The sequence below is a fragment of the Adiantum capillus-veneris genome, chromosome 23, assembly GCF_014529385.1.
Source record: "Adiantum capillus-veneris isolate H3 chromosome 23, ASM1452938v2, whole genome shotgun sequence".
Lineage (NCBI taxonomy): Eukaryota > Viridiplantae > Streptophyta > Polypodiopsida > Polypodiales > Pteridaceae > Adiantum > Adiantum capillus-veneris.
The window spans coordinates 72,567,789-72,711,967 of NC_140953.1; the positions used below are offsets into that span (position 1 = coordinate 72,567,789).

Sequence of the window (144,179 nt, forward strand, 5' to 3'; positions counted from 1 at the left end):
CTGATGCGATTTTTAAGGCCAAAAGTGCAACGTAGTAGTCCAGATGGGATGGCAGGTGAAAATGTCCAAAATGCCAAGTCAAAGCTCTAGAATGTAGAGTTCAACGTGCTCTAGAAGCTAGTCTAGACGGCTCGTCAAACGGAACCCCGGTGCTCAAGATATTGCAGTTTAAAGAAAGAGTGTGTAGTAGATCCCCGACGGACAGGGCAGCTGGGGACAGGTGGCCCGGGCTGATGTGAGTTTACACATGTGTAGTGCTCGAGTTGTGGAGCATGTATGTCTTCTCGGAATGCGAATCAGAGCTCTGGATAGCAAGATACAGTCAGTTGAAAATTTTCCGGGGGCCGGGTTTGAGAGCTCATTTGGATGTGCCATTTGGCAGTTTTCCGGCCTCGCCAAGGTTCTCAGTGGAAGTGTTCATCAGGTAGAGCTAGCACGAATCGACTACACGTCAATCGGATGCTCGGTCGGTCAGATACAGCGAGATGAAGTTGGGAGCATTTGGGTGGTGAACAGTTGCAGATGGTTTTTGTTCGTTTTGGAGGCCTTAGTTCGAGGGCGCCGAGGGATCGAAATGCAAAGACGGCAAGTGTAGACGGGGCCGGGAATGTGGAGTTTCAGGGGGTTTCTTCTGCTTGGTAATCGGGTCCGGGAGCAACAAAGGGAAGCCAGCAGAAGAGGGCCAAAAGGGGTTTTAAATATTTTGTTTGAAGATTTTTGGTAGGCAAAAGGGGCCATGAGACCCATGGCTGACACGTGGTGCCCAGGGAAATCCCATATGTAGAATTGCGACCAAAAGTCCCTCACTACATATAGTGGGCCGTGAGGCCATTAAGGAGCATGAGAAGGAGAGGAAAGCTCTCTCCTTGGTGGCTATGGTGTAGGCGCCACCGGCGCTGCGCAGGCGGCGGGAGGCAGTACACGGCGGGTTTTGGAGGTAAGGAAGGCGGCGCAGTGGCGCGCCCGTGCACGGTGTGTGGCGGCGGTGATGACGTGGGGCGGTGCCCGTTCCCGCGGCATTGGAAGGGCCCATTTTGGAAGGGCAAGGGTGAAGGACATTAGCGACATCGCTAATGCGCCCCCGGCTCTAGATAGAGAGCGTCCCCACGGAAGAAGAGAGAGAGAGTGTAGCCAGTTGAGGTGGTGCCAATTAGGAGGAGGGTCAAGTGGAGCTGAAGCATAGAGAGAGAGAGAGAGAGAGAGAGAGAGAGAGAGAGAGAGAGAGAGAGAGAGAGAGAGAGAGAGAGAGAGAGAGAGAGAGAGAGAGAGAGGATGGATTCAATGGGCGGCCAAATGGACCAAGCCAAGGACTGTCAGGGCCAAAGAGGGCAAAGGAGAAATTGAAGGGAGAGAGAAAAGGGTGGAAAGCCAAGCCAAATGCAAGGCCCAAAGAAGAGAAGGAGGAGTCGGATAGAGGAAAGGGAGAGTCAAAGTCAAAAATGGAGCACTGTAAGGTTGAGGCCATAAGGGGTAAAAATGAAGAAGATAAAAAATAAAAAATGCCAAGGGCAATAGCGACGTCGCTAATGCCCCCCCCCCCCCCGTGCAAAGAGAGAAAGAGAGCAGATGGAAAAAGGCGATGCCCCCTTCCCAAGAGATACCAAAGAAAGGTGCCACATGGACCAATTAGAGAGCAATTTCCCAAATTGAACCCCCCACTCTATAAAAGTCAAAAAATGATCAAATTAGGGGCTTCTTCTTAGCTTTTAGGCCTAGTTTTTGTGCCCGTTGGAAGCCTGCAAAGTGGAGCTTTTGGACAGAGGAGTGTGCCTGTCAAAGCCCTTTGTATCTCTCTTGTGTAAACGGCCATGGTGATGGCAGTGTGAGTTTGTAAAGGTGTTTTGTGGAGTGCAATCGAGCGGTTGTTGTCTCTCTTGCTGTGGTTTCCCCTTCCCCCCTTCTCTTTCTCCTGCTTTCATGGTTCTCTCCGGTGCCGGTTGTGTGGAAGTGTGTGCCCCCCCGGACCGATGGTGTTGAGTGAGGGAGTGAGATTGAGTTGTTGTGAGTGTGTGTAAGGGTGGAGACAGGCCATGGCAATAGGTGTGCATTGTGTGGTGGTTTTGTGGAGTGTGTGAGCAGTGGAAATTGAGCAGGCGGTGGTCTGCTAGTGTGAGTTGTGTGTTTGAAGGTGTTTTCCTAGAGGATAGGGGTGCTGTGAATGCCCTGAGCTATAGAGAGGCCCTTTTGTTTGTGCTGGGCGTGTTCCCCCATTCCCCCTCTCCAACGTGATCACAACTTTTATGAACCCTCCTACTCCTTATCCAGATTCAACTTCCCTCCCAAACATGGATGCAACTGCTCCTCCCCATCTAGCTTCGATAGCCCCTCCCTTTGTGCGCATGTAGGCTAACAAGGGCGACAGCGAGGAAACCAATGTGAAGCATTCCACAAGTACAAGACCTCTATTCTAGCGCTCCTCCTCCCTCGAAGCCTATGGCCCTTGATACTGGCTCTCACGCACACCAGCAATAGTGGCATTAGGGAAAATTTGGACTCACAAAGGGGCCTTATAAGGAGTTTAACCTCCTTTCTCATGTCCAAAATGGGCGTGCGGTAAAATTTTTGCAAATCAACTCTAAACTTGGTGGATATTTGCTAGTTAGAATCTACTCTTCAAGCTATTTCTATTGATATATAGCACGCCATGAGATTCCTCATATTTTGAAAGATTCTATTTTTGATTCTCTTGTGATGTGACAACTCCGTCTAGAATCTAGAGAATAAAAAATAGAATCTTTCAAAATATGAGGAATCTCGTGGCGTGCTATATAGCAATAGAAAGAGCTTGAAGAGTAGATTCTAACTGCCAAATCTCCGCCAAGTTTAGAGTTGATTTGCAAAAATTTTACCGCACGCCCGTTTTGGACATGAGAGAGGAAGTCAAACTCCTTATAAGGCCCCTTTGTGGGTCCAAATTTTCCCTAATGTTTCTCCTTCATGCACTTCATATAAGCCTGCAAACAACCTTCTAAATCATCACCCCGACTTGCTTTTGGTGATTATTCACTGTCTGCAACCAAGGCCTTCTCTTTTCCAGCATACAACTTGGCTCTCAGCAGTAGTTCCCTTTCACCTTGAGGTCCCACCCTGTTCAGCTCTTATCTTTTTTCCTCCTCCTGTTCCTTTCTCCAATCTCTCTGCGGCCCTCTAGCAGTGAGCTGAAGCGGCAAGCTGAGCAGATGATTCTACTTTTCCAAGATCAGTATGCCCTGTGTACAGTTGTCTCTGAGCAAAGCAAGCAAACAGAGATCTCTTTCCGTTTGCACATCCTCAAAAGTTCTGTGATCGCACACTCTTCTCTCACCTGCCGGTTCAGAAGGGGTTCTAAACTACCCACCTCCACTGCATACGAGTATGGAAAAAAGGATTTCAGCATTTCGACTGAAAAAGGGAGAAGGTTGGCAACACTTGCATGCGAGGGAGATTGAAGGAGGAGATGATGACTATGAGTGATACTAGGGCATGCATCGAGCTACATGCGCATGGACGTACGCTTGGAAAGATGGAGCTGAGTGCAGAGCTATGGATCGACGAACGGCATGCCCCATTCCCCTGCCGTCTTCTTTGATGTGAGTTATGTTTGAATTTCAAATTAAAGTGCACTTTTACCAGCATGGCGTGGTTCTTATCATTTAATACCTTTTGTTTAAATTTTAGTTTAAGTTAGAATAGAAGTCACTTGAATTCAGGATTGGACTCACTACCGCGTTAGCTTTGGATTCCTACTTGAAGCCTTGGAAGTTGGAATGTGATAGTTGGACCTCAAGTTTCAACCTCAAATAACAAGTTTGAGCTAGATTCAAGCTGAACCCGAACATCAACTTTGAGTTCAAGCTAAAGCATACATCATTGGACTTGAACCTCAACCTTAGCCTCCAGCTAAAGCAAGAGAATCAAAATTTGGACTTCAAGGCCGTCATGGATAAAGATGTCCACAAACATATAGCTTGGTTCTGTAAGTTTGTGTAAACTCGATACTCAAAATTCTTGTATTGTTTTTGTAGAATGGAAAGACTAGCCACATGGTGGGAAACTATGCATGATTGACAAGCAAGTGCAATGTTAGTTTCAAGAATGCTCAAGACCGAAGAGTAGCTAGGTGAAATGTGTAGCTCCTAGGGCCAAAAGGTTATCACAATCTAGAGCAACCTACAACCTTGAAAATACAAAGTGGAGCTTGAAATACATTTGTGCATCATTGGTGCACATACATTTATAAAGACATCCCTTCAACGAAAACTATGGGTACATCATTCAACCACCAACCTTCTTGCATTTGAGTACGTTATTAAAACACCAAACTAGGTACCTCTGGGTACATTATTTTAACACCAAACTTCATTCAAGAGCTTTAGGGAAACACAAAATGCATCCTTTTTTTTGGTAAATCGCACAAAATGCATCCTACATCGGTGTTGAAACAAGATATTTTTTTCCTTTTTTGTGCATATTTACTCAAATTCCCAAATTTGTCTTCTCCCCAAAAGCTAGTCTCTTGAGCTTCTTGTAGCTAGCAAAAGGTTGAGACTTAATCTTCAGTTTTAAGGCCCACCTCCATATAATAGTGCATTCTAGGAGGCAAGCCTCTTCAACTCATTGTGAATACCAACAGAGCAACACCTGGCTATCAATTGCAAGAGGCTACCATGCAAGGCTAACCTCATGACATCCTTGAGGCTACTACTAAGGGCATAGAAAACACCTTTAGGGTGAAACTTAAGTTCAAGCTTTGCCTACATATGCTAGTATAGCATTGAGGTGCAAGGCGAGGTGCAAGGCTAGCCTCATGACATCCTACGGGTTATTGAGGGTATAGATTAACACCTTCACGATCAAACTTTAGTTCAAGTCTCAATTGCATATGCTAGTGTAACAACATTGTGCAAAGCTAGCCACATGAAATCCTTGTGGCTACCAATGGAAAGAGGCTTGAGCTTAAGTTCTGAGCTTAAGTTTGAGCTTTGCCTACGTATGCTAGTGTAGTGCACTACTATGCAAGGCCACAACCTCATGATATCCTTGTGGCTATCAATGGAAAGAGTCTCGAACTTAAGTTTGAGCCTTGCCTACATATGATGAGCAAGGCCATAGCCTCATGGAATTTTTGTTGCTACCAAGGGCATGGAACAACACCTTTAGGCTTGAACTTAAGTTTTAAGCTTCATTAGCTGCTAGTGTAGCAATAGGATGCTAGGCTAGCCTCATAAAACCCTTGTGGCTACCAAGGCCATAGAAGAACACCTTTAGGCTCGAACTTAAGTTCGATCCTCGAGTGAATATGCTAGTGCAGCACTAGGGTGCAAAGCTAGCCTCATGATATCCTTGTGGCTACCAAGGGCAGTATGCCAATACAACACTATCATGTAAAGCTAGGCTCATGACATCATTGTGGCTACCAAGGCCATAGAAAAACACCTGTAATTTTGAGCCTCAAGTGCATATGCTATTATATGGTAGCATCTAAGGCAAGGGCCTCATGATATCTGTGTGGCTACCAAGGGCAAGAGACTCGAACTTAAGCTCGAGCCTAATATGTATACGTTAGTGTAGCACGAGGTGTAGCACTATTGTGCAAGTCCATAGCCTCATGGAATCCTTGTGGCTACCAAGCACACAGAACAACATCTTTAGGTTCAAACTTAAGTTTGAGCCTCATCGTCGGTATATACGAGTGTAGCACTAGGGTGCAAGGCTAGCCTGATGACACCCGTGTGGCTACCAAGGGCATAGAAGAACACCTTTAAGCTCGAACTTAAGTTTGAGCCTCATTTGCATATGCTATTGTAGCACTAGGGTGCAAAGCTAGCCTCATGATCCCCTTGTTGCTACCAAGGGAAATATGCTAGTACAACACTATCATGCCAAAGGCTAGTCTCCTGACATCATTGTGGCTACCAAGGTCATATAACAACACCTTTAAGTTGGAGCCTCAAGTGCATATGATATTATATGGCTACATCCAAGTCAAGGGCCTCATGATGTGTCACGGGAACCGAATAATAGAGATAGACAACAAAACAGAGGAAGAAATCTTTGTATTGATAGTGTTTGATACAACAGAGGAGCAAAATATATGGGCGCACTCCGTTGTACGGAGCTCGAACCTCCCGACCACCCCCGAGCTTCAATTCGCTTGCATGCAGCGTCTCACTCGCACTCGCACTCGCACTCGCAGAAGAGAAATCGGTGAATCCCCCCAAAACGCACCACCCGTCCTTCTATTCTCCTTTCTCCTCCAAAAGCCTGCGACCTCTTAAAATAGCCACTTTTCTATTTTTGGCGTTCGGTGGACTCGACTTGCGCGCCAATATATCTGCGAGAACAAGGTAAAAACGTGATCACGAAGCGATCCGTAGAGGTTAGTTTTTTTTTAATAAATTTTTTTTATTTTTTTATTTTTAATAAGTCCACAATTTTTAAGCCGTCTTCAACTGAACATAACTCCCAAACGGAGCTAAAACAGCCCAAGTCCGTCTCACACAATCTTGTTGCCCTCGCTGCACTCTTTGACGGCTATGTGATGGAAAATTTCCATTAGCCTGCTCTGATTTGCTGAAAATCAACCTGTAAAACAGCATTTTCTACAAAAACGATGCAAAAACAGCAAATCCAACTTTTTTCTTAATCTTTGGCCCTCAACGAGCATCAAAACATCAAAATCTCTAAAGACTCAAAGAACCAAAGTTGTTCCTTATAACGCAGGCTTCAATCGCTTCATACATCACTTTTTCAAAATCCCACGTTAACGCCTTAAAAAATGCACCAAAAAGTGCTTTCCGGATCAAAAAATTTTATCGGACGAAAACATGATACCAATTGTCACAGGAACCGAATAATAGAGATAGACAGCAAAACAGAGGAAGAAATCTTTGTATTGATAGTGTTTGATACAACAGAGGAGCAAAATATATGGACGCACTCCGTTGTACGGAGCTCGAACCTCCCGACCACCCCCGAGCTTCAATTCGCTTGCATGCAGCGTCTCACTCGCACTCGCACTCGCACTCGCACTCGCAGAAGAGAAATCGGTGAATCCCCCCAAAACGCACCACACGTCCTTCTATTCTCCTTTCTCCTCCAAAAGCCTGCGACCTCTTAAAATAGCCGCTTTTCTATTTTTGGCGTTCGATGGACTCGACTTGCGCGCCAATATACCTGCGAGAACAAGGTATATTGATTTACATCACTTTTTTCACATGAAGAATGTTGTAAAATAAAAATAAAGTTTAGTGCCATGCTTTCGTTGTCCCTACAATTGATGTCTTTAGATACTCACACCCTTAAAGATATGTACCAAGGGATATATTTAAATGGGACATAGAGTGTACTCGCAAATACACAAAAATACTAAGTTTTTTAGTACCATTATAAAAACTGGGACTTGAATAATTCCCAAAATTCCTAAATATGTCTTCTCTATCAAGATATAGAGTCTAACTTTGAGAATAAACCTTAAGCTAAGGAGATCTACTTTCAAGAGAGCGTGCTTATTGTGATGGAGACAATGTCAAGTACATCTCTCGTGCAGCTCAGGGTAGATCTTACATATGAAGACCTTCCACTTCTACCAGAAGTGTATGCATTCAGTCTCAACAATAGAAAGCTTAAGGTACTTACTAAATGGAGAAATTTCATTTGTCTTTAATGGCTTAAGATATAGATACTAATGTCTTTTTTTTCTCTATTTGCTTGGTTCTGGCCCCCAATGCTGCAAAGACATGGGTCAAAACCGAGGGAGACCCTAGAAAATTTTCCAAGGTCTCTATTTGCTTGGTTCTTACCCCAATTGTGTGACCTATAATGACCTCAAAACATACCACATAGCAAATTTGATGACTGCATCCGTTGCGTGGATGTTGGCCAAATCATGCATGCACATGAGATCTTGTTGATCAAGATTGAAAACAGTCTACCTCTGATCTACCTGGTTTGTGAATCTTTGCACAAAGTGTTGTTGAATTTTTCAGCAGTTTTTGCAGTTCTTCTTCGTTATCAGCGTTGGTTTCCTCTAAAAGAGGCTAGTCTTCCGGCATAGGCCATGGCTCTTGCTCTTCCTTGGATGGCTCTAGCTCTTCCTTTGCTATCTTTGGCTCTACCTTGGTGGGCTCAGGCTTCTCCTTGACTAGATCAAGCTCTTAGGGGGTGGGGGTGGGAGGGGGGGGGGGGGGGGGTGTACCTCGATCGAGGACTCCCTCAAGATTAGGAATTGCAATTTGCCTACCCATGACTTTGCCTACTGACCCATGATTGGGTGTCCTTGTTGCGAGAAACCTGTGAAGGCTCTATCTATTGCGCACAAGGATGGAGAGGGGGGAGGGTAAGAGCATGATTGCATATAAGACAAATAGGGATATTCTCCATGCATAGTTGTGAGGTTCAAGGAATAGTTGGGAGGTTCAATGAATAACTCCATGCATGACCATGCAAGGCTATGGTTATTCATTTAATTCTATGTTTGGGCATAGTGTGCTTAGTTATCTATTACTGATAACTAAGCCTTGTGTGACCATAGCCTAATTAAGGAAAAACTTGTAACAAATGATGGCCATGGGTCACAACAAGCCAAATAGGGACCTTGGGGGATTCTCTAAGCTCTCTATTCGCTTGGTTCTGACCCTCTGTGCTGCAAAGACATGGGTAGAGTGTGACTTGTAATCTTGGGGGTTCATTATTCATTACCCCCTATATAACATTGGTTCATTATTCATTACCCCCTATATAGCATTGGTGCAATTGAAGTTGGTCAATGCTGTAAGCAGTATAGCACAATGCTATGGGTGTATACATGTGCATGGCAGGATGCTATATCAGGTATAAAGGCCTTGGGCAGTGGAAATGTATGCTTAAGGTGGTTCTATAGGCCACGCAAAGGCTCCATAGAGGGCCAATTAGGATGGAAGGTCCAAGTTTTCAAAGTGCAAGAATTGTGATTTTGGATGTAGTACTTGAGATGCTCTAGAAGTTGGTCTAGACGGCTCCTCAAATGGAGCCACATGGTGAAAGATATTCAAGTGCAAAGATGGAATGCATGGCAAATTACTGATGGACATAGAAAGTGGGGATAGGTGGCCAGAACGGGTGTGAGTAGATAGATGCACAATACTCGAGTTGAGGATCATGCCGGTCTTTCCGGATCTTCAATTGCATCTTGAGCGAGAAAGTTAAGGCCAATGGAAGATTTGTCGAGGGCCAGTTGTGGGGAAAATTGACTACATTGGTAGGGGTACCATCTGGGGGGTTCTTAGCCTTTTCAAGGATCCACGAGGTAGTGCACTCCTGTGGGGTTAGCTGGAGTTGATGGCTCATCAATCGAAGACATGATGGCTGAGATACGACTGATCAAAGTTGAATGCAGTTGCACAAAAGAATGTGTCATATGCTTTTTTTGTTTTTTGCGGTCTCAGTTTGTGGGCTCGGTGAAGACAAAGTGCAACAAGGGTATGAACGCTTGAAGTTGGCAAAGTGGGGTTTTGGCCGGTTTTTGCGGATTGGGCATCGGACCCATGATCACCAAATGGTTGGGCTTTGAAGTTGTGGACAAAAATGGGGTTTTTTTTATATTAAGGTTTTGAGATTTTAGAAGTTTGGAGGGTGGTTGGCCGTGGCAATGCTATTGCGAGTGTCTTTGAGAAGACCGGTTGCTTAGATAATTCAAAAATTCTTCACAAATTTCACCATCAACATGTCACCTTCTCTCCCAAGTCCAAGTACACACACACACACCTAGTCTATGACAGCACGTGCGTGCGCGTGCACACACACACACACACCCACACACACATACAATCTTGATAATGAAAGGGAGTAAGAGAGTAGATGTAGACTCCATTAGAAAGTACACAACAAAACATAACATAGTGTATGAGAGAGGGAAGGGGAAAATTAAGAGAATCTACACAAGAAACGCCTAAAGATTGTAGCCTCAAACTCCACGGCACCTCTTGTGGAGTTTGGTATTTAATTTTTTATATTACTTGTTGGTGCCAAAAATTGGAGGCCCCTCTTTTACGCTTAGTTCCACTTTAGTTATGAGTGGAGCACATTACTTATTGCATGACCCTCTTAGGGTGCGTTCTCATTGTCCTACTTCTAAAGCAGCCATAGTGGATTATTCATAAAAGATCTAAAATACTATGCAAAGGTAAAATGACCGAGAGGATTATTATTTGCCAGTGCCTCCTTCTCAACTTCCAAAATTCCAATGCACAAATCATCATGCACTCACCATTAGTAAAATCAAATCCAAAACACATAATTAGCCATTAACCCAGCTATCCCAATTGCAATTAACGACATACAACAGGAGGGTGCCCAGTCTCGTAACATACCTCCCACCAGCGATAGAAATTGTCCTCAGTTGCTCAGTAAAGAATCAGCTGGACCGTGAGTGATGGAAAGTATGGAGAAGGTCTAGGAAGTTGCGGAAAAACTTTTCACGCATCCATTTGGCATCCTCTCTAGGGTGGCCTCTGAAAGTTAAAAGATAGTGGCTATAAACCATGCTAGTGTGTGTGGTGGTGGTCTCGTGATCAACTATTTGTGCAAGGATAAGTTGTTCTTCTTGGTCTACAAATGAAGGTGGATCTTTGTACATGTGATGTGTAGGTAGGGGTCCTCTAAAAGGTCTTAAAAGACTAATGTAGAATGTATTGTGAATGTTCCAATGTGAAGGTAAGTCTAAATGAAATAAAACATCATTGATCACAATAGAAATTTTGAATGGACCATAAAAACGAGGAGCAAGTTTAACAAAGACATTAGTATCAACACTTTTGATCCTTCGTTTATCAATGCAAAGCATAACATAATCACCTTCCTTAAACTGGTGTGCCTTGTGGTGCTTGTTAGCATGCTTAGTGTAAAGTTCCTATGAGTGTTTAATGGCAGAATGCACACTTGCATAAACATCATAAAATTTAGCAGTAAAATCATCAACGGTGGTAGGCACGACATTAGAAAGACGTGAAACAGGAGTAGGCAGAGAATGGCCATACAAAATTCAAATGGAGATTTACCTGTGGTAGTGTGAGTGGTGTTGCTATATGCAAATTGTAGAATATGTTGGTAATCATCCCATTTCCTGGGTTGATAAGAAACATAAGCTTTTAGCAAGTCAATGGTAGTCCGATTAGTGACTTTGGTTTGATCATTAGACTCAGGTTGGAATGCAGAAGTAAAATCAAGTGTAGTTCCGAGATTTTCAAAAACAAGTAGTCCAAAAAGCACTACAAAATTTTGAATCTCGATTAGATATTATGACTTTAGGCAAACCATGATGTAGAAAGACAGCTTTTAGAAATAGAAGTGCAGCTTGATGTGCTGTGAGTGTTTTTCTACAAGGAATGAAGTATGCTTGTTTAGAAAAATGGTCAATAACAATCCAAATCATATCATGCTTGTGAGCAGTGAATGGAAATCTAGTAACAAAATCCATTGAAATATGTTCGCAAGGTTTTTCAGGAATAGGGAGAGTGTATAAAAGTCCCAATTTCTTACATGTTGCTGCTTTGATATTTTGATAAATTAAACAAGTGGAAACATATTGTTTAACATCATTTTTCATAGTAGACCAATAGAAATCATGACATAAGTTTTGAAATGTAGCAGCAAATACTCTATGTCCAGCATAGGGTGGTTTGTGAAACTCTTCAATGATCAATGTACAAAAAGGTTTAGTTACACAGGATTTTTGTTTGAAATAAAGAAAGTTTGTTTGAATAGTGTATTCAAAAAATGTGTGCACATAATTCTCAATCATATGCAACCATGTGGACTTGAAATAATCATCGTGTGCATAAGTGTTAGGCATTGATACTACAAGAGGTTATGTGCACTTGTGACGCTTTTAGCGAAGACGGAAATACATTGGGTTTTTTTACTCCCCGGCATCGCTACGAGAACGTCGCTATAGGCATCGCTATTTAGCGACGCATATAGCGATGCCTATAGCGACGTTGCAGAACCTTATATAGAGACGCTTATAGCGACGCCCGAGAGTAATTTTTTTTGGGTGGCAGAGCATTGAATGCCCTCCCACCCATCAACCATATTGAATGTTTCCAGAATAAAGTATACCTAAATAAATCCAAGATAAGCACAGATTCACCTTTGAAAGAAAGTGGTCACCCACAAGACAATACAACAATTAACTCCATCATGCATAGTATTGTTTGCAGAATAAAGATACGAAACTAGCAAAAAGTAATTGGACGAAATTGAATTGACGAAAGTAAATCAATGATAGAATTATACACATCATAGGCAAAATCACTTGATTGTTAAGCTTTGCAAATGTAATAGTTACAACACAATTGTCATTGATTTGAGAAAACACATCGTTTTTCAATAGTTACAAAAAGACGTACACACGTCATCTCATTATACATGCTATGACAAAAGAAAACTAGTGCTATCTAGCTACGGCTAGACTGATGTCGTCTAATCAGACATCTCATTGCGTCCAAGCGGCGTATCTACCAGATTCTGCAGGAAAAAACAATAAGACTTTCTGTAAGTATAATTACAAAACAATCTATTTTCTTAGCTTATCGTTAAAATATATCAAATGTAAAAGAGTAAAGTGAAATACTAACCATGCCGTCGCAAGAACTGACACTATAAGAGGTACTTCACATTAGCGACACTTGTAGTGAGATGCTCAAAAGTGAAAATCCACAGCGTTGCTACTATCAGCGTCGCTATGGGCATCGCTATGAGCGTCACTATTTTATTTCTTATATCCGTTGGGTCAGCCGACCAAAGTTTTGATGTGGTCACATTGTTTTTCCGATGTTTAATACATAAAACCCTGTAAAAGCCTAATGACAGTCGTCTATGTCAAGTCTAAGTCAAAGATGTAATTTTTCCAATGATGTCTACAAAGGTCCAAGAGAAGTTGGCCGCCGGCCACTTTAGAAAGCCCTAGGTATATAATAAACCAAGGTTAGTGGGAAAGGGGAGATTATTTTTTGAAGATAAGTGACTATTGCGTTACGCACAGAGAGCTGCCTCTTTGCTCAAACTTGTAATCATCATCTCTTCTGTGGCTACGGTAATCCAAATTCAGTTTTGTTTCTTGCATTGTGTTACTCTTACTCTGCTCTTTCATTCAAGTGTAAGCATTCAAGATTCGGTGAAGGTTTCAAACGCATCCGTTTAGGCCTTAAATCGTTGTTTTGAGTGTTTATATGAGTATTTTATGTTGTTTTGACTCTAGGAGAGGCTTTAGGGACCAAAAAACGACCCTTTAGGATCATCCGTTTACTGTTTTTGCGTACTGTGGGATGAACGATCGTGATCTTTGTACCTCTCCAGAATGCTGTGACAGTGATAGGATATGTTCTTGATAGTCCCCTGTAGCTTCCCTTCAAGTTTCATGCGATTCCGATATGATTTGCATGGTGAATGGGAGTGATGACTATAGAGCTGTGTAGAAGGACATAGGCAGATTACTTGGCTTTTGTGTGATTGATTTTCTTGTAGAGTTAGTAGTTGCATCTCTTCGTGTTCACTTCATTAGGGTTGACATCCTTATGAGTTTCCATGCCTCATCCTAGTCGCTTCCCCTGTATCGATAATTTTATGGTGATGCTTGAGAGCTATGTTGTGGACGTCCGTCGCGGCAACCCGGTAGCTGCGCCAATGTTTGCGGGTCGCCGCGACGGACGTCCATAGCATAGCTCTCAAGCATCAACATAAAATTATCGATACAGGGGAAGCGACTCGGATGAGGCATGGAAACTCACTAGGGTGTCAATCCTAATGAAGTGAACTCGAAGAGATGCAACTACTAACTCTACAAGCAAATCAAACGCACTAAAGCCAAGTAATCTGCCTCTGTCCTTCTACCCAGCTCTACAGTCATCATGCCCGTTCACCATGCAAATCATATCGGAATCGCACGAAACTTGAAGAGAAGCTACAAGGGATTATAAGGAACATATCCTATCACTGTCACAGCATTCTGGAGAGGTACAAAGATCGCGATCTTCGTCCCACAGTATACAAAAACAATAAACGGATGATCCTAAAGGGTCGTTTGTGGGTCCCTAAAGCCTCTCCTAGGATCAAAACAACATAAAATACGCATATAAACACTCAAAACAACCATTTAAGGCCTAAATGGATGCGTTTGAAACCTTCACCGAATCTTGAATGCTTACACTTGAATGAAAGAGCAGAGTAAGAGGAACACAATGCAAGAAACAAAACTGAATTTGGATTACCGTAGCCACAGAAGCGATGATTACAAGTTGGAGCAAAGAGGTAGCTCTCTGTGCGTAATGCCGTAGTCCCTTATCTTCAAAAAAGATAATCTCCCTTTCCCACTAACCTTAGTGTATTATATACCTAGGTCTTTCTTCTCATGGACCTTTACATACATCATTGGAAAAATTACATCTTTGACTCAGACTTGACATAGACAATTGTCATTAGACTTTTACAGGGTTTGATGTATTAAACATCGGAAAAATAATGTGACCACATCAAAACTTTGGCCGGCTGACTCAAAGGCGCCTTGGCTAGGTGGACACTTGTATGTTGTTATCACCTCCAAACACTCCCCCCTTCCTAGCTCCTGTCATCCCTTGACACGACCATTTGCAGTCTGGTCGGCTTGTTGAAGAGACTTCCCCCTTCCTTGATTGAGTTATATCTGGCATGTTTTGCTTGTTCAAATGGGGTGCCCATTTGCCTTTGATGGATGAACATGTGTTCTTGGTGATTTGGATGTTGTGGCCGAGGCATTTGTGCATGTTGTTGCACATCCTGCTTTACCTTTCCATCTGTGTAGTTGGTCAATGATACCTGCTTCTTTGGATACTTAGCTTCCTGTTGCAATTGACTTTTTATTGGAGCTCGTATCTCAAAATGTTTGAGACTTTGACGTGTGTGCACTGGCATCTCCAATTTGATTTTCTTTGCCACTTTGTCAATAGAGCTTTGTTGGTATCTTTGAAGATAAGAGCTGCTCTTGTCGAAGCGTAGTTGAGAACAATGTGGCCCCACTTTATCTCTTTGAAGATCGTGTAACAAATTCTTTATTGGTTTCATTTGATGGAAGGAATATATACAATAGAATAGTGATGGGTGTTTCTAAAATAGGGTCTAGAACCTGAATGACCAAAGGAAAAAACCCAGTGGGAAAAAATGCCTTTGGTATATGCTCTTATTGGGGTTGAACACTTGGAAGTTGAGTACCTGTTCATGCAAGGTGAGTGCTTGGGAGAAATAAAGTAAGAGTGCGTAATGCAAGTGCCAATTATGGGAAACTCTATATGCACACAAGAGTTCTTTCAAGAAAATCATGCGGTGTGAAAAATGAGTTGTTGGGTGCTTCAAGGAACAAATGTAGCACATGTGATATCCAAGGACATCTCAATAGCTTCCACATTTCCAAGAAGGGTTTTTGATGTTGAAGCTTCTCCACTCATTACTCACTATGTATAGTGCGTGAGTGTGTTTTGGACTCTCTTCTTCGCTTTACCAAACTTAAAATACATAGACTTGGACTCTTATGCTCACCTATACCAGCATGAGTGACACAACATAAATATGCTCAACTCTTCCACCTTGAGCAGTACCTAGAATAGCTAAGACTCTTAGAACACAGAGAATATTACTTGAAGCTTTGGGACTAATGCCTTGCTCATTTAGTGGCTCAGCTGCCCGACTCTTGACTTTTATACCATGTATTGTTAATGGTGACTTGGACTTACCTGTTCAAGGCTGGAAACCCAATTCCATAAGTTTTTGAAATTTAGGCCTCTTCCATTGGGTTGGTCTTTGGATGCCACCATCTTTTCAAGTAAGTTGGCATACTTTGGCTCCTCTTGACTTGCTTGTTGTATGTTGATACTTCTTTGTAAAACAAGTCCTTCAGCTCTGATAGGGCTTGATGTAGCCTTGGCATTAATTTCCATGTGAAGCGATTGTCGAGATGTGTGGGTTCTCTGTGATTGAGTTTCCACTAACAGTTTTGGAACCCATCTTGTTTTTGGTCCTTGTGTGACCGTCTTTGGCATTTTATCTTCTTCTATAATTTGATGGACACTAGGCTTTGGTATCCAAACCTGATGATTTCTGTTGTAAAAGCCTTGGTTTTGTAGTAGAAGACGAGGGATCCATTTTGAGGTTGTTTCTCCCTTGGTTGTGCTTAGTCTCCATTGGCTCTTTGTTGTTGTTGATTGTCTTTGTGTGGGGTCCTTTGCTACTTGGTTGGTCTTAGTGGCTCTAGGTTGAGCAACTACTTTGGGTAACCATATTTGGGTGTTACCTTCATAGAATCCTTGTGCTTCAAGTAGATTAACTGGAATCATCCGTTGCTGCATCTGTTTGTGTTGGGAAGCTTCGTTGAAGTTTGACTTTGGTACCCATACTTGTTGTGTTGCTTTCTTGGAAGGTCTTTTCTTCTGTCCTTTTTTGTTGTTCTTTCTCTTGCTTGAGTTGTTTTTATTCCGTTGATAGCTTGGCTCGCTCATTGTAGAACTTCTTTCTTGAGGTGAGTACATCCACGCTGTTACTTTAGGCTTTTTGGCCCAAACATTAATGTTTCCTTGAAAGTAGCCTTGAGCAGTGATTGACTCATTTGATGCTACCCACCCTATCACCTTTTGTTGTTGTGGTTGAACCCGTGTTTCATGTATCCAAACTGGGTCTTTGACTTGAATGTTCTCTTTGGATACCAACACTTGGTTGACATTCTTCGGATTCTTCTGGATGCTTTTTTGTGATGGAAACTTTGGTTGATAGACTTTTTGCTTTGGTTTCCATTGGATTGTTGATGGTGTGGCTCTTGATGTAGAGGCTTCGTGGGAAATTTGATGGAAGCTCGTTGAAGGTAAAGTCGTCTGGTGAGGTTGATATACTTAAATGTTTACCCTTGCTTGACCTTTTTCCGCGATGGTTGGCGATTTCTTCTCTGCATGGATTTGAGAAGCTTCATGGAGTCTCACCGTTGTTGTTGTTGAAGCTTTTGATTGTTGTCGAAAGAAGATGTTCCTCCAGCTTTCGGTCAGGACCAGACTCTCTTTGATATGATGGGAGTTGATTATGTGGAAAGTATCTTTATACTCCCCGGTACTCAATTTGAGTACAGTTTGTGCCACTCCAAATCTAGGAATCGACATTTTTGAACTTGTGTAAACTGTTTCTTCTAGCTCATTGATTGGTGGCTTTCCCATCATGATCCACGTTCCATAAGTCATTAGATTCTTTGTTGCTTCTGGATCTATTGCGGCCAAACATGTAACCTTGAGACCCGTTTGTCTGCATAAATTGAATTTGATCATCGTAGGAGATAGTCCATCTTCTTCCTTGTCCCTGTTCTTCTTTTGATCTTGCGTTTGTTGAAGATTTTCCGTTGAACTTGGAAGATTTTCTCCTTCATCTACTTTCATTTGCACTTTTTCTGGAGTCGGCTTCTTTGAAACAGCTTTTGTTGTTTCTTTAGGTATGTCAATAATGACATTCTTGTGGTTGCTCTGCTTCCTTCGTCTTCAATTTTACCTCATGCTCTAGGATGTAGCTATCTGTCTCACTTTTTCTGCTTTCACACTCACAAACTTCATTAGCTTCCTTCAACACTTTCAACATAAAACATGAAACTAGGTCGTAGCCTTCTTCATCACAAAATTTAGTCGGGGTCACCTCATTTACACACACATCCAAGGTTGCCAATATTTGAGTCCATCCAAATGGCTCAAATATTTGCTCTGGAAAGGGTTCTGGTATGTAAGCTTCATCGTCCATTGATCTTTCTAGGATGCAATCCTCCTTCACTGAGCTTCTACACTTCGAAGCACCACACATCCAAAGTTCTTGTTTGGTTTGTAGCCACGCAGGTATCTCTTTCCCATTGACTATAGTAGAGTCAATTTCTTCTAAAGGAGTTCTATTCACATCTCTATAGCTATGGTCTTTTATGCTTATTTTTGTGGTGATCTTTTTATGTCTCAAGTAGATATAGTCATAGCCCCAATCTTGAACCATCTTAAGTTGACGCATGAAAGGTCTTCCTAAAATGATATCAAAATTGTTCCCTTTTCCAAAATCTACTATTGCAAATGTATGTTCATATTCAATTCCACAAGAAGTCACAATAATTTGCTCTAAGATACCCAGAGTTTTTTCCGTGTATCCATCTGCAAGTTGCAGCTTCATTCTAGTTTTCCTAAGCGCTGGTCTACCCCATTTTTCCCAAATGTCTTTTGTGGCTATGGCTACTCCAACCTCACTATCAAGTATAACCAATGTTTTAACTCCTTTGTATTCCACAAGTAAGGTGGTGTTTCCTTCTTCTCCTTCGCAATATTCCCCCACCTTGTTTATTGGCACAAGTTTAGCGTCTGTACTTTCTTGTTGAGTTTTGTTTGATTGTTCATTTGAGGGTTGATCTTGAAGAGCTATCTTTAATCCCATCTTCCCCAAATTGTTGCCTACTTCATCCCATACATGTGGTCTAATCTTAAGCAGTTCAGATAGAGTAATGGTGCACTGGATTGGAGCTGACATCAAATCTTGCATACTCTTTCTATCCATCATCTTAGATATCGCTTTCCTCTGAGATGGCACCACTCTAGTCTCCGAGTCTGACTCATGTTCTCCTATGTATGAGGGTAAGGTCTTCAAGGACTCTGGTTTGCTTTCAATTGAAACTTCCGTCCCTGCATCTCCATTTAGAGATTGAATGTCTCCCTGATAGACTTCATGCCCTGTATTGACCTCAATTATGGGTGCAGATTGGAAAGTCGCACTTCCATCTTTTGCACTTCTAATTGCTTCCCACAATTCATTTGGCCATGGCTCATCTATCTCTGGGATAGGTGCCATAAATTGTGATCTTGACCTTGCATCATTAGTGGTGTTGGCCACGACTTGATTATCTAGTTGAATTTCTAGGTTGTTGGTTTCTTGTGTTGCAGTCTTTGCGCTTCCAGTGCAGCATCTAATGGCTCTAGGATTTTGTCTACCAACACAGATCCTCCGGAAGACGCCTTCCTTGGTTTCTTATCGCTCACCACCATTTTGTTTTCTCGTTCTTGTTTTAATTGCTCCTTTGTCTCTTGTAATTCTGTTTGTAGTGCAGTTTGATTTGTAATTGTTTTTGCTTTAATTCTGTCTCTTTTGGCTTTCTAGGATTTTCTCCCAGTCCTCACTGACACACTAGTTGTTTCCCCTTGTTTGGGTTGTTGATCTTTCTCCTCATTAGCTTGGTCCTCAGCATTTTCTTTTGCTTGGGCTCTCGTCACTACCTTCACAGGAATTTTGGGTTCTACCTCTGATCCACTTGGAGAAGGTAACACTCCCACAACATTCATTGTTATTTTCCCCTGTTTCTTTGGGTGTTTTGGACAATTTGGAACAACGTGTGTAATGGCACACTCCAAAAAATATCCAATTATCTCTACATGAGAACAATTTTTGGCCCAATGATTACCTCCGCACTTGTAGCATGGTCCATCTTGTTGAGTCACTGGTGGCACAATTGATGGTTATTCTTGCTTAGCCAGAATGGTCTCTGGTCTACGCTCTTGATTGGCTATGAACATCAGATTGTCCTCATTCAATGAATAGAGTTTTCTCATATGTTCTTGCCCCAGCCTAGGTTGTGATACCTCAGCTCTTTGTAAAGCCCTCGACACAACCCTATTTTGAAATAATGGATGATTTGGTAATGGCATTTGTTTTTCTATTTGATGTCCAAATAGTATCCCCCTCGTGTAGGTTTGATTATAGTAGCACTCACTCATCTCATGATTGGTCCATTTTTGCTCAATGGCACACCATTTTATTCATTGTGCTACTTGCGCTGCTAGCTCATCTAGGTTGGTCATTAATTGAGACATAACCACTTTCCTTGTGTTGGTTTCACTAGATGCTAAAGGAGCATTATCCATAGTGATCTTTGTATCACCAATTTCCTCGCCATAGGCTTTACAATTGTCAACTAGGTATAACGCTTCTCTCATGACTCGTTCAAAGGAAGTACATCCTTTTAAGTGCAAATCTTTCTTGAGAGTTTCATTTTTTAAACCCTCTATGAAGAGAATTGATAATCTTTCATCCTGTGGTAACTCGCATTCTGGACATCTCTCTATATATTGTTTGAAGCGTAGCGATGCTTCCTTCACTCTCTCATCTTCTTTTTGCTTGAATGCATAGATTTGGGACACTCTGTTATGCTTGATTCCCCTTTTAGAGAACTCCACAACAAATTCTTGCAACAGTTGTTCAACGTTTGAGAAGGCATTTTTGTCCAACGGTTGGAACCAATTCAATGCTATCCCTTCCAAGGTTAAACCAAATCCCTCATACTGTGTATGAAAATAAAATACTTGTTCGGCTCTTAACACTTGTTTGAAGAAGGATGCATGTACGTATGGATCCCTTAATCCATCATACTTCTTCTTGACACATTTGGCCAATTGATATGGTCTCATTGGTTTTGGTTCAACCATGTATCTTAGCGTGTTGGGGTCTCTTACAAAGATATCCCTCGTTCCTTCTTCTCGTCTTGGAGAAAATCCTGGTGGAATCCCCTTTGAGACATGTTTTGGAAATGTTGATGTATTTGTAAGTCTAATTGGTGGTCTCTTGGTTCCACTCAATGAGGTAGGAGCTACACTCCCGTGAATAGCTATTTGGATGTTTGAGGTCCATTTGAGTCCATAGTTTCAATGTTAGCTTCTTGCAAATCAGTCTCAAAAAACCCTGGTACGCTTACACTCGGTTGAAAGTAGTAGCAGAGATTGGAGTACCCATGTATATATATATTTCTAGCTCACTTGGGCTGATAAGTTTGTACTCTCGTCCATACTTATCTACCATTAGAACTTGCACTCCCTGGTCATCTGTGTATGTGAAGGCATAGAGGTTCTTGTAGTCTGTCAACTCTTCAATGATGGAATTTAAACATCTATAGAAGTTGTTTTGATCCCCAATAGGTAACCTATAAAGGCCATCATAAGTGTAATCCGTTAGAACTCTCGTGGCTTCATTGGTTTTGATGAACCTCACGTTGGGTTTGTTGATTAGAGGATGCTTCTCCTCTAAGTCTACAACAATTTCCACTTTTGTTCTTCCAAACTCCCGCATTTTAGTTGATCGGTTTGGCTTCCAGTGAGCTACATGATCACTTGACGAACATCCATGATCCATGCCTTGAGGTTTGGCTTGATATGATTGTCTCAACCCTCTTGTTATAGGTGTTGCAGTATTTCTGGCTGTTTGTGTAGGTGTCATAGCTCTGAGTTGAGTGGGAAACTCTAATGATGGATGAGTTGTCATGTTTAAGCCTCACTCAATACTCTCAAGATGGTCCTTAATAAGAACACCTTGGCTTAGTGCACACAATCCCTTTTTGCCCCTGGTCAAGTCTCTAAAAATTTAGGAATTTGTGACTTTTTTGGTCTCTGGAAATTGGTCTTGGGGTACCCTAAAAGTTTGGATTTAGGAAACCTAGAAAAATTCAACTCTATAACCAAACTCTTGGTTTGTATTGCCCGCAAGCTTTCTTCGTAGCTATACTTGACTCAATTTGGAGTTGTCTATCAAAAGTTAGAGCACTTTTAGTGAACTGCACTTGAAACAGCAGTCAAAACAGTCTCAGGACTAGAACACAGGAACTTTGGCTTGTATGTTGGCTTCCAGAGGGTATTTTTCACTCAAACTTGAGATTTGGGATGTACTCAAGTAGATCTACAAACTTATGAAGTTAGATACCCCCACTATGTAGAGGTACACCGATCGCGATCATTGACCCCCTGTCACAGATTTGGAAGATTTTTGCACAGTAGCTAGCCCTTGATGTCTTGATACCAAGTGTCTTTGTATTTTTGAATTTGGAGATGTTTTGACCAATGAAAACCCAAATCCCAGGTGGTTTTGCAGTTATTGGCCTGATTATGTAACTGGGACTTTTGACCACTTTCTTTTGCTTTTTTGATCTTGCTCCTTTTGGAAAATATGTTGCACTAGATGTCAGCTACCTACTCATAAATTTTCAATCCAAAATGTCACTGGGGTACACCGATCGCGATCGTAGTTCCAGCTCCTTTTTGCATGAAATTTTAAGAGTTGATAGACATGGGTATGATTAGTCTATTCCCAAACCCACTTTGCATTTGGATCACAAAAACTTGAATTTTCTCAAAATTTTGTTTTGAAGGATCAGTGATCAGTGTTTGTTCTATTTGACAAATGTCTTTTGGTTTTTTGACCCTGGTTCTTTTGAGAAAGTTGTTTGTCTAGTTATCAACTACCTACTCACCAAGTCTCAACTCAAATTGTCACTATGGTACATCGATCACGATCGTAGTTTGGAGCCCAAATTAGATGAAACTTGTGGATATGGTAGACAATGATGTGTAGAGTCTACTCCCCAAATCTTTTTGAAATTGGACAAGAAAAAGTCATGTTTTCACTAGATCTTGGTCTGCTGCAGTGGTTTCTTGACTGTCTGCTGTTTTTGGCTATTTTGGTGATTTTTTTTTGAATTTTGAAAACTCCTGGTATCTTATATAACCTAGGTGTATGTGTGGGTAAAGTCTGGTCAAAATATGGCACTGAGGTACACCAATCGCGATCGTAGTTTAGAGCCCAAATTGGATGACACTTCACCAGCTTGTTCACTAGGCTATTTTAAGACTACCTACCAAATCTTTTTGAATTTGGACTCAAAAAAGTCAAGAATCTACAGTTTCTTGGTCTGAAGTGTTTGTTTTCCTGAATCTGTTAGTTTGACTTGATTTTGGTGTTTGTTTTGGGATTTGAAAGCTATCTGGGGTTGTCCTGTGTACAGGCTATCCCTCTGTATGGTTTCTTCTCAGTCTTGATGTGTTTTGGTCTTCTGAAAGTCAATTTCTATGCTAGTTTAGCAGTTTTTGACTTGGATCTATATTCAGTGGTTTTGACCAGTTTTTTGTGGTTTTTGACCATAGGTCCTTTAGACTTTTATGTTTGGGGAGTCCACAGGTAAAGTCTGGTCAAAATCTGGTACTTAGGTACACCGATCGCGATCGTAGTTTGAAGCCCAAATTAGACCAAATTTGGCATGCTTGTAGACACTGATGTTTTAAGGCTACCCCCCAAGTATTTTTGCATTTGGATCACCAAAAGTCAAGATTTTACAGTTTCTGGGTCTGTCAGGCTAGTTTTACCCAAGTGGCCTGATTTCCTTGATTTTTGATGTTTTTGGGTGTGGTTGCTTTAGACAAACTTGTTTAGAATCTTATCAGGAAGGCACATCTCAAATCTTGTACAATTCTGACACTGAGGTACACCGATCGCGATCGTAGTACCTGGGCCAAATCTAATGAAATTTTGTCTGCTCCCTCTGACAAGTGTTTCCCAGTGTTTGGTGCTACCACTTTGTGATTTGAATCAATTACAGCTCTGTTTGGTCTTCAAAATTTCAGAGTCTTATGGCCTTTTTTCCAAAGTTATAGTTTTTTGGTTTCTCGACTCTAACTTTTACCCCAAATCTGACTGGAATGTGATTTACTTATCCTACTCCTAAGTACAGAAATGAAAGAACATAAGAAAATAAATCAAACAACACAAACAGGATAAAAAGCGGATGATGGATCAGTACTCAATCAATACAAAGAAATTTGAAGAGAAAAAATTCTTAAAGCAACCTCACTCACAACTCCCTATATCTCTCAAGAGTAGATCTAGCGAGTCCACCGACCCTAGACTCCACTAAGCACTAAACCAGGGGTCTAGATGCTTCACTGAAATGTAAATGGAATGAAAATTATCTTTTGGAACAATAAGAAAACTTTTGTTGGAATTAGGGTTGCAGAGAAACACACACAGCTTGGAGAAGACGAAGGAAGCTCAAGGCACACAATAGAGAGTGTGTTACTTAGTGTGCAATGGAAAGATAGATAGCCCTAGAGTGATGGGCGTATATACAATGCACGGGGGAAAAAACCTCCTAAAGAGGGAAAAAATGCCCCGGCGGTCCTAGTGTGTTCACACACATCACTACCACATGTATATGGTAACAAATCCCCCTTGGAGTGATGCGGTGAACGAGAGCTGGCACATGAGTAAAGGGAAGTGCCATGCCCTGAGGACAGGATCGGTCCACAAAGGGGAGTAAGCCCAAAGCTTTGCGGAAAGCTTCAAGCTTCTCACGAGACAATGCCTTTGTGAAAAGATCTGCAAGGTTGTCCTGTGTTGGCACATAAGCCAAGATGATCTCTCGTGCTAAGAGCCTCTCCTTGACATAGTGGTAATGCACCTCAATGTGCTTTGTGTGAGCATGGAAAACTGGGTTCCTCGCAACTGCCAATGCGCTCTGACTGTCAGTGTAGATAGTGTTGGCAGTGTCCTGTCCAACACCCAAGTCAGCCATAAGGCGTCTGAGCCATACACACTCAACCGTAGCTGTGAAGACTGCCCTGTACTCAGCCTCACAACTCGAAGTGGCCACAGTAGGTTGCTTCTTGCTCAACCATGATATACATGAACTGCCAAGCATGAAACAAAAACCACTTGTGGACACTCGCGTGTCAAAGCAACCAGCCCAATCTGAGTCCGAAAAAGCATGTAAGTCTGGCGACAATGATCCCCCCTTGGGATAAAACAAGCCAAGATGTAAAGTGCCACTAAGGTAGCGGAAAATCCTCTTGACAGCCTGCCAATGCTTAGACCCTGGGCTATGCATAAATCTGCTGACCTGCGAGACTGCAAACTGAATATTTGGCCTCGTGTTGCATACATAAATGAGGCAGCCAACAACAGTTTGGTAAAGAGTGACATCAGCAGGATCGCCAGCATCATGTAGACTCAACTTCAAACCTGTTTCCATGGGAGTGGCAATAGGTTTGCAATCCTCAAGTCCAAACTTACATAGCAATGTCTCTATGTAACTTTTCTGACACAAGGCAATACCACCATCACACTGCTTAAACTGTATACCCAAGTAATGATGCAATAGCCCCAAATCTTTCATCTTGAAAGTAGCATTCAAATCAGCCTTAAATTCAGCAATATGTCTCTCATTTGGTCCAGTGATCAGCAAATCATCAACATAAAGAACCACAATGAGAAATACATCATCCTCACGCTTTACATACAATGTGCTTTCTGTTGGACTGTTACGAAAGCCTTGTTTAACCAAATGAGTGTCAGCTTTCTCATACCAAGCACGAGGAGATTGCTTCAACCCATACAAAGCCTTCTTACATTTGCACACTTTGTCCTCTTGTCCTTTTATGACAAAACCGCGAGGCTGCGTTACATAAACTTCCTCAAATATGTCACCATTCAAGAAAGCAGTAACAATGTCTGATTGATGTACATCCCAACCAAAATGAGCTGCCAATGCACATAGAAAACGCACAGTAGTCATACGACAAGTGGGAGCAAAAGTCTCTTCATAAGCTATGCCTTTTTGTTGTGCATAACCCTTTGCAACAAGTCGAGCCTTATGGCGATCGATCTCACCATCCGGCTTGCGTTTCAACTTGTAAACCCACTTCGTACCAATGGCCTTTTTGCCAGGAGGCAAATCACATAAAGTCCATGTGTCATTCTCTATAAGTGCATCATATTCTGATTTCATGGCAGCAATCCAATTTTCTGAATTCTGTGCTTCATCAAAAGACAGAGGCTCCTCAACATCATGTAAACTAGACACAGCCAAAGCATAACAATCTGATGCATAAGATGCATGGCGAGAGCCTGAACGAGTAGGACTAGATAAAGGTGCATCCAATTTACTGTCACGTAAAGTGTGCACCAGCCATTTTGGCATACCTCTAGCCTGCTCATTTTCAGCCCTTTCCTCATCAAGTACATCATGTACATCTGCATCAGTAATAGGCTGTTCTAAAACATTTTCAGAAACCCCCATAGGCTGTACATTTGCCTCATTCGAACTTACATTCGTATTTCCACCACTGAAAAGAGGCAACAAAGTGTCATAAATGTCCTATGAGCTTACATTACTGTCTCTAGTACATGATAGCAAGGGCTGAACAGAGTCTTCCACAAACACTACATCCTGTGAAACCAGAATACGTTTTGTTTGCGGATGATACAACCTGTAACCTTTGCTTTCAGCACTATAACCAACAAAAATACATTTGACTGCCTTATCATCCAATTTTCTGCGCTGCACTTGTGGCACCAAAGCATATGCCAAACAGCCAAAAACACGCATGTGCTCAATAGAAGGTTTTCTATCATGCCATGCTTCATATGGAGTAATAGACTGCAAAGCTTTCGTAGGACACCTGTTAAGTACATAAGTGGCACACATGATGGCCTCAAGCCAAAAGGAATGCGGCAAAGCTTGACTTTTGACCATACATTGTGCCATTTCCGTTAGTGACCTATTTTTCCTCTCAGCAACACCATTTTGCTGAGGTGTATAAGGCACTGTACATTGGTGTTTTATCCCACGACTAGCCAGAAATGCATTAAATTCATGAGACATATACTCCCCCCCTCGATCGGAACGGAGGGTGCCCATAGTACATTTTGAGACATTTTCAGCCATAGCCAAAAATTGTTTGAAGCACATAAAAACTTCGGACTTCGCTTTAAGCGGAAATACCCATGCATGCCTGGAGTAATCATCAATGAAAGTCACGAAGTACAGGTAATTGCCCAAGGACGGAGTTTGCATGGGCCCACAAACATCACTATGCACAAGCTGCAACCTGCATGTGGCCCTAACTGAACCATCCTTTGGAAACTTAGAACGCTGCATTTTACCCAGAATACAGCCTTCACAAACATGTTTGATAGGTGCTTCAAGAGGCGGCAAAGAAGCAACCATATCAGATTTCTGCAAACGCAGCAAACTGGCAAAATTCACATGACCAAAACGTGCATGCCAAAGTTTTGCATCTGAAATAGCCCTTGAATCTGCAACAGCATTTGCAAAATTTTGTCCACACTTGTCATAAAAAGTGAGCTTATACAGCCCACGACACAAAAGCCCAGATGCAACAATTTCATCACCAAAACTGAGATCATGAACTGTACATCTGTCATCCACAAATTTGACTACAAGTCCAAGTCTAGCAAGTGCGGATACAGACAAGAGATTCTTCTTGATCCCAGGTACATAAAGTGCATCAACAAGTGTGAAGGAACTGCCATTAGCAGCAGTGAGCACAATCTTTCCAACTCCATGAACTGGATAAGAGGCGTTGTTGGCACAAGTGACTGAATTCCCATGAGGGACAGACTCGAGAGAGGTAAACAATTCACGATGTGAGGTAATGTGCTTTGTAGCACCACTGTCGAAATACCACACATGTGAATCTGCAGCAACTGACAAGCATGCATCATGGACAGCAGGATTGTAAGTGCACTCTGCGCTAAAAGCCCATTCTGCATCAACATCAGCATCAGAATCTCCTTTCACAGAAGACTCAACAATGGCTGCATTTGTAGTGGAACCAGCATTTGCAGTGGAACCACCCTCTTTCTTCTTAGCCTCTTTGGACTTCAACTTAGGACACGACTTGATCAAGTGATCATTGGCTTTACAATAATGGCAACGCATCTTCTTTTTGCCCTTATCACCAGAATTGCCAGACGAAGTGCTGCCAGCAGAAGCATTAGGAACAGAATTTTTGCCACTCGCAGCAGAACCATAAGAAGTGGCTGCATTACTGTTACCACCCTTTCTTTGAGAAGCAATAAAAGCCTGTTCAACTGCACGCTGCCTAGTCCTGTTTTTTCTAGAAAGTGACTCTTGCAACAGCAATGTGCATAATGCATCAAACTTGACAACTTCAGGATTTCCTTGGGTCATGAGTCTCCAAGTACTAGCAAAAGTCTGGTAGGAATCTGGTAAGGCATCAAGAACAGTCTGCACAAGGGAACTGTCCGAAATGACTTCACCTGCAGAAATGAGTTGCTCATTGATATCCTTGACACTAGCAAGGAAAGTGTCCATATCATCTTCCTCATGCATAATCTTCGACTCTAGCTCTTTACGCAGCAAAGCAATTTTAGCCTCATTGCGGCTTGCATAAAGACCTGCTAGAATATCCCAAGCCTGTTTTGCAGATTTTGCTGAACGGATGTGAGGAATAATGGTGCGCTTCACAGACAACGCAATCAATGCATGAGCCTGTGCATCCTTAACATCCCAACGAGCTTGTTCTGCCGTAGGCAAAACAACTCTAACAGCTGCAATCCTTGCAGCAAGACCTGCAACATCCTCAACATCGCCTACATCTTCAGAACCAGGACGTACATCAATGCCCTGCACAATGTTCCAGACACCTTTTGACACAAGAACATGTTGCATCATATAAGCCCACATAGGGTAGTTGTCCCCATCCAACGTGTCCTCAGCACCAAACATCTTGAACACATCTGTGTTGTTGTTGTCAGCCATGGTAAATGCTGCACCTGATGTGAAAACTGTCCGAAAATAGGAGAAATGGAGCGGGAACAACTTGTGCTATATAGCACAAACCGTAGAAGACTATAAGGCACCTGTTATGCAGAAAACGGCACTGACAGAAAATCTGCACAAAATGACGAAATAGCCTGTGCAGTACTGCCTGTAGTGGAAACGGAGGCCGAAATGAGCCCAAATCAAAATTCTGAGCGGACCAAGCTCTTCGAGCTTACCCAAAAAATTTGTCGACCTGCAAACGCTCGCCAAAGCTCACTGAAATCGGAGAAAGTGAGTAGGCGTGTGCTGGAGCAACTGGCGACTAAGCCCGGGAGGACGTGACCTGCTCTGATACCAATTGTTGGAATTAGGGTTGCAGAGAAACACACACAGCTTAGAGAAGACGAAGGAAGCTCAAGGCACACAATAGAGAGTTTGTTACTTAGTGTGCAATGGAAAGATAGATAGCCCTAGAGTGATGGGCGTATATACAATGCACGGGGGAAAAAACCTCCTAAAGAGGGAAAAAATGCCCCGGCGGTCCTAGTGTGTTCACACACATCACTACCACATGTATATGGTAACAACTTTGAATATGCACTCGGTCACTCATCACCTAAGATTCATTCCTCGGCAACGGCGCCAATGTTTGCGGGTCGCCGCGACGGACGTCCATAGCATAGCTCTCAAGCATCAACATAAAATTATCGATATAGGGGAAGCGACTCGGATGAGGCATGGAAACTCATTAGGATGTCAGCCCTAATGAAGTGAACACGAAGAGATGCAACTACTAACTCTACAAGCAAATCAATCGCACCAAAGCCAAGTAATCTGCTTATGTCCTTCTACACAGCTCTACAGTCATCATGCCTGTTCACCATGCAAATCATATCGGAATCGCACGAAACTTGAAGGGAAGCTACAGGGGACTATCAGGAACATATCCTATCACTGTCACAACATTCTGGAGAGGTACAAAGATCACGATCGTTCGTCCCACAGTACGCAAAAACAGTAAACGGATGATCCTAAAGCCTCTCCTAGGGTCAAAACAACATAAAATACGCATATAAACACTCAAAACAGCGATTTAAGACCTAAACGGATGCGTTTGAAACCTTCACGAATCTTGAATGCTTACACTTGAATGAAAGAGCAGAGTAAGAGGAACACAATGCAAGAAACAAAACTGAATTTGGATTACCGTAGCCACAGAAGCGATGATTACAAGTTTGAGCAAAGAGGAAGCTCTCTGTGCTTAACTCAATAGTCACTTATCTTCAAAAAATAATCTCCCCTTTCCCACTAACCTTAGTGTATTATATACCTAGGGCTTTCTAAAGTGGCCGGCGTCCAACTTCTCTTGGACCTTTACATACATCATTGGAAAAATTACATCTTTGACTTAGACTTGACATAGACGACTGTCATTAGGCTTTTACGAGGTTTGATGTATTAAACATTGGAAAAATAATGTGACCACATCAAAACTTTGGTCGACTGACCCAACGGGCGCCTTGACTGGGTGGGCACTTATATGTTGTTATCACCTCAAAACACCTCCAAACACCTCCGGACGTGCCTTCTGACGCACATATCCCTTGAGAGTTTTCATGAAACATTCTAAAAAGAACATCCATTTGGAATGTATAGTGCCAACTATTTCCACCTCATCAACTATGTGAACAAGAAGATGTACTTGAATGGTTAGCATGGTAGTAGGAAAAGTGTTTCTCAAACATGCACACAACCTCCGCAGTGTTTAGTTTGGCAAATGGTAATGGATCTCCTTTTGTGAGATCCATTGCACCAACTTCGCAAGTTTGTAGATTGTGGTATGGACTTCAGGAGACAAACATCCCTCAATGGACACTGGTAAAATAAATTGCAAAACACGTCTAGCAATGATATTAAAGACCTTTACATGAATTTGATACACAATTTTCACTATGATATATTCCACTTCAAACATACCTGACACATATTATTCCAGCCGTGTGACTTTAAACCAGTAAGCTTCCCTTCTTTAGTGAAACACGTTCGAAGCGAGTGCATTACGCTAGTGGGTATCCGCACAAATTGAATGGTCTCTTTTACTTTGCGTTCTTGGGCTCCTGTCAAAATCCATGGCGCTTTAGGGAGTTTTATTGATCCATTGGGTGCTGTCTACGGCCACTATTGCTCCATACAATCCACATTTCTAAGGTCAGCTCTGGCTCCCAAAGTATCTTTCTTGCAGATTAGATGGTCCCACAGTAGATTACCCACATTCTTGAATATGTGCATTGGATCGAGCAAGTGATTGATCATGAGTCTGGGCCAATATGGTAACTCGTACCATAGAGAGAGTCTCTTCATCCTTGGGGGTAAACTGTCATCACACATCTCCTTCTGCTCTAACCATGCTTGTGCAGACATCCTCAGTGGCTCTCTTCCCAAAAAATCGTCGCGTAACTCATGATTCTATAAAAGATACACTTGATGACCTTCGTAGATTTGCTTCTTTAGTGAGGGTGACCGACGTGCATTAAGTCTAGGTCCACATGTGACACATGCTCTGTATCCACTTGTTTAAAGCCTTGCATGTATACACATGACAATAGAGAAGCTTGAGAAAAACCAAGATTTATAGTATTTGAGTTTGAGTATAAATCACCTGAGCATCCTGTTACTCCGGGATAGTCATGCATGTACCACATTAGAATGCCGATTATCAAAGCATTCCGTGGACCTGTGTGTCGGATCATATGCACCACTTCTATGCCAATCCACAATTATTGTAGCTCTTCCAATAGTGGACAAAGATACACATCCATATTCTTCACTTTATACCACCCCGACACAATCAAGCTTAGAAACAGGTGCCCCTTCTTGGTAGTCAACCATGGGGGAATGTTGTAGTGGACGATGACAACGGGCCATACACTAGAAGATGTTGACCTCTAACCAAATGGATTCATGCCATCCATAGCCAGGTTTATGCACAAATTTTGAGCTTCCCTGGAAAAATTCAGCCATGTATCGTCTATATGTTTCCAGGCTGTGCAATTTGCAGGAATCCGTAGCACACCATCGAAGATCTATTCTCCTCGTGCCATGATGCTAGGGTAGCCATGGACCTACATTCAAAGAAATTCTTGATGCGAGGAAGCAGAGGAAAATGTCGCAAAACCTTTTGTGGAATTTGTTATCCGTGGAGATCTACTCGATATCTCTTGGAATCACATGTCGGACACTTCTCCATGTCTATGTATTCCCCTCTCAAAAGAATGCAGTCGTTAGGACAAGCATGAATCGAATTGTAATCCATCCCCAAGTTTCACAAGATCTTTCTTGCTTCCTCTCTCAAATCTGGCATCACATTATCAGCTGTCAGTATGTGCTCTTCGAGCAACCTACACAACAAAAGAAATGCGGTACACTTCTGTAAGTAATCTATCAGATCATTATACGTCTAGAGTTTTTCATTGAAGTAAACACATTGTAATAGATCATCTAAAAAGTGCTGTGACACTAGTGTCACTCCATCCAAACTTTGCGTGCATGTTGAGAAAAACCAGGAGAGCCTTCGATCCTGACACACGTGCTCCATCATACAATGGCGTTTCGGCTTGATTTTTCATACGCTTGTAGATAAGCCTTTCTGAATCCATGGTCGTCTCGATCATATCATTGATCTCGGGCTCAAACATAGCCTTGTTGGGAATGTGGTCCACATGATCATCCTCCAAGTTATCAGACGCTACATCTTGTGGCCTCACGTATGCTGCTTGACCAAAGCGCCTGTGAATACGTCTATTGGGTTGCAAGATTTTTGCCTATTGGCCAGTGTCAGAGTCCGACGAGTTATAATTGGCAACAACTCGATCTATAATAGATGGATCAAACTCGCCAAATTTGCAAACGTGCTGCAAAGAAACGCGTCTTGTCTGTCGTACAACATGTTTGCATTGATTACAAGGACATAAGATCGTTGATAGGTGTTTTGGTTGGACGGCCCCACATCGTCGTCACTACTCATAATGAATGTAAAAACCTTATAACTTGGACATAAATTTAATCTTCTATTGGAATTCTTCGTCTTTTATCTCTCTCTCTTTGATCACACTGTAAACTACCTCACATTCTCTAGTCATGTCGGATCCCCGCACACCTTGGTCTAGAGGTGCACGTAGATCAGACCACCGGGTTATAATCTCGTCTTTATTGGTCAATGCCTATATTTGTGGGTACAAGAAATCCACACACCGACGTCTACATGACAGTGTATGTAGTGGACAAAACCCCTTTGCCTCTTCTTTAGTTGTAGCAATTTACAACATCTTAACATCTCTTCACAACAGATCCTTGTTCGAGGGATTACTTAGCACATTACTTGTTGGCCTCCAATCTGAGTATCATGCCGTTGAAAGCTTTCCAATTAAGGTCGTATCTGTACAGAGAAAGAGAGGGATCACCGTTGGCCTAACTCTAATTTTTTTTCATAATCCCGAAGGTAGATTTTAATATAAAAACTAAATTCAAAATATAATCTTAAATCTAACCCAATTGAACATATGGAGATTTTGAGCTAATTGAACATGGTTAGTGTGTGAGTTAATAGGTGTCAAATTTTGATGGGAATATACATATTGTTGTGTACCTAGTGTTTTCTCTTTGGGCAAAGCCTTGAGCTTAGCTGGAACTCCCCCTTCATTGACATGCCCTAAAATCTAACCTAAATCTAAATCTAATATAATCTTAAATCTAACCCAGCTAATCTTAAATCTTGCCCTAATTTAAAATCTAACATAAATCTAAATCTAATCTAATCTCAAATCTAACCTAAACGTAAATGTAATCTAATCTAATCTAATCTAATCTCAAATCTAACCTAAACGTAAATGTAATCTAACTTAAATGTAATCTAACCTAATCTTAAGTCTAATTTAAATCTTAACCTAATCTTAACACTAAAATGGTAACAGGACACTTTTATGTCCTTGGACACTTTTGTGTCCTCTTAAGTGACCATTTTGCTTGAATTATTTGAAGAGTATGAAAATGAATTTCTAGGTGCTATATATCCAGAAAGTTGCCTTATGAGCTGAAAAAAACTTAGCATTTTTTTTGGAGTATTGATCTCCCATTAACCTTACTCTTGCATAACATTTTTGAACCTAAACTGTGTGAAAAAAGGGTCCTGTTTTTGACTTTTTTTTCAATTTTTGGAAACTATACCACTCTAAACTTCATGTTTGTGAGGTTTAGATGGCTAGAGGTTAGGCCTTCATAGTTCTCAACATGTTTTGATGCTTGTAGGGAGAGCTAAGTGTAAAAATTGAAAGTTATGACCAATTTACAAGAATTGCATAATCCTGTTTTTTGGCCAAAATTAGCACTTTTATGATTTTTTTGGTGGCTTTCTTGATATCCAAAATAAATTTTGATTGTGTAAGTGTAATGTATAACATAAAGCTAATCTTCCTTGAGTTTTGGGGGACCTAATATGCTATATAGCATAGTATATGATGATGGTGGAGTTTTTTGATTGTTGAAGAATACAATACATTTTAGAGTAGCAAGTATAACTTTCTCAATATTGCTAGTTTCTTAGGCCAATTGTGTGTATTTTGTAGGTAGTAACCATATCTAATCATAGACTACAAACTTGGCTAGATATTGAGTAGTTTCTATGGGTTTCTAGAGGTCATAATGCTTAACTCAGTTTTTTCATGTTTGCTGTATTTAGCACTTTATCATTGCCCCCAAGGTCTCAATTCTAAAAGATCCATTATCCTTTTGACATGCTCCATGGCTCCTTTTGAATCCAAAGACCTAAAGGGAACCAAGAAAACATGTATATAGTATTTGTATGGAGCGTGACTATAGAAACTTTGATGATAGGTCCGCAGAATGGCAAAAATGCAACTTTTTTGTACCTATCATTTTTGCCCAAAAAAAAATTAGTGAGGTAAAATCAACCATATGTTTTGGTCACCAACCCATTGAAGTTAACGGGGCATTTTATCTCATGTCCTACAAAAATCCCCACTCTTATTTATATGCAATCAACCGTAAGAAATTGTTGTTTTGGGCAAAATGCACTGGTCCATCAACTTTGGAGGCTTGTAGTGACCAAGTGATGAGAAAAATTACAAGTTTCTCATTTTTTCCATATGTAGTAGTTATTGAACTATAAGCTCATGAAAGGATTTTTTAAAATGAGTGGATCTACCATGGTTTTGGATTTTTTTCCCAAAACCCCGACTGTTAGGTTACCATTCTAGTGTTAAGTCTAAGCTAATTTTAAATTTAGCATAAATTTTAAATATAAGTTAAATGTAATCTAACCTAATCTTAGATCTTAATCTAACATAATCTTAAATATAATTTTAAATCTAACCTAACCCTAAATCTTAATATAGCATTTCATTTCATATTTTCTCTACTTTTTTTATCTCTCTCTCTCTTTGTTTTCTTCCCTTACCTCTCTCTCTCTCTTTGTTTTGTGTGTGTGTGTGTCTTTCTCTTTCTCTTTCTCTTTGTTTTCTCCTCTTCTCTCTCTTTGTGCTTTATATATCTTTCTGTCTCACTCATTCTCTCTCTTTACTTTATCTCTCTCTCTCTGTCTCTGTCTCTCTCTCTTCCTCTCTCAATGTGTGTGTGTATGCATTCTTTGTTTATGCATGCATTCAATGTATGTGTATGTGTTTTTTGTTTACGATTGAGAGGGAGAGAGAGAAAGAGGGGAAGGGAACATGAGAGGGAGGAGAGGGAAGGAGCATACCTGGCTCTCCTTCCTCTCCTCGTGTGTGTGTGTGGGGAGGGGAGAGAGAGAGAGAGAGAGAGAGAGAGGGAGAGAGAGAAAGAGGGGAAGGGAACATGAGAGGGAGGAGAGGGAAGGAGCATACCTGGCTCTCCTTCCTCTCCTCGTGTGTGTGTGTGTGTGTGTGGGGGGGGGGGGGGGGGGGGGGGGGGGGGGGGGGGGGGGAGAGAGAGGGAGAGCGCGGGTTTGTCTGTTTTGCTAGCGCACCGAAACTCAGATCTGAGATCTGAGTTTTTGGTGCTCTCGATTTATTTTTACCCCTATCTGTGTTGCTATGGGTGTCGCTATGACCGTCACTATACTATTTGTTGCATAGCGGCAGTCATAGTGATGCCCCATAGGGACGCCGTGGATTTTAACATTTGAGCTTTGCACTGCTAGCGTTGCTAATATGAAGAACCTCTTGTAGTGTGAATCAAATGAAGTACCCGTAATGGTTGATAACTTATTAAGAGAGGGTCTTCGACTCAAAGCATCAACTACAACATTTTCCTTACCGGATTGGTATTGAATGTTGTGTTGAAAACTTTGAATGAAGGTAGCCCCCTTTTAATATGTCTATCATCTATTAAGGGTTGAGAAAATAAGTACTTGATACTTTGTTGATCAGTTTTGATGATTAAATCAGCACCCATTAAATAGTGTCTCCAAATTTTCAAGGCATGTACAACAACATACAATGCTTTGTCATATGTACTAAATTTTGTTTCAGACGGTTTAAATTTACAACTTTCAAATGCAAGTGGATGGTTATCTTGCATAAGGACTGCATCGATACCTTTTCCACTAGCATCAGTGACTACGACAAAGAATGGTCTATCAAAATCAGACAATTGTAGTACTGGTGCATTTATCAAAGCATTCTTGAGTGCATTAAAGGAACTTTCTTGCAAATCAGACCATACATAAGGATAATTTTTCTTTAACACGAGAGTGAGGTAATGAGATTTGTAAGCAAAGTTACGTACAAACTTCCTGTAATAACTGTATAGACCAAGAAAAGAACAAAGTTCATGCAAATTTTTTGTGTTTAGGCCATGATTGAATGGCTTCAATTTTCTTGGGATCTACATGTATTCTCAGGGACTACAATAGAAAATGCCTATCACGTGGGTTCAACAATAGGGTTTACTTTTTTTTTTCCACATTGTCACATATAGAAGAGGAATTCCAAATTGCGAGCGAGATTTTTCGAGCGAGCTTTAAACCGAGCAAGAAAAAACAAGGTACTTCATCAAAAAAGGCAAACCCGTCAAGGTTTACCTATTGCTTTGAAACACCACCACAAGTGTAAAAGAAGAATTTTTCTCATGTCTCCTTGATTATGGCCTTGAGGGAACATCCCCCTTGGGTGTAATAGTTGGAGCCATTTATGAGCATGTCACACAGATAATGGTACAACAAATGAAAGATATTGTATTTTTATTGACCTTGGCTATTGCTATTGCATGCTATGGACCTTGGTTATTGCGACATCGACATTAACAATTCGTGGACATAGTGGCCCCATGATTTAATGGATACCATTCTTCAATTACTACCTTCGTTCTTTGTGACCAAATGAGGGTGGTTATTTCAAATACAAAGTGAAAAATAGGGCACTCAAAGGAATGTTATGAACACGACTACAAATTCTCCATCCGCACCGAGGGGTATTGGGGTTCCCAAATAAATAACAGAGTATTAACTCTATTCCCACTAACCCCCTGGTCGCACCCAATGCCAAGTACTTGAAGATATTAAAGATCTACTGGTTGGCTGGGTTTGAGCGCAGACAGTCCGGGACGAGGAGGTGGCAAGTGGAGATGTACGTGCAGTTGAAGGCGAACGAAACAAATCTACTGGCTGCACCGGTCAAATCCACGCAAACTTCGCTTAACCCCTACCTTTTCAATACACTGCAGTGGAAATACGAAAATCCCGGCACTTGCCTTGGCGATGGAGTGCGACCGAGTATTAGTAAAAATATGCCAACCCCAGTGTCCCCACACCTCCCAGGCGCGACTCGGCTCTAAGTGTTTCAAACTTTCTCGAGACTCTTCCTCTCTTTAGCCATGCATGTTTGTGTAGATAGAAAGAGATTGACGCTACCTTGGTTTGGGACCCTACCCTTTCCAAGAGACCATTTTAATTGGCATGTTTTTTTATAACAAACTTGTCAAACAATCTAGACTTATGTAAAAATCTAATGTATTTTCACCTTCCAATGAGGCTCGGTTCAAATGAACCCAACGGCAAAGCTCAATGGTTCTTGACTACCTCTACCGGCTGTCTGTTCACACAAGCCAGAAGCACATAACAACAATGTAATTGCGGGAATGATACTCACCCAGCAGCCACACTTCAGTGGCAACATGTTGAGCATGCAAGAAGAAGGCATTGAAAAGGTCACTATTTGCAATGCGGTAATCATGCTTTTGTTGTATGCGGATGATGTAGTGCTTCTAGCACACACTTTAGAAGATGCACAAAAGCTTATGGTTGTCCTTGAGAACTTTTTCTTACATAGTGGGCTGATTGTAAATGAATCCAAAACAAAGGTTATGCTTGTGAAAACCAACCATAAGGAGAAGCCATGCATTGTGTACAACAACGAGACACTTGAAGTTGTTGAGAGCTTTAAGTACCTTGGCCTTGAGGTTCCATCCAATCACAAGTGGCATGAATGTGCTATGCGTCATTTGGAAGCGGGAAAGAGAGCATATTATGCATTTGAGAACATGTGTAATGCGGGAAACATCAAGTGTTGGGTTCTCAAGAAGTATCTTTTTGATGCATTGGTGACACAGGTTCTTCTTTATGGAGTTGAAGTGTGGGGCGGGAGCATCTCAAAGTCTACGTGGAAAGAGTTTGAGAATGTCCAAAAGCGTTTTCTTACAAACTTTCTCCAAGTTAAGACACAAACACCATATATGCTCCTACTTCTTGAGTCGGGATCTCTTCCAATTGAGGTTATGGGCATGGAAAGGGTTGTGGAGTACATGATAAAGATGCGTCAAAACCCCTCACATTGACTTCCTACAATTGCATGGGAAGCAAGAAAAAAAGTTCAAAAGATGCATAAAAGCAAGATCTTGAGCACGGGATGGATGCAAGACATAAAGAAGTGGTTTGGGATATGGGATGCATTACACTTGCTACATGATGCTTCAATTGACTCTCAAGTGAATGAAGCTTTTCTACAACGCTAATGTATTACGGCTTGGGAGAAATCCGGTGGGTCACGCTTCATACATTACACCACCTATATTGCCCCCAACTACAAAACCATGTTCTTCGCTGAGAGAGGAAACCGTACTGACACTTACATGCTTGAGCCTATTCCCTTGTCCGCGATACGCACTATCACAGCAATTTGGCTTAGCTTCCATTTCCTTCGATGCGAGATAGGGCGTTGGGGCAATGGAGAAGAGTCAAATTGATTGTGCACATTATGCTCACTGCAAGTTCGAGAGTCTGAGTACCACACACTACTAGAGTGCTCAGCTTTTGATCACATCCGAAATTGCTTCTCTCACATTTTCAGCCATAACTTAGACCTACACACTTTCCTCTCCCAGCCAAAGTGTGGGCTCTCCATTGCGACTCTCATCACTACAATTTTGGAGCATCGAGAGTCACTCATCAGCCATACACATACTACATCACATGTAACTTTGGTCCCATAGGTCATATTTGACCTCCGAGGACGATAATAAAATCTATCTATCTATCTCTCTCTCTCTCTCTCTCTCTCTCTCTCTCTCTCTCTCTCTCTCTCTCTCTCTCTCTAATTTGCACTATCTTGGATGCATATTGAAACAATGATGACCAAGTTCAAATTCTAGATGTTGCAACCTTTTAATCTTATACGTTTAAATTTTGAACACTTAAAAAAAAAACTAGTCTTGCTTGGTGGGCCTTGCTATAAAACATCTGTAGAATATAATAGGACATATGCAAATTCACATTTAGCATCTAGTATTGAGCGCAACAAGAGAATGACTAATTTGGCAAGGGTGTCACTGCGTGAAAGGGATATATACTTGAAAAATCCTATGGAAGGAGACAAAGTGAAGTGCATCAATTGTTAGAGATTATAGGGGTAGCTACATTTGAGATTATATCCAAGCAAGGTTGTACTACTATGTCTACAGATGAATGTTTTTTCTAGTATACATGCTAGATGTAAATTCTTCCAAACGAAAATTATTTCAAATATATTTTTTCATTGAATGGTATGGTAGCGCAACACGTCGGCTTGCATTTTTGAAGGTGGATTGGAGTGTGTTTTGCCTTTCTTCTTTTATAGTTTTTTGTTTTTTTCCTTTCTTATTTTGTAGTTGTTCCTAATACAATGAATGAGGACAATGATACATGCAGCTTCACCTTCTGTGTTCTGTGTTATGGCATCGACAATGCATGTTGCACCGTTTTCCACACCGATTGTCAAGTCAATATTTTCAGTGATCATGCAGTGCACACAAATTGCGATCAAATCTAGCTCATTGAACTTAGGGTCTAGGAGCCACTACTGAAGGACATTTATGTTACCCACGTTCGTCTTCATTTCAAGTTTTGTAATGTCGGTTTGATTGTACAATTTATTCAAGGCAAGGTTGTTATGGTGTTGAACGTCTGACATGTGAGTACAGATTATCGTAGTAGATTGTTGATGTAGTCATGCACATGCGCTTCATCTATAATACATGCACCCAAGGTACAATTGATCTCATCTACGACTGGTTTTCTTTCATGAAAAAAATGGTGAGAAACTGAATAGATTCAGGGTCCGTTGCATGTCTTATAGAGCATGACATCTTGTACAAAGTTGCATGTAGCCAGTGGACCGAACTTGTGATATGGCATGTGTTACAAATCTCCTGTGCGTGACTACAAACTAGGGGTAGTTGGGCAAGATCACCGAGCAAGAGAACACATTTTTTGTTGAAGGGATCTGCCAATTTATTGCTTGTTACATTGATATTTTGTCTTACGATTAGGTCAAAAGTCCTTTGGGTTAATATGGATAGCCAACACCCTGATAGCATCAACAGAAAAATGTGTTGAACGAGCCTACGAAGGCAATGAGTTTTGGTGGTTCGACTCCAGATTAGGCCAACTGATCAACGATTGAAATATGATTATCTTTTGTTTCAGTAGCACTAGAACATACCTCTACCATTGGTGGATCGCACAAAATATCTGATCTTTGAGAATGCTCATCATGTTGGCAAGCATCCGAAGTACCCTCCAGCTTGATGATCTACGAAATATAACCAGGGTTTGAAAGGTCTCCGGTACTCCTTTCCGGTTTTGCCCGGCTTACTGCTGCACAAGCAGACTGCGTGGAAAAGAATTGGTGTGAATCTTGAGAATTATGCATGGGAACCTTCTGCATCAGAATATATACTTGGAGCCGCATAATGCTATCCATAACTATAACTAGTTGCGCCTGCAGAAACGAGCTGAGTAAGGTAGTTGAAGCTGGACATATTGTTCAGCTAGCCACTACGTCTTGTTGCACAGAAAGCTGCTATGATTGAAGGATGGCTGAGGAGAGAAAGATGAAGCCACGAGAGGATAACTTACACTCCTCTCAGAACCTGCGCCTGGTGCTGCAAAATCTACTAGATAGAGTAGGATCTTTGTGGAACTGGATTTTGTGTGGATGCATGCACATTCACTCTGGTGCACAGAAAGACAAGCTCCATAGTTTGTTACTCGCCTTGTAGCACGGGATTGTTGAATCTGCTTCTGAGCTTTTCGCGAGGGGTATTTTTTAAAGCTTTTCATGGCAGTGATGTTTAAAAAAAAAATTATATCTAATTCCACGTGGTGGCTTCTGCGTTCAGAAGAGAACCTACTTCTCACATGTGACCTCCATGGCAAATATAGCGATGGCCAATCACAAACAACCAGCATCGTGAGAGATAATTTTGCTCATAGCATCGTCTATGTTGCGAGATTGGAGAGGCACGAGGGCGGATCTACAGCAGCAGAAGGCAGTCCCCCTTCCCTCCCGCACGCAGCCCACTGCCTCCTCCACCTTCTCCTTCTTCTTCTTCTTCTTTCCGGTGTGCGATATCACAAAAACCTCCTAATTCTCTGTGCAATGACATGTCGCTTGAAAGACACAAAAAACAGCAAATATTAGTGCTTTCGCAACTCTCTCTCTCTCTCTCTCTCTCTCTCTCTCTCTCTCTCTCTCTCTCTCTCTCTCTCTCTCTCTCTCTCTCTCTCTCTCTCTCTCTCTCTCTCTCTCTCTCTCACTCAGTAAAAAAAAACTGTCTCTAGCCATCCGCGCCAGCGCGAACAGCTATAGACAGTTTTTTTTTCACTATAAAGTGATGATGAAGCCCGTGCAGGCCAGCCTCATGGACAATCACATCAATCGATGGCATGGCCATGCATTGGCATGGTGACGGCCAGGCGGAGTTGTGGCTTCTGCATTCAGAAAAGAGCCTACTTATCACATGTGACCTCCATGGCAAATATAGCGATGGCCGATCACAACCAGCATTGTGAGAGATAATTTTGCTCATAGCATCCTCTATGTTGCTTGATTGAGCAGGCCATGAAACGGATTCTCCTTAGTAGCCCTGTAGGCACCCAATAAGCTCCAACCCTGGGCTCACAAGGTAAAAAGAAACTGTCTCTAGCCATCCGCGCCGGCGCGGACAGCTACAGACAGTTTTTTTTTCACTATAAAGTGATGATGAAGCCCGCGCAAGCCAGCCTCATGGACAATCGCATCAATCGATGGCATGGCCATGCATTGGCATGGTGACGGCCACACGCGGAGTTGTGGCGAGAGAGTTAGCAACAACCTTTTCTCTTAGCTTCCGAAACACTTGAGGATGCACTACTCTGCTCCTCTGGACGACTTCATAGAGCTCTTCCTGTTTGCTATGTCCTTTCGGAGTCGGACAACCGTCCTTGCCAGCCTTGCCTTTCGGACAACTGTCCTTCCAACCTAGTCCTAGTCTTCTTTCTTCAGAACCCTGGGAAGGCGCCAGCCTTGCCATTCTCCCGAGTCCCTCATGATCCTTGCCCCCTTCTAGTCTCAGCTTGAAAACCCCATTAACCCACAAGTGGAGCTTCAATTTATATCACTCAGGCGCATCTTGATAGTATTCATCTGAGAGAGGGAGTCGAATCAACCGGATATTCCTACAGTGGCTGACTCTCAGTCTTTGCCATTGCTTCTCGTTGTCCAAGCACAATAGTGCTATTGCATGCACTCCTTAGCCAACTCTACCTCTTGGACATGATGCCAACTCTAGGTGAGCTATGGATATGTCGCCACTCTGTTGAGCATCACCTCTGAGCCATGCTAGCAATTGTTGGCTCACCACGTCCCATGCAACAAGCACATAAGACCTGGGAATGTCTGTCGATGGTTGTCTTGTTGAGGAATCGGCTGAAGTATGCCTTGACCTATCGTGAAGTGGTTGCCATTGTGATGCAGCGACTCATCTCTATGGATGGGAAAGTAAGGACGGACAAGTGTTACCATGCTGGGTTTATGGATGTTGTGTCCATTGCAAAGACCGGAGGGAACTTCCGGTTGCTTTAGGATAGCAAGGGAAGATTCACTTTGCACTCCATCAGCCTTAAAGAGTCTAAGTACAAGCTATGCAAGGTCTGAGCTACTTGCTTCGGTGAGAAGGGGATTCCCTACATCACTACATTTGATAGCTGCACCATTGGCTATCTAGATCCCCTTATCAAGGCCAATGACACCATTAAAATTGAAATTGAGACTGGAAAGGTTGTAGAGTTCATCAAGTTTGACATTGGCAACATTGTTATGGTTACTGTGGTCGCAACAGAGGCAGGATTGGGATTATCAAGCACCGTGAAAAGCATAAGGGAAGTTTTGAAATTTTGCACGTACAAATACTACCAATCAAGAGTTTGCCACCCAGCTTGGCAATGTGTTTACTATTGGTAAATGAATAAAGCCTTGGGTGACACTACCAAGAGGCAAGGGTATTAAGATGTCTATTGTTGAAGAAGCCAAGAAAAAAGCAGGAGCTCTAAAGGGAACTGTGGCTTGAGTTTCTTTTTTGAGCAGGCTTCTCTTTTGCAGATTGATGTTCCATTTTGAGGTATAGTACTAGGGTCTCTTGACACAAACAGTCTTTTGAAACAGGCTTGGCTTATGCTCATGTGAAACTTTTGAGCTCAAGCTAATTTTGAATGCTACGATTTCTTTTACTTTTGGGAGATTTTAATATGAGTGTATCCAAGCTTGTTATTAGGATTAAGGTTGTGCTTTTGATATCTCAAATGAGGAATTTTGAAGAGGTGTATCTAAGTTTTATATTGTGCTGCTATGGTGAGCAAGAGTCTTGAGAGCTGCTTTTTACTTAGAGAGAGAGAGAGAGAGAGAGAGAGAGAGAGAGAGAGAGAGAGAGAGAGAGAGAGAGAGAGAGAGAGAGAGAGAGAGAGAGAGAGAGAGAGAGAGAGAGAGAACATCTGTGTGGGAAAGCAGTTAGTATCATAGAGAACAAGAAGCTGATTTCAACATACAGAATCTAACTACAAATGACCATAAATGAACAGAAGTGCATGATGAGGCAGGTCGATGCAGGCGATGGTGATCAGATGTAGCTTTCGTTGTTGTCGAAGATGATGCCGGCGATGTTGATGTTGAGGCCAGGGCAGGTGGTGAGCGATAGGTTGGGCAAGGTAAGCTTCACACATAGAGAGTCAGAGCCTAGAAGGCCGGCACCAGATTCATTAGGGACGTGCAATGTAGTGCCGGAGGAGGTGGCTATGTTGCGGCACCACTCAGTCCGGCCATCGCCACCATTAGCACCAGAAACACTACGACCATGCGCTTGCCAGAAGCCATCCCTCTCTCTCTCTCTCTCTCTCTCTCTCTCTCTCTCTCTCTCTCTCTCCATCCTGCTAGCTCGCTCATGTACTACTCTTCTAAAAAGAGAAGGAAGCGTCAATGCAAATTTGCTTCCTTCTCTTTTTAGAAGAGTAGTACATGAGCGAGCTAGCAGGATGGAGAGAGAGAGAGAGAGAGAGAGGAGAGTAAGGGTTTCTGTGTGTGTGTTTTTGCAGCCATCTCACTCGTCATCACTTTTCTCGCTCGTCGGCAAGCTGTGTAAAGTTGCCTTGCTATCACCTCTACCTCTCTCTTCTCGTCCATCCAGGTGCTTTTCGGTACAGGCCGTCCAATGCTCGGCTGTATCGTGCAACTTTGTTTCTATAGTATGAGGTATTGTACGTGCAAGTGCCAGCTTCGATCACTCAACCCTAGCCAATCCCAATCCGTATTCTTTACAAAAAGAATTGCTCAAACATATGAAGCCTAAGCGAGAAAAATCCAAGCCAAAGAAGAGTAGAAGCAGAGGCGATTATAGTTAAATAAATAGAGATTGAGCCAGAAGATAATATTTTCAAATATTGTGTTACTTTTTTAAAAAGTAAACTTTGATCTTTTGGAATTTAGGAGGTAGTCTATCCATTAAAAACGCTTTTTGTTCTACTGCATCAATATATAACAAACAATAAATATTTTGTTGATGATAAAATTTACTAATTGCATACAAACACTTGCTCGGGTTTGTCTTTGCTCAAAAAAACTCGCTCGGTGCATGGTAAGACTCCATATAGAAGGATGCAAAAAAAAAATCTTGAAAAAAAATTCACAGATTGAATAGGAAAAGGATCCCATTTATTAGTGAAAAATTCACAGCTAAGGGGTTTTATTAATAGTCCTTGAATGCACGTGATATATAGGTTTTACACATTGTGATCCCCTCGAGCATTTATTCCCTTGCCCGATACAATATGTCCTAGATATTCAATCTCATATTGGAAAAATGAACTCTTTGTACGATTCAAATACAAGTGGTTGTGTGCAAGCAAATCAAATACACGTGTTAAGTTCTCTTTATGCTCTTGTTCTAATTTGCTGAATACAAGAATATCATCAAAGATACAATCACAAAATCTTGATGGTCAGTGGAAATTATTTTAATCATGCATGTGAATGTGGCTCGTACATTTGTTAGACCAAATGACATGACAAGAAATTCATAACGTCCCGGTTGTGTTCTGAAAGTAGTTTTGTAGACATCTTGGTCAAAAATATTAACTTGGTGATACCTTGATTTGAGTTCAATTTTTCTAAAGATGTTTGCCCCTTTCAGTTTGTCTAACAGATCATCCACACTAGGAATAGGGAACCTATTCTTGATGGTAATCTTGTTTAAAGCCCTGTAGTCAATACACATACAAAAAGTCCCATTTTTCTTCTTAACAAGAAGTACTGGAGCTCCGTATGGTGAATACTAGGTCTTATAAGTCCTCGATCAAGCAAGTCAGTAATTTGAGTTTGTATCTCCCTGTGTTCAGTCGGATTTACACGATAAGGACCAAGGTGCTCTACAAGGAGGTTCACTACCTGGTATAATATCTATTTTGTGATCTTCTGGGCGTAAAGGTGGAATTCCAGATGGTAGGTCATGCATGAAACAATTTTTAAATTGTGAAAGAAAATTATCATGTGAGGTTTCAATTTCAACGGAGATTTGATTTAGCAACACTAGATATGTTTTTCCTTGTTTTCAAATTGCTTTTTTGGCTTGAGTGTGAGAGAGAAGTGGAATTTTTTGATGTGCTAGTGTTGCTTGGATGGGGAAGTTTTGATTATTTGATTGAGAGACATGGTACATGCTTTATAATTAATCAACGGATCAAATTCATGACGGAATGGCATTCCAAAAATCATATCAAGACCATGGAATGGTTTTACAAGAAATGTACGTGCTTGTGTAAACTCACCAATGCAAACTTCGATATTGACTTGGTTTTGCAATTAAAATGCTAATTATTAAAAATAATTTTGACTTTGTCAGGTGAAGAAATTCCAGAGAGAGAGAGTTATTGTGCTAATCGTGTAGATATAAAATCATGGCTACTACCATCATCTAAAAGAATGGTGACACTTCCATCCTTGGCTGTGCCTTGCAATTTAAATAAAGTATGAGGATACATAAGAATAACTAAAGATGGGTTATCATCCATGATCATATTCAGGATCATATTCCTCACCATAATTGACTTCCACTTCATTGTCGTTGGGAGTAGCATCTTTGATGAGGTTAATAGTAGAACCATTGGGGCGGTTGTTGTTGAAAGGTCCTTGGTTTGGATTTTGAGTGACCCCATTGGATTGGCAATTGAGTTGGAACTTATGTGCATAGTGGCCATACTGGAAACATTTAAAACACTTCACCTTTTTGTTACCATTAGAATTTTGAGTAGGACGTTGGTTGGAAGAATTTTGGTTGCCCTGTTGCTATGTGTTGTTGTTGCCATAGGGTTGAGAATTTGTAGCAGAGTTGTCAAATTTGTGTCTCTTGAAAAAGGTACGGCCTTGATGCTTGTTCTTGTCAAAGGCAAGAGAGAAAGAAGCTCTCTTGTTACTGTTAGTGTTAGCAATTTGTTCAATGTGAGAAGGTTGTCCACCTTTCTTCTTCTCCACATTAAGAGCCAAATTAATAGCTTTTGACAGTGAATCTGGTTCAAACATATCTACCTTAGCACCAATTTGTAGTGATAAGCCAAATATACATGTATGCTTTAATTTCCTGCGCTGACATGTTCAATAGCTTGCAATTGAATTAAAAAATTCAATAGTGTAGCCCTGTACATCTTCATTTCGATCCTGTCAAATTAAATCTCACTGGCATCGTGCATGAGCTTTACACTTTGTGGAAAAAAATTAAGGTAAAAACAACTTTTTGAATCCATGCCAGGTATGTGGTCTTTTACCATGTTGTTTGGTGGCATTCCACCACAATGCAGCGCTACTAGTGAGATGATTTGATGCACACTTTACCATTTTGTATTCGAAGTCTTCATCATGAAAATAGTCATCTAATTGACTAACCCATGCTAGAACCATACTAGCATCTTTAGTGCCATCAAAATCCTTGAAAGTGAAGGCTTTTCTGTTAATTTTGTTTTGCTTAGGGGCCGGTGTAGATTCTATGCGTGTAAAATGCAATAACTTATCTTCAAGCTCTGTTATAGATTAGCGAGCTGCTCAGCTAACGTGGGTGGCTATGGAAGATGTGCTATGATTGCGTGCCTTTTCTTTCTTTCTTTTCTCTTATATATATATATATATATATATATATATATTCTCTTTTTTAATAATTTTTTTAAAAAAATAATGGACTGTTAGTGTATACGTATATGATGATATGTGGAATAATGCTAAGAATTAAAAAATAAAGGGATAAGAAAAAATAAATGGGCACTTAGCTTGATGGTCGATGGTGGCGTCCAGTCTGGAAATGTGGTGCACCAAGTTTGGTTGAAAACAATGAACAATTGAATGGTTGGTCTACAGAACAATTGAACTTTTGTCGGTGTCCAATCTCCCTTGTCCTTGATGGAAATAACAATTTAAGAGTGTGGTTAGCCTTCGGATATGATGACCCAGTTATGGCTAGCTCCACGTTAGTGCCTTTGCGGTTTTCGGCAACCACGTTGAACACGAGCATCAAAACACTTGTATTTGGGAAGCCTGGCTTTGAAAGTCTTAACGGATGATCGAAAGGGGTTTTTGAGTGGGGAGCTCAAAGAATTCAAAGGCGATGAAAGTAGGCCATTGAATTGAAGAATATTTTATTGGTAAATATATATATTTATATATGTATGTATATTTTTTGTTTGTCAACCAAGTGACGAGTTCAGAGGGGAGTATGAAGGGTCCCTTAATTCGGTGGCTTTTAAAACTATGGTGGGCGGCCGACCAATGGTAACCACACCTTTTAAATTAAGTGTGTGGAAAAAAATGGCATGCAACGAGCAAGACGATGGCGACAACGTTGTGCAGGGGAAGTAGTTGGGCGTCGTGCAGAAGCCTTGTCAGGCCGCGAGGAAGAAGGAAAAAATGGTTAGCAGGCTGAGGTGCTTCATTTGATGTGGCCCTGGCACCATTTGGCTACACTCGATAGCAATGTTTTTTTTTTTGCATGCAAGAGGGGTTTCCCACGGTGTTGGCTGATAGAATTTCAAGGGCTTATGTCTGCCAAGTTTGGAATCCGGAGTTCAATGCTTCTTCCGGAGTTTTCTTTTTTCGCCTTTGATGGCCAATTAGGAATCACCTCCTCTTTAAATTTTTAAGTCCTTTTGCTTCTTTGTATTATTTCTTATTGTGTTGAACTCAGCCCTTTAAAATTCCCATCAAGGAGCTCCAATGCCGAATTCCTAATTCCACTTCTTCCATATTGCTTCTTGATGGTCGATGAATGGAATTAATTGATTGATTAATTTGTGGTTTGCAAATTTGATGTTTTTGATTTCAAAATCTTTCAAAAATTTGAATTCCTGTGCCAATTAACTCAAACTTGATTGCTCTGATACCACTGTTGGGAGTGCCTTTGGGGAGATCGGTTGCTTGGAAAATTCAACAATTCTTCACAAACTTCACCATCAACATGTCACCTTCTCTCCCAAATCCAAGTACACACACACACACACACACAAGCTTGATAATGAAAGGGGATAAGAGAGTAGATGTAGACTCCATTAGCAAGTACATAGCAAAACATAACATAGTATATGAGAGAGGGAAGGGGAAAATTAAGAGAATCTACACAAGAAAGGCCTAAAGATTGTAGCCCCAAACTCCACGGAACCTCAACCTCTTGTGGAGTTTGGTATTTAATTTTTGATATTACTTGTTGGTGCCAAAAATTGGAGGCCCCTCTTTTACACTTAATTCCACTTTAGTTATGAGTAGAGCATATTACTTATTGCATGACCCTCTTAGGGTAAGCTCAATGTATTACTTACAAAGCAGCCATAGCGGCTTATTCATAAAAGATCTAAAATACTACAGAAAGGTAAAATGAGAGGATTATTATTTTTGCCGGCGCCTCCTTCTCAACTCCGAGTATTCCAATCTACAAATCATCATACACTCACCATTAGTAAAATCAAATAGACAGCACATAATTAACCATTAAGCCAGTTATCCCAATTGCAGTTAACCACATACAACAGGAGGGTGCCCAATCTTGTAACATATGCCACATGGCGGGCTAGTGAAGCCATATGCGAACACAAAGCCTCTAATGTGGGGTATATGGGCTAGACTGTGAGGCCCCTTAGTATGCAAAGGTGTGTGTGTGAGAGAGAGAGATCTTCTCCCAGTGGCTATGGAGGGTGCAAGAACCATTGCGTGCAACACTGCAGACGGGCCTTGTTGGGCGCTTATGGCGGTTCTATGGTGTCGCGGTGGCGTACAACAGTTGTCGACGCTGTTGGATGGAGGTTCTAAGAGAGAGAGAGAGAGAGAGAGAGAGAGAGAGAGAGAGAGAGAGAGAGAGAGAGAGTTGAAGGGTAAGCCAAAGGAGCTTCAAAGTTTGGCAAGTAAAGCACCCAAAGGGTCCAATCAAATCAAAGTTGCTAAAAATGGTTAGGGACCCCTATAGAACAAAATTGTTAGTCCTTTTTAAGGGGCTTTTGCATAGTTAGAGATCTATGAAAGTCAATTGAGAAGCCCTGAGGGTTTTTTAAAAAAGCTCATTGTATCGACATTTTGATGGTTGTAGAAGCACTTTGCTAAGCATTATTGAACCATTCCCCCCATTTTTGGCATCGTTTTTCCCTCCCCCCCTCTTTCTCTCTTGTTCTTTGTGTGTGTGTCGCTATCGATGGAACTGTGTGCCCGTGGACTGTGCCCGTGGACTGCTTTGTGGTGCAAAGAGTGTGCTATTAAGTTCTAGTGTGTGTCAAAAGTGACAAAACGAGCAGTTGCGGTGTTTTTGTGATGAATGGTGGTCTTTCCAAGCGTGTGTGTATATTGAGAGGTGTGTAGGTGGTGGTTTGCTAGAGTGTGTTGTATCTTTTGAAGGTGTTTTTGAGAGGACAGGGGTGTTGTGAATACCCTGAGATACATAGAGGATTTATTAATGTGTGTTGGGTGTGTTCACCATTCCCCCTCTCCATCTTCTGGTGCCTCCACAAAGGAGCGTACTGATTGCTCCCAGATAGACATGAAGACAAAGGTTTTTGCATTGGTGGAAATGGCGTCACAAAGAAGGATTTAATTGACGTGATCACGATCATGTGATTATGTTAATAACACTAGTAATTACACAAGAAAAAGACGTGATCACGTTAATTGTTAATGTGATCCTAATGATGACCTGCAAAAACCAATAGAGCCTATTAGCCCACCGGGTATAAGCATATTCCCTCAGGGCCCGCTGGGTGGTTTTTATTTTCTCGACGGGGCCGCCAGGAAAAAGACATTGCTAGACGGTCCCTCTTGGAAAATAAAAAAACCCGACGGACGTAATTGTATATAGTAAAAACCCGTGCTTACCATGGTGCTTTGACTAGGCAAATCCCTGAGGAGAGTATTCGAGTGCTGGGTACAATCATCTCCTTGTGAATTGACCTAAGGCTACAGAGTCACAGGTCCTTTTTTTTGGGCCAAATGTGATTCTTAATTCGGTAACCACTTCTAAAAATATTTAAATCCTTCATCAAACATAAAGGTACGAAACCAAAACAATTGATAATTTGGAGAGTCATGGTTATTGCAGCGAAGCCATTGGTCCATATGAGGGGGTTGGTTTTAGAAGATGAGCATATATAAATGATGAGTCAATAGTCAAGGGTCGGATTCCCTGTACTAGTGTACTGGGTATGTAAAGATCCTTGAAGTCTTGCATTTTTTACCATCATAGATTTGAGTTGATATACATTGTCACTACACAATATAAGAGCTATAATCCTTAATTGGGTTAAAATAGCTTTTATATATTGAATTCGATGCATAAGAGGGCTACAATCCTTGACTGGGTACAAGTAGTCCTCAATTGTGTGATTGTATTGAAGATTTCTTTGCATTGTTTCATGCATTGGTTTATATAGGGAGTGCATTATGTATTATGAAAGATTGTTAGTGCATGACATGAACAATCATAGATATTATTTCTTTCATGTGTGTTTTGCAAATAATTGACATCGTTACAATGTAAAAGTTGATTATCCTTTGTAGCATTTGAAAATAGATGTGTCCTATTGTTTGAAAATCGAAGAAGATGTATAAATAATGATCATAATAATAATTGCATGAGAAATTCATAGCATTATTGTATTTATAATATCGTGTAGAGAGAGTGCATTGTAATGTGTATAAACAACATGTGTGATCGATATGTGGAATGACTAGAGTGCATTGCAAATCTCATATTCTGCAGATATGATTACTTTCTTAGTGATTGGTTTTTAAATATATATTGAAAGAAGAAAAATGTTTTAAAAATTGAACATCTAGTTCTTATGCCTTCAGTTTTAAATTGAAAGCAATGGAGCAAAATGTCGGCACAACTGGTACGAAGAAGACAAAGAATAAAAAAGCCCCTGGAAAAGAGTGGGATTATGCTCACAACATATGCGGTCGATATATGGAGTGGCAATGTAAATTTTGCTTCACAAAAAAGTCAGGAGGTGCACCACATATTAGGGACCATTTTTTGGATAGCATTAAAAATAATTGTAAAAAATGCCTCAAGCACCTGCAATTGCAAAGCGTTTGCGAGAAGAGCTCTCCAAAAAGAGTGGCAAGAGACAACACATACATAGCTCTGTTATCAATGCTAGTCAAGAGTAGTCAAAGCCAAATATTAACTCTATTGATCCTGTGGTGACACCAACTAACCTTGCAAAGCAGCCTGCGTAGGGAGAGGAAATGTCAAGCAGCGTTTCTTTTAAACATCACAATGAAGGTGGACTTGGGCAAATGTGTCAAAAATCATTGCATCAAAGCTTTCGGATGTAGTCTCTAGAAAAAGCACAAATTGCACTCACCAGGGTGATTTTGGTCATGGTAGAAAATATTCATTGGAAGGTCGCTTGGAAGAAAATTGATGAGTTTGATCCAGGATTTTCAGCTCCTTCATATCACACGATACAAAATGTTCTCTTGGACAAATGTTATATCGAAGTCAAAGAGCGTGTTGTCAAAATAATACTTGGAAATATTTCGCTTTTAGGATGCACAATTGTGAGTGATGGTTGGTCTAATGTTCAAAGAAGACCACTGATCAATGTAATGCTGGTTTGTCCAAGGGAAGAAACATTCATAAAGGCCATTGATAGTTTTGGTGCAATTAAAAGTGGAAAATACATTTATGAGGTCTTGATTAATGTAATTAAAGAAATCGGAGCTGAACATGTCGTTCAAGTAGTCATGGAAAACACAAGGAATCGTAAAAACGCTAGCAAATAAATAAAGAAGTGCTTTCCACGCATTTTCACCAATGGTTGTAATACGCACAACTTAAACTTGGTGCTGAAGGATTGATATACTAGTGAAGAAACCACATGGTTCGCCAAAACAATTGACACAACGTGCCAAGTTGTGAAATTTATCTTGAAACGACAAAGAGTGTTTGATTTGTACAAAACACGCATGTCAGTGATGTTGAAAATTCCTGTTGAGACTCGGTTTTTCACGCATCTTTATACATTGGATTCACTTCTCCACAACAAGTCCCACAATAAGTACGTGGTGATTGACACTTTTAATTGCACGGTCTTTGATGAATGTGTAAGGTTTCCACCTTTCTAACTGCTGCCGAGAATGAACTCAAAGCTTTAGGAGAAAGCATTGGTCATACAAACAGGGAAAAACACTATCTCAAAAGCATTAAAAAATGGTATTTTTGGAATCTTAAGCACAAAAAACCAAGGGCTAGAAATTTTCAGAATTAAACTCAAACAAAAACTGACCCCGCTAGCCCCTCCGAAAGATTCAATGTAAATTAAATTGTTAAGAAAAATTGGATGGTTGCCGTAATGAGTTAAGCATAGACTTTTACTAAAGCTCCTAGATATTTCTCCCAGATATTTATAAAAAATAGTAGAAAAAAGTCATAAATTAGCAGAGTTGAGTTTTTAAATCAGGCAGCCTGTGGGAGGAGATTGCAGGAGTTGCCAAGCACTGATTTAGCAGCAAATAATGCCTTCTTGAGGATGGGGGCTGCTTGAGTAGCAAGAAACTGCCAGATGCAGCCAAAGAGAGCCTGTGTGTGCCTGAAAAACTATAAATAGGGCCCTAGACCTCTCATTTTGAATTAGACTCGGATTCCTGGCCATTTCTCTCTCACATAAAGAGAAACTCTACTAAAAAATCACTAGAGAGAAAAAACTAAACTAGTGAGTAAAAACTTTAGCTGATTTTCAATACTAATTAGCCTAATCCTTTTTTAATGAGCAAAATTATGCTAATTTATCTCTATTTTCTTAATTAATTTAATTAATTAAGAAATTAAACCTCTTTACATTATAAATTACTCTCCTAACTCTTAATATTTTATTGATTACTTAGATTAAGATTAAGAATATTAATCTAATTAATTATTAAGCCATATTAGGATTGAAATTAATCTTTTTAGTCTTAAGTTAAGGATAACTATACTAATTAAGTTTAGATTAGTATAAGATAACTATCATAGCTGACTAGACTACTCGGAAGATAAGAAAATTGTATCATAATTTTTTGATTAGTCTTTGTAATTAATTAGACAGAAATTAACTATTACTAAACAAAAAACTAATGGAAAACATACTTAATTAACTCAAATATTCCTACGCTAATAATCATAGTTAAAAAATACTATTAAAAATAAAAGGTAATTATCTCATTAATCAAAATTAGTCTAAGTATTTAATTAAGCTAAAATTAGCTGTTTTTAGCCACAAATTAAATAGGGAAACTAGTAAACTATCTTAGATGATTATGTTCTATATATCAAAATTAATATACATTATAAATAAGTTGTGATAATTATCTCAAGGTCAAAAAATTAATTTAGCTATTTTTCTAAGCCAAAATAGACTAATTATAGCTGAAGTTAAAAGGAGGAAATTAGCTAATGAAGTTAGATAATTATGTGCTATTTATCAAAGTTAGTATACAACATATTTAAGTTGTGATAATTATATTAAGGTCAAAAATTTAATTTAGATATTTTTTAAAGTCAAAATAGAATAATTCTATCTAAAATTAAAATGTGGAAATTATCTTATCAAGTTATATAATTAGATACTAGTTATGAGAGTTAGTATATATCATAAGTAAGCTGTGATAATTATCTTAAGGTCAAAAGATTAATTTAGTTACTTTTCTAAGCAAAAAAAAAACTAATTTTAACTAAAATTAAAAGGTGAAAATTAACTAATCAGGTTAGATAATTATGTGCTATTTATCAAAGTTATTATACATCATAAGTAACCCATAATAGTCAACTTATTTTCAAAAAGTTATATTAGCTATTTATCTAAGTCAAAATAGACTAATTTTAGCTTAAACTAAATAAAATATTTAGATAACTAATTTGGATAGCTAAAAGGTAATTAATAGAGTTAGAAAATATTATTATCTGCTTATGATAATTATAACATATTTAATTAATCAGTCTAAGTAATTATAATTGATCAAAAGTCTCATTTTTATCTAAAGATTAATTAGGATAAATAGAATCTACTATCAAAAGTTTCTAAGAAAATTACCAAAAGTGTAAACCATTAATATAAAGTTGAGAAAATTCAATCTTTAAGAGAAAATGAATATAATAAATATTAAGCTTAAAATAAGCAGATATCAAGCTTAAAATAGATGGAAAAATTAGAAAAAAGATGTAGAAACTTATAAGAAAATTAAGAGAGCTTAGAAAACCCTTAGGGAAGCTATGGAAAAGTTGTCTAGGTCAAGAATTTACCATATACGATTACAAAATTAACCTTGATTGGGTTAAGAAGAGGAATTAGATTGAATATGAAGGTTAAGTCTAGCTTTTGGATGATTTACTTGATAATTAGATGTCCTTTTTTGTAAGGATCAGCACCGAAAATCATGCCATTAAACTTGATTGAGGTTACCGAGGAGCCATCGCAAAGTATCCTTGTGGTACTAGTAAACGTACTCACACGATCAATGCTCCAAAAACAAAATTATATTCTTGAGGAAAGAGACATGGCATCAATTGCCCAATCTCAGAAAAAGAAGAAAACACAAAGGACCAACATAGGGAATGGTGACGACCCCGTATATATGAACGACGCTGAAGAGGATTTTGATTCAGGTAAAACCATGGAGAGCAAAACGAACACTAAGATAGAAACCAATAAGGATGATCTTCATGAGCCACAATGGCCAGGATCCAAGAAGAAGATAGGAACTTATCCAAACCCTACAGAGGAGATTGAGCGAGTCAAGCAATTAAGGAGTTTGGTAGAAGATACCCAAAGGGATCTAGAACCAGCACCTAGGAAGATCTAGATTATAGACACCGTGTTCTCTACTCAACAACAAACTCACCAAGTCCATAGACCCTTAGCCATACCTAGTGTCATCCAAGAAGAAAGTGACTTAAAGTCATGGGAAAGTGGGCGTACTCACTTCTTGATGGAAAGAATGTTTACAGAGGGACTACCTGATCCTATAGAAGAAATGGAGATCCCATCTTCCCCACGTCAAGGGACTGAAGTCCAAAAAGTTCCGTTAAACATTGCCAAATTGATGGATTTCATGTCTTCATAAGTTAGAACCACCATCATGTCCAAACTATATAAAGACCCTGAGCTAGTCTTAGCTCTTTGAGCCTTCCTCAATGGAGAATTGAAATTTGGGCTACCACAATTTGCACAGATGGATGGAGCTGGGGAGATGCCAATAGAGAAGGAATACCTAGATCCACAACCCAACCTAGATGAGAACCTTGTTATAGAAATACCTATTAACAAGTTGGGACAATACTTTGAGGGTGATGAATCCAATGCGACCATACCAATCACTACTAAGGGATTAACTTTGAAGGGAATCCTTGATGGAGACGCTGGGGTTAGCATTGTGACTAAAAATTGTTGGGAAACTATGGGAAGACCTCACCTTGCGACCACAACCATATTAGTGAAGATGGCCAATGGGTCTATTGTTAAACCTATTCGGATGCTAGAAGATCTCAAGATCAAGGTCTTTGGACATAAAATAAGGATTACCTTCATTGTTATGGATTTCTCCAAACACACTATGGCATCGGAGATGATCTTAGGATGTCCTTTCATGAGGGAAGCAAAAATGGTGCATGACTAGTCTGAAAACCATGTCTACTTGCAGTTCCAAGATTTTGTCATTCGAGTGGATCTTGTGACTGGTCGAGCACATCCTCTAGGAAATAGTTTTATAATTGATCATAGATCTGACACCACAGTTCACTCGGCCCCATTGCAGTATTGTTACATGTGTAAAGCGGACACTGATGTTGGCAAAGATTCTCCTTATATGGATGTACTACCTGGGATGACTGAGTCAGACAATGTGGATTGGGTCCACCTAGCAGCAGCCATAGACACTTGGGGAAATAGGGGGACGACCTGGGTAACACCTGAGGGGGATGAAATGCCACCACTTGTACCCTTAAATATGCTAGAAGCAATGCATATAGCTTCTGATGACCTACAAGATGAAAGTTTGACTGGCATTGGAACCAGTAGCACCTCACAAGACTATAGCCCACACGATTTGGGGTGAATCATCAATTGAAATTGACTCTAAGGACGTAGAATCTGAGTTACATCTTAGTGCAAATGTGGGGATAAACCATTCAGGGCCTAGTGGTACCCTAGATGACAATCTATCCAAGGGAGCAGAAGACACAAGTAGTGATTCATCTAGCGACTCTTCACTAGAGATTGAATGTAATAAAAAATTAAACAAGAAGAGTAAGAGATATAAGAGGCAACGATATCGAGCAAATGTGTGTGCTAGAATAAATGAAAAGAAATCTACCACAGAATGGCTTAATTATATAGGGACATGTGCTGCTCATCAGAAGTTGGTAGATAACTGGGGTGAATACCTTCAAAGCGTTATGTGGTGTAGTCCACAACCCATTGACATCGCACAACTAGAGGCTACAGAGAAGCCAAAGTTGGGCCATAACGTAAGGAGATGACAAACTCGAGAGTTAGCTCAACAACAAAAGGAATCGGAAGTGAAATCACAGTCCATAGAACAACAGGACCCCACAAACTTACACCCTGCACCTGAGCATTTCAAATCCTATACCACAGAGGAACGTAAGGTTGTGTATACAAAGGCTCAAAGAAAACCTATCAATGGGAGCAATGGAGTCTATGACGGTCCAATGATAGTTAAGGAAATAGAGTTAGAAGACCCAGGAGAAGAGTCTAAACCTATTGTCATTGCCCAAGATCTGACAGAGACTAAGGAGTGTGTACTTAAAGAACTTCTCAAGGAATTCAGGGATATATTTGCATGGACATGTCATGATATGAAAGGTGTTCCACCTTCCGTGGTGCAACACACAATCCCCATGAATAGAATGGCTAAACGAGTTCAGCCACGACCCTACCCAATGAATCCTAAATATGAAAAAATCGTTCAAGAAGAGATTGAAAAGCTTGTGGAATGCGGATTCATATACCCTATTGAGCACTCAGAATGGGTGTCTCCAATAATGATTGTGCCAAAAAAGAACGGGAAACTCAGAGTGTGCGTGGATCTCAAGAAGGTCAATGCCGCCATTAGGAGGGACCATCACCCCTTGCCATATTCAGAACATGTGCTTGAAAGAGTTGCAGGGAAGGAAGCTTATAGCTTTTTAGATGGGTACTCTGGCTATAATCAAATCACAATTGCGCTGGAGGACCAAGCTAAAACAACCTTTATAACCGAATTTGGAGTGTTCGCATTTCGTGTTATGGCTTTTGGATTAACCAATGCCCTTGTTACCTTTCAAAGATTAATAAACACTGCTTTTAGAGAATATTTGAGAGAGTTTTGTGAAGCCTTCTTCGATGACCTTTGTGTTTATTCCTCTTGGAAAGAACATCTATCATGCTTACGAAAAGTGTTTGAGAAGTGTAGATTGTATCGCATCTCCTTAAACCCTTTCAAATGTCAATTTTGGGTTAAACATGGAGTCATTTTAGGGCATATAGTGTCCAAAAATGGGATTTCCACAGATGAGAGCAAAATTAAAGCCATTGCTGAATTGCCACCACCTACAAACTATAAAGGAGTTCAAAGGTTCATGGGTCATTTTGGTTATTACCGACGGTTTATTTTAAACTTTGCCGAGATAGCTCGTCCTTTGTACAAGCTTCTTATTGAGTTCCAACGGACTGCGGAGTGTGACCATGCTTATGAGTCATTGAAAAAGACCTTGACTAGCACTCCCACTACAACAAAAAAAGCTGTCATCGACGCATATATCGACGCACCGCGTGAACCTGTCACTATTTGCGTGGAAAGGATTTATTTGTGACGCCGATATCGACGTGAATAGCGATGCAGATATCGACGACCATAACAAAAAAAAAAAAATCTTGGGCAGAGGGCAGGTAGCCTGGCCTGTGCCCAGTGAAAAGATGGACACAGCCACCATAGCCAGACTTCCTGCCCTCTGCCCAAGAAAGCACCAAAATCAACCGTGCTCCCGCAGAAATTTTGGCAGAGTTCCCTTCATTTTTACATAAACTTTTCAAAAAAAAAAATCATGTATATGCCTCCTACATGCTATCCATGTAGAATCTCACATGAGATTTAAGGCCAATGACCATAATGAACCATAACCATAACTTAAAAGCATAACCATAACGAACCATAACCATAACTTAAAACCATAACCGACCAATATAACCACTTTGATCATAACCAGAAACAAAATTAACAATAACCATAAGCATAACCAGAAAGTCAAACAAAACCTGAACCATAACTATATATGTCTATACAAGAATAGGAGAAATAACCATGTCTATACAATGACAATGACAATAACCATGAGGGTCAGGAAAACAATAACTGTCTGAACAATAATCATAACCATATATATATGTCTATACAAAAGGAGACACAGAAGCGTGTCTGTGTCTCACAAAGCATATATGTGAAATCCGGTCCACTGATGACTAGGCGTCACAACCTGCACATAAGACAACTCACAAAATTAGTATTGATATTACTTCACATATACTTACTTAATTAAATCAACTCACACATATTAACGTCTCACCTCAAGCGATCAGCGAGACTGTAAGGCCGCCCAGTCTACGGGCTCTCCTGAAGCATCAAGATCATTCAATACTTCATAGATACCTCTACGATATCCATATGAATCCTCCTGACGTGTCGAGGCTCGATGCATCGCAAGATTTTGCGTTTATACAAAAATCAGAGTAATAAGAATACATGATTCATCGCGTTTTAAGAAACGCCATGGTTAAGATTGGAGTAGAAACTCACAAACTCATAGCGAAAGGTGTCGAAGCCCCTGCTGCCAAGATGAGATGTCCCCCTGGTCGTCTGTCGTATCTGCGCGGCCTCACCCTGCTGTCTGAACCGCGTGGCCTCTGTCCGCTCATCCTCCTTGATCTGCAACCACATCTCATGTGGGATGCCCGAAGGCTTCGACGAGCTGGTCCTGAAAGCCTTCCGAGCTGCATCTCGTCAATGTTTCATGGTGTCCCGTGCAACACCCTTGATCCACCTCCTCAGAACAACATCAGAACCCGGAGCAGGACGGTACTCTCTCAGGATGGTCTCCACTATGTAAGTGACTTTGTCCTTTTCCTGCTGATCCCAAGACGTCAGGATGCTGGTCGAAAATTGTAGCTCCGCGAGCTGTCGAATCGGCTGTCTCATCTCAGTCCCGACTCTATCCATGTCAACAGAACCATCTTGCCGTACAATATAGAGCTTGGAGGCACTAGGATCGTGTGTCCCCCAAGGTGTCCGAGGTGTGCCAAGAGGTGTGTCAAGAGGTGTGCCTGGGTAGGACGGGGGTCGTGAGCGAGGAGGGGTCAAAGCATCTGTGGACCCTCCTCCACAGCAACGACCACCTCCACGTGACGATCGCCGAGATCGGCGAGTGTGCCTGTGCTGCGGAGATGAGGACGTACCCACCTCTGCCCCACCCCTAGGTGATGGGAGAAGCAGGCGTCGTACCCATAGGCGTCCCCCCCCCCCCCCCATAGGTGTCCCCCCCTAGGCGTCGGACCCTCGGGTGTGAAGCCCGGAGGCGTAGTACCCGTGCCTTTGGCTACCCAGTACTGAGAAGCCTCTGCCATTTGAGCAGGCGTCATCCGTGTAACGAAGCCCATGAATGCATTTGCACTCATAGAAGCGGGATCTGGAAACTGGTCTACCATACTAAAGTCCTGCACAAAGAAAGTAAAATAAAGCGTCAGAACACAGTTGTTTAAATTAACTTTAAGCTTAATTTTAAATCAACGTCTTCACACAAACACTTACAGGCCTAGGCCTCGACGAGTGAGGCATCATCGATAAGATCTTGCACCATTTCATCGTCTATCTCTAGTTGCAAACATAACTCTGCCCCAAATCGTTCTGGCAGATTGTATTCATCCATTGCATCTTCATCTACAAGTGTCAATTCTGGCTCGTCTACGTCATCCCTCATATATCTGCCAAATGGACGTCGTCTGACTGACTTTCCTCCAGGAGATCTTGCCCTTCAAATACTTGTTTATTTCTTGGAGCAACCTGAACCACAAACCACCACTGTCGCTCTCGAGGGTCCGGTACAAAGTCCACTTGCTCGCAATGTTCGGGGAGAGCAAATGTGTCGCTTGCATCTGTCCAAACCTTTGTAGAATCTATTTGCACAAGTTTGTTTCCATCTTTGCATACCGTTGCATTGCCGCCAGAAGTAATCACCTTGAACCACTTCACATCCAACAAAAACATCTCAAACCGCTTGAAGCTTACTTTCAGGATATCTGACACCAGACCACAGTAATCTAGGTTGCTAGTGCTAAGGCTTGTGTATTTGGCGTTTCTTCTATCCGTTTGACCTACGGCTTGCCATACGCGCTCTTGAAATTGCTTTAAGACTACTTAATGAACTACGGATGGTTTCGGTAGGCATAGAAGCCATTTCCGAAGTTCGTTTGCATTTTTCCGTAGAAAAACGCAACGGGATTTGACCTAAGGCTTGTGTATTTGGCGTTTATTCTATTCGTTTGACCTACGGATTTCCATACACGCTCTTGAAATTTCCTAAAGACTACCTAATCGTCTACGGATGGTTTCAGTAGGCACAGAAGCCATTTTCGAAGTCCGTTTGCGTTTTTTCGTAGAAAAACACAACCGGATTTGATCTACGGCTTGTGTATTTGACGTTTCTTCTGTCTGTTTAACCTACGGCTTGCCATACACGTCTTGACATTGCCTTAAGACTACTTAATGGACTACGGATGGTTTCGGTAGACGTAGAATCATATTTCAAAGTTCGTCCGCGTTTTTCCGTAGAAAAACGCAATCGGATTTGACTTACGGCTTGTGTATTTGGCGTTTCTTCTATCCGTTTGACCTACGGCTTGCCATACGCGCTCTTGACATTGCCTAAAGTCTACGTAATGGACTATGGATGGTTTTAGTAGGCATAGAATCAGTTTCCGAAGACTATTTGCATTTTTCCGTCGAAAAACGCAACCAGATTTGACCTACGGCTTGTGTATTTGACGTTTCTTCTGTCCGTTTGACCTATGGCTTGCCATACACGCTCTTGACATTGCCTTAAGACTACCTAATGGACTATGGATGGTTTCGGTAGGTATAGAAGCCATTTCCGAAGTCCGTTTGCATTTTTCCATAGAAAAACGCAACCGGATTTGACCTACGACGTAGAAGCCATTTATGAAGTCCGTTTACGTTTTTCTGTAGAAAAACCCAACCGGACTTCAAAAACGGCTTTTATTTTGGGCGTTTATTCTATCTGTTTGACCTATGGCTTGTTATATGTCCTCGCCCAACCTTTTTTGAGGAGGAAGCTTGTCTCTAAGAGCAACGACGGCGCTGTTGTTGCTCCCTAGAGGACTTTCATGTGTAAAGGTGAGATTTGAGCTTCGAATTTATTTTGAGCTGGTCAAATGAAGTCATAGGCTGTATCACACGATCCAGGTCACTTTGCCTCGACATGCACAGCGCCCGGTCAGACTACTGACCATGGAGGAGATTGATGAGATCCGCCAACGACAGCTGGATCTCCTATGATCTACCTATCCCAGCTAGCTGTTTTAGCCGTTTAGTCCACACCCAGCAGTTTAGGATTCCATAATATTTTATTTTGTCATCTTTTTACTCTGACTTTGTATCAGATCCACCACATTGTAACTTTCTTGTCTCATAGGTCACTTTGGCCTTTCGAAGACGTTAATATAACATTTCATTTCATTTCTCTCTTTAATTTTTCTTTCTTTAATTTTAATTTCCTACGCACATACATTAATTCTCTCTCTCTCTCTCTCTCTCTCTCTCCTACACACACACACACACACCTCTCTCTCTCTCTCTTTCCTATACACACACATGATGTAGAGAGAGAGAGAGAGAGAGGGGTTGGGGGTGGGGGAGAGTAACATAATACCTACGCAGCAGGTTTCGGCCACGATTTGAGCAGGCAAAAATGGCACCTGCGCACGCGGGTTTTCCTTTTTCCCCCCAAATTGTCGATATAACCGTGGGTGGCTGCGTCGATATAAGCGTGGAAAATAAAGCCTTTCCATGCGTATAGTGACGCTCATTGCCACACATATATCGACGTGCTCTAATTCCGTCGATATATGCGTGGAAAGGCAGGCTGTCGATATATGATGCGTCGATATCTTCATGTTATGTTGTAGTGTCCTATCCTACGAGTGTCCGATTGGAATGTAATTTTCCATGTGCATATTGATGCATCGAACTTTGCTATTGGGTGTGTTCTAGCTCAACCAGGAGAATATAAACTGGACTACCCCATTAGCTTTGCAAATCGTCAGTTGAATGATGCCGAGAGAAACTACACCACTACAGAGCAAGAAGGTTTAGGTATGATTTATGTAGTGAAGAAATTTTGCTACTACCTCTGGCCAACAAGTTTGTGCTCTATGTTGATCATCAAGCCTTGTTGTATCTAGTAAATAAACCTTGTTCCACGGGAAGAATTACATGATGGTTGTTAATTCTCCTTGAGTTTGATTTTACCGTTGTGGTGAGACCTGGTAAAAGACATTTCATGGAGGATCATTTGTCTCGCATACCCAATGGTGAAGCCCCTACAGGATTCGATGATGAGTTGCTCGATACTTCTCTTTTCCTAGTCGAAACCATACCTGAATAGAGTGAGAAGATTGTGAACTTTCTAGTTAATGGTTTTCCACCCAAAGAGCTTCGTAAAGACATAGCTCGAAAATTGCTAAAAGAATGTGAACCTTACTCTCTCATTGCAGAAACTCTCTACAGGCTAGGGAAGGATGATATTCTTAGACGTTGTGCCCGTGAGGATGAGTATTTATACATACTGCAAGAAGCCCACATGGGTATAGCTGGAGGACATTTCTCAGGGGAACTAACAGCTAGAAAGGTGTTGAAATTAGGCTATTGGGGTGGCCTATCTTATTCAAGGATGCATCAATATTTGCAAAAGGATGTGATGAATTCCAACGTTACAAGATCACACAACAAAAGGATAGGATGCCCTTACATCTTGTTAAAGTGACTCAACTATTTGAAAAATGGGGTTTGGACTTTGTAGGCCCAATTAGTCCGGCAGCTCGTAGCACTCAATCTCGATATATTATCGTTGCCATTGACTATGTGACAAAGTGGGCGGAAGCCAGGGCGACATGTAAGGCTGATGCGAGGTCGAAGAGATAAAGACTTAGTCCTTAGTCAATCTTTCTTAGTGGGTAGAGGATGCCTTTTTACCTTATGAAATCTTTCCAAGATGGATGAATAATCCATTTGGTGCTTGGGAGACATAACTGCCACAAGCATGTTTGCTCTTTAGTCCATTTCATTCTCCCAAGTAGAGTGACAAAGTCTACTTGGTGTTTGAGAGAAATCCTCATCACAAACATGATTCTAAGCATGCATACTATTTAAATTTATGCACAATAAAAAAGAGAATTAGTCTTATAAGATGAAAACATTGGTCATTTAAAAGAAGTTTGTACATTAGCCTACTCTAATGTAGCATTGTAAGCATTGACAAGGTTCATACTATCCTTTAGCTGTATTCCTTGCATCCATCTAGCATCTTCAAAGGGATAATTTTTGAACTTAATAAGATACCATCGGATATTCTTACCATGTCGTAGTACCTGGTTTTCATGCTGAAGGATAGCTTTGGGTTGTAGCACCCCTTCTTGGTCTTCGATTTTGAGAGGGTCTTCAATAATTGGTTCACTTGGTGTCTCTCCTTTGTAAGGATTAAGTAGTCTCACATGAAAAGCATTATGTATGATCCAATGGTTGGGCAACTTGAGTTGATAAGCCATATCATTAATTGACTTCAAGATCTGAGAAGGAGCATAGTATCTTTTTGCTAATTTAGCATAATACTTTTGCTGGCCCGGAGGATTTTTACCCATCGTTTGCCTCAATCAAGCCTTAGGAAACTTAAGTAAGACCCAATCATTTTCATTGAATGTTAAGGCCCTTCTGTGCTTGTCAGCACAACAGCCTGTGCTTATCAGCATAGTAGCTTTTTTCGTTCGTTGAGAGATGGATATAGCCTCCTTAATCTTTTGAAAAAGTTCTTGTAGGTCACGGATATACTCATCGGCAACAAAGATCTTCCCATGTACTTTGAGTAGCAAGGGACTTTTAGGTATTCCCTCAATGATTTCAAAAGGTTCTTTTCCCATAGAAGTATGCATAGTATTATTGTATGCATCCTCTACAAGGGGTAAGTACTTTTTCCATTGTGAGCGTTGATCTACTTTGGTAACATAATTCTTTAATAGATCAAGTATCATAAGATTGGCTATCTCACTTTGGCCATCCGTTTGTGGGTGATAGGTCAAAGATAAATTCAATCTTGTACCTAGATTTTCAAAGAGACATTTCCAAAAATTGATGGTCATTCTAGGATCTCTATTTGACATGATGGATGCTGGTAATCCATGGTGTTTGAAAATCTCTGATATGAAGAGATTTTCCATTTGGTGTGCCTTAGTAGTCTTTTTGACAGGAATAAAGTGTGCTAAACTTGTCGACTATTGTCCATATTCCTGTATTCCCATGGATATACTTGGGTAATCCAAAGATGAAATCCATGGATATACTCTCCTATGGTGAATTTGGGATAGGCAATGACTGGAGTAATCCAGGTCTCTTCCCTCTATCATACTTGGTCTTTTGGCATACCACACATTTTGAAACATACTCTTGTATGTCCACTTTCATGGTAGTCCAATAGGAATACGTCTCTACTCCTTGGAGAGTAGATTGAATGCATCTATGTCCCGCATAAGGAGGATGATGGGATTCATACATGATTTTCTCATGAAGGAGGTGGGTAGCACATAGCCTATTGTCGCGGAGAAGATAACCATCCTGCAAGGTGAATGGTTCCTGTTTCTTTCCCAAATCAAGGGCTAACATTAGGTCTCTATAGTTAGGGTCAGTAGAATACTCATCTAACATAGAAGATAGATCATTGTGAGTAGCTATAAACACCGCATTAACTTTTGGTCATTGTGAAAGTGCATGGGCTACTTGATTGTGCTTACCCACAATGTGAGGAATATGAAAATTTAACTGCAAAAGAAGAATTTCCCACCTTATTTGTTTGTCGGAAAGATTGGTTTGCGTCATGAAGTACTTGAGACTAGTGGTCGGTTCGTAGAATAAATGGAGTCCCCAATAAATAGTGCTTCCATGTGTCTAGGGCATGTAGAACAACTAAAAGACCTTTCTCATAAATGTCTAAGATGTGTTCATTTGTGTTGAGCCTTCGGATCTCATATGCTATAGAATGCTCTTCTTGAAGCAAGACCGCTCCAAGGCAATCACCACAAGCATCACATTGGACCTCAAATGGCGTTGAGAGACCCGAAAGCATGAGGACTGGTTGGGAGGTATGCTTCTCTTTGAGCTTGTCAAAAGTATTTTTCTCCTTAGCAGTCCATGAATACTTAACATTCTTCTTTGTTAAGTCATGTAATGGTCATGCTATTTGAGAAAATTTAGCTATGAAGCGTCTATAGTATGCACACATACCAATAAAGCTTCTTAGTTCATGTATATTCCTTGGATCATGCCATGATTTTATTACCTCTAACTTCAATAGATCCATACATAGACCATCTTGAGAGATAGTAAGACCTAAGTATTTAATCTCTTGAAGGAAAATTTTCTTTTCTTTTGGTTGATGAAAAGCTTGTTCTCCCTCAATGCTTGAAAAATAACTTGGATATGTTGCTTCTGTTCCTCCAAGGACTTGGAGTAGATGATGATATCATCAAAGAACACTCCAGTGAATTTGCGGTAGGTTCTAAGATTTTCTCCATTAGACGATTGAACATTGCTCGTGCATTACTCAAGCCAAAAGGCATGACTAGATATTCATAAAGGCCAAATGTTGTACAAAACGCGGTCTTTAGAGTATTTTCATCCACTATCCTTATTTGATGATAGCCACTTTTAAGGTCAATCCTACTGAAGTAGGTAGAGCCTTGTAGCTTATCAAGTATATCTTCTACCCGAGGCACGGGAAATCTGTTTTTGATAGTGATATGGTTTAGTGCTTGATAGTCCACACACATACGGTATGTACCATCTTTTTTTTGCACTAAAATGACTGGAGAAAAAAAGAGAGGAGCTAGGCCTCACCGTCCCTTCATCAACCAATTCTTGTACTTGCCTCATGATCTCCTCTTGTTGAGCTTGAGAAACTCAATAAGGAGACTTGTTAGGTGGTGAGCTTCCTGGTTAGGAGCTCAATTCGATGGTCATCATACCCTCGTTCTAGAGGTAAGTCCATAGGAATATCATCGATGAACACATCTTGGAATACTTTTAGAAAATTAGACAAGTCTAACTCTTCTTGATTCCTACCATTTACATTTGAGGAAACATTAGGACCTTTTAGGGACTCTTTGACAAAAATCATGTACACAAAAATTGAGCTCTTCATTGATTTATCAAAAGCAGGAGGATTTACAAGTGGTATAGTACGACCAAACTCACTAACATCTATATACATGTTCTTTCCCCTGTAGGTGAAGTAGATTCTCCTTTCAAGGAACTTGATATTGGCAGCCATGCAATTGAACCATGGTGCCCCTAGGATAGCATCCTCATTATGGAGAGGAGACATGCAAAAGTCTTCTTTGTCAACATAGCTTTGGACATGAAGCCTTAACTTCCCAATCAAGGGGTAACGGAGGCTCGCTGTCCCTTTAAAGAAGTGTTGGCCATTACAACATCTCCCATCTGAAATGAATGCCCAACTTGGTGGCCAACTCGGTTGATATGAAGTTGTGATTAGAGCCAAGGTCAAGATGAATTCATCATGCTCCCTTACCTTTCCCCAAGCATAGGAGAGAGGTCCACCTTTGCAATGATCATCCTCTTTTGGAGCTTCGATGGTGGAAGCTCTAGGAGTCCCACTGCGAGCATTTTTCTTGAAGTAAGAACAATAGCCATGTCCTTGCTCCTGACAATTAAATCATTTATGGTCCTTGAAAAAAGCTTCAAGCTCGTCAGGACAGAGTTTGTTTTTACCTTTATAAACTCCCTTCTCCTTGGACCGATTGTTGTTGTTATTGTTGGAATCGCCTTGGGAAGAATTTTGGGCATTGGTTTTCCCCTTCGCATCATTTTTGTCTTTGTTTTCCATGGGCTTGACATTTTGTCTAGCCCCTTGCTGGAAATTGATGTGTGAAGCAACCATGGTGTGGTGGATTACTTCAGTGATAGAACCAAGCCGTTGGGAGTTGACATACTCGGCCATCTCTTTATGTAATCCCGCACAAAACTATTGCTTTTGCTCGGCAAAGTTTCTCTTTTGGAAGACAGTTCCTTGAGATGTAAGTCCCAAATTTTTTTCACATATTTGTGAATAGACTCATGGGAGAGAAGCTTCAAACTGCACCATTCAATGAGCACTTTGTCCTTTGCATCGCTTGCAAGGAATTGCTTCATGATGGAAACTCGTATAGTTTTGCATGTCTTTGGGGCTTTTCCATTTGCCACAAAAGCTAGCCCACCATTAATGAGCCGATTTTTGGAAGTGCATAGCTACATGATGTAGCTTGGAAGACTCCAGGAATCCCTCATCTCCAAAGGCCGCATCAAAAGGCCAATACTTTTTTGGTGGCACCAAAGGTGCCATCATAGGTGAGAAAAGAGATACTCTTTCCTCCCTCTTTAAACTTCTTGAGGTTTTGTGACCTTTGCCATGCAGGGTATGATTTGTGATGTCCTCTCCTCTTGTATTCTCTTGGAGAATATCCATAGCTTTCATCGGGAGAGGAGGAAGGTAAAGAAGAAGGAGAAGAGGGTGACCTCTTTCTTGCCCTTTTCTTCCTTTGTTTCCTCTCTTCCCTTTTGGAGTGAGGAGAAGGACTGTGGGTTGAACGTTTCCTCTTGGGAGGATTTGGTGTCATCTAGACCACCGTCTTCGTGGAGCCACATCTTCATAGGAATTTAAAGTTTCATTACTTTCTTGCTCTTTGTATTCCTCCTCTTGTATGGGAGAGAGTCTTGTTTTGGGGGTCTCTTCAAGAGGCCTCCTAATCTCTCTCTCCTCTTGAAGAAGAAGGGAAATCCCATAAGCACGAAGTTGTTGAGTAACTTTGGCTTGCAATGCAAGGTTGCCCATAGCTTGCTGCAACCTAGTAACAAGATAATTGACAAACATGGGGGCATCATCATTTGAACCTTCATGTGCAAAATCAAAGTTATCAATGTTCATTCTACTCTCTTGGTTATTGTCAGCCATGTTAAATGTACTTACTTAGTGTATGCTTTGGCGATTCAAAACCTTAGTTTCCACTCCTCTTAGCCTTTGAAAATCGGCACTTAAGTGTCTACACCCACGGCTCGAAGTGGTTAATTATAGAGAGTAGTGGAGTGGGTTTACTATTGCAAAATTTCCAAGGACTAGCTCCTTTCAGACTTCTTATGGCTCAATAATGGTAAAGCTGTAGGCAAGTCTAAAAGACCCCATTATTAATTCCAAAGATCACGAGGTGTGCACCATATCCCACATAGCGGGCTCAACAAAACCGATAATAGATCCCATTCCACTTACTCTAATATAATTAACAAAATCAACCATTTATAGGTTACTTAAGGACCTCTCTTCTTAAGCAAGAAAAGAGAAACCAAATGCTCTGATACCAATGTAATGGAAATGTCCTATATAATTTGAGAGTAGCGGGAATTAGAAGAAGCACTTTTGTGGAATTAGTTTGTGAGCATAGAGGGTGAAATTAATTGATGGTAGCAACATAACATAGCATTTAGATAACTTGGCATGCACAATATTTTTGCAAGAGATAGATTTTAGGAAACATGACAATAGTTGAGGACCGGATTTATCAAGAGCCTGTCCCCCCTCCAATTAGCATTTGTATTATGGTTTCTCCCATCAAGAGAGACTTGGTACAACACAATCTTTGTGTTCCTTGTGACCTAGGTGATGCAATGAAGATGGAAAGCTTCATGCATCACAAGCATAACATAAACTTTGTGGAGAGAATTAACTATCCCAAGCCTCAGTCCCAAGGCCTCAAACACCTTTGAAGGTGGAGAGAGCTAGCGGGGAATGAGGGTGGGGAAGAGGAAGAAGAAATATTTCATAGAACAAAGAATTAGTTTCTCGCTTATCATCACTCTTCTTGCTAGCATACATAATAGCATAGTAATGAAGATGGAAAGCTTAAGCATTGAAGTATGGCTCTTGGTTGGATTTGCATTTCATAGTCAAGAGTGTTGGTGTAGGCTCTTAACTTCTCTACTAGCTTGGAGAAGGAGATGGAGCTCTTGCACTTTGCACTTCACCCAATGAGAGTGTGTGTGGGAGAGTATATCCCTCAAGCATGTTCCCCTTATTTCTTTGGTCGACCCCCTCTTCTAGCACAAGTTTGAAGCTCATTGGACCTCTGCAAGCCTGTCCAATCACATGCAGGATACATATCAAGCAAGCATGATAGTCTTGGGACAAGTGTCCCCCTTTCCCCTTTGAGAGAGAGGACTTGATAAATGCAAAAAAAAATAATTAAATCTACTAATTTATCATTGGACCCCTTGGGAGGCTAACCAATAGGCTTTATGCACACCATGAGGGCAACATGAGGAGGAGCTTCACAAGTGTCCTTTTTGCTTTCTTTGTACCAAGCTTGCCTTGTGTGAGGGTGTGCATGTTCTCTCTCTAGCCCCCTCTTGTAGGGCTCACCCCCTCCTTGTAGGGATAGTTGATGACTTTTGTGAAACACCTTACCCTCAAGCACCTTAGTCAGAAATCATGACAAAGCACCTCAAGCTTGGGTCATGTTCCCACAAGAATCTCAAGCTCCCTGGTCGGCAAGCACGACAAGCACCTCAAGGACCTCAAGCTTGGGTCACGTTCCCACAAGCATCTCAAGCTCCTTGGTTGGCAAGCACAACAAGAACCTCAAGAACCTTAGTGATCAGCAAGCACGAAAAGAACCTCAAGCACCTTAGTCATCAAGCACGACAAGTACCTCAAGGTTGGGCCGGATTCCCACCTCAAGCTCAGCTACCTAAGGTCAAAGGACCTTTTAGCACTAACCTTTGGAGGTCTTTAATGAAGTTAGCTAACCCTAAGATCTTTGGAGGTCTTTAATGAAGCTAACCCTAAGGTCTTTTAAGCTCCATTGGTTAGCCTTGCTCTTTGACAAACCATCTCTCATTTGGACCCCTTTACCATTGGCCCCATGGTGAGATCGATTTGTAAGCACATGTCTATTATTAACCCCTGGTTCACGTTTATTATCCCACATTAAATGATCATTTTAATATGAGAAAATCATTTGGATTGGTTATATATTAGATTTTATGACATATAACTTAATCTTTGATCCATTATAGACCCTAGGTAGCATCAATCCAGATAAATACTTTAGTCTAACTATGCCATTTGAGAATACCCAATCTACCTCATATGGCCCTGACCATGCTATTTTCAAATTAGATTTCTTTGGGTGTAATTTTGACTAATATAGTAAGACTAAGTCCCCTATCTTGAAATCCTTGACCTTCAACTTATTGTCATGCCAATACTTTCTTCTCTATTGGACCACTTCTTGTTCCAGCTTTACCCTATGTCGGATCTCATCTAGCTTCGACAACTCATCTAGCCTATTCTTAAACGTTGAAGTATAGTCCATATCATGTTCAATGGAATCTTGAGGCTAGGAACAACAAATTCCATAGACACTACTACTTATATGTCATACACCATTCAAAATGGAGTCATCCCAATTGTGATCTTGTAAGCTGTCTGTAAGTCCACAATGTTGTCTAAAGCTTCTCATTCCAGTTATGATATTCTTTCTACATAATCTTGGTGAGAATTGTTTTGATGGTCTTATTACTACTCTTAGATTTTCCATTGCATCCTAGAGGGGGTGCACCTTTAAGAAACTATTCATATAGCACGTGTTCAAAGGGTATTAATAAAACCCCTTTACTTACATGCTTATGGTAATAAAATGACTCGTTTTTCTTAAAAAACTTACGGGTGTTTCTCTAAAATCAATGAAAAGCCCCCTTCTATTAATATAATCTTATTAAAATTTTAAAATTTTGGCAATTAAAAAACCCATTCACTTGAACTCACATGGTAACTTACATGTCCAAGAGGTGAACCCCCCAAGATTGCATCCAATATAATATGGTGTTGATTTTTGATACTTGATCGAGAAGATTTCAACCAGGTTTCATTGATGAAACGGATTCCTTGATTTGAAACTATCTCAGTTAGACAACCATATCTGCACACAACATGCTCATACAAGAGGTGTGCTATTGGCTTTGCTATGTTGTTGCTCGTGTTGTTGGGCAATGCCTTCGCATCCACACATTTGTTGACTTAACATGTGGCCATCACTATGTACTTATTCTTCCTTAGTGTCACCTTCTTTAATGGACCTATGAAGTCTAGACCCCACTCTGTAGAATTTTGCAATGGCTAGATTGTGGTTAAAGGTGTTATATCAGCTACAATTGGTCTACCCATTCTTTGGTAGATGTTACACAACAATCAATTTGGTCCACCACCTTTTCTCTTTGCTAGCATTTATTCTTTAAATTTGTTTGTCCATATCCCTATTGCATATTCATTAAATGGATTTCCTAGTCATGTAACTTGTTAACTTTACCTCTTTGTTCTTATGTCCATTGTTCCAATTAGACACATCTTCACTTGTTTTCATGTGGCCCTTATTTAGCCTGGATTTTAGTTATTTGACATGATTCTTCTGGAAACCTACCATCTAGATTCATTGGCCTTTCTCCTAGGTTAGACTTGGTGAAATACTCTGGGGCCTTAGAATGTCTAGGTGGTACCAAAAAAGAGTGTCTTGGACACTCCTTTGGGAGGAGATGAAATGGGCGGTAGGTTATTCATTTTCATATTATATAAAGGAAAGATAAAATCTTTTTTGGGTGAGAGGTTGGAATTTAAGCGGGCTTGAAATTCCATTTCACTTTAATACTAAAGCTTAAAGTAGCAAATTACCTACACATTTAAATTCCCTCTCATTGCCACTCCTCTGGGCTCTCTACAACACTACCTCAATGGGTCCCTCCACCTCTTATGCCAATCTCTCTCTCTCTCTCTCTCTCTCTCTTTCTCTCTCTCTCTCTCTCTCTCTCTCTCTCTCTCTCTCTCTCTCTCTCTCTCTCTCTCTCTTTTTGAGTCCTCCATAAAGCCACTGCAGGTTCTTGCAGGCGCAGCACAAATCCATATCAACCACCTCCTCATTGACATTCATATTAAGATTCAACAAAACCTCTCTCTCTCTCTCTCTCCCTCTCTCTCTCTCTCTCTCTCTCTCTCTCTCTCTCTCTCTCTCTCTCTCTCTTTCAATATGAGTACTATGGCACTGTTTTCACTGTCTTCATTGTCGTGTCATTAGCATCCTCACACATTCCACATGGAATCACATAATACTTATAATGGCAGTACAAAACCCCCTTTACATTCCTCCATTATCTGCTATATAATATATCCCAAGGTATTTTCTGTCGAGTCTATGAAACTACTGGGCTACAAAGAAGAGGGAACAAAGAAACATGAAAAAAGGATGGCATGAGCACGAGAGGATGCTGACATTGATGAACAGGAGGCAAAGAAAATCTATAGGGCAGTTGCTAAGTGTTAGCATAATCAAACAAATGGGCTTTCTGAGGGTCTTCAATGGAGCATTCTACAGCAACTTTGCAGTCATCCAATGTTTTGAGTGTTGCAACCCACATCAAAGACAATTGGGAGGTTGATTTTCTCTAACATTTGTCATACATTGTCTCAGGTGAAGACTCCTCGTTCAAACAATAAGTTATTTTTTAAACGGGCTACTATCATGGCATGCCTTAATGGAGTCAATGGGGATGACAATGTAATGAGGAAAATGATGTTGCAAAGGCATTAGGACTTCATCAAAGAAATGTCGTGGGAGCCAGTTTTTGACTACAAACTGATATGGAGGAGGCGTCACTTCCCTTAGACACGTGCCAACGTCAACAGCATAGGACCAATACCTTAACAATCAAAATCAGAGAAATTGTGTTTCAATTTTGGTCAATGGAAACCCGCATCTCCCCAAACAAGAAAGATGTCGTTCAAAAGAGAATCAACAAGAGGGCACATGTGGTGCATCCGGTGCATCTCTTGATTTACCTCAGGTATATTAGCCAGAACATCTTCAAAGTGTGTCACAATGCTTTACTTAGTAATTTTGGGTGCTTGCAAAATCTTTGAAGTGTTTTAGAAGTGTCTCAAAGAGTTTCAAAGTGCATCTCTTAGAACTTTCAAATGCTTGAAAGTGCCAAAAGTGCTTCAAATTATTCCAAAGTGCAATATAGTGCTTCATGGTACTTGAAAGTGCCACAAAGTACTTTAGAGTGCTTTTTAAACTCTGAAGTGCTTTGGAGTGTTGTAGAGTGCCACAAAGTGCCTAAGAGTGCTCTTAAATAGCACTGAAGTGCTTTCAAAGAGCCCTTAAAGTGCACTTCAAAGTGCTTTGAAGTGCCCAAAAGTGCTTTAAAGTGTTGTAGAGTGCTTCAAAGCATCAAAAAGTGCTTTATAGTGCTTCAGCGTACTTCAAAGTGCCACACAATTCCATTTAGTGCACCAAAGTGCTTCATAGTTCTTTAAAAATGCTTCATAGTGCTCGAAACTTCCATAAAGTGCTTCATAGTGCTTGAAAGTTCCACAGAGTGCTTTGAAGTGCCACAAAGCGCTTATGAAGTGCCACCAAGTAGTCTAGAGTGCACCAAAGTGCATCAAAGTGCTGGTAAAGTGCTTCAGAGTGCTATCAAGTGCCACAAAGTGCCTCAGAGTGCTCTTAAGTGAACTGAAGTGATTCAAAGTGCTTTCAGGTGTCCCAAAGTGCTTTACAGTGATATAGAGTGCTTCAAAGGGCACCAAAGTGCATGACAAGTTGCTTGAAAGTGCCTCGTAGTGCTTGAAAGTGCCACAAAGTCCTTCAGAGTGCTTTCAAGTGCCCCAAAGTGCTTTAAAGTGCTGCAAAGTGCTTAAAAGGGCACCAAAGTGCTTCACAGTGTTCTCCAAGTGCACTGAAGTGCTTCACTAGTGGACAAAAGTTCAACAATACAAAAAATTAAAGTAGAAACTATAAATTTCCAGAAATCGACACCAACTCCCACTGCTCAACCAACCTCACCCCACTTTTGTTGAAAAAAGGTGAATTCATACCTACTTTTGTGAAAATACACCTCGAGGTGGTAGTAGGTAAGTGTTGCCATTAGATTTTAGTACTTTATAATATTTTTAAATGTCTTTTGTGTGGAAGAGGGATTTGTACATGCGGTTCCAGGAGGCTCATCCTAACATTAGGATGTCCCTTAGATGCTTTGAGGGTCTGAAGACATACTTCGTACGCAAGTTGAAGGACCACAACACTTGCTGTTCTGAATACCATGTTCAACTTGTTTACTTGAAGGAAGGCTTAAATCAGATGCTCCATGGAAGATACGGGCTACATGGAACGTCATGATTTTTCAGGTATCTTGTGTGCGGTTCGAGTGGTGGAATAGCGCAGTGCACAGCATCAAAAGCCACTTTTTCATCCTTGACAAAACTATGGGAGTATGTATTGTGTCCAAAGCCAACTGATAGTGCTTTTCACCGCAGCAAATGTCTTTTGGGAACATGCATTGATTGCGGGATTAAAAGGCTCTTGTTGTGTCCCGTCGAAGAGAGTGATGATATCTCTAGAATGTAAGTCAAGCCTTTTGACAAGGTTCGTACACAGGAAAAGGATGAAGAAGGTCTAGCTAAATGTCAAAAAGACCTCGCGGTTCAGCAGCTCAGTCCAATGAGTTTCATTTATGTGCTCCAAGGGAAACTAGGGAAGTTCATCAAACACAACTACTTGTACAAGTGGCAAGCTCAATAGTTCAAGGAGTGTTTGGTCAATTTTCTTGATGATGTAGTGGTGTCTATAGTGGATTTTGTAGAGAATTACTCCTTCAAGGTGTAGAATGAGATCCCGTCAATGCATCGGTATTCATCTCAGGTCACAATCTTTGTTCACATTTCATAATTACGTGATTTGCTTGGTGCTATACAAAAGATGACTCACTTATACATCTCTGATGACAAGACACATGACACTTTGTTTGTGCAACACTGTTTTCTTTTGCACAATGAATGGCTGAAAAGACACGGCTATAGTATTAAGCTACATTGGGTGTGGTCGGATGGTGCTGAGTCACAATTCAAAGAAAGGCGGCCATTCTATTTTGTTGCATGATTCTTCAATATGATAGGTGTTGAAATGACACACAGTTTCTTTTCTTGACGACATGGAATGGGTGAACATGACGAGGCTGGTGCAATGGTCAAAAGAGCCCTCACACACAAGCCATTGAAATCTGACAGGTGGGCCGTTGCATAATGCTTCAAGCGTTGTTGCATTTCTCAATGCAACTCTCAACAATCAATGCCCACAGACAGGCAAGAAAGTCAATCGTGCTTTCTGGGAGGTCAAGCTCGTTGATGTATAGAGTTATAGTGTGGGATTGCAAGTGCATGACACGGTCTAAATCCTGGCACTGTGTCAATGACTACAGCTACACGGATATGCACGGACTAAGGCACAAACTGCTCTCTTGATTTTGTGGTGAGTGCATCAAAGGTCAAAGGAGGAGATGTGCCAACAAAGATCATGTGCAGGGGTGGGTATACTTGAAAATACAACCCACATTTATGGATGAAAGAGATGGAGAAGCGTCAAGCAAGGATGAGAATGAATACACCCCCATGTATGTAAGCCACCATGATGACTTGAGCGATGCCTTGATGGCTAGCCAAAAATTTGCAGTGACTGCAGAGGAGGCAAGTGCAGACTTCTACGTCCTGAAATGAACCAACACTAAGCGCCTGGTCAAAATAGAGAAAAAGGATTAATGGCACAACACATTATGAAAAAATCATATGTGGTTGAGGGCCTATTCTATGACAAGGTAAATGGCCGAGATGATACTTATGTCCTTTTTTTACAACAAGCCCACTGCTCTATTTTACTCCCATATGATGCGATGCAATAGTTTTTCCATGTGCCTGAGGGAAGGTGAGCATAATGTATATGATATGTCAAATGACATATTCGAGAAAATCTATAATAGCATGCCCCCAGAGGAGAACTTGTAAGATTTATCTCTATAAATTTGACTTGAGGACTTGGCCATCATTTTTTAAAGTAGCTAGTACTTTTTATAGATTAAATATAAAAAAATGAGGCAATGAACTATATTAAAGAGAGTCAGGAAGGATTACATCAAAGCTGAGGGAGGGGGAATCACCTAACTACTTCCCTCTAAAATTATAGCTAATCGCCCCTGCTGGATAGATAACACTTTTCACAGTAGAGTGATAAAAGACGTCTTTTAAAACACTTGAAAGCACTTCTGAGCACTTGACTAGCTAATCAGGACTTTACTAGTCCCCTGAACCACTTGACTAGCTCTTTGGACCACTTAGGACCACCTGACCAGGACTTTGGACCACCTGACCAACACTTTTCAGCACTATGAACCACTTGACCACCCCCTGAACCACTTAGCCAGCACTTTATACCACTTGACAAGCACTTTGAACCACCCGACCGGCACTTGAACCACTTCACCAACCCCATGAACCAGTTGGACAACACTTTGTTCCACTTGACCACCATTTACTAGCCCCTTAAACCACTTGACTAGCTCTTTGGACCACTTAGGACCACTTGACCAACACTTTTAAGGTGCATTAGGAAAATATGAACACTCTAGGGACCCTTTGGGATTAAGGTTAATTAGAGGCCAACCAATAGGAAGAGGGTGGTGGACACACTCTATACCCTCAAAAATGTAGGGGGACAAGGTAGCTTTACACCTCTTAATGGCCTCTTACCTAGTGAGAAGGTAAGGAGATGGCTAGGGGAAAGGGGGGGGGGACCACTTTGATCTCTTTTTCCTCACTTTTTGGCCCGGATTTAAAAATACACTAAAAAATTCCATTTTTTAAAAAAAAAATCAAATTTCAAGTTTTCCCTCCTTAAAAGGTCCCAAACCTATTCATGGTCAAAAAAGTATTTTTGACCTCCAAAAGTCAAAACTTGCAATCGATTTTTTTCAAACAAATCAAAACATCATTTTTCACCCTCCAAACTCTTTTCAAACCTATTCTGTAGCTAAAAAATGATTTTCTCTCTTTACCAACCCTTTTCCAAGCTCTCCATTGCTGCAGCAATCACATGCACCCCCTATAGTCCAGCATTATCTCTTTTCTAGCTTTCTCCCACCTCCATTGTAGCACCAAGCAAGCTCCTCCCCCATCTCTTCCCCTTGCCCACCACATAGTTTCACAGGAAGCTAGATCCTCTCCCTTCTCTCACCTCCATTACAGCGTGAAACAAGATTCTACTCCTTCTACTTTCATTCACTCACACTACATGGAAACCTCTACTCCCGAAGGTGGCAAAAGTATGAGCTCACATGACTTGCATACCACAACAACAGGAGGTGTGAATAGTGTGTGGGCATTGCAAGGGTTCATCTCCAACATAAAGATAGAATGGTAAGAAAACTACCCTTGTAGCTTGCATTCAGAGCTTAACATCATCTCCATCTTTAAGTTTATCATGCTGGAGGAAAAAAACCTCTTTATGGATTTCAATGTTTAGGCTTCACACCTCTTAACACTCGGTGGTGCTATTTTGTTGATGGCTTTGGTGCGCCATCTATAGTTGTGTAGCATGTGATTGAGTCTCACAATGCAAGTAAGTTGTGCTATCTATGGAGAGTCATGAAAGATTTTTCTTATAATTTATTATTTGTATAGTTGTCATTAGATTATTAGAATGATATAATTTTGTAGTTTATAACTTTGTGCTCACATAATCTATTGTTTTCAATTACAGAGTCAACTTTTTTTCAGAGGACATGAGCAAGCAACCATGTGCAAATATGGAAATCACTATATTTTTGTTTCATGAGGAACCTTTCACTACCATGTCAAAGGATTTTGATAAGAATAGTAGATTTTGTAGAATCTTGAACCAATAGGTACTCTCTAGGAGCTCTTAGAAAATCCATCCAAATAGTACTACCATCTTCCCTAGTGTCATAGACACACAAATACTCAAGCGTATATGAATCTCTAGATGAGGAAGATAAATACTTGTAGGAGACTCCTAACAACAACAACATTGTCTCCGCTTGTAATTATTTTCATGAGGTTGGATTCCTCTATAAATGCAATATAAATATGTTTTTTTGTTGAATGGTGTCATATTGTGTGAGAGTATTTAATTTAGATTACTGGAGTTTCATACAAATTTGAGAAATATTGTTGACCTTTATGGATATTTTAATTTTCCTGTAAGACGTTTCAAGTGTCAAGTCTTAATCACTCCACCATGAAGAAATTCAAGCAATATTTTGAATTCAGTTTAATCATTAATCGTTATTCTTATTAAAGTGGACCATAACCTTGTCAAGATGTCCTCATTTGGGGATGTTTAATATATATCATTAGCAACGTTTCACAAGTTGAGAAAGCTGAATTCTTGCTTTCTAACATGTTATTGTTTACGTACTTTGCGTATGCCAAGCTTGACTTAGAGAAATGACAACGAGATGGAGGTGTCGATGTATAGAGGTGACTTATTATTGGTTTTTGTTTCATCATACATATATTGTAAAGCCTTTGAGTTTCCACCTTTTTGAGTAGTGTTTAAAAGTTTTTGGTATCAAATCTTCTTAAATATCCTATTCATGAGCTACTGATAGTTATCTCTTTGGTATTGCTAAAGATGATGCCAATAGCTATTACCTTGTGAACTTAGCTGTTAAATTGCGGATTTGATTTTTACTATGTAGCTCATTTGGATAGAGAAAGTGTAAGCATAAATTATAGATACATGCATTGTTAACATAGAAGATATGTATTAGTCGAGCCTATGTAAACCGCTAATCAAGAAACCTTTGGTTGGATACTATAGCAATAGGGGTCACATGTGGTTTCAAATACCAAAGAAATGGCTTAACCAAAACGTTCCCAAGAACACGAGGTGGACACAAGGAAGTAAAAATTGGCTTCTTGTTTGGTCGATTTCTAGTATTGAATGTTTAGTGCACAGGATTTGAGAGGCTTTTGACGTGGGGAGTTCACTATATGTAACATAGCACATGTGTTCAACAGAAGGAATTTTATATTCTTGTAAAGTTACAAAGACATGTGTATATAAGGCCTATAATGGATACTTTTAATCCATTATGGTGAACGCACATGATATAGGAAAATTTTACATAGTGAATGTTTTGGACCTTTGAACACAGAGAAAAGAGGGGGGGGGGGTTGCTCTGATTACATCAAACACTAGACCTCTATCTCATGGACATGCATTAAAAAAAGCCCCTATTTGTCATTATAGGTCCCTGGATGGCCATTCTGCGCGCCCTTGTGGCCCTTCTTTTTTAGGGTCCCTAGGGCCTTATAATGACAAACACACACCAAGAACAGGGGCAATGGACACAAGGAAGCAAAAACTAGTTGATGAGCATGATACAAGGTTTAGGTATTTGCCATTGGGGGGGGGGGAGTTTGCTATGAATACATCAAACTGCACACTTCTATCTCATGGCCATGGATAAAAAAAGATTGTATTTTCCATTTGAAGGCCACAGGGACCCTTAACAAGAGGGATCACAAGGGCGTGAGAATGGCCATCCAGGCCATAGAAAAATGGGGGGGGGGGGGGGGGGGGGGGGGGGGGGGCTCTCTGTACATACAACATAACATCTTGATATCATCCTCATACACAATATTTTTGCATTTTTTGTCCATGTAAAAGCCCCCACGGCCCTCAGCAAGAGTGGCCACAAGGGCGCGCAAAATGCCCATCCGGGACTTTAGGATGGGCTTTTTGTGCGCCCTAGTGGCCAGTCTTGCCGAGGGCCCTGGGGGTCTTTATAGTGAAAAAAATTTCAAAATTATTGTGTATGAGAATGATACAAGGTAAGCATCTAGCTTCCAATCAGCTCCAAATCTTTCTGGGCTTGTCTCACATGAATTTGTTCATCTCGCTGCGCTCTTCAACCATGTGTGATGAAAAAAAATCCTATCTTGCTCGGATTCTCCAAAAATCAATGTGCAAGTTGGCAATTTCTAAAACAATGATGTAAAACAAACATTTCTTACTTTTTCTTTAATCTACGGGCTCCAACGAGCATTAAAACCATTGAATTTGAAAATACTCAAAGAACCAATGTTTTTTATTGTGTTAAGGACTATATTTCCTACATACAAAAATTTCCCAAAATCTCGTCCTAACACCTTCAAAAGTGGCTTCCAAGGAGTGTCCTTGGTCAAAATTTGAAACTAAAGGAAAACAATCAGAATGAACTCCTAGACTGTGTATAAACTTTAAAATAACCAAAATTTTCTTTTAAAAAAATTTATTGCTAAAATTTTGAAAATAGGCTTCCCTTAGACTTCCCACTACGATAGAGATCAAAGGGTTCAAGGAGACGTGTGGTGTCACAAGTGCATGGTAGGAATCTCACCGAGGTTTTTGCTGTCAAGATCTCTTGTACTTTATCATGTTTTTTCATGTACAATCTTACCAAACAAAAACAAATTTACACTTTAAATGACTACAAATCTTATTTAACTTATCAAACAATCTAAAATATGGTAGACCTAAAGTGCTCTTACACATAACAAACAAAAAAGCCCAAATTTCTTCTCATTAACGTTGATAAACATACATTCGTGAACAACTTCCAATGGGTAGTGCGGTCATAGTTCTTACATCCATTCCATGACATGGTATGCTCATGGGGTGACCTATCACATAAAAATATCTTTCGTGGGGGTGTCCTCATGTTAGGAAAGGGTGTGATGCTGATGAAAAGTTGTTGTATTGTCCTACTAAGGATCTCTCCATGTTAGCATAATGATTTTTGGTGTAGTGGGAGCCACATTGCTTGATGAGAGCTTTGTGCCATCGTAAGAGCTTTGTGTTATGCGAGTTCCTTGAGCCATTCTTGCAAACAACGCCACTCAACTAGCATAGTAAGAGGTCACCTTGTATCATGACGCATTAGAAACATGTTCTTCAAACAAAAACATTTATGGATTCAACATTTTCAAGCTGTATAATAAAGACACTTGTTAAGTATATGCTGTACAAATTTGCAAGTATTTCCATCCAGTAATCCTAAAATATACATTAGGATGAAATTACCCACCTCTAATAAGCATGGATTTGAAGCACCTACGTGCAAGATGTAAGAAAGAAGATTGTTTAGAGAAAAAGTGGTCACACTTGACCTCCTAACTTGCAGCCTTTCACTATTTGTGTACAAAAGCAACCTTTGTGCTAAGCACTACAAAACAAGTAGAGGCAACACCTTAGACTTCAAAGCCTGTGATAAGAAGAACACAACCAAAAGTAAGAAGTATATTGCTACTTTGCACCAGGGGGTGTTTCTTTCAAATATGTGATGTTATTGAAAAGCTTCATAATGTACACATCCTTTTCTTGCAATTTTTGTTGGAGAGTTTCAACCTCCCTCATCAAAGAGGCAATACTGTCTTGTAATGCCACTCTTTTGAGCTGAAAAGCTTGACATTTGTGCATCCAATAAATGCAAAGATGCACCTACATGCATACACAACCAATTGCAATAGTTTGACAAGCCTACTTCTCCCCTCCCAAGATATATATATATATATATATATATATATATATATATATATATATATATATATATATATATAGAACCATCAACATTCGTCTCACCGATGGTACAACATTCCTGGGATGACCTCTGCTCACCCTCACGTGGGGACTTTGGTGCAAATTCCGCCGACAAGAAAATATGTACACTTTTTTTGTGCAGAGTACATGGTGGAGGCATACAATTTGTGATGTCCGTGAGCACCATGGCAGCTATTGCGTGAGGAAGCAAAGGATGAAAAGAGAGAGGGGGGAAGGAGAGGGAGGAACATGGGAGGAGAGAAGGGGACAGGGGGGAGAGGGAGAGAGAGGGGAGGAGGAGAAGAGAAGGGAGTAGGGAGGGAGAGGAGAGAGGAGGAGGAGAGAACAAAGGTTTTTCTTTTGGGGGATAATTTTTTTGAAAAAGTGGACTTTCAGTGGTTGTAGGTTTTAAAAAAGGTCAAAAAATTATTTTTTCGTATGTATATATGTTGGGGGGAAGTTTTAAGTAAAAAAAAAGTTGAATTTTTGTTTTTGAAAAAAGTCAAATTTTGGCACTTAGTGACCCACATTTTTGCTAGTGTGGTCACACTGCGCTTTCAAAAAGCTAGAGAGAGAAAGTGACCTCCTAGGTCCACATCCTACATGTGTCTTTAAAAAAAGCTAAAAAAGCCTACTCAAAACTAGCTTCTTGAATGCCCTTGTCTCCTTAACCCTACACAACATTAGCCTTAATCCCTAAAAATTAGGATTCCTTACAAGGCCCATGCAAGGTCCATATTTCTCCTAATGCACTTTATACCACTTGACAAGCCATTTAAACCACTTGCCCCCCCCCCCCCCCCCCCCCCCCCCCCCCCCCCCCGAGCCACTTGACCAACACTTTATACCACTTGAAAAGCACTATGAACCACTTGACCAACACTTTGAACCACTTGACCAACCCCTTGAACCACTTGGACAACACTTTGTACTACTTGAGCACCACTTAACAACCACCTGAATCACTTGACTAGCTCTTTGGACCACTTGACTAGCACTTTGTACCACTTGGACTACACTTTGAACCACTTGACCACTTAACCAACACTTAACACCCAATCCAGTTGACAACAACAAAAACAGTTGACTTGCAAAATTCTTCATAGTATATTGAGGTTTAGATACAAGGATAGTTATCTTTAGAGGGATGCCACATTGCCATTTTTGTTAGTCAGCTTCACAGAAGTACCACGTTCATGTATATCTCTACTATCAAAGAAATATATTCATAGATGCCAATATTTGTTCAAATATATCTCTACTATAGGAAATATATTCATAGACGCCAACATTCATTCAATCTTTTGTGTGCCATATTTCTTACACAATTTCTTTGTCCTTATTGCCTTCTTCAAGCTTCTAGTGTTTCTCATTTTTGTCTAGATTCTCCTGTAAGGTCCTTGGATTGTCAACACCTGGCTTGAATATTGATGAATGGCTCTTGCACTTCTAAGCCAAGGCCAACCCAATAGCATAATATAAGCTCCTTGTACATCTGGTACAAAATATTTGGTCTTGAATTTCTCCCTTTCCACTCTCATCTATAAGTTCTAAACTAAGCCACTGACCTAGACCACTCTCTGATCTACCATCCCAATTCGAGTTGAGCTAGTTTCATATCTTAAATCCTGAGCTTCTTTTGGACATGCTTTTTGAAGATTTTTGCTCCAACCCCACCATCTAGTATCACTCTTGATAGTGGATCCCACTATTTTCTTAGCTTGTAATCGATATGGATGACTAGAACTTCATCATCCTTAATTTCAAATAGATCCATGACCATAACTTTTGATGCCTTTTTCTTGTGCTTTCTAATAAACTTAGAAGCCTCCACTAAGGTCCTTTTAATGTCATCCAATTCTATAGGAAGCTTTTGAATTCTATCACAGACCTTGTGTCATGAAATCAATTTCTTACCTTCTAAAAGTATTCTCCAACTTAAATTGTCCACTTAAGTACAGGGAAAAGAAAAAGATTACAAGTGAAAATGATTAAATGCTAATGGACCAACCCGTCAAGGCTTGGGACCAAAAGAGGGAAGTCCATGAAAGAGCAAGGATAGCTCGTCCATTGCTAGCTAGTTATCTCAATCTTAGGTTCGTACAAGGCAAGGAAGGATAAATGTATACAGGGCAGCCTTGATCAAAGGTACAAGACAAAGGAGATGATCAAGAGAAATTATAGAAGTCTAAAAGTAGAGATTAATTGTGCTAAACTCAAGTCATTAGAATAACTCTTTAGACTCCAAGTATGAAGTCTAGGAAGCCTTATGATAAAATTTTAACTAGGTCTAAATTTAGCAAGTTTTGGGAGCAGCTTGGTGGCACCTCCAAAGCACTATGCTAAGGTTTTTCACAGGAGGTGAAAGTTTAAAAGCTAAAAGGAGGAGTTTTATTTTTTTCCAAAGTTTATTCTAATTTAGCAGGTCCTAAATTAGCAAGTAGGATTAAGCCCCGGGTCAGCTTCATTAGCCTCCAAGGTTTGTGCAAAGGTCTTACACCCGAGATAATTAATAAAAAGGTAAGTTTATGATTTTTATTAAAAGAAAGAAAAAATCTAAATAATAATGTTATATCAGCCCTTCCTCATTAAGTAAGTTGACTCTAGTCTTTGCTTACTAAGCTTGACTACCAAAGTAGCACACACTTGCTTTGAGTGAACTTACCAAGTGTGTGTGAGTGTGTGTGGTGTCTTCACTTCCAAGATGAGTCCCAAGAAGGGGGATAAGTTCTAGTATGCAAGGCAAGAGTGGAAAAGTTTGTGGCATGCCTGAGTTGCATTATGAGGTTTTCCCACCTCATTGGTCAAGTGTGTAGCATTCCAATTCAAGTCTAGTTGTACAGTTGCACAAGCATGTAAGGAGGGGCTTGTGGGAATTTTTGGCTTTTCTTGCTCCTGTCACACAGTCTCTCAAGTGCCCTATCTAGCAAAGAGTCACGCTCTCTCCTTCTCTCAAGGGAGCTCTAGAGACGGACCATTAGGAAAAATATGAACCCCAAAAGGGCCTTGTAAGGATCCCTAATTTTAAGGGATTAAGGTTGAAAATGTGTGATTTAGGAGACAAGGACATTGAATGAGGGTACTCTCATAGGCTGCCATAGGCTTTTTGTAGGTTAGAATAGAGACTAGTGAGGGAGGATAGGTACATTCTCTCTCTACCCAAAAGAGTGGTGGTCCTTATGACAATAACCACCCTCCCTCCTTTTCTTTTTCCACATCATCAAGGACGTCCATAGTCTCAGCCCAAAAAGACACTTTTTCAAAAAAAAAAAAAACTCACTTTTACTCAAAACTTCTCCCCAACCTATATGTATACCCAAAAATCAATTTTCTCTCTCAAAATCTCACTACTACTAAAATAGCAAGCTTCCCACCTTTTTTTATTTCCCTCCAAAATCACTCACCTCTCTCTCACTCCTCTCTCTCTCTTCTCTCTCCTACTTTTCAGCACACACTCTTCCTCCTTCCCTCTCTCTCACTCCTCTCTCTCTCTTCTCTCTCCTACTTTTCAGCACACACTCTTCCTCCTTCCCTCTCTCTCTCTTCTCTCTCCTACTTTTCAGCACACACTCTTCCTCCTTCCCTCTCTCACTCCTCTCCCTCTCTCTACTCTCTCCTAATTTTTAGCACACACTCTTCCTCCTTCCCTCTCCTTGTTGTAGGTCCACTCCATAGATTTGCTCTAGCTCTCCCCCCCATAGCTCTCCGCTCCATATCCCTCCTCTCCACTCCGTAGATCTCCTGCAACTCTCCACTCCATAGCTCTCTTGAATCTCTCCATCATATAGCTCTTCACTCCATAGCTCACCTCTCCACTCCGTGGCTCTGCTTCAGCTCTCCACTCTTGCTTGAGGACAACTTTATTCCCCTTTCCATGGAGCTAGGCAACAAGAAATCTGCACAAGCCAGCAAAGCATCCAATTAGTGCATATGCAATCAGGGTCATTGTACATGGATTACAGTGGTCAAGTCTACAGTCAAGAGCCAGAATTGCAAGATCCAACAGATCAACCAATAGAAGCTAGTCTTATTGGAGAACCAAGCCAAAGACGGTACAAAGGTCAAGATGGAGCAATCTACAACTTGATGCTTAGTGTTCTAAAAGAAGATGTCGACAACTTGGCAAGCATAGAAACAGAAGCTCCTCAGGTAGAGTTTGACATGAAAGAACCTAATGAGATACCACCAGTCATGGCATATTGCTCAGATTGTGGACGAAAAGGTGGACATTTTTTTGAAGATTGTCCAAGAAATCCTAACAACACGTATACATCAACCGCCAAGCAAGGCACAAAGCAAACTGAAAATACAAATCTCGATGTAAGTGCATCTAACTCGTCAGTTTTCATGCAATCATATGGTTATGCATTACCATTAGAAGCACCAGTAAAATCACTGCAAATTCAAAATGAGCATAAAGATGCACAAACACCTAAAAAGCTTAAAATTGATTCTTTGAACACCAAATTCTTGCATGAATTTAGTCAAGGTGTTGAGATATCACCAAAGGTTGAAAAGAATGTTAAATTTGCAAATGATTTTTCATCCACTGACACATCAAACAGAATAAAGTTAGCTTTGTATAGTACACATAATTCATATGCACACTATGTAGACCAAAAAGGGAAACTGTACAAAAAAGATCAACCAGTGTTTGAACGACCCACATACTAGCTCATAGAAGTACATCCAATGATAGATAAAAAAGGATGTTTTATTTTAGAGGAAAGAATCTATTATAGCCCATCCTCTCTAGAGCCGAAGGATATTACCCGAGTGAATCCAGAAATCTGATCAGAGCCAAACTCTCCTCCATTGGGAGTCAAACTTCAATGTTGTGACCAAACGAGCATATACTTTGACCAACATAGTCGTAGATATAGAGGAGAGTCTAGCATCTATGACACCTTGGGTCCTGAAACCACAGAAGCTCATATCATAAGAGACCCATGGGATAAACAATATCAGGGCAAAGATAATGCTATGTGACAGCTTGACTTGGGGAATAATTTGTCATGTTTTTTTAAGATACATAGGAAAATATGTAGAAGGTTTACAAATGCCAAACATCAACAGTGCTACCCAAAGTGTGCCTTCACAGTCCCAAAAGGTGAGACTAAACCAGAGCCAAATAGTTTTGAACTCTTATAATGAAGCAGGCTATAATGATCACCCTAGGAAGGGGGGAGCTGTAAATCCATCAAGCTCAGCTTATGTATCAGGAAATGCTACACCAGTTAGAAGCCCTAGAGCTTCTAGCTAGCAAACCCATTCAAAGCAAAAACCATTGAAAGATCATATGGTTGTCGGAAGTTTCCAATTGACCCAGATTCCATCAGAATCTGTAGATAAATGCTTATATGAAGATTATCAGGGACAAAAGTTTCAACTAAACTCCACAAATCAAAGTCAAAAGCCGACAAATCCTATAGTGTTCAAACAGTTACATGTGCTCAAGCTCACATATGCATATCAAGATGCACATGGTAATAAATATCAACAAGATCATGATCTTGTACAAAACCCTATGGATGGCCCGACTGACGTCAAACACTATCTGAAGATGATGCAAAGCCTCAAGCTATCAAAATAGGTGACAGAAAAGTCAAAATTAATGAAAGAAAAAGTCTAGAAAGCTACACAAAGGTCACCACCAAAATCTCCTCCAAAGAGACAGATTCTGCCAGAAAGTACAATGGATCTTCTAAGGTCAAAGGTTACTCAAATGCAGGAGGACAATGCTCAACAATTTCAAAAAAGTACAGTATCACAATCATATGAGTCAACATCGATTGGAACAGGTGATCAAAGCAAAGACATTGAAGATAAAGTTCAACCAAAGGACGCTGCCACAACAAAAGCAGTCAATTCAGACACGAATCCTAAGATGATCAAGTGCAACATCATTGGTGAACACGAAGAAAAACTGTCAAGAGAAGTAAAGCTAGATTTTCAATTAGACAAAAACCTCATTTCTTTTCGCACTTGGAAAAGATGTGTCCAACCACATCTAGAAGTTGTGAGCATATCTAGAGACAAACGAGCAGAATGCTGGGGAATCATCTCCACCACCATTGAAGTAAGTTCACAAATCATCATAGCTCAATTCCACATGATCACATCAAAGATATGCCAGAAGACATCATAATGGGAATGCCAATGTCCCAAAAGATGTTACAGATATAGAATGTAAACATGACAAAGTCATCAGAGACAACCAAGAATAAGACCAAGACTAGTCACCCACGGACGACAACACAAAGTCCTCAAGCATAGTTAAAATGGAGACTGATATCAAAGAAGATCTTATTGAAAATGACTCATCTCTATCAAACAGAACTTCAGAAGAGCTTAAATCAAATCAGGCATCAAGAAGTGCAGATCAAACAGAGCAAAGAGCAACCATGGAAACTATTGAGCAGAGAATGCCATCAAAGCCAGAAGTAAAGAAGAAAAAGGTTGCAGAAAACCAGGAAGCAATAGGAAGTCCAAAGATCAATCAGTTATTGCTAGCTAAATCAACTTATGAAAGTCAAATTGAAAAACAGAGTCTCAAGTCACCCTCCATGGAGACACAGTCGATCAAGATAAGACCATGGCAAAAGCAAGACAGAAATCTTCAATAGAACCAACAATAAAAATAGCTGTAATTCTCAGCAGTACAAAAGGAGCAAGTGTCAAATGCAATGCTCTACCTCGGGGGGTTCACTATGTGTAAAACTACCATATCATGTACGTTCAAGACATGTTTGTAAAACCCCTTATCTGTAAATTTTGTTAGAAATATAATGTACCTTTTACTTTTAAAATCTGTAATTTTTTTAAAAAATTGAAAAAATAATGTCCTTTTGTATATATATTTCTGTAAGTTTCAAGAACTTTAAATACCCTTCTGCTGAACTCAGGTGATAGTTTACATTTTTCTTAGATGACCTCCCCGGGTGCTCTACTGGATAAAGAAACAAATTGCAATATGATTGTAAAGAACAACTAAAGGATCCTCCAGATCACTCCATGAAAACATGATAGAAAAACAATGCTAGGTATGCATACATGTCAAAAAGAAATGGTTTCTACCCTTAGCATCCAAAATCATGAAGAGCAGGCTAAGTTTCAGTTGAAGCCTTCAAAGGAAATGCTTGCAGATGTCATTCTTGGACATTAGTGGTTAGAACAACACAAGGCCTACAAAGAAGATAAAATGCTAATACTCTTGTGAGGTCCCCACCCTGCCGTATCAAACTGCGGATCTGATGGTGAACCTGGTGGCCACTAGATCTATAGCGAAAGCAAACAAAGTGGTTCAGGGTTCAGCTAGCGGAGGATCTCTCATCACAAAGTGAGTCGAGTTCGAGCCTACTAGCAATGAGATCTAGCTCTACCTCGCAGAGGAAGCGTACTTAAGCTATCTAGCGATCCTAAGACCCACCTTCCAAGAGGAGAGAAACCCCGAGTGCCTTTTTCCCCATGTTTTAGAGGCACGTGCACTTGAGACTTCGTCGCTCTAGGGAAAATGAGTATTACTAGTATCGATTTGAACACTATGGGGACACAGAGTTTCGGACCAATCGGGACCACCCTTCTCATAGGCATTGGCAACCTGAGCCAAGCCTCCACTTTCCACCCCCACACTCACACTTCCTTGTGTGTCCTAATTACTACCACAATGATTGTTCAACATAAACATTCCTTGATTAGATTCCAAATCACAATGTTCGTTAAGACAACCCTTCAACCAGTATTGCAAAGCGGCACCAAGACAGTAATCTAATAAAAATTCTACTCAAACTTATTCATTAAAATTCCAATGTTCTGGAGGTACAACATCCCCCCTCCAACGAGAGTTTACTCCTCCCGTTGTCGCCTAGCTGCCCGTACAACTAGGTATGTCCACCGCATAGAAAGCACGACATGGACATTCCCACCGCATAGAAAGCAAGACGTGGGTTCCCACCACATAGAAAGCAAGTCGTGGGTATCCACCGCATAGAAAGCAAGTCGTGGATTCAAGAGCCCTTAACCAAGAACTTTGCCCCTCGTGATCAGTAGGGGGTTCAAGACTAGTTCAACATTGGAAATAGAATGAACATGCCGAGCTAAATTTTCCCTAGCAGACATTCTTTCCTATTGCAAACAGTATATCCATCAACCATTCTTTCCTACTTAAACTTTAATATACAATTGAATTCAAATGCCGAGGTTTCCGTCGGATTTCTCCAACATGTTTAGCGATATGTTCTTTTCTAGTTAATCGTATGCAATGTTAATTTAAACAACTTAAATAAAATTGTGACCTACCTCTTCCATTTCTTCATCAATGGCCTGTGAGATGGCCGGTGCTTGTTCGTGTCCATGGGAGCTTTTCCCTTTCCATTCACATTGCTCGTTCCCGCCTCGCGGTCGTGGGCACCACCGAAGCGAGTTCTCTTAACCGGGGCCATTTTATACTCAGTACTTTAAATGATAAACTTGAAGAAAAAAGCTAAGGTCCGAGAGCATCATAACAAACCAAATGGCAGATTAGAATCATTAAAGAATCCTCCTTATGCAAGAGGGTTAGATTTTTCCTTTGAGACCTAGCAATTTTATGGGTAATACTTTACTTGCCCTATGGGAACCGGCTCTAAAGTTAATCACTTGGCTTAGATGATTAAGAAATTCAGAATTTTACTAATTGATTTACAAGAGAGATGAAGTAAGCAAGCTCAATCACTTTCCTAGTGCAATTAGAAAGATGCAGAATTACCCCATGCATAGGTGAGAGAAAATTCTCTTCTTAGTGGCCTAATGACGGATTAATTTTGCCTTAATCACATCTTATTGTGAGAGAAAAAATGAATCTAGCTTAATTACAACACTATTGAGTGGTAAAAGAATGAATTTCATCAAATCTACATTATTACCGGTTGACAATTAATTACTATGCTGCCAAGAGAGAGAAATCTCCTTTAATCTAGTATTAATCATTGATTAAGAATGATGAATGGCTGCATAAATTAGCTGATTGAATGATGATTATGTAATGGAGTATAGCTATGTGAACTGGGAGAGCAGCTATTGGGAATTATAGCTAAGATTAAGCATAGTAGACGAGGAATTTGGAGAATAATGAAGAGAATTAAGAAGAGCAGGAATTAAAACATGATTACCGTGATTAGGGGCTGAGAATCCTCTTTATTTTTTGATCCAAATGAATCCTCAAGATGAGAATTTCGGCAGCACCTCCCTCCTTGCTTCTCCTTCAAAAACTGTGTGTGTGCCGGCAGCACCTCCCCAAGGTGTGTGTAGGTGTGTGTGTGTGTGTGTGTGTGTGTGTGTGTGTGTGTGTGTGTGTGTGTGTGTGTGAGAACACCTCTAAATAGGCTCCTCAAGGCTGAAAATCGATCTGGGTTGCTATAAGCATCTGAGTGAGCACTCAGTTAATGCATTGGCAAGTCTAGTTGCCTACCCACCAAGTGTCCAATTGGTCAGTTTAACTGGCTCTCACACCCACTCTCTAGCTTGGAAACTTCCCTACAACTCCCACAAGGCAAGAGGGTGCCCCCTAGCTGCTAGCTGGCTGAGAGTCGCCTGGAACCTGCTCCCACACAGCCTCGAGCCCCGGTGCCTCCCCAGACAACTTTAGGTAAATTGGTTTTAGGCTAAAACGGGCCATACGAGTCGGAATTTAATGCCGTAAATTGCTATAATAAGCTCTAACTAAGGCGTACTGGTCCGAGTACCTGCCATATTTAGCAGCCCCCGGGGTCCGAAAATGCATTTTTTCAAATTCAGGGTACGGGTGCAATTTTTCGAGACGGTCAAAACTACACGGGTCGGGTGATCAAAAACTTACTATTTTTGAAAAAAAATTTTACAAAAATTATTTTAATTCACATTTCGAAGCTTTAAAACATTCTAAACATCATGGCACTAACAGAATTCGGAAAATTGCTAAAAATAGTAACTTTTTTCATTATGTTCATTTTATGGTACAATGGTGCTCTCTTTGGGTGGGGTCAGAGACCTTACAACTCTCTTTTCCAAGAGGTAGCCAACACCATTTACAGGTATCATTAATGCAAGATTCAGAGTTGAAAAAGTCACAGGAATCGATGACAAATCGTGCAGACAAAGGTAAATCTAAAGTGGAACTTCCACCGACTAGCAAAGAAGGTGTGACATCGTATGCCTCTACATCAAAGAACCCTCATGGATCAGCTTCTTCAAGCAAGACAGGATTTCAAAACTTAAAGTCAAGTGCTGACCCAATGGAAACCTCTAAGGAGACACCCAGAAAAACAAAGATATATCAGCCAAAGTACTCAAGAAAGCAAAAGATAGTTAAGAAGTGTTTATTTCGAGCAGTTTAGTCAAAGTCAATGATCCAATTTGGATTAAAGACGGGAAATCAACACAGAAAGACAAACACATGGGATGGATAGCATCACAATGGAGCTTAAAAGAACAGGAGTACTATGGAGGTAACACAAAGATATGGGTACCAAAACCGCAAGTTAGGGCATATGAAGTAACTTCAAGACCCTCCCAAGAAATAAGGCCAACAAGGTATCAACCTCGACAATATTCTAGGATACCTGAGAAGCAGGTATACAAAAGAACAACATTGAAAGATGCTAAAGTCTACCACAACTTTCAAGAGGATACAAAAATAAAATGGATCTCAAAGAATGTTCCTCTTATACGAGGATTTTACACAAGGTATACAAATATTTGGCTACCAGTCAACCACAAGCCAACTGCAACTACACCAGACCTGCATGAAGATCTCAGGAACTCAACAAGACCTAGAGCGAAGCAAAGTCAACAATGGAGATACAAAGGTCATCAAGAAATTTGGATTCCTAAGTCTTCCAATGAACCTAGTCAAAAGTCAAATACCGACAGTCAAGAGAGGCCTACAACAACATCAAAAACTTCTTACAACAGGACCAATTGGAGAATCAAACAGGTAATGGAGTCTTCACAGTCAAAGAAGGACAACCCAACCAACGAGAATGCAGATTCAAAGATGATAAAACAGTTATGGCAAAAGAAACCTTCAATGCCAACTTGGTCCTTCACTAATCTTCTTTTTGAGGACTCAAGCTTCCTTTTACCTGAAGAAATATTTGTAATAAGCATAAGAATATAAAAAACCAAGTCGCCTGGGTGCAAAAAACACTCTTTGGCATAGTCAGAGGCAAGCTGCTGAGCCATAAAATGAGCAAAGCATTAGTCCCAAAGCTTCAAGTCATATTAAACTCTGTGCTAAGAGTCGTAGTTATTAGGCTTACGCTTAATCTAGAAGAGTTGAGCATATCTAAAGTCATGTTGCTCATGCTGGATGAGATGAGCATAAGAGTCGAAGTCTATTAACTTACGATTGGTGGAGTGTCGTAGAGTTTAACACTCACGCACAGTGCACAGTAAGATGAGAGCACATATCCCGTCAATGAAAAACCATTCTTAAAGGGGTGCCAGCTTGCAAATCCATGTCATATGCTTTTATAGCTACACCATCTTTCTGAAGAACCCCTCAAAATCCTTCTTGCACAACATATTGTTTTCCATGCATTTTTGTGTATGCATAAATAGGATGTTACATCATTGGACATATGCATTAGACACTCTCTTTTGCTTCCACCTATGCACCTTGAGTGGACTACAATAGGCAAACCAATGTTCCATCATGCCACCCTTTCATATTTGCCGCCTTTTTAATTCCATATCTATCAGCAAATAATCCCTTGAGTACTATTAATATTTCCAATGCTAATAAGTACCCCAATAATGCGCGTATACCAAAGGCACTTTTTTCCCACTGGGTTTTTTCCCTTTGGTCATCCAGGTATTAGACCCTAATTTAGAACCCCATCATTCTACTTTCCTTGTACATAATTTTCATAAATAAACAAAAGCCTCCTCATTATGATATTACAACGAACAAATGCAACATCATCTCTCACAACAGATATATTTCGACCAATTAAGATGCGGCAACAAATTGGACCTCATCAACAAATTCAATGACAAACGAAGACAATCAGCCCATCAACAACCAATCAAAAACTTCCACAGCCTCCACGGACACTTTTCAACAGTGTGTAAGGACGGACACTAAAATCGGAAGGGGGGAAAGTTAACTCAATCAAAGTCATTTAATAGAAGCTGCTAAAGACCAACGACATACGAATGCACATCAAAGATCAACATGAAGAAGCATTAAAGAGTGAAGCTACACATTTTCCACGTTTTCCCAAAATGGTCACGTATTGTAAATTCTCGATTTATTTCAAGCCATTGTAATATTTCTAATGTGTTACGGGCTCAATGGAAGTTTCAAGATGTAAAGAATAGGTCAGTTACTGTGCCTAGGTTGCAAAATCAGTAAGTGGTGGAGCCTTAAAGGCCTTGGGTGTGCGAACATTTCATATTTTTACCCTAGGTACATAAGGAAGTGTGTAAATGAAATTAGGGTTCTCAAACTCATTTGTTGAGAGCTCTTGAGGTGTGTGGCTATGAGCTTCTTCTTTCTCATGAAACTTGATTAACACTAATCAATGATTCATTCTCTTTCACTATGCCTCTCTCATGCTTCTTATGATTGCCTATGATGATAGATTAGTTAGATCTTAACTAATTAGTGGTTAATCCCTCTCTAATCTTGTGTGATTTCCCTCTTTTTCTTGTATGTGCGTATAGGTTTGATTGGAGTGTGGTTCTTGATAGATCTATGTGTGTGTGCTTGCGATTAGTGTGTTGCATGATAGGGTTAGTGTTGTGTGCAGTTTGCAATCGTAGTGTGTGTGATTGGGTTGATTAGAGGTGAAGATAAGTGGATATGGAGATTTCCCTTCATTGTGGCTTAGCTCCTCCATAGGCCGAGAATATCACCTCGTAGAGTTAAACATTTGTGTTGCCAAGATTAGCTCACTAACCGTGTGAGTGTTTCCATGCCCTAGCCGGGTAGCTCGTCCCTCCGGATTGATAATTTTGTTGGTCATTGGAGCTATTGCAACGATGGGACTCCCAACAGCGTACGCTCAATTTTGATATCCATGTGTACTAAGTTTTATCTCTCTTTCTTGTTTTTAGAGGGATCTTCTTAACCGACTAGATGAATTTCCAAGTGACTTTGCAAGAAATGTCTTTTTCAACTATGTGATTGGATTCAATTTTTGTTGGGAGTTGAAGTGGTTTGAGCTTCAAAGGAGACTAGAGATTATCATTTTACTTCTATGTAGCATGGGAATTGTATGTCAATTCACAACCTGAAAACCAAATCCAAGTACTTGATAGGTACATTATCGAACCACAATAATGCGTCAAGGAAAAGAGAGGGCAACATCAAAGTAAAAGGATATTTTCTTTATCTTAATCTATGATCACTTTTCGATATACCAAGCCACAAAATCACTCTTAGTAAGAAGGCACTCATGCTCAACCAAAGATATGGCTTCTGTGAGAAGGTCATATTTTGGGTTTGGAAGAAGACAAGTAGCGGAAACTAATTTGGTTATGTACCTTAGCACTGGTTTAGTAGAGTCTATGGACCTATTCTTAAGTTCAATCTTCACAATATTACCATCACTTTTCACGAATATGAGAATCCTAGATGTGTTTGGGACTTTGCTCAAGCATACCCAATGGTAGCAAATCCAAGTGTGTATTTCTATAGAGATGATGTCAATGAATGACACACCCATGTAAACTACTTTCATGCATTCCCACCAACAGATACCTCTCAAGGGGAAGAGTGATATAAGAAACAATATGTAAACCTAAGTGCACAAGTAGAAGTTTAAACTTTGAAACCTGAGATGTAAGCCTAATACTAGGGTAGAACCTCGATTGTATGGACCAAGAATTGGTTCACTGAACTTTTATGCATTTACGCATCTTCTCTAAAGTAGCATGTAACCTTTTATTATTTCTAATTGAATTTTTTTGATTTTGATATGATTCAAATTGTTTTAAGGTCATAACCTATGTTTTCTTGGCTCTAGCTAACTTGAGTGATCGGGTGTGTGTATAGATGATTGACATTCTACCTCAAGGGATATAGGTGGATATCCTCTCACATCTTATAGTCAAAGAGCATCTTCAGATGGTAGTGGAGGTGCAACAGCTTTTCATGTCCATGCAAGATAGAATGGAGAAGAAGAGACTCTTATTGATGAATTTTATTGTTCCAAGTACATTCTGAGCATGGTACCATTACGCTACGGGAAACCCAAAATTTAGACCAACAAGACATAAGTCTTCACCTATGGGGAGTATCAAATAGGTACAATCCAAGTTAGGGAAAGAAATCATTGTTACTAATTGAATGTTGTATATAGATGCCATGAACTTACCATAAGACCAATCAAGGAGACGTGGATAGCTAAGATTATACTTCCCTTAATAATGGCGACGAAATGTGTTTAGCAAAGGACAAACATTCCTTTAGCCCAGTACCCTAGAAATTATTCTTTGACTTGTTTGGGAAAACCACAACCCACACAATGTAAAGATTTTGTACAATGCCTACAATAGACCCCAGTGCATCATAGATTGTGCAAGTATACAAAGTATTGATGGATAAGAGACACCAAACGAGTTTCCCAAGGACTCTGCTTATTTTGATGCTGCTTTGGTTACAAGAATGCAATGGTTCACAGAAAAATGAGAGTACCTATGACCAATCGTTCACTCACACATGAATAGTACGACTCGCATGCCAAAAAAGAGATGATTCAACCAAAGACCGTAAAGGATTATTTGGATAGCCCATCAGCCATACCTCCAAAGTGAGACTACTATGATCCAATAGTTGAAGGATGCCACAATGGTTATTACAGAGTACATTATGTCAAAGCCATTAGAACTTAAATATCTTTGAGACATAATGTAGATTTTTATACCACATAAATTTTTCGATGTAGAATCAATTTATTTTATTGATTATGATTTCTTCCACTCTCTTCGTACTTCTCAACTGTCATCTTTATTTTACTAAGAGGGACTTAAAGTGTAATAGGATATACTGTACTAAAGGCAATCTTGGTTATAGTGCAGTAAGTTACCATGTCTCTGAGAGGAAATGCTACGGTTGCAAATGCAAACGTACCAATTTTGCATTAGCAAACTATCATTGATAGAGACATCAATGCTATTCTTTGCAAGTCTCAACTTGGGAACTTTAGCAGACAAGGAAAAGATGTAGGCAAAGTTCTTGAATATTGGATTGAGAGTATGGATGATTACTTTGATTTGGGTCATTCATCTACAAAGAACAAGACCATTATTGTTAAGTTCAGATTGGAAAAGACGACCAAACTTTTGGTGGAGAGACCATTGTATTGAGAACAATGTTGATCCTAATGGAGCAACTCGGGATTATCTAAAAACTCAAATAAAGAAGAATTATCAAAACAAAGTATATCATTTGGATCATATGAATGAGTTTCTTGATTGTACTTAAGGAACCAAAGACCTAGAGTCATATTATCAATATTTATTGACCCTTGTCAAATATGCTCCAGCATGAATGACTCAAGAAGTCAAAGTGGCATGATTTGTGTTAGGATAATATAACCCTATGAAGACTAGACTTAAGAGCCTTTGGATTACAAAATTTACTGACGTCCTTGATGCGGGTAAACCCATTGATCTCGAGTAATCAAATAGTGGGAAGCAAAAACCAGAGCTTACTCCTGCGCATAAAATCAAAAGCCTCGTCTAAAGGAGGAAAAAAGGTCTCTGAATACACAAAAAATAAGGGAGAGATTATTACGTATGAAGTCCGCACTATATTATTTCTGCTACACTTGTCTTGATCCTGACCATCAATCCAGATATTTTTCATTCAATAATTCAAGATTCATAGGATTAATGGATAATTATGAACCCCAAAACCTCAATCCAAACCGGAACTTCACAAATTTTAGACCTAGGCCACTTACAACTCTACAAAACTTCACCCTCAACCAAAATCAAAGACCTACTCAAAATCAAGGGAACTTTAGAATAAGGAAACCCACCTTTTAAGCAAAATGGACCACCCAGTAACAACAACAACAACGGGAATAACTTCAACTGTCAACCTCATTCAGAAGGAGGAGAATGACAAAATAAAAGACCTCAAGAAAGATCCCAAGCCAATAGAGCTCAAGGTGCTAGAGGTGAAGGGAATCAAGCAATGCATATGTTAATGATGCAATCAAACATCAAGGAGTAAATGAATAATTTTCAGTAATTCAAACCCTAGTATAGTATCAAGGTAACCATTCAACCTTATTGATTGATTCTAAGAGTACACATTCTGTCATCTCTTCTAGATGCATTAGAAACCTCATTCTACCTGAACACTCTGATTCAGACCTTACAGTGGAATTAGCTACAGGTAGGAAAGGTAAGTCTTCTACTTTAACATCGTATTAGAGATTTTGAGACTTTAAAGGCAATTTGGAAATCACCAATGTCTTGAAGATTTGGCTATATGAACAAATCTCAAATTGTTTTTTAATTCTAAAGCCTTCCACAAGGTAGTACTCAAAAAGATCTTCCAAGCGATGTTGTCAAAACTTTGGCTAAGATTTGGCCATGTGGTCAAATCTTAAGCTTGTTTTGAAAGTGGCAATTGGGAAATTCCCAAATTCACTAATATGGTGTTCTTTGGTGGGTAGCTTGAATTTTGGTTTGGATGGTCACAATACTTTAACTCACTTTAGAGCCTTACCTATGGGAGTCTATGATGGAATCCTAGAAATGGATTGGCTTAAGGCCAATGATGCTCACATACATTGTAAAAATGCTTCATTGGATTTTATAAATGAGCAAAACTCCAGAGTTACGGTTACCAAGAAGCAAGGAAAACCTAAACTTCAACTAGTAAACTCTACCAAATCAATGAAGGGCTATAGAAATAATCAAATGATTCATGCAGTAAATCTTAACCCTGCAAAAAAGAAGCTAGACACACCTAAACCCGATTGGCTAATAGAATTTGATGATATATTTCTTGAAGAACTTTCACAATTACCACCTAAGCATGAAGTTGATCATGAAATAGAGCTTATTCCAGGAGCTCAACTAGTTGATTGTAAACCATACAAGATGATGGTGCCTGAGTCTATAGAATTCAAAGAGAAACTTACTCAATTTCATGAACAAAGATTCATTCGACCCCGTGTTTCTCCATGGATTACTCATGTTCTCTTCAATTGAAAGAAGGATGGTACTCTATGTCTTTGTATCGATTATCATGGATTGAATCAGGTAGCAGTCATAAAATAAGTATGCGATACCAAGGATTGATGAGTTACTTGATCAATTACATGGAGTTACTATCTTCACAAAAATTGATCGTAAGTCAGGGTGTTATCAAATCCGGATCAAGGAGGAGGATATACCAAAGACTGGATTCAATATTCACTTTGGACATTGTGAATTTACAGTCATGCCATTTGGACTTACAAATGCTCCTTCAAACTTCAATTGCCTTATGACCAATGTGTTTAGAGAACACCTAAATGATTTTGTTCTTGTCTTCTTTGATGATATTTTGATTTATTCAAAGAACAAGGAGGAACATGAACAACATGTGTGATGAGTACTTAAACTTCTATGCCAGAATCAAGTTTATGCTAAGCATAGCAAATACACCTTCTTCATTGACAAAATGGACTACTTGGCAATTATTGTATCAAAGGATGGTGTTTCTATTGATCCAAGTAAGATCAAAGTTGTTGTAGGTTGGACCACACCCAAATTAGTGAAAAAAATAGGTGGATTTATTGGCTTAACATGATGGTATCATTCTTTTATTGAAGACTATGCTAAGATTGCATTTCCATTGACTAATACCGTTAAGAAAGATAAAGTGTTTACTTGGAATGAACGTGCTCAAGCTAGCTTTGAGAAACTCAAAAAGCTTTGGTGAATGCCCCAATACTACGGCCCTCAGACTTCTCAAAGATATTCACTGCTCACTGATGCAAGTGAGCATTCGGTGGCATTCTATCTCAAGAAGGAATGCTAGTAGCTTATCAATCTCGTGAGTCATGTACTCATGAGTTGAATTACCCTATGCATGATTTGGAATTTTTGGCCCTAGTACATGCTATGGTGACATTCTCTTCTTAGAAGGAGATTTGAATTACATATAAATCATAAGATACTCAAGTGGATTTACACACGACTTGATCTTAATATGCAGCAACGGGGATGGATGGAGTTATTATGTGAATATGATTTTGGAATTGAATATAAACCTAGAAAGGAAAATTTAGTTGCCGATGCTTTAAGCAAAAAGAGTATTGTAGCAGCTATTACAACCTCTATTACCTCTTTAATTGACTGTATTCGTGAAGATATGCTTTGAAATTCATATCACATAAAGTGTAATGGAATTTGCCTATTCAATTTGAGAGTAGCGGAATTTAATGAGAGTACTTTCAAGAAATGATTTTGTGAGCATAGGGGGTTGACATAATTGAAGATAGCAACATAATCATAGCAATTAGTTAACTTGGCATAGACAATACTTTTGCAAGAGAGAGAGTTTAGAGAACATGACAACAGTTGAGGACCGGATTTATGTGGAGCCGGTCCCCCCTCCAATAGGCATTTGTATTATGATTTCTCCCATAAAGAGAGACTTGTTACAATACAGTCTTTGTGTTCCTTGTGACCTAGGTGATGCCATGAATATGGAAGGCTTCATGCATCACAAACATAACATAAACTTGAAGAAAGCTTTAACTATCCCAAGCCTCAGTCCCAAGACCTCAAACACCTTCGAAGGTGGAGAGAGCTAACAGGGAATGAGGGTAGGGAAGAGGAAGAAGAAACATTTCGTAGAGAAAGAATTAGTTCCTCACTTATCATACTCTTGTTGCTAGCATACATAATAGCATAGTAATGAAGAAGAAGGAGATGGAAAGCTCAAGCATTGAAGCATGGCTCTTGGATGGATTTGCACTCCATAGCCAAGAGTGTTGGTGTAGGCTCTCAACCTCTACTTGCTTGGAGAAGGAGAGGAAGCTCTTGTACTTTGCATAGTACACAATGAGAGTGTTTGTGAGTGTGTGTGGGTGAGTATACCCCCTAAGCACCCCCCTAGCTTGCTTGGGTCAACCCCCCCTTGTAGCTCATGATTGAAGCTCATTGGACCCCTCCAGGCCTAGCCAATCACAAGCAGGAGCCATTACAAGCAACATGGATAGCCTTGGGACAAGTGTGCCCCTTTCCCCTTTGAGAGAGAGGACTTGATAAATGAAAAAAACAATTAGATAATTCAAGTAATTTATCATTGGACCCCTTTGAAGCCTAGCCAGTAGGCTTCAAGCAACACATGAAGGTAACATGGGTAGAGACCTGACATGTGTCCTTGCTGCCTCTTCAAGCTGGGGCTTCCCTTGTGAGTGTGAGTGTGTGTTCTCTCTCTAATCCCTAGGAAAAGGGCTCGCCCCCCCTCTTGTAGGGATGCTTTTGACTTTAGGAGCTCAAGCACCTTAGTCATCAAGCATGACAAAGCACTTGGACTAGGGGGTATTCCCACAAGCATCTCAGGCAAGCATGTCAAGGCACCTCAAGCACCTTAATCAAGCGGCAAGTCAAGCACCTCAAGCATGGAGTAAGTCAAGCACCTCAAGCACCTTAATCAAGCACCTCAAGCAGGACAAACACCTCAAGCACGACAAGCACCTCAAGCAGGACAAACACCTCGAGCTTGGGCCGGGTTCCCACCTCAAGCTTAGCCCTAGCTTACCTAAGGTCAAAGGACTTTTACACACATTATTGGAGGTCTTCAATGAAGCTAACCCTAAGGTCTTATGCTCCATTGGTTAGCCTTGCTCTTGATAGACCATCTCCCATTTGGGCCCCTTTACTATTGGCCCCGTGTTGAGATAGATCTATAAGCACATATCTATATCTTAACACTTGTTCCCGTTTATTCTCCCACATTAAGTGATCAATTTAATATGAGAAAATCATTTGGGTTGGTTAGATATTAGATTTTATGACATTACCTCTCTCTTGAAATCATAGTCGTCCTCGACTATGAGGTAGAAGAGATAAAGCCTTAGTCATTAGTCAATCGTACTTAGCGGGTAGAGGATCCCTTTTTTTACCCTACGACATCTTTCCAAGATGGATGACTAATCCATTTGGTGCTTGGGAGACATAGCTGCAGCAAGCATGTCTGCTCTTTAGTCCATTTCATTCTCCCAAAGTAGAGTGACAAATTCTACTTGGTGTTTGAGAGACGTCGTCATCACAAACATGATTCTAAGCATGCATACTAGTTAAATTTGTGCACAATTAAAAAGAGGATTAGTCTTATAAGAAAAAAACATGAGTCATTTAAAAGAGAGTTGTACATTTGCTTACTCTAATGTAGCATTGTAAGCATTGACAAGGTTCATACTATCCTTAAGTTGTACTCCTTGCATCCATTTAGCATCTTCAAAAGGATAATTTTTGAAGATACCGTCGGATTATCTTACCATGTCGTAGCACCTTGTCTTCATGCCGAAGGACAGCTTCGGTTTGTAGCACCTCTTCTTGGTCTTCAACTTCGGGAGGGTCTTCAATAATTGGTTCAGTTGGTGGCTCTCCTTTGTAGGGCTTAAGTAGGCTTACATGAAAGGAATTGTGTATAAGCCAATGGTTGGGCAACTTGAGTTGATAATCCGTCTCATTGATGGGCTTCAAGATTTGGAAAGGACCATAGTATCTTTTTGCTAGTTTAGCATAATACTTTTGATGGCCCGTAGGATTTTTGCTCGTCGTTTGCCTTAATCGAGCCTTAGGAAACTTGAGTAAGACCCAATCATTTTCTTTGAACATTAAGGCTCTTCTGTGCTTATCAGCAGCAGCTTTTTGCCTTTGTTGAGAGATGGCTATAGCCTCACTAATCTTTTGAAAAGATTCTTGTAGGTCACGGCTATACTCATCGGCGGCAAAGATCTTCCCATGTACTTTGAGTAGCAAGGGACTTTTAGGTCTTCCCTCTATGATCTCGAAAGGTGCTTTCCCCGTAGAAGTATGGACAATATTATTGTAGGCATACTCTACTAGAGGTAAATACTTTTTCCATTGTGAGCGTTGATCTACTTCGGTAACATAAGTCTTGAGTAGATCGAGTATCATAAGATTGGCTATCTCACTTTGGCCATACGTTTGTGGGTGATAGGCCGAAGAGAAATTCAATCTTGTTCCTAGATTTTCAAAGAGACCTTTCCAGAAATTACTGGTCATTCTAGGATCTCTATCTGACACGATGGATGTGGGTAATCCATGGTGCTTGAAAATCTGAGATATGAAGAGAGTTGCCATTTGATGTGCCTTAATAGTCTTTTTGACAGGAATAAAATGTGCTTGCTTGCTAAACCTGTCGACTATTATCCATATTCCTGTATTCCCATGGATAGACTTGGGTAATCCAAAGATGAAATCCATGGATATACTCTCCCATGGAAAATTTGGAATAGGCAATGGCTGGAGTAATCCAGGTTGCTTCCCTCTATCATACTTGGTCTTTTGGCATACTACACATTTTGAAACATACTCTTGTATATCTACTTTCAGGGTAGGCCAATAGAAATACGTCTCTACTCCTCGGAGAGTACGTTGAATACCTCTATGCCCTACATATGGAGGAGCATGGGATTCATACATAACCTTCTCACGAAGGGAATGGGTAACACATAGCCTATTTCCGTGGAGAAGATAACCATCCTGCAAGGCGAATGGTTCCTCTTTCTTCCCCAAAGCAAGGGCTGACATTATGTCTCTAAAGTCAGGGTCAGTAGCATACTCATCTATCATAGAGGATAGATCATTGTGAGTAGCTATAGACACCGCATTAACTTTTGGTCGTCATGAAAGTGCATCGGCAACTTGATTGTGCTTACCAGCTATGTGAGCAATATGGAAATTAAATTGCGAAAGAAAATTTGCCCACCTCATTTGTTTGTCGGAAAGCTTGGTTTGTGTCATGAAATACTTGAGACTTTGGTGGTCGGTTCGTAGGATAAATGGAGTCCCCAATAGGTAGTGCTTCCATGTGTCTAGGGCATGTAGAACAGCTAAAAGCTCTTTCTCATAAATTCCCAAGACTCGTTCATCACTATTGAGCCTTCGGCTCTCATATGGTATGGCATGCCCTTCTTGAAGCAAAACCGCTCCAAGGCAATCACCACACGCATCACATTGGACCTCAAATGGCTTTGAGAGATCCGGAAGCACGAGGACTGGTTGGGAAGTACGTTTCTCTTTGAGTTTTTCAAAAGCATTTTTCTCCTTAGCAGTCCATACAAACTTAACGTTCTTCTTTGTTAAGTCGTGTAGTGGTCCTGCTACTTGAGAGAATTTTGCTATGAAGCGTCTATAGTATGCACACATACCAATAAAGCTTCTTAGCTCATGTAGATTCCTTGGGTTAGGCCATGATATTACTACCTCTAATTTTGATGGATCCATACGAATACCATCGTGAGAGATAATATGACCTAGATATTGAATCTCTTGAAGGAAGAATTCACTTTTCTTTTGGTTGAGAAAAAGTTTGTTCTCCCTCAAGGCTTGAAAAATCACTTGGAGATGTTGCTTATGTTCCTCCAAAGACTTGGAGTAGATGATGATATCATCAAAGAACACTCCAGTGAATTTACGATATGGTCTAAAAATTTTCTCCATGAGACGATTGAAAGTAGCTGGTGCATTAGTCAAGCCAAAAGGCATGACTAGATATTCATAAAGACCAAATGTTGTGCGAAACGCGTTCTTTAGGATATCTTCATCCACTATCCTTATTTGATGATAGCCACTCTTAAGGTCAATCCTACTGAAATAGGTAGAGCCTTGTAGCTTATCAAACAGATCTTCTACCCGAGGCACGGGAAATCTGTTTTTGATAGTGATATGGTTTAGTGCTTGATAGTCCACACACATACGGTATGTACCATCTTTCTTTTGCACTAAAAGGACTGGAGAACAAAAGGGAGAGGAACTAGGCCTCACCATCCCTTTGTCTACCAATTCCTGTAATTGCCTCATAATCTCCTCTTGTTGAGCTTGTGAGACTCGATAAGGAGGTTTGTTAGGCGGTGAGCTTCCTGGAAGGAGCTCAATACGATGGTCATCATCCCCTCATTTTGGAGGTAGGTCCATAGGGATATCATCGATGAACACATCTTGGAATCCTTTTAGAAAAGTAGACAAGTCTAACTCTTCTTGATTCCTATCATTTTCATTTGATGAAACATTATTAGCTTTTAGAGACTCTTTGACATAAATCATGTACGCAGAAACTGAGCTCTTCATTGATTTATCAAAAGAAAGACGATTTACAAGTGGAATAGTGCGACCACGCTCACTAGCATCTATATACATGTTCTTTCCCCTGTAGGTGAAGTAAATTCTCCTTTCAGGGAACTTTACGTTGGCAGCCATGCGATCAAACCATGGTGCCCCTAAGATAACATCCTGATGTTGGAGAGGAGAGATGAAGAAGTCTTCTTTGTCGACATAGCTTTGGACATGAAGCCTCAACTTCCCAATCAAGGGAGTAACGGAGGCTTGTTGTCCCTTGAAAGCTGCATCGGCTGTTACTATATCTCCCATCTCAAAATCTTGAATGCCCAACTTGGTGGCCAACTCTATTGATATGAAGTTGAGAGTAGAGCCTGGGTCAAACAAGATGAAGGCATCATGCTCTCTTACCTTTCCCCACGCATAGGAAAGTGATGATCCTTTGCAATGACCATCCTCTTTTGGGGCTTTGATGGTGGAAGACCTAGGAGTCTCATTGCGAGTATTTTTCTTGGGGCAAGAACGATAGCCATGTCCTTGCTCTCCACACTTGAAACACTTATGGTCCTTGCGAAAATCTTCAAGCTCTTCAGGAGAACCTTTGTAAACTCCCTTCTTCTTGGACCGATTGTTGTTGTTGTTGTTGGAAGTGCCTTGGGAATTATTTTGAGCATTGGATTTCCCCTTTGCATCATTTTTATCTTTGTTTTCCATGGGCTTGACATTACGTCTAGCCCCTTGATGGAAATTGATGCGTGAAGCAACCATGGTGTGGTGGATTACTTCGGTAATAGTACCGGGCCGTTGAGAGTTGATGTATTCGGCCATCTCTTCAGGTAATCCCGCACAGAATTGTTGTCTTTGTTCGGCAAAGTCTATCTTTTGAAAGACAGTAGCTTTGAGATGTAAATCCCAAAACTTGTCTACATACTTGTTGATAGACTCATGAGAGAGAAGCTTCAAACCGCGCCATTTGGTAAGAACTTTATCTTTAGTATCGCTTGGAAGAAATTGCTTCATGATGGAAACTCGTAGAGTTTTCCATGTCTTTGGGGCTTCTCCATTGCCACAAAGGCTAGCCCACCATTGACGAGCTGATTTTTGGAAGTGCATAGCTACATGGCGTAGCTTGGAGGACTCTGTGAAGCCCTCGTCCCCAAAGGCCGCATCAAATTGCTGGATGAAGGCCAACACTTTGTCGGTAGCACCAAAGGTGCCATCGTAGGTGAGAAAAGAGATACTCTTTCCTCCCTCCTTGAACTTCTTTAGCTTTTGTGACCTTCTCCATGCAGGAAATGATTTGCGATGTCCTCCCCTCTTGTATTCTCTAGGAGAATAGCCGTAACTTTCATCGAAAGAGGAGGAAGGTGAAGAAGGAGAAGAGGGTGACCTCTTCCTAGCCCTTTTCTTCCTTTTTTTCCTCTCTTTCCTTTCAGAGTGATGAGGAGAAGGACTATAGGTTGCTCTTTTCCTCTTGGGAGGAGTAGGCGATCGTCTAGACCGCTGTCTTCGTGGAGCCACCAGCCACCTCTTCAGAAGAACTTAGACTTTCATTGCTTTCTTTCTCTTTGGATTCCTCCTCTCGAATGGGAGAGAGTCTTCTTTTGGGGCTCTCTCTCCTCTGGGAGAGGAAGGGAAATTCCATAAGCACGAAGTTGTTGAGTAACTTCGGCTTGCAAAACAGGGTTGCCCATAGCTTGTTGCAACCTAGTGACGAGATAATTCACAAACATGGGAGCATCATCATTAGCACCTTCATGTGCAAAATCAAAGCTATCAATGTTCATTCTACTCTCTTGATTATTGTCAGCCATGTTAACAAAATTTATGTTTATACTTAGTGTATGCTTTGGCAATACAAAACCTTAGTTTCCACTCCTCTTAGCCTTTGAAAATCGGCTCTTAAGTATCTACACCCACCGCTCAAAGTGGTTAATTATAGAGAGTAGAGGAGTAGGTCTAACATAGCAGAGTTGCCAAGGGCTAGCTCTTTTCGGACTTCTTATGGCTCAATAATGGTAAAGCCGTAGGCAAGTCTAAAAAGACTCCATTATTAAGTCCAAAGCTCCCGAGGTGTGCACCATCCCCCACATAGTGGGCTTAACAAAACCGATATAAGATCCCAGTTCCACTTACTCTATTATAATTAACAACATCAACCATTTATAGGCTACTTAAGGACCTCTCTTCTTAAGCAAGAAAAGAGAAACCAAATGCTCTGATACCAATGTAATGGAATTTGCCTATTCAATTTGAGAGTAGCGGAATTTAATGAGAGTACTTTCAAGAAATGATTTTGTGAGCATAGCGGGTTGACATAATTGAAGATAGCAACATAATCATAGCAATTAGTTAACTTGGCATAGACAATACTTTTGCAAGAGAGAGAGTTTAGAGAACATGACAACAGTTGAGGACCGGATTTATGTGGAGCCGGTCCCCCCTCCAATAGGCATTTGTATTATGATTTCTCCCATAAAGAGAGACTTGTTACAATACAGTCTTTGTGTTCCTTGTGACCTAGGTGATGCCATGAAGATGGAAGGCTTCATGCATCAAAAACATAACATAAACTTGAAGAAAGCTTTAACTATCCCAAGCCTCAGTCCCAAGACCTCAAACACCTTCGAAGGTCGAGAGAGCTAGCAGGGAATGAGGGTAGGGAAGAGGAAGAAGAAACATTTCGTAAGAGAAAGAATTAGTTCCTCACTTATCATACTCTTGTTGCTAGCATACATAATATCATAGTAATGAAGAAGAAGGAGATGGAAAGCTCAAGCATTGAAGCATGGCTCTTGGATGGATTTGCACTCCATAGCCAAGAGTGTTGGTGTAGGCTCTCAACCTCTACTTGCTTGGAGAAGGAGAGGGAGCTCTTGCACTTTGCATAGTACACAATGAGAGTGTTTGTGAGTGTGTGTGGGTGAGTATACCCCCTAAGCACCCCCTAGCTTGCTTGGGTCAACCCCCCCCTTGTAGCTCATGATTGAAGCTCATTGGACCCCTCCAGGCCTAGCCAATCACAAGCAGGAGCCATTATAAGCAACATGGGTAGCCTTAGGACAAGTGTCCCCCTTTCCCCTTTGAGAGAGAGGACTTGATAAATGCAAAAAACAATTAGATAATTCAATTAATTTATCATTGGACCCCTTTGAAGCCTAGCCAGTAGGCTTCAAGCAACACATGAAGGTAACATGGGTAGGAACCTGACATGTGTCCTTGCTGCCTCTTCAAGCTGGGGCTTCCCTTGTGAGTGTGAGTGTGTGTTCTCTCTCTAATCCCTAGGAAAAGGGCTCGCCCCCCCTCTTGTAGGGATGCTTTTGACTTTAGGAGCTCAAGCACCTTAGTCATCAAGCATGACAAAGCACTTGGACTAGGGGGTATTCCCACAAGCATCTCAGGCAAGCATGTCAAGGCACCTCAAGCACCTTAATCAAGCGGCAAGTCAAGCACCTCAAGCATGGAGTAAGTCAAGCACCTCAAGCACCTTAATCAAGCACCTCAAGCAGGACAAACACCTCAAGCACGACAAGCACCTCAAGCAGGACAAACACCTCGAGCTTGGGCCAGGTTCCCACCTGAAGCTCAGCCCTAGCTTACCTAAGGTCAAAGGACTTTTACACACATTATTGGAGGTCTTCAATGAAGATAACCCTAAGGTCTTATGCTCCATTGGTTAGCCTTGCTCTTGATAGACCATCTCCCATTTGGGCCCCTTTACTATTGGCCCCGTGTTGAGATAGATCTATAAGCACATATCTATATCTTAACACTTGTTCCCGTTTATTCTCCCACATTAAGTGATCAATTTAATATGAGAAAATCATTTGGGTTGGTTAGATATTAGATTTTATGACATAAAGATTTTGTAATTAATGAACTTGGATAATTGCACAAAGAAGCAAGAAAGGAAAATCAAAGGCTTCCATGTTGAAGAAAACAACCTCTATTTCAACAATCATCTTTGTATCCCAAATCATGTTGGGATCAAACTTCAAATTCTATAAGAAGCTCACGATATACCTATTACAGGACATCCAGGATATATTAACTTACTTACACTATTGTAAGAAATATTTTCTTTTTGCGAGCATTAAAGCATGGTGTGTTGAACTATATTACAAGATGTTTGACATGTCAACGTATTAAAGCTAAACGAGTTTGATACCCTGGTAATCTTCAACCTATTGATGTACCAAATATGAAATGGGAATGCATATCCATGGATTTTATTATAGGACTACGTACATCTTTGGGATATGATTCTATTTTTGTGATTGTTGATATGCTTACAAAAATTACTCATTTGTTTCCTGTCAAGACAACATTTACAAATAAAGATATATAGCTCAAGTTTTCATGAAAGGTGTCTTTATGTATCATGGCTTACCTCGCCATATAATTTCAGATCGTGATGCAAATTTTACCTCAAATATTTGGAAAGCCTTATTCTCAGCGAGACAAGAACCCAATTGGCCTTTAGTATTGCTTATCATCCTTAAATTGATGGACAAATGAAGAGAACCAACCAAATCAATGAGGATAAGTCATGTCATAAAATCTAATATCTAACCAACCCAAATGATTTTCTCATATTAACCTGATCATTTAATGTGGGAGAATAAACGGGAACAAGGATTAGAATATAGACATGTGCTTACATATCTATCTCACCATGGGGCCAATGGTAAAGGGGTCCAAATGAGAGATGGTTTGTCCAAGAGAAAGGCTACCCAATGGAGCTTAAAAGACCTTAGGGTTAGGTTCATTGAAGACTTCTAAAAGTTAGTGTTATAAAGTCCTTTGACCTTAGGTAAGCTAGGGCTAAGCTTGAGGTGGGAACCTGGCCCAAGCTTAAGGTGCTTGTCATGCTTGATGACTAAGGTGTTTATCATGCTTGATGACTAAGATGCTTGAGGTGCTTGTTGTGCTTGCTGACTAAGGTTCTTGAGGTGCTTGTTGTGCTTGCCGACTAGGGAGCTTGAGATGCTTGTGGGTACATTAACCAAGATTGAGGTTCTTTGTCATGCTTGCTGACTAAGGTGCTTGAGGTGCTTGTTGTGATTTCCGACCAGGGAGCTTGAGATGCTTGTGGGTACATTACCCAAGCTTGAGGTTCTTTGTCATGCTTGCTGACTAAGGTGCTTGAGGGTAAGGTGTTCCACAAAGTCAACATCTATCTTGTAAGATGCTTGATGACTAAGATGCTTGAGGTGCTTGTCGTGCTTGCTGACTAAGGTGCTTGAGGTGCTTGTTGTGCTTGCCGACCAGGGAGCTTGAGATGCTTGTGGGTACATTACCCAAGCTTGAGGTTCTTTGTCATTCTTGCTGACTAAGGTGCTTGAGGGTAAGGTGTTCCACAAAGTCAACATCTATCTTGTAATGTACCCAACATTTTTCAATAAAATTATTTCATATACTTTGTAAATATTTAAGGTTTGCATTTTTGTTAAGTCATAAAGCGTTCCAACAGAACAATCGTATCGAGAATCGGACTCTGGAACTATTGATTATGGACTTTATTATCTTGAAAACAATAGGTTATGGGAAAATTTAAGACTCAAGTCTATTTCTAAAGATAACAGTTGACCCTTAAGAAAGAAGGAGTACTTTTCGGAACGAGAGAGGAAAGGAAAAGTATTTTTAGAAGACAAAGAGTAGAAGGAGTATTTTTAGAAAAGAAAGAGGAGGGAGTCAAGTTTAGAGATCTTGTCCGGAAGCCAAGCTTCTTCTAAAATTAGAGAATCAAAATTGTTTATCTCGGAATGCTTCATGCAAAAAATAAAAATAAAAATAAATTAAAGAGGCACGAATGTGCACGAGCTTATCTTTCTGCTTTTCACTATTCTTAGCTTATGCTTTTGGCTCTTGAGAGCCTATATAAAAGACCCTCTTCTCCCACTGTTGGGGGTCCCATCGTTGCAATAGCTCCAATGACCAACAAAATTATCAATCCGGAGGGATGAGCTACCTGGCTAGGGTATGGAAACACTCACACGGTTAGTGAGCTAATCGTGGCAACACAAATGGTTAACTCTACTAGGTGAGCTTCTCTGCCTATGGAGGAGCTAAGCCGCAATGAAGGGCAATCTCCATATCCACTTCTCTTTACCTCCAATCAACCCAATCACACACACTATGGTTGCAAGACACACACAACACTAATCCGATCATGCAATAACTAATCGCAAGCACACACACATAGATCTATTGAGCACCACACTCCAATCAAACCTACATGCATACACAAGCAAAAGAGGGTAGTCACACAAGATTAGAGAGGGATTAAGCACTAATTAGTTAAGATCTAGTTAATCTAAGCATCATAGGCAATCATAAAAATTAAGAGAGAGGAATAGTGAGAGAGAATGAATCATTGATTAGTGTTAATCAAGTCTCATGAGCAAGGAGAAGCTCAAGGACTCCATAGCCACACACCTCAAGAGCTCTCACCAAAGAGTGCTCTCAACAATGAGATTGAGAACCCTAATTTCTTTTACACACTGCCTTATATACCTAAGGTTAAAATATGCAATGTCTGGGCGCCCAAGGCCTTTAGGGCTCCACCACTTAGTGAATCTGCAACCTAGGCACAGTAACTGCCGTATTCTTTACATGTTGGTCCCATTGAGCCCGTAATATATTAAAATATTACAATGGATTGAAATAATTTGGGATTTTACAATACGTTATCATTTTGGGAAACCGTGGAAAATGTGGAACTCCAATGTTTACTGCTTCTTCGTATTCATCCTCGATGTGCATCCGTACGTCTTCGGTCTTTAGTAGCTTCTGTTAACTGATGTTGACCTAGTTAACATTTTCCCCTTCCTATTTTAGTGCCCGTCCTCGGGCACTGTTGAAAAGTGTCCTTGGAGGTTATGGAAGGTTTTGATTGGTTGTTCATGGGTTGATCGTCTTCATTTGGCGTTGAATTTTTTGATGAGGTTCAATCTACTGCAACATCTTCATTGGACCAAATATGTCTGTTTTCTGAGAGATGATGTTGCATTTGCCCGTTGTAATAGGATAATGATGAGACTAATGTTTATTTATGAAAATTATGTACAAGAGAAAAAGAATGATGAGCTTCTAAATTAGGGTCTAATACCCGGATGACCGAAGGCAAAAAACCCAGTGGGAAAAAAGTGCCTTTGGCATAAGGGCATTATTGGAGTACTTATTAGCATGGGAAATACTAATAAAGTACTCAAGGGATTATTTGCTGATAGATATGGAATTTATAAATGTGATATCCGTGGAAGTATACTTGGCTGACGTCAATTTTCAAGGTCAACACCAAGCAATGGGGAGCATTGGGCAGTCACCGAGCCTTCTATTCGCTCGGTGTTGACTTCATCATCACATGTAATGATTTTAACCCCAAGGTCAGTACCAAGCGATAGGGAACATTGGGTAGTCCCCAAGCGTCCTATTTGCCCCGTATTGACTCAACTGTCATATGTAATGACTTTAAGAGCAATGTCAACACCAAGCAATAGGGAGTGTTGGGCAGTCTCCCCAAGCTTTCTATTCACCCAGTAGTGACTCGAATGTATTTTTGTAATCACATCACCATGGTCTTCATCGTTGGTTAAATCAAGGTCAGCATCAAGCGATATGGAGCGTTGGGCAATCCCCAAGCTTCCTATTCGCTCAGTATTGACTTCACTGAATTTTTCTTTCTGTTGTCGCTTATCATGTCCCAAGGTCTTTGCCGTCGCCTATAATCGCTTTAACATCAAGGTCAACACCAAGCGATGGGGAGTGTTGGGCCATCCCCAAGCTTCCTATTCGCCCAGTAGTGACTCGTTGCATGGCTTTGTTGTTTAGCATGACATTAGTTTGTTGCCTATTGTAGTCCACTCAAGGTGTATAGGTGGAAGCAAAAAGACTGTCTAATGCATATGTCCAATGATGGGACATCCTATTTATGCATACACATAAATGCATGGAAAAGAATATGTTGTGCAAGAAAGATTTTGAGGGGTTTTTCAGAAAGATGGTGTAGCTATAAAAGCATATGACATGGCTATGCAAGATGGCACCCCTTTAAGAATGGTTTTTGTTGATGAGGATATGTGCTTGCATCTTACTGTGCACTATGCGTGAGTGTTGGACTCTACGACACTCCACCAATTATAAGTTAATAGACTTCGACTCTTATGCTCATCTCATCCAGCATGAGCGACACGACTGTAGATATGCTCAACTCGTCCAGCTTGAGCGTAAGCCTAATAACTATGACGCTTAGCACAGAGTTTAATATGACTTGAAGCTTTGGGACTAATGCTATGCTCATTTTATGGCTTAGCAGCCCAACTCTAACTATGCCAAAGAGTTCTTTTTGCACCCTGGCGACTTGACTTTTTACATTCGTGTGCTTACTACAAACATTTCTTCAGGTAAAAGTAAGCCTAGATCCTCAAAAAGAGGATTAGTGAAGGACCAAGCTGGCATTGAAGGTTTCTTTTTCCATACCTGTTTTATCATCTTTGAATCTGCATTTGTGTTGGTTGGGTTGTCCTTCTTTGACTGTGAAGACTCCATTATCCGTTTGATTCTCCAATTAGTTCTGTTGATAGGAGTCTTTAGATATTGTTGTAGGCCTTTGTTGGCTATCGGCATCTGGCTTTTGATTAGGAGCATTGGAAGACTTAAGAATCCAAATCTCTTGATGACCTTTGTATCTCCATTGTTGACTTTGCTTTGTTCTAGGTCTTGTTGAGTTCTTGAGATCTTCATGCTGGTCTGGTGTAGGGCAGTTGGCTTTCGGTTGACTGGTAGCCAAACCTTTGTATAGCCTGTGTAAAATCCTTGTCTAAGAGAAAAATTCTTTGAGATCCGTCTTTGATTTGTATCCTCTTGAGAGTTGTGGTTGACTTTACCATCTTTCAATGTTGCTTTGTTGTATACCTGCTTCTTAGGCATCCTAGGATATTGTCGAGGTTTTATACCCAATGTGCCTTCTTTCTTGAGAGGGACTTGATGTTTCTTCATATGATCTAACCTGCGTTTTGGCACCCATATATGTCTGTTACCTCCATAGTACTCCTGTTCGTTCAAGCTCCATTGTGATGCTATCCATCCCATGTGTTTGCCTTTCTATGTTTCTTTCTTGAGTACTTTGGCTGAAATATCTTTGCTTTTCTGGATGTCTCCCTAGAGGTTTCAATTGGGTCAGCAATTGACTTGAAGATTTGAAATTCTGACTTGCTTGAAGAAGCTGATCCATGAGGGTTCTTTGATGTAGAGGCATATGCTGTCACACCTTTTGTGCTAATCGGTGGGAGTTCCACTTTAGATTTACCTTTGTCTGCAAGATTTGTCTTTGATACTTGTGACTTTTGAAGATTTGTCTTTGATACTTGTGACTTTTGCAACTTTGAATCTCGAATTTTTGGTTCTATTAAAGATCTTTGTTTTGCTTTTTCCATGGTCTCATCTTGATCTAACTGTGTCTCTATGGAGGGTGGCTTGAGACCCTGTTTTCCAATCTGACTTTCATCAGCTGATTCAACTACCAATGAGTGATTGACCTTTGGACTTCCTATTGCTTCTTGGTTGACTGCAACCTCATTCTTATTAACTTCTAGCTTTGATGGCATTCTCTGCTCATAGCTTCCCTGGTTGCTCTTTGCTTTGTTTGATCTGCACTTGCTATTGCCTGATTTTCTTTAAGCTCTTCTAAAGTTCTGATTGATGGAGATAAATCATCCTCAATAAGATTTGCTTTGGTATAAGTCTCCACTTTAATTGTGCTTGAGGACTTTGAGCTGTCATCCACGGGTGACTAGTCTTGGTTTTCATTCTTGGTTGTCTGTGATGACTTCATCATGTTTTCATTATGTATCTCTAACATCTTCTAGGCCATTGGCATTCCCATTATGATGTTGTCTAGCATATCCTTTGTTGTGATCACATAGAATTAAGCTATGATGATCTGTGAACTTACTTCAATGGTGGTGAAGATGATTCCCTAGCATTCTGCTCATTTGTTTCCTGATATGCTTACAAATTCAGGAGCATCTTCTAGTTGTGGTTGGCCACATTTTTTCCAAGTGCGAAAAGACATGAGGTTCTTGTCTAACTGAAAATCTAGCTTTACTTCTCTTGGCAGCTTTTCTTCGTTCCCACCAACAATATTGCACTTGATCGTCTCGGGATTTGTGTCTGATTTGACTTCTTTTGCTATGGAAACATCCTTAGGTTGGACTTTATCTGCATTGTCTTTGCTTTGACCACCTTCTTCAATTGATGTTGACTCCATTGGATGTAATATTGCACTTTTTTGCAATTGTTGAGCATTGTCTACCTGCATCTGAGTAACCTTTGACCTTAAAAGATCCATTGTACTTTCTAGCAGAATTTGTCACTTTGGAGGAGATTTTGGTGGTGACCTTTGTGTAGCTTTCTGGACTTTAGCTTTTGTTGACTTTGACTTTTTTATCACCTGTTTTAGAAGCTTGAGGCTTTGCATCATCTTTAGATAGTCTTTGACTTCAGTCGGGCCATCCGTGTTGGTTTGTACAAGATCATGACTTTGTTGATATTCGTTACCATGTACATCTTGATATGCATATGTCAGCTTGGTCACATGTAACTGTTTGAACACTATGGGATTTGTTGGCTTTTGATTTTGACTTGTGGAGATCAGTTGAAACTTTTGTCCCTGATAATCTTCATAGAAGCATTTGTCTGTAGATTTTGATGGAATCTGGTTCAATTGGAAACTTCCAACAACCATATGATCTTTCAATGGTTTCTGTCTTGAAAGGGTATGTTGGCTAGAAGCCCTAGGGCTTCTAACTGGTGTAGCATTTCCTGGTACATGAGCTGAGCTTGATGGATTTATAGCTCCCCCCTTCCTAGGGTGATCACTATAGCCTACTTCATTGTAAGAGTTCAAAATTGTTTGTCTCTAGTTTAGTCTCAACTTTTTGGATTGTGAAGGTACACTTTAGGTAGCATTGTTGATGTTTGGCATCTGTAAATCTTCTACATAGTTTCCTATGTATCTTCGTGAAACATGACAAATTATTCCCCAAGTCAAGCTATAGATAGCAGTATCTTTGCCCTGATGTCTATCCCATGGGTCTCTTATGATATGAGCTTCTATGGTTTCTGGACCCAAGGCATCATAGATGCTAGAATCTCGTCTATATCTATGACTGTTTTGGTCAAAGTATATGCTTGTTTGGTCACAACATCGAAGCTTGATTTCGGATGGAGGAGAGTTTGGCTTTGAATAGATTTTTGGGTTCACTCGATTAATATCCTTTAGCTCTAGAGAGGATAGGCTATAATAGATTCTTTCCTCTGAAATAAACCATCCTTTTTTATCTATCACCAGACGTACTTCTATGAGCTGGTATGTGGGTCGTTCAAACACTGCTTGATCCTTTTTGTATAGCTGCCCGTTTTGGTTTACATAGTGTGCATATGAATTATGTGTACCATACAAAGCTAACATCATTCTGTCTGATGTGTCCCTTAGACTCGTGAATGATTGCACACTTGTATCTATGGATGCAAAATCATTTGCAAACCTAACAGTTTTTTCACCATTCGGTGATATCTTGACACTTTTACTATATTCATGCAAGAATTCATTGTTCAAAGAATCAATTTTAAGCTTTTCAAGTGCCTGTGCATTTTTATGCTCATTTTGAATCTGCAGTGTTTTTGCTTGTGCTTCTAATGGTAATGCAGAATCATCCGATTGCATTAAAAGTGACAAGTTAAATGCACTTACATCGAGATTCACATTTCCAATTTTCTCTGTACCTTGCTTATTGGTAGTTGATATATCCCTGTTGTCAGGATTTCTTGGACAATTTTCAAAAAAATGTCCACCTTTTCGTCCACAATCTGAGCAATATGCCATGACTGGTGGTATTCCAACTGGCTCTATCATGTCAAGCTCATGCTGAGAAGTTTCTGCTTCTATGTTGGCCAAGTTGTCGGCATCTTCTTTTAAAACACTAAGCATCAAGTTGTAGAATGCTCCATCTTGACCTTTGTACCATCTTTGGCTCGGTTCTCCAATTAGACTGGCTTCAATTGGTTGATCTGTTGGATCTTTCATTTCTGGTTCGCGATTATAGATCTGACCACTGTAGTCCATGTACAATGACCCAAATTGCATATGCACTAACTGTATGTTTTGCTGGCTTGTGCAGATTTCTGGATAAACACTCGGGTTGATTTTTTGCACCTCTATCTGCACTTCATCTTTGAGCTTGTAATACTTGGCTCCACTGAAGTTTGTGATCATCTGGGAGTTCTCTGAATCTGGCTTTACTCTGATCAATATGATCTTGGCTCCTATGCTGCTTTTACTGCTCATAAGATACCTATGACCTTCTGTATCTGTGTACAAAAACTTATCCCCATTGTAGCCATATAGCTACAAAATTTGCTCTGTTGTAGTTGTGCATGTGTTGCCACTACTACTACCATGCTCTGCTGTACTTGAACTCTCGGATCGATTTGAATCCATGTTGACTGATTTGTAAAAACTATCGATTAGAAAATTTTTGTATTGATTAGCTGAATTTATGCTGCTTGTACTAGCCTAATCTGCATTCACATGCGAGTTTTACCCCTGTTTGTCCAATTGGAAGCTAATTTGCAGTGCAATTACTCGCACTAGCCAATTTTTAGCATGCAAAATTTTTGAAATTTGATTGCCGCTCCACTGCTTCGAGTTGGTCGACTTCTCGCTTCTTCGAGCTGATCTGATTCGTTTTTGCATGGTCTGCTTGATGTGCAGTGTTTGCTCGGTTTGCGGCTGTTTCTGACTTTTTTTGTCTTTTACTGGCACTTCTGGCTACTATCTTTTTCTTTTTCCTAATTTTTTGTGAAATTTTGAATTTTCTAAATTTTTTGATATTTTTACCTTGATTATCTAAGATTGATTTCACTAAAGCAGCAAGCTTAGCTATGCCATGTGGCAATATGTGATTGCTTAAATGAGAATGTAGAGAGAGAGAGAGAGAGAACAAGGTAATAAAAGAAAGAAAGAGACAAAAGCATCAAGTGCTGCTAAATGAGGATGTAGAGAGAGAGAGAGAGAGAGAGAGAGAGAGAGAGAGAGAGAGAGAGAGAGAGAGAGAGAGAGAGAGAGAGAGAGAAGCATGGCGCGTTTAGAAAAAGTAGCGATCGAAGCTGCTAAATGAGGATGTAGAGAGAGAGAGAGAGAGCGCAATTGACACAACAAAGACATAGCACACCAGAGGGAAGCAGCGGAGAAAAAGGCCAGGCATCGGTCAACCTCATCCTCATGCATAGTTCCAGACACAGTCACCTTCATCATAATGGTTTCTGCTTGTGCACATGAAGAAGCCTTATATACAAGCACGCGGCTGCATTGCGGACTTGTTGAGAGTGGGCATGACACTGACGTTGTTGTAGCAAATGCGCTTCTAGATATGTATGGTAAGTGTTGCTCCTTACCAGACGCTAGGAAATTTTTCATGTCCATAAAAGCACTCACACTGGTTTCATGGAACACAATGATTGGAATCTATTCTCGTTATCAGCAGGTCGAAGCAGCATCGCATCTCTTTCAGCAAATGCAAGTAGAGGGTCTTCTAACTGATAAGTATTCTTATGTCAGCATAATAAATGTTTCTTGTAATGGAGAATCTCTAGCTCAGATCAAGCACATACACAACCTCCTCATGCAACGTGTATTTCAATTGGATATGGTTGTAGTGACTGCAGTGCTAAAGATGTATAGCATGTGGTTTTCTAGAGGCGCAGATACTGTTTGAGGGAATGTAGATACGGGATCTCATAGCATGGAATGCTATGATATCAGTCTATAACCAGCATGCACAAGGTGATAGGGTCTTTGATCTCTCTCAGCAGATGCAGACAAAGGGGTTCATGCCTGACAAGGTGAAATTTCATGCACTCCTTTCTGCTTACGCTGACTTGCATGCCCTTTATTTTGGTAATCATGTACATGCTCGCATTATGTATGTGGGCAATAGTGTCGATGTTAGATTAGGAAAGAATTTGATTACCATGTATGGAAAGTGCAACAATATTAATCATGCTGAGAAGGTGTTCCATAGAATGCTTGAGAGAGATGTCATTTCATGTAACACTCTTTATCACAGCCTATAATCAACTAGGGCATAGACCGAGAAAGTTGCCGCTCATCATTTTACAAGCAATGCTGTCAGAAGGTCTCCTTCCAAATAAGGTGACCATTGTTGGCCTCTTTCATATGTGCTACAGCCAAACGCATGAAGCCGCGTGCAGGCTTTTGCATTCTTTGATATTGGGCTCTGAATTAGAGCTGGATGGTACTGTTGGCACTGCAGTGGTTAATGCATTTGGGAAATGCGCTAATCTACAGGAGACTCAATTTTTTTTTTACAAGATGGTAGAGAGGAACGAGTTTGCATGGAATGCGATTATTGCAACTCATGCTCAGCATGGCTTAGGTAGGGGTGCGATTAATGTTTACAAACAGATAGAAATGGAATGTATGCTTGATAACAACTGGTCAATGTCTCAACCATCATTGACACCTGTGCCGATGATGCTAACTTGGAAGATGGGAAAAGGGTTCACGTTCATGACCATCTGTGGGTAGAGAGGTCTTCAATGTATCTGCTTTATCATTCCGAGAGAGGTAATGGTATTGAGCATTCAACTCCACTCCCACAACTCTTATCCTTGCACTGGCTATTAACTCACCCTGGAGGCTTGACTCTTTCCAATGCAAACTCAACTCTTTGCAACACGTACATACCCTTTGTCGAGAGCATTTGCAACACTGCTTTCTCCTATCAGAGGATACACTTTCCAGATGCATAGGACATACGGATTGGCCATTTTTTACGTCCCAGGGAGGGATTCTTGCAATTATGATGATTGTAGCTAGCACTTGCCCATTTTTAGGGTTTGTTCCATTTTTAACCGATGGAGGTTATTGGCCTTCGTAAAGCCTTGGGGGAACATCCTAATTCTCATGACGCTTTTCTAGCCCTTGGATTCAATTAGTTGGATGCAGGATGTGGCTCCTCCAATATTCACTCCATGAAACACTTTTCCACTAGGATCCATGCATTAAAGGAGTGAAAAGGGCTAAAGGGAGAAAAGAGGTGAAGTTAGTAAGTGCCATGGCTCTTTGGATTACAGCTAGCACATAAACATAGAGAGCCAAGTTGGAGATTGTGCCTCTATGATGGTTGCGTCGAGGTTCAAAGTTGTTAGCTTATCTTGTTGTGCCACATGTGCTTATAGTGAGATACATCCCTTGAAGTATTTGGATCTTCTCTATTCATGCACCACCACGGATGTGCTTAGCCACTACAGCACGGATTGAACTGCACACCCTTGACCTTCTGTTGCCCACAAATGAAAGTCCTTCCTATGTCTATTGCAGTGTCCCTTGTTTGACATCAAAACCATCCGCGCACAATCTCATATGTGATCAATCTGGGCTATGAAGAGGCAGTCAAAGGAGAGGTTGGTAGGTAAGGGACTCCAGGTGTGTGCAGGTGTGTTAATGTCAACGGAGGATGACGAGTCCGATGAGTCGTGTAGGCTTCCTACCCCAACTTCACTCGAAGATAAAGCAACCCGTTGCACCTGCCTCTATGGTATAAGAGCTTAAGCAATAGAGCTTCCATCGACACATGACTTCGCACTCAACCGTTAAGAGAAGAAGATCCGGCACAAGTAGAGATAGCTGCTTAAGCACTAGAGCTTCCATCGGCGCGTGACTTCGCACTCAACCGTTAAGAGAAGAAGATCCGGCACAAGTAGAGATAGCTGCTTAAGCACTAGAGATTTCATCGACGCGTGACTTCGCACTCAATCGCTAAGAGAAGAAGATCCGGCACAAGTAGAGATAGCAATTATGCAGTCCTAGATCTTGTGCTTCTTTTGTTGTCATTATATGAATGCTAATGCATGTGAGTATGCCAATTAAATATGCAACAAGCTGACTAAACCATTTGTTGTGCATGTGTGTGCTTTGTTCGAGCACCACTCGGGGTTACAATAATGAAGCAAGCATAACAATATAGTACAAGCAAACACTCTCAACAATTTGGCAACAATTTATGCATCCCTAAACAGTCCTTATCCAAGCCATCCTCTATGTGGATAGAGCTATGCTATGATCGATTTGGATAGAGCAACCTCTATGTGGATAGAGCTATGCTATGATCGATTTCTCTTTATGAGCTTTGTGTTACCACAACTGCACCAATGCTTCTCACTGGCTAATTCTTGAGCACACCACATATTCGTGAACCCGTGTCATGGATTTGATTGTTGTTTATGAAGGATGAGAGACAATACTTGATTTAGAACTATAAATTGAAGTAATTTGTCCTTTTCACTCTTGTTGTTGCACTTCTAATATAGACTGATTTGCTCAGCATGACTTCCGTATTTGTAGAAGATTCAAGTTCGAGCAGAAGAACAACAATGTTGCAAGCCGATTTTCACCACAAAAAAGGCAGTTTTGCAGTCAAGAAAGCTGTGTGATGCTTTTGTGACTTCAAACAAGTAGCGAGTGGTCAAGTAAAGAATGTTCTAATACAAGGCTTCAGAGGTGCTTCCAACCAAGCTTTCCATCTAGATCTCTCGAGCCAAGCTTGAGGAGAAGAAGTCCACGTCAACTTAAAAGGTAGTGACTTCTTCGTGTGCAACCACAAAATTTAAAACAAAAACGTCCTTCAACACCGGAGGAAAAGCATAAGTCCCCCTCCAACACTGGAGGAGAAAACAAGTATACGGGGGAAGGGCATGCTCCCTACGGTTTATAAAACTTGGGTGAGGATGGTGCCACTTCCCCGCCATACGCATGTATGGTTTTTTCTTTTTTGGGGGGCACAAGCATCCCGCGCACGTAATGAAAAAATGTATAATCTTTAACTAAATTTGATTAAAGCGGTAGCTAACTCCTAATGTCAATCATGTCACGAGGTCGTCGAGGTTTGCAGCAACTTCAAGAAGAGACAGCCTATAAAGTCTCGAGGACAAGCAACAAGACAATATCAAAGGTACACCCATACTTAGTTTTTTTAATTAGTTTCCTAGATCTCAATCACTTCCAAACCAATCAAGGCACACTAGTTATGTTTTTTTTGGAAAAGTTTTGATTTTTATAAAATTTTTTAAATTTTTGGGTCTTTTTTGAAGGTTTTAGGAAATTTTTTGATTTATTTTGATGTTTTCGAACAATTTTGGATTTTTTTGTGAATTTTTTACTATTTGTATTTGGTTTTTTAAAGATTTTTTATGTGATTTTTATTTTTTTGTGAATTTTAGGATTTTTTGAGTTATTTTACTATTTTTGTGAATTTGTTTTTATCAATTTTGATTTTTTTCATAGAAATTTTTGTGTTTTTAATGAAATTTTAAGTTTCTTTTTTCTATTTTGATTTTTTGAAAAAACTTTTTATTTTAATATTTTTTAATTGTTCTTTTTTGGATTTTTTATTTAATTTTTGGAATTTTTAATTTTTAAACGTTTCTTTTGATTTTTTTAATTTTTTTAAAATTTGATTTATTGGATTGTTTAAGAGTTTTTTATTTTTTTATTTTTTATTTTTAAAATGGAATTGAAATTAACTATAATAATACAAAAATTACATGCGGCTTACCTACACGTGGCAGCGTTGAATGCGAACTAGCGACTTGACCCGCTGACTAGGAGCTCCTGCAGCGCGAATGAAGGCACGTGGCCTGCAGTGGTACAAAGAGAGAGAAAAGACAACCGAGGACGCGTTGATTGCGCGCCTGAAAAAGTGGAGAGAGACTGGCCGCCCTGGCACGCGTTGACTGCGGGAGTGGCTCGTGGCCTAGCAGAGAGAGAGAGAGAGAGAGAGAGAGAGAGAGAGAGAGAGAGAGAGAGAGAGAGAGAGAGAGAGAGAGAGAGAGAGAGAGAGAGAGAGAGAGAGAGAGAGAGGGGGGTAGGGGGAGGTGCACGCGAGTGGGAGAGGGGCAGAGAGAGTGTGAGAGTTAGTGAGATAGAAAGAGAATTAGAGAGAGAGAGAGAGAGAGAGAGAGAGAGAGAGAGAGAGAGAGAGAGAGAGAGAGAGAGAGAGAGAGAGAGAGAGAGAGAGAAAGAATTGGAGGGAGGAGAGAGAGAATTGACAGCCCGGTAGTGCTCGATAAAAACCTAGGTTTAGTGTAATCCCACCTACAAATTTTGAATATTACCTCTAAATTTTATATTTGAAGGTGAGAAAACCTACAAAATTTTGGAAAAATTAGTGTAGTTTGGTGTAAAAACCTTCAAATTTGTCAATTTACCTCTGTTGTTTCACATAAGTAGGTTTGCCAAGTTTTTTATTTTCGAGCACTACCGACAGGGCCTATCAGCTGCAGTACGGACACATGCAAGTGTGTGTTGTGTGTGTGAGGGGAAGAGAGAGAGTGAGAGGGAGAGGTGGGTTCATGCGTAGAGGGAAGAAGAAGAAGAAAAGAAGTATTTAATGCACCGCAAGGCATGGTACTGAAGCCCGAAACCCGCTTTCTTTTATTTATTTTTTATTTTTTGTTTTCAAATTTCCAAAAAATGTCAAAAATTAGCCGAAACTCCAAAAAATCGTCAAAAATTTCCAAAATTTGCCAGAAAAGTCCAAAAAATTCTAGGAATCTTAGAAAATTTCCGACGTTCACAATCGAGCATTTTCAACACGCAAAAGCACACCAAAAATAGCAAATTTTATCGAAAATACGATTTGCGACACAATCGTCAACCCGGCCCCTGGAAATAGCAAAACGCTTAAAACTTGACCACGGAGGGCACGAATGCGAACAAAATGATGCCATAAAAATGCACACACAAAATAGCTCATAAAGGTCGCAAAATCAAATTTTTATGGAATTATCCAAAAATTTATACAAAAATTAACCAAAAATTGCCAAAAATTTGTAAAAGTTATCCGAAAAATACCCAAAAATTTTCTACAAATTCTCCACACATTAGGGAATAGTGCAACCAAATATAATTGCACAAATCACATCAATTCAACCAACAATTTTATCAAATAAATAAAGAGTAGGCAATTAAATCGACAAAATTACCGACAAAATTAGGTCAAAATTGACGCAATTAGAGTGTGTAAATCCCTGTTTTGAGCACAAAAACGCAGCATTTGATAATTACACACATCATTTATGCAATCAAAACATTGAGTTAACCATTCAAATTAAACATTTTTTAGGCCCACACACATACTAAAAAATTGGCAGTTTTTACCAATATTTAGGTGCGTACGTACATCAAAGGGTTAAAGTTGTCGGATTTGCAATGTTACTTCACAAATCATTAGTTGAGCATGAGCACAACACATATCAATCATCACAATTGAAAAATCATCACGCACACATTGATTTCTAGGTACTCAAACATGGGCAAAATAGTGCACACACACCTAAAATTAGCATACACACACTCAATTAGAATGCACACACACTTGATTTTAGTGCACACACACTTGAAATTGACCATCCAAACATGCAATTAACTCAATTAGGCACCCAATTAGCAACTTAAAATCATCAATTAGCAATTGAAACTTGTCAAATCATACACCACCAATTCTTAAAAATTTCGGCATTACGACGGCGTGAAAACGAAAAATCGCAAAATTTTCAATCCACATTGCATTACATTACATTGCATCAACATAGCATAGCATTACATTGCATCATCATGATGGGATCTCTACACAATTCTACACATCTCTAGATTCTAGGGAGGTTGAGAATACCACCTTGATTACCTTTCCGTGAAGACCAATTGGATGGTCGAATGCTCCACTCCTTCATAGCAAATTAGTAAATTAGCAAAAATTAGTCAAATTAGCAAGAGGCTAGTGAGAAATTAGAGTGTGTAAACACACAATTGGCAAGATACGGTTACACATTAGGGAATTATGGACACAATGCTTCATGCACACACATCCAAAATCCACAAAAACATAAACACACAAGTGAAATTAGTGAGGGAACGCATTCGATTATGCCACAATTACACTAGTGTAGGCCATCGTCCCTGGCAATGGTGCCAAATGTTGGGGGTCCCATCATTGCAATAGCTCCAATGACCAACAAAATTATCAATCCGAAGGAATGAGCTACCCGGCTAGGACATGGAAACACTTACACGGTTAGTGAGCTAATCGTGGCAACATAAATGGTTAACTCTACCAGGTAAGCTTCTCAGCCTATGGAGGAGTTAAGCCGCAATGAAGGGCAATCTCCATATCCACTTCTCTTCACCTCCAATCAACCCAATCACACACACTACGGTTGCAAGACACACACAACAATAATCCTATCATGCAACAACTAATCGCAAACACACAGACATAGATCTATCGACCACCACACTCCAATCAAACCTACATGCACACACAAGCAAAAGAGGGTAGTCACACATGATTAGAGAGAGATTAAACACTAATTAGTTAATATCTAGTTAATCTAAGCATCATAGGCAATCATAAAAAGTAAGAGAGAGGCATAGTGAGAGAGAATGAATCATTGATTAGTGTTAATCAAGTCTCATGAGCAAGGAGAAGCTCAAGGACTCCATAGCCACACACCTCAAGAGCTTTCACCAAAGAGTGCTCTCAACAAATGAGATTGAGAACCCTAAATTCTTTACACACTGCCTTATATACCTAGGGTAAAAATATGCAATGTCCGGGTACCCAAGGCCTTTAGGGCTCCACCACTTAGTGAATCTACAACCTAGGCACAATAAGTGTCGTATTCTTTACATCTTGGAACTCCCATCGAGCACGTAACACATTAAAATATTACAATGGATTGAAATAATTTGAGATTTTACAATACGTGACCATTTTGGGAAAACGTGGAAAATGTGTAACTCCAATCTTTACTGCTTCTTCGTATTCATCCTCGATGTGCATCCGTACGTCTTCGGTCTTTAGCAAATTTTGTTAACTGACGTTGACTCAGTTAACACCCACTTTCAACACACACACACACACACACACACACACACACACACACACACACACACACACACACAGAAGTTCTCAGAAGCGGAAGATCTTTTGCCATAACGTCGGAGTTACCTTCTCTTCCCAAACCTCTCTCCTTCAAGCACTTACCCCCCTCAACCATCTCCATCTCTAGCTTCTTCTCTATCGTCGGCATGTGGTCCCACAAATTCTTGAGTTCTCTTTCTCCCTTCTCTTTCATGATACGATGGCCCCAAAACAAGTGACTCAAAGCTCAAAGCACGCTCGTGTTGCTCCATCTCCAAGGAAGGTGCAAAAGAAGGTATCATCTTCTCCAGCCATAACTCAAGCGGAGGTATTGTGTAACATTTAATGCACTAGTAACTTGTGTGTAACAGAAATTGATAACATAGTGAGCATTTCATTAAGAACAAGTTCCTAATAAGCATCGATAGAGTACTTAATTTGAGAAAGCAACATAGCATCTTACACCTACCTAATTTGGCATTGACAATACTTGAAAAGAGAGAGAAATAGAACAAATTGACAACAATTGAGGACTAGATTTACATGGAGCTGGTCCCCCCTCCATAAAGGCTTTGTATTATAGCTTCTCCCATCAAAGGAGACTTTTGTACAATACAATCTTTGTGTTCCTTGATAAAACTAGTCGGTGTAATGAAGATGGAATCTTCATACACCAAATTATGCTTGAAAAACACACCTAGTGTCCCTAGCCTCAGTCCCAAGACCTCACACACCTTCAAAAATGATGAGAGTTAGCAGGGAATAAGGATAGATTGAGAGGAAGAAGAGGTATCTTACGATAAAGAAGTATTCTCCGCACATAATCACTCTAATAGCATATCTTAGCTTAGTAACTAGCATGGTAGAGAAAATGAGTGTGCCATTGAAGCTTGGCTCTTGGTTGGATTTCCATTGCATAGCCAAGAGTTGTTGGTTGTAGGCCTCTACTTCTCAATGCTTGGAGAAGGAGATGGAGTTCTTCTTGCACACATGAGTTGTGTGTGTGTGTGTGTGTGTGTGTAGTAGTGATTTGAATTAAAATGTAGCCTTCTCTCTCATCATGGTCGACCGCTCTTGCTATTTGCTCATACTGGCATCACATTGGCCCCTGTAAAGCTTATCCAATCACAAATTAGAAGCATAATTGCTAGACTTGTGACATGTGTCCCCCTTTCCCCTTCTGTGAGAGATTTATGTATTTAAATAATTCAATTAAACTCTCATTGGACCTCTTAGTCTTCTGGCCAACAGGAATCAGGCAAGCCAGTGGGCTACTGAATGCTCATTAGACCCCTTGGTAGACTGACCAATAGTCTTCTAGGGAGATTAATTTCTATTGGTTCTTTTATCAAGAATTACTAAATTGAGTAGACTAAATTTACTCTAGTCTAATTCTCATTGGTCCACCTCTATGGCCATCCAATAGGATTTGAGGGAATCTTGGGGGCAAATGGCCTAGGAGCCTGACATGTGTCCAGTATTCCCTTTGTGTAAAGGGGGAGCTTGTGAGTGAGTGTGTGTGTGTGTATGTGTTTCTCTCTCATCCCCTACTCTCATGGCTCGCCCCCTCCTTGATAGGGATGTGGGAAGACTTTTTAGTCTTCCCGTGACCATCCAGTTTTCCCTTACATTGGCCTTTGGGCAATTGAAAAAAAAATTAGGAACCTTAGCCTATGAAAGTCTTAATGGAGCTGAATCTTAAGCCCCATTGAAACACATTTCTCTTTTGTAGATTGTCCCCCTTTGGATCCCTTTTTTCCCTCCTTTGGATCCCTGCAAAGACCGGCCTGGCAGCCTTACGAATATTCTAGCTTTTAGTCCTCTGGTACTTCCCCATATTAAATGATCAGTTTAACATGAGAAAATCATTTGGGAGAATTAGATATTATTTTTTATGACATTACCTCTCTCTTGAAATCATAGTCCTCCTCGACTATGAGGTAGAGAAGATAAAGCCTAGTCATTAGTCTGTTTGCTAACGGGTAGAGGATCTCTATTTTATCGTACGACACAGTTCCATAATGGATGACTAGTCCATTTGGTGCTTGAGAGCCTTAGCTGCCGCAAGCATGTCTGCACATTAGTCCGTATCAATCTTTCATAGTAGAGTGACAAGCTCTACTTGGTGTTCGGGAGATGTCGTCTCCACAAACATGATCGTAATAATGCACACTCATGAATATGTGCACAAAATAAAGAAAAAGAGAGTCTTATATGACAAAAAATTTATTCATTTATACATATTTACATTTGCTTACTCTAGGGAGTCATTGTAAGCATTGACAAGGTTTAGATTATCCTTTAATTGTATGCCTTGCATACATCTAGCAGCTTCAAAAGGATAATTTTTAAACTTGATAAGATATTGTCAGATAGTCTTACCGCCTCGTAATACCTTGTCTTTGTATCCAAGAATGGACTGAGGTTGCAGCACCTCTTCTTGGTCCTCTATCTCGGGTAGGTCTTCAATGATTGATTCTTGAGGTCACTCTCCTTTGTAAGGCTTAAATAGGCTCACGTGGAAAGCATTGTGCATCATTCAATGGTTGGGCAGCTTGAGTTGATAGGTCATCTCATTGATTGGCCTAAGAATCTTAAAGGGACCATAGTACCTTTTTGATAACTTAGCACAGTACTTTTGGTGTCCTGTAGGATTCTTGCCCGTTGTGTGCCTTAATCGAGCCTTGGGAAACTTGAGCAAGACTCTATCATTTTGTTTAAAGACTAGGGATATTTTGTGCTTATCAACAACATCCTTTTGCCTTTGTTGTGATATGGATATAGCATCCTTAATCTTTTGAAAAGATTCTTGCCGGTCTCGGCTATATTCATCTGTAGCGAAGATCTTCCCATGTACCTTCAGTAGCAGGGGACTTTTTTGATCTTCCCTCTATCACCTCAAAAGGTGCTTTTCCCGTGGAAGTATGTACAATGTTATTGTAAGCATACTCCACTAAGGGTAAGTAATTCTCCCATTGGGACTTTTGATCTACTTCTGTGACATAAGCTTTTAGTAGATCAAGAATTGTTAGGTTAGCTATTTCACTTTGGCCATCCATTTGGGGATGATAGGCCAAAGAGAAGTTTAGCCTTGTACCTAAATTCTCAAAGAGGCCCTTCTAGAAATTACTGGTCATTCTAGGATCACTATCCGACACTATAGACATTGGCAAGCCATGGTTTTAGAAGATTTGTGATATAAAGAGGATTGCCATTTGATGGGCTTTAATAGTCTTTTGAACAGGTATGAAATGTGCTTGTTTGCTAAACATGTCTACTTATCATCCATATTCCTATATTCCCATGGGTAGACTTGGGCAATCCAAAGATAGAATCCATGGATATGCTCTCCCATGATGAATTACAGATCGGAAAAGGTTGAAGCAATCCAGGTTGCTTCCCTCTATCAAACTTCGTCTTTTGGCATATCACACATTTTGAAACATACTCTTGTATGTTTGCTTTCATGGCAAACCAATAGAGATATGTTTCTATCCCTTTTAGGGTAGACTGAATCCCTCTATGCCCCGCATAAGGAGGAGCATGAGATTCATACATTACATTCTCACGTAGTGAGTTAGTAACACATAGTCTATTGTTATAAAGAAGATAACGATCTTGTAGGGTAAATGGTTCTTCCTTCCTATCTAGTGCAAGGACTGAAATCACATCTCTAAAATCGGAATCGATAGCATACTCATCTATCATAGAAGATAGATCATTGTGAGTTGCTATGGATCCCGGGGGATTCACTATTAGTAATGGGGGGATGTCACCTGCGTGCATCAAAATTAGAGAAACCCCCCTATGTACGGTATCTTACATGCTAACCTACCCCCCTACATACGGACATGATACAAACGTTCTTGCAATGAGCCATCCCCCCTCATATGGATTTCGTACGGAATGTAATGACCCACTATTTTATGTATATACTAGTAACATAACAATTTTAGAAGCACATGCTATTGCAAAAATACATGTTGTACTGCAAATGAATAGAAGTGTAGATTGTAGTGTGTTTTCATTTGCAATAGATGTTAAGAGAACAAACCATGAAAAGCAATAAATATAATAAATACTAAATTAAAATAAACCAATCGACTCAATGTAATTTGTCATAAGATGGACATCATTTCCCTTGTAAACTAAAAAATGATACTAACCACCTACTCAGTAGGCTTCCCACATGGGATTTAAGGCACACATATGAAATGGATTGTTCTCTAAGTAACAAATAATGGTATGCTCATTAACAACCATGGAAAACTTCACTTATTAAATCAAAACACATTACAAAAGGTATTAACTTATATTTTTTTCTCTAAATATATCTCTTTCTTATTAAAATCTCTCTCTCTCTCTCTCTCTCTCACACACACACACACACACACACACACACACACACACATACATCATGTACCCCCCCCTTGCAGGTAGGTCCCCCCCTCCCTTATGCATACGGTATGAGCATGAAATAATGGGGGGCTACCCCTATTGTATATGCTTATGTCTGACCTCTAAAACCCCCCCTCTTGTACACTCACGTGAGTGCATCGGCTACTTGATTATTCTTGCTAGCAATGTGACCAATATGAAAATGAAATTGCGAAAGGAAATTTTCCCAACTCATTTGTTTGTCGGAGAGCTTGGTCTACGTCATGAAGTACTTAAGGCTTTGGTGATCCATCTGTAGAATGAAAGGAGTCCCCAGTAAGATAGTGCTCCCACAAATCTAGAGCATGTAGAACTGCTAAGAGTTCCTTCTCGTATATGCCTAGAGCTTGCTCAATAGGGTCGAGCCTTTGACTTTCATAGGCTATGGCGTGCCGTTCTTGGAGCAAAACAGCTCCAAGGCAATCACCGCAAGCCTCACATTGGACCTCAAATGGCTTTAAGAGATCTGGTAGTGTAAGCATAGGTTGTTTAAGCTTTTCAAAAGCATTGTTATCCTCGATGGACCATATAAACCTAACGTTTTTCTTTGTTAGGTCATGTAATGGTCCCACAATTTGTGAGAACTTTTCTATGAAGCGTCTATAGTATGCACACATACCTATAAGCTTCTTAGTTCATGCAGATTCCTAGGATTACATCATCGTGCTTGAGAGGAGAGAATAAAGAAATCCTCCTTGTCCAAATAGCTTTGAACATGGAGCCTCAATTTCCCAATTAAGGGAGTGACTGAGGCTTCTTGCCCCTTGAAAGCACCATCGGTAGGTAGGACATCGCCCATCTCATAGGCTTGGATGCCTAGCTTGGGGCTAACTCTGTGGATATGAAATTGTGAGTAGAACTAGGGTCAAAGAGAATGAAAGCATAATGTTCTCTTACCTTCCCCCAAGCATGGCATATAGGAGATCCTTTGTGATGAGCATTCTCTTCTTGAATTTCAACCAAGGTAGCTCTAGGAGGCTCATTACGTGTATTCTTGTGGGGGCAAGAATGATAGGCATGCCCTTGCTCCCCGCACATGAAACAACGGTTATCTTTTTGATAATGCTCTAGCTCTTCAGGAGAGAGTTTATTTTTGCCTTTATAAACTCCCTTCTCCTTAGCTTTGTTGTCGTTGGCATTTCCTTTGCAAAACTTTTGGACGTTGTCCTTCCCCTTAGTCTCATTACAGTCCTTGTTTTTTGTGGTCTTAAGATTTCTCTTAGCCCCTTTTTGGAAGTTGATTTGTGAAGCCACCATGGTATGGTGTATATCCGCAGATATGGTGTGTGGCCTTTGGGAGTTAACATACTCTACCATATCCTCAGTTAAACCTGCACAAAATTGTTGTTTTTACTCTCCAAAATCCATCTTTTTGAAGACAATGGTTATGAGATGTAAATCCCAAAACTTGTCTACATATTGTGAATAGATTTGTAGGGAGAGAGCTTCAAACTTCACCATTCGGTGAGTACTTTGTCTTTGGCATCAGTAGCCAAAAACTGCTTCATAATGGAAACTCTTAAAGCTTTCCATGTTTGTGGAGCTTCACCTTTTGCTCGTAGGTTGACCACCATTGCCTGGCGAACTTTTGAAAATGCATAGCTACATGGTGTAGCTTAGAGGACTCCGTGAAGCCCTCATCTCCAAACGCCGCATCAAATTGTTGGATAAAGGCCAAGGCTTCGTTCTTAGCACCAAAAGTGTCATCGTAGGTAAGGAAAGCGATGTTCTTTCCTCTCTCTTTGAACTTTTTGAGCTTGGATGACCTCTTCTAGGCGGCATAGGATTTCCTATGGACTCTTCTTTTAGGTGGTTCAAGAGTTGCACCATCACTTTCTTCAAAAGAGGAAGAATATGAGGAGGATGGAGAAAAAGGTGACCTCTTTCTCACCTTTTTCTTCCCTTGTTCCTCTTTTTCTGCACCATCACTTTCTTTGGAAGAGGAAGAGGATGAAGAAGATGGAGAAGAGGGTGACCTCTTTCTCGCATTTTTCTTCTCTTGTTTTCTCTCGTCCCTCTTTGAATTATGGTGTAGAGAAGTATGCGATGGTCTTCTTCGTTTAGGGGGTGTTGGAGAGCGTCTTTCCCGCCGTCTTTGTGGAGCCCTCTCCGTCGAGGTGGCTAGAGACTCACTCCTTTCTTGTTCTTTTGGCGGGGGCTCTAGTGTTGAAACTTGGGTTCTCCTTTGGAAAGGAGATCCGTCATCGAGTAGTAGATTTTTGAAACCTTCGTATGGATCCTCTTCTTCTTCCCTTATTAGAGAGAGTCCTCTTTTGGAAGTCTCATTAGGAGGCTTCCGAGGTACTCTCTCTTCTTGGTGGGGAGTTTGGACAATACCACGCGTGCGCAATTGATGTAGCACTTCACCTTGGAGGGATGGGTTGCCCAGGGATTGTTGAAGCCTAGAAACAAGATAGTTTACAAGCATAGAGGCATCATTAGTTGCTCTTTCATTAGCAAAATCAAAGCTATCAACATTCATTTCAATCTCTTTTCCTTTGTCATCCATACTAGAAAATTCTAGGTGTAAACTTTTACTTGTACTTTGGCACTTCAAGCCCTAGTTTCTACTCCTCTTTACCTTCAAAGATAAGCACTCAAGCATCTATACCCGTGGCTCAAATGTTATTAATTGCAAGGAATAGAAGAGACGGTTCAATAGAGCCAAGATAGCACCAATTCTTGTCAATCTTATAATAGCTCAATAATGGTTAAGCCATAGGCAAGCCCTGTACGACTCCATCATTAAGACCATAGCTCTCGACGGTGTCCCCGTTAACTGCATAAAGTAGGCATGCTTCAAGGATGAAAATCCCTATTCTACTTACTCTTTTGCAATTAATAACACCAACTATTTGTAGAAAGCTTGAGGACCTCTCTTCTTGAGCAAGAAGAGAGAAACCAATGGCTCTGATACCAATGTAATATTTAATGCACTAGTAACTTGTGTGTAGCGTAAATTGATAACATAGCGAGCATTTCATTAAGAACAAATTCCTAATGAGCATAGATAGAGTACATAATTTGAGAAAGAAACATAGCAATTTACACCTAGCTAATTTGGCATTGACAATACTTGAAAAGAGAGAGAAATAGAACAATTGACAATAGTTGAGGCCCAGATTTACACGAAGCCGGTCCCCCCTCCATAAAGGCTTTGTATTATAGCTTCTCGCATCAAAGGAGACTTTTGTACGATACATCTTTGTGTTCCTTGATAAAACTAGTTGGTGTAATGAAGATGGAAGCTTCATACACCAAATTATGCTTGAAAAACACACCTAGTGTCCCTAGCCTAAGTCCCAAGACCTCACACACCTTCAAAAATGGTGAGAGCTAGCAGGGAATGAGGATAGATTGAGAGGAAAAAGAGGTATCTTACAAGAAAGAAATATTCTCCTCACATAATCACTCTAATAGCATAGCTTAGCTTAGTAATTAGCATGGTAGAGGAGATTAGCATGCCATTGAAGCTTGGCTCTTGGTTGGATTTGCATTCCATAGCCAAGAATTGTTGGTGTTGATCCGAGCCTATCACAAAAAATTTTGTTTACTATATTTTGTTGGTTTTCCCTGCTTCTAGAGGTTTACAATAAAAGAAAGAGTGAGAACAACCTCTTGGAAAAATTCAAAAAATGACTTGATGGGAATTTTTTCCTTGACTAGTTCACAAGAGGTGAAAGGTAGAACCTAGTAGTAAAGGGAAGGGAAAATATGTAAATGTGAAAAGAAAAGATATGATGTGTTTGTGGATCCATGCACCCATGATTCAAGGGTCATGAGGGGCTCATATTATCATGGATTTTGAGCCATTTGATGATTCAAACAGATGGGACCCAGGTGGAAGACTTGGTGAAGGAAGGAAACAGACACATGATTTTGCTGGATTTTTTAAAAATACGTCCACTCCGATCCAAGAAAAGTTGTCTTCATCAAAGTTGTAGCTTATGAGCTGGAGATTCCGACCATATTTTTTTTATAATTTTTGCAGCTATGGTCTAGGAGATATGGCCACAATGGTGGACGCCAGTTTTTTCAATTGTGGTGGAGACCACCCCCTCTACCTTTACACACACACCCTTCCTTTTCCACATTGAGTCCTTCTCTAAAAATCAGCCATTAGTCTTCTCACCCTCCCCTCCTTCCTCCTCTCTCTCAAGCTCATAAAACCATCACAAATTCCTCTTCTAATCACCTCTCAAATCATGCTTAATCTTGTTGTAATTCATAAGTTTTCCTTCAACCCCTTTCTATTATTACTAGATATGCATTGATTTTATGTAGATTCTTTACATTTTAAAATAAGGAAGCTCTTGGACTCAAGCTATGGAGGAAGGAGTGAAGGCCACACAAGTGATGATGGAGCCAATTAGTTGCAAATTGGTCAACAAATCACTTGGAAGGAGCTTCTTCATTGGTGGAATGTCCCTAATCAATCTTCATTTGTACAAATTGCACTTGGATCTTAACCTCACTCCTAATCACTCTCTTTCCTATATAAAGAGGCCCCCTCTTTTGTAATTTCAAGTCTCCCTCAGCCTCATTGAGTCTTTGTATCACTCATCATGAGCCCATAAAGCTCATTCATTCACTCTATTCTTTGCACATTCTAGAGTGCAAATTGTTTTATGCTAGTAACCTCCCCTCCTCTTACTTATGTTACTTAAGAGAGATCTTTTATGTGTGTGTGAGAGTGCTTGATGTGATTTTGGCTAAATCTTGAGTTGTTGTTTAGCAATCTACATGCTATTTGTGTTGGGAGTGCTTGAAGTTATCCATTCCTTGTACACACATTGAGGTTAATGCTTCATTCATAGTGATCTCTCTCTCTCTCTCTCTCTCTCTCTCTCTCTCTCTCTCTCTCTCTCTCTCTCTCTTTGCGTAGCGGTCCTAGTCCACGCTTCCAAGACTAGGTGGTGCCCTCATCTCACTTCCCTTGTGGTGCAATGGAGTTTGTTTTGGTGTAGAGGCCACCATTCCAAATTTCCTTCGTCATAAATTGGTGCCCCCACGGAGGAGTTCTCAAGTAGCGCTTTGCCAATCCTATGGAGGAAGGCCCATCAAATTCTCCAAGACTTCCACTATGGTCTTCCCAAGAAGCTCAAGAGAAGAAGCGTCTTTATCGACAAACGGCACATATACGGGTAAAGAGAGTTAACTACATACACCCTTCTTTGCTTCAAGGAAAATCTTGTAGTCATCAAGTCCCTAGGTCAAAGCATTGTGTTGAGTGCTTCGTGGCTAATGTGAAGACACTTTCTTTGAAGCCTCAACTTCAGGTGGTGAAAGCACTCTCAAACTCGGGTATTAACAAGTTTTTGGAGGGGGAGCTACACATCAATGGTGTGCGGTATTGTCAAGAGGCTACATATGGTGATGCACTCCAACTACGACTAGCAAGAAGGCTCAAGGTGGTTGAGAAGGTAGCCATTGAACCCTATGAACTCTACAAAGCTGAAGACGGTCACACCAAAGCTAAGCTAATCACTGGTGAGGAAAATTCTTCGCATCTCTCAAATGGTGGGATCTAAGAGAGTTGAACTTCAATGAAGTGCTTCATGGAAGTTTGTTGTTAACACTAGAATGGTAACATGACACTTTTATGTCCTTGGACACTTTTGTGTCCTATTAAGTGACCATTTTGCTTGAATTATTTGAAGAGTATGAAAATGAATTTCTAGGTGCTATATATCCACAAAGTTGCCTTATGAGCTGAAAAAAACTTAGCATTTTTTTTGGAGTATCGATCTCACCATTAACCTTACTCTTGCAAAGCATATTTGAACCTAAACTGTGTGAAAAAATGGGTCCTGTTTTTGGCTTTTTTTCAATTTTTGGCAACTATACCACTCTAAAATTCATGTTTGTGAGGTTTAGATGGCTAGAGGTTAGGCCTTCATAGTTCTCAACATGTTTTGATGCTTGTAGGGAGAGATAAGTGTTAAAATTGAAAGTTATGACCAATTTACAAGAATTGCATAATCCTGTTTTTTGGCCAAAATTAGCACTTTTATGATTTTTCTGGTGCCTTTTTTGATATCCAAATTCAATTTTGATTGTGTAAGTGTAATGTATAACATAAAGCTAATCTTCCTTGAGTTCTGGGGGACCTAATATGCTATATAGCATAGTATATGATGATGGTTGAGTTTTTTGATTGCTGAAGAATACAATACATTTTAAAGTAGCAAGTATAACTTTCTCAATATTGCTAGTTTCTTAAGCCAATTGTGTGTATTTTGTAGGTAGTAATCATATCTAATCATAGACTACAAACTTGACTAGATATTGAGTAGTTTCTATGGGTTTCTAGAGGTCATAATGCTAAACCCAGTTTTTTCATGTTTGCTGTATTTAGCACTTTACAATTTCCCCCAAGGTTCCAATTGTAAGAGATCCATTATCCTTTTGACATGATCCATGGCTCCTTTTGAATCCAAAGGCCCAAAGGGAACTAAGAAAACATGTATATAGTATCTGTATTGAGCGTGACTATAGAAACTTTGATGGTAGGTCCGCAGAATGGCAAAAATGCAACTTTTTTGTACCTATTTTTTTGCCCAAAAAAAAATAAGTGAGGTAAAAGCAACCATATTTTTTGGTCACCAACCAATTGAAGTTAATGGGGCATTTTATCTCATGTCCTACAAAAATCTCCACTCTTATTTATATGCAATCAACCGTAAGAAATTGCTGTTTTGGGCAAAATGCACTGGTCCATCAACTTTGGAGGCTTGTAGTGACCAAGGGATGCGAAAAATTACAAGTTTCTCATTTTTTCCATATGTAGTAGTTATTGAACTATAAGCTCATTAAAGGATTTTTCAAAATGAGTGGATCTACTATGGTTTTGGAATTTTTTCCCAAAACCCTGAAAGGACACTTTTATGTCCTGTTAGGTTACCATTCTAGTGTTAATGCACAAATGAATAATCCCATTTTCCACAACTTTCAATTAGTTCATAATATTAGGGTGAATGTGCGCATTGATAGAAAGATTTTTTTCCAACAAAGATTGGTCTTCTATTTTAGAGCTGAGAGGTTGAGAGAGATATTGTTGTCCCCTGACCCTATAATATTTCCTATTTTGGAGTATAATGTATCTTTTGATGTTCACATCTTCATTTTGCTTTAAGCATACTCCATGAATCATAGGGATTTATATGGACCTATCCAACCTCTTGCTAGACAAACTGTGCATATAATAGCTAGCACAAAGCTTAGGTTCCAAAACATCATAAGGAACTTACTAGGCCCTCGTCGTCTAGCTGAGATTAATGCATCTATCAATCCATTTATTCTACCCTTAATAAGATATGATTTGGGCCTAGACGTTTTCATCTTTGTGCTGTATTGAGAGGAAGGCAACCCATCCTATCATGGCTTTCCCTAATTTTTTTGGGCGTAGTGGGGAAAATGCTGGGGATTTTTTGGATAACTTGGAGATGGCTTTTCTTGTCTCTGGGAGGGATGATGAAGCATTGAAATTGAGAGATTTTCCTTTGGTGCTCAAAGAAGAAGCTAGGGTATGGCTCCATGCTCTAGATCCAACCCAAAGAGCTGAATGGGAGGGATTGAAGGCGGATTTCCTACAAAGATTTCAACGAGCCAATTCGGCAGAAGAACTATGGAAATGGCTTTTGGCCCTTCATCAAGTTGACCCTCATGGTTATGCAACCTATGAGGAAGGTTTTCTGAAACTTTGGGGGCAATGGTCAGACTCACTAAACCCTGGTGAGCGAGCTCCCAATTGCCTCCAAAAGGATCGATTTATCTCAGGTTTGTACCCCTTGCTAAGGGAGAAGGTAAAGAGAAAATTTCCAAATACTTTTGAAGATGCCTTAAGAATTGCTAGGGAAAAGAATCGAAAGATTATCTATCAAGCCTAAGCTGGCCAGCTAGCTTTGGGAGGCAATATCACAATTATGGAAGCTTCTCACGTACCTCCAAATGTGCCTAATGTACCAGGCCTCAATAGAGGTCAACAACAAGATATGCTCCAACAAATAAACAATCTCACAAACCAACTATGGGGTTTGAGAGTAAATCTTGTGTAGGGTGCAAGAAGGCCTATTGAGGGGAATGGTGGGAATCGGCCACCAATGCGATGTCAAGCAAGGGAAATGTTGTGTTACAATTGTGGGGAAAATGGCAACGGCATGTATAATTTCCCTCATCCCAGAAGATATGACTACCCTGTCAGAGGTCCTCGACAACAAGTAAGTCCTCCCCGTGCTAGAGCTCAAGCACAAGAGCAACCGTAACCTCAAATTTTGCAGCCACCTCGTGCTCAAGCTCAAGCCCCTGCTACTCAACCAAATGTGAGCATCATAAGGATGGATGAGGTCGTCAAGGGTAGAAGCAACCAGGAAGAAATAGCTAAAGGGAAGATGAAGATAGATGAAGTGGCTACAATGCCTATCAAGCATGTGCGTGTCCAAGATGAAGTAAGTAAAGAAACAAGCAAGGATGCAAGCAATGAAGCAAGTACATCTCGGGAAACTAAAGATGAAGCCAAGAAGAGAAAGACCTGTACTAGGTCTCAAATTGACATCTCTGATTTCCCTATGGGATCTCGGACACAACCTTATGACTTGACAGCTGATGTGAGTTCTCAAGGACCAAAGATTACTTGGCCACAACTACTTCATATCTCCCCAAAGCTGCGACGACAGTGGTCAAAAATGGTGAGCACGAGGGCAAAGCGAAGTAAGCTAGTAAGTGTAATCAAAGCCTATGATCTCAAGGATGGTGGAGGCTCAAATCAAGGGACAACGGATTCCAAAAACTTACATTGACAGTGGAGCAGAGGTTTGTGTCATGACAGAAAAGCTAATGCATCAATTGGGTTTAGAGGTAATGGAATCATCAAACTTTAGGGCAAAAATGGCCAATAATGTCTCTATCACTTGTGTGGGTGTAGTGAAAGCTTTGAGAGTTTTTGTTTTTGGAATCACTACAGAGGTTGATGCTTATGTGATGCAAGTGAAGGGAGAAGGATACCCCCTTATTTTAGGATGACCTTGGCTCATGGGTATAGGAGCTAGGCAAGATTGGGCAACAGAAGACTTGGAGTTGAGGCCTCGTGTGGGTGGCCATAGTCGGAAGGTGGTTTATAACTTGAAGAATGGGCGACAAGAGAACCTTGAACTAGAGACGTCAGTTGATGAGTGGAGCTCAAGTGGATGCTCCTCATCCATGGACGAGGAAGAGAGTTCAAGTGAAGAGAGTGATAGCACTCTCGAAGTCATGGGCGTCACCATAAAGGAAACTACCTCATCAGAAGACAACCCAAGGATCCAAATGGAGAATGTGTGGGATGCCAGCCTAGAGAAGATGTTATCCAAGGATATAAAGGAAGAAGAAAGGGAGGGTTATGTAAATGTTCTCAAGAAGCATGCATCATTGTTTATTTCTGATTACACTCACATTACAGGTGTCACTGCAGTGAAGCATCATATCCATCTAAAAGAAAGGGAGCAAGCCAGTAGTGGTACAAAAACTAAGAAGATTAGGAGTTGTGCAACAAAATTCACTATTGTCCGAGGTGAAGAGACTCTTAGAAGCAGGATTCATATACCCAGTAGAAGATTCAGAATGGGTCTCCCCAGTAGTGGTGAGGCCAAAGAAGAATGGTAAATGGCGAGTGTGCGTGGATTACAAGCCACTAAATGCTGCAACAAAAAGGGACCACTTCCCTCTCCCATTTCAAGATGAGATTCTAAATGAAGTAGCAGGCCATGAGTGATACACAGTGTGTGATGGCTACTCCGGCTACTTTCAAATACCCATTGCAAAGAAGGACCAGAAAAAGACTACTTTCATCACACCATGGGGCTGTTTTGCATTTTGAGTCATGTCTTTTGGTCTCACCAACGCTCCAGCCACTTTTCAACGATTTTTGAATATGGTCTTCCAACCTTACTTTGGTAAGTCCATAAGGGTTTTCATAGATGACTTTTGTATTTACAGCTCCAAAAGTATGCATCTCGGCAAGATTGATGAAGGATTTACTCGTTTAGCTAAGCTGGGTGGAGAACTAAACAAGGACAAATGTCACATTGGGGAAAGCAAGGTTACACTATTGGGGCATGTAGTGTCCATTGATGGAATCGAGGTAGATCCTGAAAAGATAGAAACATTGCTAAATCTACCTTCCCCAACTTCCATCAAACAATTAATCCCTTTCTTGCAAAAGCTAAGATATTTGAGTAGATTCATACACTTACTCTCCCAAGTGATATTTCCTCTACAACAACTGACTCGTCAAGAGACGCTTGTTTGGAGTGAAGAAAGTGATGGGCATTTTAGAGAGATAAAAAAAATGTTAGGGTCACTCCCTGTAATCCTCCAACCTTGTTGGGAAGAAACATTCTTTGTAAACCCTAGTGTGGGAGAAGAAGCCATTGGTGTTGCCCTCCTACAAAAAGATCCAAAAACATCCTTTATGAGGCCTGTGTATTTTGCTAGCCGCCTCATGGAAAACATAGAGAAGGCCTACACCTTGATGGAATAGGTAGTGTTAGCCCTCATGTTTGCGGTAACCAAATTTTGGCCATACTTGCTACCAAAGAGGTTTGTAATTATCATTGTGGAGGATATGTTTCCCTATGCACTACAACATATGGAAATATCTGACAAAATAGCAAAGTGGGTGGTGCGACTTCAAGAGTTTGATTATACAATACAGGTTGAAAGAACAACTAGAGCATGCTTAGCCAACATTTTAACAAACAAGTGCTATGAAAAAGTTTTCCATTTGAAGAGAAAGGAACTTCCACCACCTCCAGCTCTAGAGGCTCTGGTCAATGCTTATATCCTCTACTTTGATGGACCATACAAGAGAACCAAGGATAAGGCAGCTGCAGGCATCGTGGTCTTATCTCCATTGGGAGAGAGGATCCATGGTGAAGGGATCACTCTAGAAGATGTCCACTCCAACAATGAAGCAGAATATCAAGCTCTAATTCATGGCCTTTGTTGGTGCTTGGATAATTCAATTGAGAGATTAAATGCTTTTGGTGACTCCATGCTTTTGGTAAGGCAAATGCAAGGTACATGGGCTTGCAAAAATGCCAGTCTCTCCACTAAAATGAGAAAATCCAAAGCTTTTATGAGGAGATTTAGGGAGGCACAAGTACATCATGTGCCAAGAGACCAAAACAAGGATGCAAACCACCTAGCATCATCGAAGTTAAACCAGTCAATAGTGGGAGCAGTGGCCATCAAACTTCCACTTCAGCAAGGCAAGGAGGACTTAGAAGATATTATGCACATTTTGGAGCAAGGAGAGGCTCCTAAACACTTGAATGCAAGGGAAAGGCGATGGTTAGCTAGGAAGGCTACCAGGTATTACATACTAAGTGATAATTTTTATTGTCTTGGTAAGGATGATGTGCTTAGGAGAGTGCCTTTGAAGAGTGAAATTGAAGAGATTTTAAAAGCTTGTCACGATGATGTGTGCGGAGGACACTTTGCACACGACATCACTAGTAGAAAGGTTCTACAAGCTGGGTTTACTTGGCCAAGTCTTCATCGTGATGTCAAATACTAGTGTCAAACATGTGATGAATGTCAGAAAGCAGGACCACGACGGCTCATAGCTGAACCTCAGAACCCAATAAAGGTATATGGGCCCTTTGAGAAGTGGGGAATTGATGCCATAGAGCCTCTACCACGTACTCAGTCACGTAAAGAGTACATCATTATGGGAAAAGACTACATGACTAGATGGGCTGAGGCTATGCCAACCAATAGAATTACTGCTAAGGATGTGAGTCAGTTCATCTTTGACCACATCTGTTGCCGGTTTGGCACCCCTCTTGAAATACTATCTGATAGAGGACCAGGGTTTAGAGCAAGCTTGGTAGGAGAACTCATGCAGAAGCTAAATATTCAGCATCAACACTCTACTCCTTACTACCCTCAGTGCAATGGCTTGGTGGAAAAGGTAAATGGAATCATTTGCAAAATTCTCACCAAACAGGTACATGCCAAGCGCCAAGATTGGGACAAACACCTGAATAGAGCTCTATGGGCCTATAGAACCTCCTTCAAAACCGCATTAGGGTACACACCCTTTCATTTGGTTTATGGAAAGGAGGCGCTTTTGCCCATTGAAGTGAAGTTAACAAGTCTTCGAATATTGGGTAGCCAGGTAGGCTCTCAAAAGGAGAAAGTACATCAAAGGATCATGGATCTAGAGAGGCTGCAATTGGATCGTGAAGAAGCCATCAACCACTACTCTCAAGAAGAAGAGAAGCGTAGAGAAAAGTTCAACAAAAAGCTAGCATCTAAAGACATCAAAAAGGGATCTCTAGTGCTTCGATATGACAATCGCTTCGACACTCGTAAGGATGGAAAGTTTCTTTTTCGATGGGAAGGCCCGTTCTTGGTCAACAAAAAGTTCAAAAATGGCCCTTACAGACTTCAAGACATTGATGGTAAACTGCACAAGACCAGGACAAATGGATGGCATCTAAAGCCTTATCACATCAGAATAAGGTCAACCCAAGATCAAAGAAAGTAGGCTAGAGGCAAAAATACCTCTAGCCAGGTTTGGGGGGGCTATGATCCGAGCCTATCACAAATTTTTTGATTACTATATTTTGTTGGTTTTCCCTGCTTCTAGAGGTTTACAATAAAATAAAGAGTGAGAACAACCTCTTGGAAAAATTCAAAAAATGACTTGATGGGGATTTTTTCCTTGACTAGTTCACAGGAGGTGAAAGGTAGAACCTAGTGGTAAAGGGAAGGGAAAATATGTAAATGTGAAAAAAAAAGATATGATTTGTTTGTGGAGCCATGCATCCATGATTCAAGGGTCATGAGGGGCTCATATTATCATGGCTGTTGAGCCATTTGATGATTCAACCAGATGGGACCCAGGTGGAAGACTTGGTGAAGGAAGGAAATAGATACATGATTTTGCTGGATTTATAAA

General features: G+C 40.4%; 1 pseudogene; it reads left to right on the plus strand.

The window, feature by feature from the left end:
• Positions 1-42,549: 42,549 nt before the first annotated feature.
• On the plus strand, positions 42,550-43,249 carry LOC147427968 (small ribosomal subunit protein eS4 pseudogene; annotated as a pseudogene).
• The last annotated feature ends 100,930 nt before the right edge of the window (positions 43,250-144,179 follow it).